This window comes from Orbicella faveolata, unplaced genomic scaffold (genome assembly GCF_042242905.1).
Source record: "Orbicella faveolata isolate gen_17 unplaced genomic scaffold, um_ofav_v1 contig_46, whole genome shotgun sequence".
NCBI classification, from domain to species: domain Eukaryota; kingdom Metazoa; phylum Cnidaria; class Anthozoa; order Scleractinia; family Merulinidae; genus Orbicella; species Orbicella faveolata.
In genome coordinates, this window is record NW_028301576.1 from 8,872,362 (window position 1) to 9,016,540 (window position 144,179).

At 39.2% G+C, this 144,179-nt stretch overlaps 11 protein-coding genes and 5 pseudogenes across 14 annotated transcripts in view; 7 read left to right on the forward strand and 9 right to left on the reverse strand.

The window, feature by feature from the left end:
* The window catches only part of LOC110056413 (adipokinetic hormone/corazonin-related peptide receptor variant I-like), a 10,324-nt gene extending 114 nt beyond the window's left edge, over positions 1-10,210 (reverse strand). The window contains exons 1-2 of the mRNA XM_089276663.1: positions 10,012-10,210; positions 1-550 (exon numbers count right to left, since the gene is read on the reverse strand). The exon at positions 1-550 is cut by the window's left edge and continues 114 nt beyond it. Of these exons, the coding sequence (XP_089132789.1) occupies positions 1-549 (549 nt within the window). The 5' untranslated portion in view covers position 550; positions 10,012-10,210. The remainder of the gene's footprint in view (positions 551-10,011) is intronic.
* Positions 10,211-12,444: 2,234 nt separating this feature from the next.
* On the reverse strand, positions 12,445-14,157 carry LOC110056310 (somatostatin receptor type 1-like). The gene has a single exon (XM_020762769.2). It carries the CDS (start codon positions 14,097-14,099, stop codon positions 13,221-13,223), a length of 879 nt encoding a protein of 292 aa, XP_020618428.2. The 5' UTR covers positions 14,100-14,157; the 3' UTR covers positions 12,445-13,220.
* Positions 14,158-18,816: 4,659 nt separating this feature from the next.
* On the reverse strand, positions 18,817-42,715 carry LOC110046210 (adenosine receptor A3-like). 4 transcript variants are annotated; one of them, XM_089277698.1, is made up of 2 exons: positions 42,465-42,715; positions 18,817-21,513 (listed from the first exon to the last, which is right to left on the reverse strand). In XM_089277698.1, the coding sequence occupies exon 2, from the start codon at positions 21,485-21,487 to the stop codon at positions 20,585-20,587; it is 903 nt and encodes a 300-aa protein (XP_089133824.1). In that variant the 5' UTR covers positions 21,488-21,513; positions 42,465-42,715; the 3' UTR covers positions 18,817-20,584. The 4 variants fall into 4 exon arrangements, with proteins under 4 accessions (XP_089133824.1, XP_089133823.1, XP_089133825.1 ...); XM_089277697.1 differs by lacking the exon at positions 42,465-42,715 and adding an exon at positions 36,776-36,850; XM_089277699.1 differs by lacking the exon at positions 42,465-42,715 and adding an exon at positions 30,547-30,612.
* Positions 25,209-45,966, forward strand: LOC110046214 (adenosine receptor A1-like). The gene is made up of 2 exons (XM_089277700.1): positions 25,209-25,659; positions 43,952-45,966. Exon 2 carries the CDS (start codon positions 43,978-43,980, stop codon positions 44,872-44,874), a length of 897 nt encoding a protein of 298 aa, XP_089133826.1. The 5' UTR covers positions 25,209-25,659; positions 43,952-43,977; the 3' UTR covers positions 44,875-45,966.
* Positions 45,967-52,714: 6,748 nt separating this feature from the next.
* Positions 52,715-54,620, reverse strand: LOC110046211 (somatostatin receptor type 2-like). Its single transcript, XM_020751898.2, has one exon. It carries the CDS (start codon positions 54,252-54,254, stop codon positions 53,229-53,231), a length of 1,026 nt encoding a protein of 341 aa, XP_020607557.1. The 5' UTR covers positions 54,255-54,620; the 3' UTR covers positions 52,715-53,228.
* An 18,310-nt stretch (positions 54,621-72,930) lies between these two features.
* Positions 72,931-74,223, reverse strand: LOC149098255 (uncharacterized). Its single transcript, XM_089276664.1, has one exon. The coding sequence runs from the start codon at positions 74,221-74,223 to the stop codon at positions 72,931-72,933; it is 1,293 nt and encodes a 430-aa protein (XP_089132790.1).
* A 12,633-nt stretch (positions 74,224-86,856) lies between these two features.
* LOC149098256 (uncharacterized) lies at positions 86,857-89,264 on the forward strand (annotated as a pseudogene).
* A 6,969-nt stretch (positions 89,265-96,233) lies between these two features.
* LOC110047952 (beta-1 adrenergic receptor-like) lies at positions 96,234-97,269 on the forward strand (annotated as a pseudogene).
* Positions 97,270-102,436: 5,167 nt separating this feature from the next.
* On the forward strand, positions 102,437-106,743 carry LOC149098257 (uncharacterized). Its single transcript, XM_089277797.1, has 3 exons — positions 102,437-103,712; positions 104,029-104,599; positions 104,723-106,743. Exons 1-3 carry the CDS (start codon positions 103,129-103,131, stop codon positions 106,394-106,396), a joined length of 2,829 nt encoding a protein of 942 aa, XP_089133923.1. The 5' UTR covers positions 102,437-103,128; the 3' UTR covers positions 106,397-106,743.
* Positions 106,641-109,863, reverse strand: LOC149098258 (uncharacterized). The gene has a single exon (XM_089277796.1). It carries the CDS (start codon positions 108,519-108,521, stop codon positions 106,824-106,826), a length of 1,698 nt encoding a protein of 565 aa, XP_089133922.1. The 5' UTR covers positions 108,522-109,863; the 3' UTR covers positions 106,641-106,823.
* Positions 109,864-111,698: 1,835 nt separating this feature from the next.
* LOC149098259 (uncharacterized) lies at positions 111,699-114,888 on the forward strand (annotated as a pseudogene).
* On the reverse strand, positions 114,769-116,045 carry LOC149098260 (uncharacterized; annotated as a pseudogene).
* A 10,548-nt stretch (positions 116,046-126,593) lies between these two features.
* LOC149098261 (beta-1 adrenergic receptor-like) lies at positions 126,594-127,599 on the forward strand. Its single transcript, XM_089278199.1, has one exon. The coding sequence runs from the start codon at positions 126,680-126,682 to the stop codon at positions 127,520-127,522; it is 843 nt and encodes a 280-aa protein (XP_089134325.1). The 5' UTR covers positions 126,594-126,679; the 3' UTR covers positions 127,523-127,599.
* A 2,383-nt stretch (positions 127,600-129,982) lies between these two features.
* LOC149098262 (uncharacterized) lies at positions 129,983-131,242 on the forward strand. Its single transcript, XM_089276665.1, has 2 exons — positions 129,983-130,583; positions 130,728-131,242. Exons 1-2 carry the CDS (start codon positions 129,983-129,985, stop codon positions 131,240-131,242), a joined length of 1,116 nt encoding a protein of 371 aa, XP_089132791.1.
* A 7,308-nt stretch (positions 131,243-138,550) lies between these two features.
* On the reverse strand, positions 138,551-139,481 carry LOC149098263 (adenosine receptor A1-like; annotated as a pseudogene).
* A 3,406-nt stretch (positions 139,482-142,887) lies between these two features.
* LOC110047956 (rhodopsin, GQ-coupled-like) lies at positions 142,888-143,768 on the reverse strand. Its single transcript, XM_020753711.2, has one exon. It carries the CDS (start codon positions 143,766-143,768, stop codon positions 142,890-142,892), a length of 879 nt encoding a protein of 292 aa, XP_020609370.2. The 3' UTR covers positions 142,888-142,889.
* Between the last annotated feature and the right edge of the window lie 411 nt (positions 143,769-144,179).

Below are 144,179 nucleotides of genomic sequence, written 5' to 3' on the forward strand. Positions count from 1 at the left end.
GAAAACGAATGCAAAGATCACGTGACTGTCATATGACGGTGGAATTACTGCTTTCCATTTGAGAGCCTTCGGAGTAGTAAGAGCTGCAGCCATGATCCATGCAAAGGACGCTGAAAACCAGTAGAATCTAGATCGTCTGGAAGTGCATCGGTGTTTAAGGGGAAAGAAGACAGAAAACGCCCTTTCCAAGGCTATCACTGCCAAGATCATCATCGAGGACAACGCAGCAAAAATGTCCACGCAGATGTACACCTGGTTCAAAATCATGTCCCTCCATTGATAATGTATAGACGACATGTAGAGAATGCCAACGAACATAGGGAATGCAATGCCTCCAATTATCAAGTCAGCGGTGGCAAGATTCATGAGAAGTATATTGTTGCGCTTGCGCAGTAACCTCTTCGTAGTAAAAATGAAAATTGCGAAGATGTTTGCGCAGAGTATTGCAATGACTGTAAGGATAAATACTGTGCACCACAGGATGATTTCATAATCTTTAGTACTAGACCTCCATTCTTGTTCTTCGTTCTTGGCGCTTGATATATTCATTCTGCAATCAAATGGGAAAAGATTGATAAGAGAGAGAAAGGAAAAGATGTTCATTTAATCACTTTTAAACCTGATGGTTGCATGTAATCTGGAAGGTAGCGTCGTTAAAAAGTGGCCGTAGCTCTCGCTGGTGATACCTAAAAGGTGAAACTCAAGAACCATGTAACTAATCTGGAATTCTGGTTATGTTCTTATGAAAAAAAAAAAAAAAAAAAAAAAATGCTGGAGACTGGGGCTTACCTGTTGATTGCGTGAGAAGATGGTGTTTTACTCAGATTTACAGCTCAATCAATTTCATCAGCGACTTGTCAATAATATCGTGAAATAACAGCAAATTGCTAATCTGTTATACACCAGACATTCCTATAATTCCACTAATCGAATGCATGTCCATGCATGTTGCGTAATAAGAATGCAATCTCTAAGGGAAACGCCATGAGAAAGAGGTTCTTTATAACTGTGAACCGAGGACCTGCTTGTGAATCATCCAGTGAACCAGCCTAGCCAATAAAAAAAAAAAGTTACAGCATTTTTAGCTATGGTTAATCATTCCGGATATTAAGTATCAATCAAAGTTAGTTAATAGTTATTAATATCCCATTGTATTAGTTTTAATATTAGTTTTGATGTTTTAGTTTTAATAACCCATTGTATTATTTTTATTCAGATTTTTTGCAGTACGATTTTTACCGACTTAACTAAGTGTAGATGTAGATGTATAATTATGTCCTCATTTCAATTTCCCTTGTGAATTCGTATTAGAGGCTACAATAAAGCGTTTCTTCCCCGAAGGGAGGAAAAAAGTTAGATATGAAACGAAACTCCTGCCCCATCGTAGTATTACAACACAAACTAAAATAGCTGGATCAGCTACATCGTATCGCGTTTTCTTGGTACCATTAAGATAGCGCGGTATGTAAAGGAGCCACGGCAAAATTTTTTTTTCATCTTGAAATTTTAAACTAATTTTTTTAAGTTCGTCATTTGTAATCTGTGTTAATCTTCTCCACCTTTAACATCTATGATCCTTTGTGGTTTATCGTTATCCCCTTGGGGTTTTATAAAAAACAATACTACCATTTTCAGGTTAATCTACGTGGCCAAAATAACTCGAAATGCCGTTACTGATCATGACTGAGCTCCTTAAAACGATACAATGCTGCTCGTTTCAGTTGCCCAAAAGCGGCTACCACCTCAAGGCAATCATCCCCAGAGTAACAGCCCTGCTTCTTTCGGAACTTTGCCGAACTGAAACTCGTCGATTGCTAACCATTAAAGAGACGAAATTAAATACTTTGTGCTACCATTGTCAGGATGGGTGCACCCATCCTGACTCAATCGGAACACATTCGAGGGGTATCGAATGGTCTTTGCAAGCATTTACGAGGATGCGAGCAGAGCGTTTATTTTTGCTAGCACGAGCAGTGATAAAATTTGTCGTGCGAGCAGCGAGCACTTTGTAAATTTTTTCGCTAGCCGGAATCTCTCTTTAATATTAAAAGGAATTTTTTTTGCGCCAAGTAATCTGGCTGACATCTCCAAAACAGGACAATAGGCGCGATCGCGGTTCAACCAGTCCCAGCACCTTGCAGCCAGTTATGCCTTGTTTGATGCCAAGTTACGTCACGTAGCTCACGTGAGTCACTGAGCTTCAGGTCCTTCAGTGGATAGACGCTCAAGGAGATCTAAAGCTTTTTAACCCAGCATTGTGAAAACACCACGAGAAGAAGCTTAAGCTACCAGACTTTGAAGTGTTTTGACATGAAAGGGTTTTTTGGTTATATAATTCTTAGGAAATGTAAATAACATGGCGTTTAGTCCAACAAGCATTTCCAGTTTCGGTTTCGATGAATTGCAAACTTATTTTAATTTCCCGCTGTCGTGATTGAATGAAATTAAAAGATCCAACGCAATGAAGCTTCTTTTGGAGGCTTCTAGGATCTAACCAATTGCAGCCAGATCTGACAAGCAGTCTTAACGTCGAATAGTAATAGTAGTATTCCTCATGTCTTCATGTCTCTAGATTAATTTTTACCTTTGCGGGTTCCTTGACCTTTGGCTAAGAATTCTTACGCGCGTCAGCAAAACGAAGCCGGCATGTTTCCAGAAGTATTCATAGCGGCACGGCGGAAAAACCGCTGCTCATGCGCAGTAGATTTCGGTTTGTCTTCCCGCCTTTCCATTTTCAAAATGGCGGACGACGAATCAAAAACGAACACGTCATTGTCATGGTTTTTGGCAACATCTTGCTCGTTCAAGGCAGTTACAAACAACTCGGCTACTTTGGGCAATGATCCGTGCTGATGTTTTGACTGTGATCGAGAGGATCGAAACGGTGTTGGCAGTTTTCTCAGGTGATAAAGACAGCTCTTCCGAAAGGAAACTTTCAGCTTTTTCAAATTCACCCGAGGTACCGTTTTTCCTTTTCTTAAGGTCGTGTCAAGTTCATTAAGGTTTTGAACCGGAATTTCTTGTAGCTTGTTTAATTTTACGGAACATATAAAATATGACTTTTTTTTCGTGCTGATGAAAATTTTTAAATGTTATTTGTTCATGGACTTTTGTATCGTTGCCTGAAGACAGAAAAGTGGAGGACGAATTCGTAAGTAGTGCACACTAATGCCTAATTTTGTTGTGTTTTTCGCTTGTGTGCTATTCATTCGTGCCTTGTTTTGCCGCTTCAGTGGATGCCATGTTTGCCATGAGCTGAAAACTTGTAGTAAGCTTATAGAGGTTTAATATGGCATTGTAGAAAGTTTTCTTGTATATGTAATACAGCTTGAAGGATAAAATAAATTGCTCTTTGTTTATGTTAGCCCGTGTTTGATATTATGGCTTATGCTACTTCGCACTTACTACGATTCTTGTTCCTTGGCTACGCAGCTTTCCCGGCAGTTGCGGGCTTCGTTATTGCAAACATTTCTCCATTGTGTTAACGAAAAAAGCAATCCGCCAAAAGGGGCTCTTGTTCCACTTTATACTGGGGGAACATTCGTTTAGGTGAAGGCTTGTAGTTACATCGAAATTCAGTCAGTGTAAAACGCAGACTGTGCACTGCAGACTGCAGAGTAAGGGGGAAATACATACTGCAGACATTATTATAACTGAATCGTGTTTTATCGAGTGCTAACCTTAAACAGGCTAACTGGAGAAAATATTCTGGCTAACCCTAGGGCGGATACAGAGAAGGGGTTTCGAGATACGAACTGCCAAAATGCGGTCCTCTCTAGGGGGACCGGTGGTCCTTGAATTGGAAATGGGATTTCTGTTATTGTGAGGCCAAGTTAGCATGTTATGTTTTATTTCTGTTTTTTTGATCTAGGGGGTTCGACCGAACCTGCCAAAGCCGCCTAGATTCTTCCCAGCTAACCCGAGTGACATTCAGTCTAACCCTAGAATTATTCAGGCTAAACTCTCACTTCTTTTAGCCTGAATAAGGTTGGTCTGTTTACTGTTAACACACAGTAACACTTAAAAAATCTACAGTCTGCATTTTAACACCTGGCCTGCAGTCAAAAGTCTGCGTCTTACACTGACCACATTGGAAAGCATGCCTTTTTGCAAAAAGCACTATTGTGAGAAAACACATGAAAACTGCACCATCCCTCCTCCCAGTAGTAAGTTTAAGTCTTGTTCCAAGCAAATACCGTATGCCATCTTTCCTAGATACTCTTAAGGAGAAGGTTCAGTAGCCTACACTGCAACAAAATTCTACTGTTTCATAGTGTTCCAGATAAATTCCATACCCTTGCAGACCCCGCCACCAAATTTTGTTTACTCCCTCCCCCAACTTCCAACCATCCTAAGGGGTCACCATCTTATTGTGGAGGGATGGTTTTTTGTATCCATGACCCTATGAGCTATGTCAGCTGGAGTCTTGTACTTCTGGTAGGTTGAAGGATAGGGACCAGACAAATTGTGATCACCTGGCTTTCCAGGTTGGGTGTTGGGCTGAGGGCTGATAACCCACTACTGTAGAAAATAAGACTAGCAGATAACAGAAGATATTCAAATCTCTATTAACATCAGTGAAGCAACAAAGGCTCATATCATAACAAATGCATTTGGAGCAAACCATCCTCTGAACACCCCACTGAAAATGCCAGTTCACCTTCATACTTTCCTTTTCAAAATTTTAGGTTTTGAATTCTTCCCCCCCCCCCCTCCCCCCCACTCCTCAGAATTTCCATTGACCTTCCTTGAGGTGGATATGGTTATCTTCTGGCACCACAATTCACTTTTTGGTAAATTATTCAGATCAGGCAATGATGTCAGCAAAATGTGTATCTGATTAAAATGCAACTTAGAGATTTGCAATTCCAAAAGAACTACATGTAAAAACTACTGTTAAGTTAACCTCTCCCATTCCCAAACAAAAAGACCAACCAAGCGTGACTAGAATTGTTTCATTAAAAACGCCCCCCAAATATAGAAAACTAAACTGAAATAAAAATAAAATCCAACACAAACACACAAGCAATGAGCATCATTAAAAAACTGGATCATTGGATAATGCAATTTGAGAGTTTTCATTGTTTTAGCTATCAGGGGTTATGAGCCATTATACCATGCTCTACAAATATGGAAAGCGTATGCATGATTTTTTGAGCATTTGTATTGTTATTTAAGTCTAGTTTTCTATATTTTGAGGGCCTTTTTAATAAAACAATTATTCCACTCATGCCTGTTGGATATGAGAAGATTAAAGCCAACTCTGCGCTACGTGCCTTGTTGGCTATTTATTATCTCATATCCAACACGTTCTCATGGAATAGTTGATAATTATTCACTCTCTAACGAGTGAATGATACGTGATCCAAACAATAACAAAATGGCCGGCGAAAACTTATGTTCCGCCAGTGTTTCTGAAACGGAAATCCTGAGAATACAAGAAGATACTGTACCAGAAAATACAAAAAAGTCTTCAAAGTTTCAAATTTTCAATTTTCATTTCAAGTGAAAATGAAAACTTTGATTGAACAATGAAATTGTTTTCCAAACAGACTTTTCATTTAGATTGCTGATTTGAACAGTGTTAAAAGACCATTTTGCCAGATTGTGATCAACGAGGATTTTATCGCAGGTTAACTAGACCTGTCATGATTCTGTAAAGAATTGTGCACATCTTCATGCCACTTGCATGTTTTCCACGCATGAATTGAGAAGTCAATTAAATTATCTTTTAATGGTTTCTTTTTCATCTGTTGTTGAGGTCGCTTTGTACATATACTAAAAACTTGTCAATCTCAGTAAATACAGGGTTCGTACCCTTTTTCAGAAACAAATTTCCAGGACTTTTCCAGGACTCAGATTGATTTTTCCAGGACTCTAAAATTCACATTAACCCGTTCACTCCCAAGATCTTAATGTTAATTCTCCTTACTGTCTGCCATACATTTCATATTTTTTTTCCTTGAGTTTAACAGATTTCCAGAACTTTCCAGGACCAGTAGCCCTTTTCCAGGACTTTCCAGTCCTGGAAAATGCCACAATAAAATTCCAGGACTTTCCAGGTTTTCCAGGACCCGTACGAACCCTGTAAATAACAGCCACTATTCACCTTGATTGCAAAGAATAAATTATTGTTAAATATCGCATAAACTTCCACACCAAAATATTATGATCTACAAATTTTTAAGAAGTCAAATCTCAACCAAGTTGTTTACCAAGCTATAATTTTTCTGTCTTCAAACATTTTTCTTTATTAATTACTGGGGAATCCTGAAACACTTGTTCCATGCATTTGGTTCCGTAATTATCCCTTTTATTATTCCTTAATCTTTTTATGAAAGGGACATATCATTTAGTATCCTCTCCAAGGAAGATGGCATTCATTTCATGCAGGAAAAAAACTTCTTCACGTTGATGTACATGGCCACGTCACACTGTCCCCAGCTAGAGAATCAAGTCATCGAAAGAGAGGAGGAGAGCTGTGAAAATCTGAGGTCTAACTGTGTAAAAAAAGAGGAAAAAATGTAAAATTAAATTAAGCTATACTTTGGCTTCATCCTTTGAATACTTATTACATTGCAAGAAGAAATGTCATTAACTTAGTATCTGCACTGTTCATACATTATACAATACTGCGTAGAGCATTGAAGACTATGCGACTTCTTTCAACCTATATTGTGAATACCTCAGTCATTTTGCTAGCTTTGTAACTGGGAAATTTAAATCATGTAGTACAACATAATCATGAAGTACAACAAAAGGATTGTTACTTCTTGAGGTTTCACTCAATAAAAAATAAACAAATAAAAACATTTCATTAACCTCATCATCATCAGACTAATTAAACCCAAAAAAGTCTGCCTTCAGGTCAAAAAATAATTTTACAAGATAACTTTTAAAAACTCTGTCAAAACAACGCAATTAGTCCATTCAATAACAACAAACCTTAGTGTACATCTGTCATATCAGATTCTTGCACCGCTGCAAGAACTTTTCAGTTGTAGACAACACAAGCCAGAGGATATATCCAAACGTAGAAAGAAATGTGTCACCTTGAATAGTATGCTGATATCCGGACTGGACATAAGTTGGCTACGCTTTTAAAACTTTCATTGTATGTAAGATTTATATCCTGAAATCTACAAAATTAAGCTCATTTGTAGTACAGTGTCAACGGTTTTCGTCACTTATTTATATGAAAATGGCAGAAAAAAACCTAACGGGTCTCTTCCCAGAGGCAAGTCAAGATATGACGGGTAATTCAAATGATAGCGAACAAAATCTTCAACTTTTCAAATGTAGACTCATGGAGCCAAAAAGTTTCCGAAGTCACACGAACTAGAAAATGTTGCCAATTGCAAAAATCAACCATTTACGGAAGGAAAGGAAGGAAAAATTGGCTTACCTTTCAACATAGCTTTCCATTATGCTGTGTTCATTGTGTTAAGTCATCTGTACTCCAATATCTGCAGCAGAAGAGTATTGTAAATAAGCTAAGCAGGTGCTTCCGCTTGGCACAAAATGAACACGACACCAACGGACAAAATAAATCACAACACAAAGAACAACACTCAAAGAAAGAAACAAAACCAGGATAACATTTGCAACATACTTACTTTTGCTTAATCCGCATTCTCTGCGACAAGTAGAAGTTCTAACTGGGTAAAAATCCGCAATATTTCTTGTTGTTCTATGCTCCCGCTTGCAAAATATTCAGACATTTTCGAAACTCGTTTGCAGCCGCAAATTGTCAGCGGCGAGCGCTTGAGCATGCTCCAAGACAACGGATTTTTCAGCCAATCAGCGGTTTTTCCGCCGTGCCATTCATAGTTATAGCGCGTGCATGTTTCTCCAGTTTTTCCCAGTTTTGCCATTAACGAAAATCCGAGCATGCGAGCTGTCGCAAGAGTTTTGCGAGCACGAGCAAGCGATCCCTCATCTAATTTTTGCGAGCAATTCGAGCAAAGGCTAGATTTTGTGAGCACTTTTAAATCGAATGGGACCGTTCGATACTCCTCATTGGTATGATATTAGAATTGCCAGGACTCATTGAAAGCATATGATGAACTCTTACTGAATGGTTTAATGAAAACAATTAGATATCTACAGTAAATAGCATGTGATAGAGCGGTTTTCAATGGGGTGTCGTAAAACCAAAACCAAACCAGTTACTTACTAATTGACTTAGCTAATCTCAAACCGTAGTAAAACCAAAACCAAAACCAAATTGCCGGATTACTTTCGACACTCAATTGGAAACGCTCTAATAAATAAATCAAATTAAACAACTCTCGATATATGTGCCAAAAGGCAATAGGAACAATCTGCTTTCACTAGATTGCAATAAGTCACGTGGGGTAAATTTGACCGGTTCACCTGATTGATAAGGACATCTCAGAGTTATTTCTTTCTTGTGTGTTGTCGTTTTATGACCGTGGTATACGCGTAGTAAACCCTCAAATCTCGCTATTTGCTTTCACATAACTCTACTAGCCTTGATATATGCAAAAATGATCGAGGCTTATTATCTTAATCCTAATTTCGTATCGCTTTAATCAGTCTTGTTACCTCTTTCCATGTAGTTTTGAGTGGGGTGTGAGGTGGTGGGCATTTGGTTCCGATGAGGTATTTTATCATATTTTGTTTTACGCGTCAGGTCCGAGTGATAAAATTTTGTTTTGGATTCACGCCAGTAGTTGTCAAAGTTTGCATAACTCGCTTTGTCCATTTTCTCCGCCCTTCTGTTTGCAGGGTGTTATTCCCTGGTACATTTCCAACTCCCTAGTGTTTCATTGATTGCTGTAAATGCTTCGAATGATAGTCCAAAAAAAGGCAGACAGTCAGACAACGGCCAACTAAAGTTATGATCACAAAGTATAAGATCACATAGTGCGACTTCCGCTGCTAAAGGCAAATACGCCCATTTAAATAACGTGTGAAAATGTGCACTTCAGATATCAAGTTTTAATAACCCACTACCAGCTGTGTTATAAAAGTCACGCAATTTCTTGTATCCAGTTCCAAGCAAACAAAAGTGAAATACTCCTTAAAAGATAAATCTAATTTGCTATCAGAGATCCAGTATCGTAATATTACTTAGTGGATAGTATTTTTCTAATGTTTTTTGTTTAATTTCAACACATTGTTGTAATTAAATTAAACATTGTAATCAAAACATTGTTGTAATTAAATTTGACAAGAGAAATGAGATCATGGTCTCTTGAATTTGATTGAAGAAAGTATCGCCTGCGTCGTCTGTTTTCGCTTTAAGCTTTGTTTGCTGCCATCTTTGAAGAGCTGCTCTGAAGTTATGATCTACTGAAGTGGGCTGCGAATATTGTTCTGTAAGGATTGCCATACAACCTTTAAAGTTGATCCGTCTGTCTAAGCTGAATTGTTGACTTTAATCTAGGCTGGCATGCAGACTATTGAAGCTTTTAAGTTGAACGTATTTCCCAATCCATCAGTCATATTAAAAACTTGGTTAATTTGTTTGGATCACAAAGGAGCGTCTACACTTGAAACTAAATCACCTGATACAGAAATTTAAAGCCTGGATTTGTTTACTATTTCACCGTAATCAAATGCAAACTAAAATCATAATCGAAATACGTGTCTTAATTGTAAACAAACAACTGGGAAGTTGTACGAACGATACTTGTTTTCAGAAGAGATGAAAAGGAAGAAGAGAGGGGTATTAAGATGGCTTAGTACGCTGGGTGGCACGCTCCTATTTCATAACTCCTTGGCCTCCTTCAGAAGCACTCTCCAGATAACTCTGTCGCACACAGGTGGCTCGATCGAGATTGTCTCGGTCTGCTTTATTTTCAAGTGAAATGGCTAATGTCAGTCAGCAAGTCACTGGTATTCTCACGTCTCTTGTGCGAAATACGTATTCAATTATGCATCTATTAGTCAAACCAACAAACCTAGCGTGATCATAAACTAATCCGAAACGGGCACCGCGGGTAGGCCATCAGCTTGTGTCCATTTCAACAAATCACTCCTTACCTTGTTTTAATGAAAACACGTTCTCGACTGCAGTCTTGCAACTGAAAACCAGCCCAACTGCTAAAACGAAATTTAGGTCCTTTTTCAACTGAGAAAACTGAACAGTCGTTATAGATTATTCTCCCATGACAACTCTGATCCACTGCGAAGACAAGCAAAGAGGTTGACCTGCAGCAACTTGAAACACTAAACCAGCAGGGACTCTCATATTCGCAATTTACAAATAAGCCGCTTTAATGAACATATTTACATTCAGATATGGATGAATTCATAATGTCAGCTTTTGAACTATCTATATTTACATTGCGTTAGGCGTTAATTTGAGAGTGTTTGTCGCTTGTCACATACAGATACGATTAGTAGAATCTTTCACCCAGAAGTTTCTTTCAGCTGTTTTTGACATTAGTCAGTAAATGTTACTTGGGACCCTTGCACCCAGTTTTCTATCGCTGTTGATTCAGACGTTTCATGTCGGCTGAATTCAATTCAGGCCTAAGTAGACGTTTTCTGTGCCTCGAAGACTATAATGACACTAAATTTGCGTTTTGTACACACAATGGCACCTTGTTCAATTGACGCAAAATGTGGCTAATCCTGGAAAATGTACCTTAGAAAGAAACTATAGACAGCCCTTTCTACTTCTAATCGGCAAGAATTTTCATTTGTATGCATAAATTGCAAAATGTGTTCAAATTTTTAATGTCACGTGACATAGAGAACAAAAAAAGAGTTTCGCAAAAATAGTCTTTTAACGATCATCATCACAATAATACAGATAAGGATCATTTTCATGTTATTTAATTACAAGAGATACTCTCAAGATAAAATCCATTAATGTCATATTTCTTTGTCTTTGGTGATGAAGCGACTATCTGTCTCGGCTGGTTGTCTGTTGTACCATAGTTAATAGAGGGGACTGGTTATAAAGCCCGGCAATCATCAAAGGACCAGACAAAGATGTCAAGATTTATGTTCGAAGGTCCACGACTGTGCACAATCTTTTGTTTTACGCTCATACACTATGCTTGAATTACGTAACCAAAACGTTTCTGTTGGTTAGTTCCTCAGTACGGAGTAAACAACTATTGTTTTTTGTACGTGGTCAAGGCCAAAAAACCCAACAAAAACATACAACAAAGAACTTTATTGGGTTTCATAACCATTTCCCTCTATTAACTATGGTTGTACAGTGTGGCCAACTTGCAAATCAAAATTTCAGTGTAGGGCTTGTTGCGAAAATGGCATTGTTAATTAGATTCGAGATCATGGTCGCAGCTATATCCCATATTAATTAGCAAACAGATGCTAGCACGGTGAATACAAAAAAGAAAAAGGCGACCGATCCGGTACAAACAATTGAGTTTGTAATGAAGATTTTTAAGCATTGTTTCTAGACTGAGCAGATCTTTTCGCATCCGATAAGTGTTCGTTTTGTACATGCTATTGTGCATGTATTTTCTGCAGTGCAGTTTTTGTCTGTCCAAAATTTCCTTATCGCGACTTCGACGTTACGCTCATTCACAATCACGTGTTTTGCATGTGACGTTGACCAATCCGTAAACATTTGGATCTAATTTTGATGATATCTTTGACATCAGCAAACTCATTCGACAGGTAATCAGTTGAAGAGTCATTGATTATTACCGATGATCCATAATTAATCGATGAATAATCGATAGGCCATTATCAGTCTTGATAACATTGATTAGACAACGATATAATCTCGTGACGGCGCAAACCACAACAAATCTAAATGAAGAACAACTTCTTCAAGGTACATTTTTAATTCTTCTTTAATTTACCTATTGTTAACGTGGGGAACTATCCACGTAAAGATTTATCACAAAAAAAAGGCAGTAATAATAAAGAAAAAAAGCCGGAAAATTGTAATTGATGTACAATATAATAAAAATATATAAATAAAATTGTCATTAATTTCCCATTGACTATTCATTGATGTCATTGCTTATTGCTATTACATTTCTACTTTTGGCTGATCAGATGTTTTACAGATCCTACGTATACCAGAGGCATTTTCGTTTGCGGTCCCTTGTCACATTTGTACTGGTTCCAAAAGTATCACTCAATAGTTATCAAACTGACGTGGCATGCATAGCATCTAAACTTGTTTATTTTAGTGGTAGCCAAGTGTCAATCATGACGTCACTCATTCCTATACGACGTCACGACACAAATGTTTCGCAATCTTGATTCCGCCATCTTGGATTTCAACTGCAACCGGATTATTAACGTAACCACTTATTCCGTCTAATTGAAAAACACTTACTGCTATCCGTGAAACTGTTGACTACTGATCGTGTAACTCTACGCGCACGTCCCCCTGTGAATTAGTTCCAATTAAGGAATGCTCATGATTTTCGCGTTATTAGCGCGCACACATGAGTGCATGCGCATATAAAACGTAAAAGATTTCCCTCAAGCTAAGCTCGACAACTAAATAAATGCTCGCTTTCTTTTAAACGAGCACAGTGACCCCAACTTTTTAATGCATGAATTCAAACTACCCAAGGTTATTTACAATATATCTGAATTTGAAGAAAAGTTAATTTAAGATTCTACTTAAAAATATTTTGATTTTAATGCTGTAAAGAACTCGTCTTTAGGTAGTGCTGGATATGTGCGCAAGAGTTCTTAAGTCTGCAGTATAATCGTAATTCCTATTTAACTGGCATGGTTTAAAAAGTAAGTTCAGGGTCTATTTTGTTTAACTTCTCTAATAAACTAATCCAGTAAGTGCTTTTCTTAGAATTTCTACTGCCAGTTGCAAAATAAATCTATCGTGACAGGCTACTGGTTCACCAAAAGCAATAACAACAACAACAACAACAAAGTAAACAAAAAATAAATAAATTAAAAAAAAATTATGAAAAAAAGGAAAAAAACCTACAAAAACAACAGCAAAACAGAAATAAAAAGAAAAAAAGGCTAAAAAACGAAAAAGAAGATTTATACATGTAAAAAGGCTTGTCGTGAGACCTAATACCGTAGATACAGACCTCTACTGATTATAAACTTCTGTTTGTACCCATGGCCAGTACTGTTTTGAGCAAACTGGAAGACACGGCATATAACTAAGACACAACTGGGCACCAATCACCGCATCAACCCTAACCGAGATTTATCAGGTTTTTTTTGTTTGTTTGTTTTGTTTTGTTTTGTTTTTTTTCAAAATGAAAACTCCAAAACCTTTAGCGACATCCTAATTTCCTAACGATTCTGAATACTGTTTTTCTAAAATCGGGAACCAAAAAAGAGTAAATCATAGGATTAACACAGGAGTTCCCATAATGTAAGAATTTTGCAAAATACGCCACCTCATTGGGCATGTTCCTACAAGGTTCACAGAAAAATGTCACTATGTTTATGATTTGGAACGGCATCCACGTGAACACAAACACTACAGTCACTGTAAACAACATCACAGCAAGCCGTCTATCTTGTTCTGTTGAGCGCTTGTTACTGCCCCTCCTGGCAAAGCGGAACTTCATTCTGAACCATATCACCACGTATGAGATGCAAATGATTGATAGTGCAATGGCAAAGAAAACCAACAAAAAGTAGAAGAAAAACTGCAATGAAAGGAGCTGCTCTTCAAAAAGAAGTCGTAGGCAAGATACTAGAATAGATAGCAGCCATATTAAGCCGAGAAGCACGTAGTACACCGTGTTCCTGAAGTGACGGTGAATATGAGGCAAGCAAACCGAGAACGCTCGCTCTAGGGCGATAACAGTCAGTGTGAATATTGAAGCACATCCAACGAAAACATCAACTACTTTATAAATCTTGTAACTGTATTGCTGCCAGACGCTGTCACCGTTATACCAGGCGACAATCAAATGGTAAAGATACATGGGAATGGCAAATATTCCAACCATCATATCTGCTATTGCTAAGTTTATCAGGAAGTAGTTAGCACGCGTGCGTAGTAGCTTTTTGTTAGTGGAGAAAACGATGAGCGCGAGGACATTCCCAATGAGGATGACGAAATCAACGGCTCCAGATGCGACGCTCCAAATCAAAAACTGTGCTTGTTGGTTGCCATTTTGTTGAGAGGAAGAGCTATTCATTCTAATTGCGTCGTTTTGGAGAAGACCTGTGGTGCAAAATATACACTCTAAATTTACAGTTAAGGCTATTAACCATAATGCTCCAGGAATCTTTGTTGAAAATTTGTGGAAGGGACAATGAATGGTGAAGAAAAGCTAGCCACCCAGACGTCTGAGTTGAGGAAATATTAAGAACGCTAGCGACTTCCTGTAGGCTACAGTCACTGCCTTCGACATAAATTTCGTCAATCAGGAGGCTGAGGGGGCAAAGGGGTAAAAGTGGAAAGTAAATTGGCTGTTCCTAACCTCGAACCGATCCTGGCCTACTTCCATACTGAACTGAGAAACACATTAGGAAAAGTCATTGTATCGATACCCTCCAATCACCCACCCCCAATCTTTTTGCAACCTCTAATGTCCTCGCTTTGCCACCACTTTCCCCTGCCAACTTGGATATATCCGTCCTACTATAGCCTGAAGGGATGTTTTTAGACGATCCTAGTCTTCCTATAGGCCCTTTGATTTACGATGCTCGCCTGGTTAGGTTTAATTTGTAAACATTTTCAAAATACGTAAGTCTAATATTTGCAATCTAAGGGGAACAAAAATATCGAAGTTCTAGAATCCGGTAGACTAGAGTTATTGTTTACGCGTATCGGATGTATTCAGGAATGTTCATGCAATGCACAACGTAAAGCATGTAAATTTAAATATTTCATCTGTTAATCACTGCAGAATAACTGAAAATTTTCCAAACGGTCTTCAAGTAACAGATCAGTTAATGCAATTGCAGGCTGTGAGTACGTTAATTATTGTACTTGGCTGAGATGAAACTTCTTGTTTTGCAATTCAACCCGTTCCAAGAACCCGCCAACAATGACAATTTACCTGGTACCGTACATTATCCAGTCAATCGGTCTTGACTTAGCAAAATGTTTTGATAAGTTTTACTAAGATGTAACGAGACTAAGAAAAACAAAGTGAAAGAACCGTGACGTTAAAAACTGTTATCAAAGAGATCGCGAGAACCAACAACAGTCACAACAGGCTTTCATTGCGCTACGTGTGGCACGATTCACACGCATCTTGTTTGGTTCTTGTAGATTCATGCATTGCACGACGTTGGTGTTACTCGTCAGTTCTGCTCACTAAACTATAACAAGCAATGATGATGAATCACGATTTGCTGATGTAACAATTTACGTGTACATGTACATCGTGTGAATGAGCACTACAAATAATCTCGTCGCATATGGTACTTAAGTGATGATTGCCTTTCACTTTCAATAATAACGTCGAACTTACCTTTAATTCAATAGCTAAGCACCTGTCGATTCAATGTTTCATTATTTCGAAGAGGTACAAGGTTGCAGGTCCTAAGAAAGATCTGTGAAATGTTCAGGTCCCTGTTAATATTTTGGTACTGATCGCTCTCATTTGCTAAACAATAACCACCTGAGAAGTCTTTTAATGAACAATAGGCCAGCATGGATTCTCGTATTGAACAGTGTATAATAGACTAATCTATTTATAACATTTGCCCCAGTGATTTCCTATTGACAGCGCTTTTTCTCTGTACATTTTTAGCATAGCACACAGGGTGATTTGGATGATCAAGCAACGTACACTTTTACATTATATTTTACATTATATTTATCAACCTTTCCTTTTACTTTCAGACCAGCCTTCGGGCGCACGCAGAAAGTAACACGCTACCGTGAGTAAAATTCTGGACTTGCCTCCGCTTTACTGCTGTTCCAGGGCGTAACCAATCGATGAAATCGATAAACGATGACAATCAGTGGCAATCGATGGCAATCGATGCCAATTAATCGATTGATATTGAAAAACGATTAGCAATCGATCGTCCAGGTTGGCGTGATCGATTGTCAGCAATTGTCATCAATTTTCATCGATTTGCATTGATTTTTATCGATCATCAATATTAATCGTCGATTAATGGGCATCGATTGCCATCGATTGTTGATAGATAATATGCCGGTCACGACTTCTAAAGGGCCACAGTCTCTTGATGTATTCTAATGATTAAAACAATGACAATCTAGGGCATCGGAAGAAGATCAGGTTTCATAGAACACTGATAATTAGCTTAACTGAACAAAGTTTAAGGAAAGCTGCACAGCGTTAACGTGCGTCTTTTCAAAGTTACAACAATTAATATTATTAAAGTACAATAAAATTGAACTTGGGATCCTCAAACATCTAGAGAATAACCTGTAAACATTTACAATTTTATAAAAAGGCGATTTTTTATGCAACTGTTGTCATGATTTATGCTATGAATTGTTTTAATTCTTTTTTTACACTAGCGGTGCTACTCAAAATCGCCCGTGCGATCATCTTTTTTTCTAAGAGCCGTGTACGCATTCACCACATTTCGAAGTCATTCTCAGAGTGATCAACATCGCAGTTGGTTGTAGTGCGAACGCTACAAAACGCAGTGGAATCGTGACATAAATTTGCACATTAATCACCTGTACACTTGGGCCTTATTAATTGGTCGAGTGTTAACTGTCGGTCACATCTCGGGACGACGCAACTATTCAGCTGATGAGACAGTGCAGTAAACTATTTGATCAGGAAAAGCTTTTAAAGCCCAATTTTTATTATCGATGGCAATCGATGTTTCGTGACTACTTTTGTGTGATTATCGATTGGTCATCGATTGGCCGATACCAATCGATGCCAATTAACTAACATGCATCGATTGGTAACGATTGATCGATCGATCGATTGCTTTTCCGATCATCGATTTTCATCGATTGGGTACTCTCTGCTGTTCACATCCCACAGTCATTTAGCGTTTGATTGCGGTGTAGTGTCTGTTAGGTACATTATACTATTGAAAATGAAAAGTAAAACATAGAATAGAAAGGCGTTCAAGAGGAATAGTAGTATGTCAGAGCTTTGTTCTGAATGGGACTCTTTTCCATCACAGGTCCCCTCCTCTCTCTCTCCAACCCCTCGCCGCTAATATCCGCGACTTTAAGGCGGGACTTATACAAATTCGAAGTTTTGTTTTTTACGGAACTCGAATCTTAAGGGATTGAAGTTTTATTTTGACAAGTACTGTTACGGTAAGTTTAAAGCTCGTTTTCTCAAAACGAGTTATTTTCGCCTTCTAGAAAAGATATCTTGAGAAGGATTTATTTAATTGAGCTAAAATTTTAAGGATTTGTTGTTTTTAGTACGTTCTGTGGGATAAGCATAGAACTCTTCCATCCAGTGCATTCTGTCAAAGTTATGTATTGAAACGTATGCTAGATTTTCTGTATCAGATTTAACTGGTCATCATTTCACGTGCTTTTAACTTTTCAAAAATCTCTATGCTTATCCCAGCAAGCTGTTTGTCTTCTTTTGTAAAATGTAAAAATTATTCCTTTTGATCAGTTCTAGTAGGAGTTATCTTTTCTCAAGTAAGCCCTGGCATTCCCCAGCAGGTGGCAGATTTAATCAGCCGGTGTCAGGTTACAATACAGTTATAGGGTACACAAATATTTTTTTCATAATCTTTGCTCTTTGAGCTTTTTAAGAATGTATACTTTGCCATGGTTTGGAATTAACTCTTAGCCACGAAAAAATGTTTGAAACATGGTGTGTTTTTAAGTGTTTTTAGTCCCACCTTAACAGCATGCCTCTGCACATTAATAGACGCAACTAATCGATGAAATCAAGGAAACAATGGGCAACCGATGAATAATCGATGAATAATCAGTTGTTTAGTCATTGATTATTGCTCATGAACAAACAGTAATCGATGAATAATCGATATGAAGTCGTCGATTACTTGATTGCATGGATTAGCGGTGTTTGCTTCAATTACTCATTGCTCATCGATTACATGATTACTCATAGATATGATCTTCAGTCTACACAAACCATGCAAATCAAAATAAAGAAATAAATACTCTTTTTCTTTGGCCATCGTAGCTTAACAAAAAATAACACACAAACTGCGGTGATGAAAATGACAATAAAACGCGTTGTCTGAAGACAAAACAAAAAGAAAAGAAAAACAAGCAAACAAAATAAAAAAAAAACGATAAACAGAAACAAAAGAAACATAAGCAACGTCCACATGCCGTTTGGGTTTTCTCATAGATGGCCTATACTTTGCGATCAGAGAGGACAGACGAGTCTTATTAGGATTAGCCTCCTGCGTGACGAGCCCAAACAATGTCTGCGTGGAGGCTATGGATTCCTATGCGAGCCATTCACGTTAAGATTAATAACAGGAATTTCAGTTATAATAAAGAAAAATGCCGGAAAATCCTAACAGATCTGCAATATGTGTGTAATCAGTGAGCGATCGACGTGATCGATGAGTAATCGATTGGCCACGGAATCCTTGGTCATCGATTAGTCATTGATTGCGTACCCATTGATCATCGCCATTAATCAATGACTAATCAAACCGACTACTACTAAATCCAGACACAAAGGAGACTGGTGAGACTTAAATCCAGACTTCTCTCGCAGGGCGAGCCCAACTGGTCAGAACGAACGTCGCAGTGAAGATTCCCGCTACTCCACCTTTTGCAATGTTATTGCAAATTGATCATGAGTCATTGAGTTATATTTGTCATTTTCCCCCTTGGTTTCGTTTATTTGTATCTGTTTACGTACTGTACGTAATGGGTATAATGTAAATTATACTCATGGCAAAGCGTAATATATGTGCGTCAGTCTGATGAATGATGCAGAAAGGATACTGTAATTAACGTGTAATGTAATCTCAAGCTAACAGGTTTATTTCTTGCATTGTATTTGCAAAGACCTAGAGAGGTTATAAATGACCCTATTCTTTAAACGCGCTAATTGACCTGTCCTAATAGGTGCCTATAACAATTACCCATAATACGGGACCCTATTCTAATACGCCTGACGGTAAGTGTCATTTATAAGTCCATAAGCAACTGACAGTAGTGTACTGAGTGCAGAGTAAAGTCTAGTTTTAAGGTGACTATAATTACGGTTTCCAGCATAAGTCCACTCTTCTCGCTTTGATGGTTCAATGCTCCCCCCATTAGTTAAAAACAAAATCCGCTCCCACAATTGTTTTTAGCAAATTTAGCGAGACAGTTGAATCTTGATCTGCTAATTACAACCGATAATGAAAACTGGGGCCTCTGTACTCGTTTTCGGAGGTAGATCAGAAGCCCTTAAAGCAAAAACTAAATGTATTGTCATCACCTTATACCGTAAAATGATCGTGAAAATGGCTACACCTTGTTCACCAATGATTGGACATTTGAAAGAAAATGAAAGAGAGTGGCAGTCAATCTATCAAAATAGAAGAGCTTCACAATACCGGAAACTGTTTTGAACCTCCTTAACCTGAAAATTATTTGTTTTCAGGTTGCCACGAGATAAAACATTCTGACCAGAATTATCGTAAAATCAGTGGCGAACCTCGACTTTCTGATTTCATAGCCATTTCCTATCGCTTTTAGCTGATACGATAGTGGTATCTATTATCAGTAACGGCTGTCGTTGTAGTCATTGTTTTGTTTTGTTTTTTTACAATTTTTTTTTAAATACTTTCGGCATTTGCTCTCAAAAGTGTACTTCTAAAGCTATTTTGGAAAAGTCTTTAGTTGAGGAGCTAAAAGGTAAATAAGTATTTTGGGCGTTAAATGAAATTTTAACGGTCTACTTTTAATTGTCTAAACATTAGTAATAGGCAAAGCTTGAAATCCAAGGATTCACATTATGCAGCTCATCATTGTGCTCAAGTTAGCTAAAAACTGATCCATATGTACAGTGTTATTACATAACAAAACAGAAGCACAAACAATCCCCAAGAAAAGGACGTCATGCGGAAAAAAGAATACAAACAAAACAAACAAGCAAACAAACAAAGAAAACAAAAATAAACAAAGCAAACAAACAAAAAAATCAGACTTACATACATACCTACATACATAAATGCTAAAAAAGGAAATAAAACAACCGTTAAATTAACGACCTGCACATGTACACGCATGACATTGAGGACCTTATGAGTACGGAAGTAAGTGAGAGTGCGACTTTTAAAGCCTCGAGCTTTGTGCCTCTGCTTTCGATTATTAACTTCACAACAATTTCGAACCAATAGGTTCGAAGAAAATAACCGGATTGAAAGCGAATTATTGGATGTAAAGAAAGTCATTGATCGGTTGATGAGTAAACGCTGAGAGTTAAACGTGGTGGTCTAATGACTAAATGAATTTCCACCTTAATTAAGACATTTTGGTTTTAACTAATTCGTCCACTTCATTTCTTAGGAAATGAATGGTTCTTTCTCTCTCACGGTCAAAAGGAGAGAGAGAGAGAGAGAGAGAGAGAGAGAGAGAGAGAGAGAGAGAGAGAGAGAGAGAGAGAGAGAGAGAGAGAGAGAGAGAGAGAGAGAGAGAGTTGAAACAGACAAGCGTGAGCCTTCAATACGTGTATCATTTTATCGATGGGCGAACTGCGTTCAATCCATAAATTCAAAATCTGCCATACTAGGATTTTTTCGTTCTTAGTTTCCTTAAAATTTTGATTACCGTTCTTTTAAACTCCGGTACCAAAAACGAGTAAATGATAGGATTGACACAAGAGTTCCCATAATGCAAGAATTTTGTAAAATATGCCACCTCATTGGGCATTTTCTGACAAGGTTTACAGAAAAATGTCACTATGTTTATGATTTGAAACGGCATCCACGTGAACACAAACACTACAGTCACTGTAAACAGCATCACAGCAAGCCGTTTGTCCTGCTCTCCTGACCGCCTAATGCTGTCTCTCCTGGCAAAGCGGAACTTCATTCTAAACCATATCACCACGTATGAGATGCAGATGATTGATAGTGCGATGGCGAAGGAAACCAACAAAAAGTAGAAGAAAAACTGCAATGAAAGGAGCTGCTCTTCATAAAGAAATCGTAGACAAGACACTAGAATGGACACCAACCATATCAAGCCGAGAAGCATGTAGTACACTCTGTTCTTGACATGACGGTGAATATGGGGCAAGCAAACCGAGAAGGCTCGCTCAAGGGCGATAACAGTCAGTGTAAATATTGAAGCACATCCGACGAAAACATCAACCACTGTGTAAATCTTATAACTGTATTGTTTCCAAACGCTATCGCCTTTATACCAGGCGACAATCAAGTGGTAAAGATACATGGGAATGGCAAATGTTCCAACCATCATATCTGCTAGGGCTAGGTTTATCAAGAAGTAGTTAGCACGCGTGCGCAGTAGCTTCTTGTTAGTGGAGAAGACGATGAGCGTGAGAACATTCCCAATAAGGATGACGACATCGACAATTCCAAGCGCCGAACTCCATGCTATTAATGCTGCAAACTTCATATGTGGCGCCTGGTGACCTCCTTGTTGTTGCGAGGAAGAGTTGTTCATTGTGATGGATTTATTTTGGAGGGGAACTGAGGAAGAAAACAAGCAGACAAATAAGAGGGCGTAATTTCAGTTTAAACGATAAATTGTTTTTTCTCACGTTTCTAGTGTGCACAGTAAGTCCAGGACCCGTCGACGACTTCAACTGCTTTCAAACATAATACGTATTTGTCAATAGCTTAAATGCTACTCTTATCTGTTCTGTGATTTGTATACCATTCAGCGAAATCTAAATCATACGTCTACAAAACCTCCAAAGCTATACTCTTGTACAGAGAATTTTTTTCATTCGCTTGAACTAAATGTAATTCAGTTTTTACTTCTTCGCCGCCTGTGGATTTTACTGAACTGGTGCTGGATAAAAGTCGCCGCGATCGAGAGAACCCTGTTATAATAGAGATAAAAAAAATCGACCAAGAAAGGCAAATTCGATAGAAAACTATGGTCGTTTTGCAGATGAAAAGTTAAAAACGTAACTTAGAAGAAAAAAAAGATAAAAGTTAGTATTATCTAAATGCTATAATATCATAAGCTGAACGCAGGGAAACAAAAACATCTCAGTGGGAATTATCCCTTACCTTCTGCCACAGTGACACCCTGGCACAATTGTAAACGGAAACAAAATGGTTTGAATAGAGATGCAACGTTTGAGATATTTTAATTATGCGTGTCGGTCTTTATAAAACCACGTACATTTATGTCAAACTGTTTGCATTGATTACTTTGACACACATGACGAAGGCAAAAAAAAAAAAAAAAAAAAGTTTGCCAGCTTAATAGGATGTTGTATTAACATAAGCAAAGTTCTAAATTGACATGAATGCTTTTTTGTTTGAGCGCTGTAACAAGAACAAGCATTTAAATCATTAGGGCAAAATGATATCAGCGCATTTGAGACTAGGGAATTCGAAAACGTCACTGATATTCATCCATATGGTATCTTTAGGTCTCTTCTTGAAGTGTTTTGAGGGTGTATATTCCAATTTCGCTTTCAAACCAACGTCCCGGTCAATTAAATTTAATGAGCAAGCACCCCTGATGCACATGTAATTTAGCATTCTGCGGCTTACCATTCAAAAAAAGCGTGCTAAGTATCAAAAAGCGCCAAAGAAACAAAATTAGACTTGTGTTGCCATGTTAACCAATAGGCACGTACGACAGTCATTGCTACTTTAATTACTTTCTGGTGGCATTCGAGTCGAGGGTCTCTTTGGCGTAGCTTGTTATTTTTCAACAAATAAACAGTCACCGGATTTGATAAATTTGTCAGTTCTCGCTATGTGGACTAAATTTTGTCACCATTTATGAGGTTGTCCACGTTCTTAGCATTGCAGTTGTAGTTCTCATGAACGCTCGGATAGGCCTAAGACGAGACTAGAGAATATTATTGAAACTGACGCACAGGAAAAGCAAACAATAGCTTGCAGTCTGCTGACTTTTTTCACTCGGTCATTCAATCTCGGGTAAATTTCGTTTGTATTCAGCCCCAACGTACATGAACGTGTTTCTCGTCGAGTTCGGTCTTCTTGAACTCTTGCTACTAATTTCATTCTTCTTCGTGAAGCGCCATTTGCTCAGTCAATAAGTGAATCAGTAACAGTTCCTGAAGAATATGATTGTAATGGTCTACAATTTACTGTGATTATGGTAGAATCTTTCTCTATTTCAATTTTTGTAACTTTTCATTCGGATGCTAATCATTCTTGTGAACTCACCATGATTTGCTTTATAAGATGATCCTCGGAGACACACAGCCACGGGTTTACTTCGAGAATTTAAAAGTTAAATTGCCTGTCACGCTTTGAATAATGGAGACTCGATTTCCTCAATACATGCATATTTTACAACTTTATCACTATATGTCAGATATGCAAAACACAACATGACAGCAATGACCAAAACCATACGACAAAGAAGAGTTAAGTAAACAACTTTGCCTTCCTAAAATTTTAAAGTTTGTCTTTCGTAGACGTAAATTCAGACATGAGAATGCCTTAATTGGTAGCATGTTTACAATGGCCAAGCTTAAGCCATTGTCTTTTGACGACCAAACTGACACTAGCTAAAAGCGCTAACACTTTGAAAAATAATTAGTTCTGGCATTATTGGAGTGAAAAGGAATTAGCTGGGTTATGTAAATGTAAATATCTTTGGTTAATAGCTTCTTCCATAGCATTCACCCGTAACACATTTCTTTATAAAAGGTTACAAGTGCTAGAAGAGAAACTATATATTTGAGCCAGGAAAGCCTTAGTAACAATAACAGAAAGATGTAAATTACTTAATTAAAAGTCAGGCTTTAGACACACGTCTCTGAAATAGAAAAAAAAAAAAAAAAAAAAAAAAACCACTTCATGTTACGAGTAAGATTCGAACCCGCGTCTCCCTGCATACTAGTCGGGCGCGATATCGACTACACCATCCCTTGGATTGGCCACGTTCTATCTACTCGCATCACTGAATTGCCACGTATCCAGCGTGGTGGCCTCTTGGTGTAGTGGATATCACGCCCTACTAGTATGCGGGGAGACGCGGGTTCGAATCCTGGTCGGGAAACGAACTTTTTCTTTCATTTTGGAGACGTGTGTCGAAAACCTGACTTTTAAATTATTTACATCTTTCTGTTATTGTAAAAGGCATCCAAAGAACACTAATACATTAGTATGCAGCTGTCCACGATTTTATGTGTCCGAGTTAATTACATCTTGGACTTGCCAGTTTTACTGTTTTCAACTTAGTCCATTAAATTGTCCCTCGGCCAGAACTGATCAGTATAACTGGTGGACCTGTGAGCTTTAAATTTCTTATTCACTCCCGGGGTGTTACGTCATTGTTTTAACAAAAAAGATATAAATTTGTAACAAAAGTGCAGAGGAAGCCCACTTACTGAATTGAGAGCAGAATTTATTAGCATCAATTTATTAGCATTTGCTTCAAATGTGAAGCGCTGTTATGCGTGGTAGCTGTCTATATTTTCTCGGGACTTGCAATGACTTGACGGGTAATGCTAGTTGAATTGTCATGAGTTAGCTTTGTACCTATATTTGTGACCCGAAATATTACAAGTGACTTCCCATTGTTTCCTTGCTCTTTTTCGGTGCTTCTCGCACGAAATTTTAGGTAGGCTATTCAAGTTCTATATCATTTTCACTTTTGATCATGTCAATACACACTAAAAGACTAATTGAGAAGTAAAAACTTAGCTTGGAGAGTGTTTGCAATTTTAGATGTCTGCGAGGGGCATCGTTTAAATATTGTGTTACCAAATGAACAGATGCTACTTACAAAGATTATTTTTATTTTTATCATTATCATCATCATTATTATTATTATTATTATTATTATTATTATTATTAAATGGTTTCAATTTTTATTTTTTATTTTTTTTTTTGAATAAAATAAACTTCATTTTGGAAATAATCAGGAGTCATTGCTGATATTTTGACTGATTAGTCCCTCAGGCTAGTAAGTAGCAATTTGTTTTGTTACTGAAGTAAAAATTTAATTAAATCACTTCACGGCTTTTAGAATACAAAGCCAAAACATAATTCGAAAGGAAAGCAAGTATGCATCTATGTATGGATGAGCTGTCACATCAAAAGGCTACCGCTCTGTCATTACAATGGATCATTGTTAATAAATTTCAATTTTGTGTGGATTAGATATTACTTCGTTTTAGCATAATTAATCTCGCACGGGCTATTTGAAAGAGCTACAAAGCGTTTTGTTTTTTGTTTCTTTATATTGAATCGTTTTCCAAAATTTCAAGGAGCTGCCTTAACCAAAACAACAGTTGGAAGGAACCAAGTTGGAAGAAATCCCTCTAGATCCCTCGAGATGTCGACAAGAAGGAAATCAAACATAGTGAAAATATGACAGCCTTAGGGGATTTGAAGAATGTAATAATAGTTTAGTGAAGGATATCAATTTTAGTTGTTTGATCAACCCATATGTAAGCATCCGTCTGATGCTGATTTGTTTAAACAGAGAACAGGCTTAAGATTAATAATTAGTTGGATTTAGCTTTCTTGAAATGATATATCAACTGACTGGCCAATAAATAGAACCGCTGGGTGTAGCGTTTTAACGAGTCGATAAACCGCCGTGCGAAGCAGACTGACGACTTTCAATTCCAGTGGGTAATGTTAGCAAACGGTTTGCGGAGAAACTAACAGGTAAGCTACGGCTTTAAAAAGTAGTCTTGAATCCCAGGTAGACATGTTCAAATTTGATTCTTTCTTTCTTTATTATACTCTTTATTTTCCTCTTAATATCCGAAGCTAATAATCAGCCACTGAAATTTCCTTGTAATAGTCTAATTCACACTTTACTGATTTCATTTCTAGTCTTTTCGATTCCATCAAAAAATCTTAATAAACATAGTAATAACAAAACACGTACAATTTCGATTCAGCTTCAATTTAGCAATGTGGAAGAGCTTCCTTTTTTACCTTGAAGAATTCTAATTGATGTTAGTTAAGTTTTGTATTTCGTTTTCGCTTCGACATATAAATACCCGCGGGGTAAACTCGTGGGTTGAAAAAAAATTTGAATTATCGATTGCTGAATGAATACATTAGTATTTACCCTTACATAATAGACGAAAACAGATTCTTAATATTAATTTGGCAGGATACCGTTGCTTTTAACCGACAAACTAGACGCTCTAAGAGCGTTTAATCGGGCTTCGTACGACAGAATCAAATCATACTTTACGAAAACGCGTATTGGACACAATAAAAACAAATTAAAGAATCAGGATATTTTAGCACAAGATTTCCGCTTAGATATTTACTATTCAAGTTGCTTCGTTGAGTATCCTCCTCATCCTATCGCAAGTTGTGAGTTTAAACCACTTTGGTTCAAGAATCAAGCACAGCTGTCTACGCATTGATGGAGAACTTGTTGGCAAAGAATTTTAAAGGTCTTTTTACAACTTATGGCGATTACATTGTACATGCTAGCAGAAATTATGCGAAGTTCGTTTACTGGTCGTGGCGATCCGAGTGAATTGTGCAGCTGAACAACTTTGCCGTGTTGCGATCTTAAACCCTTTTCAAGAGTTTCATCTCCTTTGGAGGGCGAATAGGTAAGCTCCTTCGGGAAAACAACAGTCCTAGGACAAGGCGCAAATTGCATTACACTTAATTTGCATAAACTTTCAAGTTATGTTTTTTGCGGATAACTTCCGAGAATTTGCGACCCTTAACGCAGTTTATGAAGAAATATTCAAGCTACATATTTTTATTGAGTCAAGGCAGGAGTTCTTGTAAAAAGGAATTCATTTGTAAGAGAAGATGCGGCATTCTGTTGTGCTATTTATTTTGGTTTCATACTCGTCTAGTTCATGTCACGCAACATGATTTTCTTTAGCAGTCAGGCACAGTTTTCTAAAAGAATTGGCGATTGTTAAGACTGCTGAATATATTTGAACTACTAGTGAAATAACTGGCTAAACGATCGTCAATGCAGATTTTCCTTAGGACTTGGCAAGAACATTGGTTCGTCAATAATCCCGCACAATTTCCCGCACAATCGAAGGTTTAATTTTCCCGCACAATTTGCCTCCAAAATCACACGTTATTTTTTTTTTCCTGCACCCTACTAGAAAGCCAACTAAACTTGGAGGTAAAATATTTAATTCAAGTTCCCGAAAGTCTTATCTTTACAACTTTAGGGATCGACATATTTTGCGCGGTGCAAGAAACAAGTCGCATGTTTTTAATGAGCTACGAAGTCCAAAACGTTTTCGTATTTAGCTCGTTTTATTGCAATATGATTTGTTTTACTGTAGTGTTCTAAATAATAACAGCAGTAGCCACATGCCGTCATTGACTGCCTGTTTTTCGTCAGTGTTTTCGTAGTTTGAACTCATACCGCGATCAGCTCAGTTGTCATCTCACGAGAACGTTTCGGGCGTGAACTTTGCTTACGTGGCTGGCTTTCAAGCAATATAATTCGTGCACCGACCCTTTCCGAAAACGATCGACATCTTTGTACGTGAGATGAACGTATAAGGCGCGATTCTTGCTAAAACGTTCTTCGCAAAACAGCGCAGTCTGTCACGAAGAGCGAGCAATGTCGCGTTTCTCGTCCCCAGTTTGCACGGTCTACGCATGGAACGCCTGGGACCATGACCCCCCCTTTTGGCGACAAAAACGCTTGCATTTTAAGACTCGGGCTTTCCTACAGAAGCCCGAGTAAAAACGGATTAAGTCAAGAGGCTCTTAGACTGAATATATACATACTGTAAACAAGCTACATTGACTCACTTACCATTTATGAGAAAAAGGGAATACAATTTTTCGCTAAAGTGCAGGGATGAAATTTTCCTTCGCGCTCGAATGTATCAAACAACGGCTTAAAATCTCCGATTTCCGAACACATAGTTTTCTTTTCCTTTTTTCTTACCGTTTGACGGTCGGTGCACTTTCATCTAAAGCGGCGAGTCCTGGATGCAAATTTCAGCAGTCGTGAATAATTTTATACAAAAAGCGGAGAATTTCCACGGCGGTGAAGTCAGTCTACGCTGCAGTAATCTGTGTTTGCCCTAAACTTGCCATCTGGTGACAAACATCTCAGCTCGAGAAAGATTTCTTTGGGTGGGAACTAAGGAAACCTCTGAAGTTTATCCGTAGAACATATTACATCCATCTCAAATGAGGTTTGTTAAATTTCTCCTGAATTGCTGAGTAAGAAATATCATTAAATAAACATCTTTAGACCTACAATAATGAAACGTATTTATAGCTAAAACTAACATGGTCTTCACAGTTTTCCTCTGTGCATATAGGCTAAGATATCCATAGGCATATATGTCATCGCTTAATAGATATCAGCGTTCATCAGTCAGCCCAAAAAATTAGTCAAGAACCAATTTGTGAAAACCGTAGAAAGGTGCACAATTTATGGCGACCAGCAGGACCAGTTTTGTATTGAACACACTTCAATTCCTATTGCGCGTGTTTAGTGGACGGCCAAGCCAAAAAAAAGTGAACAACGTACATAACAAAGAGGATTGTCGAACATCGAAACCATTTTCCTTTCATTGTGATCACTATCAGAACGTTGGGTAGACAATGAAACAGTAATTATACTTGAAGACTATTCTTTCTTTGGAGGTATTGATCTGGTAAACAATTGAGATATCTAGCCCGCTACTTAAGTTTACCGTTAGAAGTAGGAAACAGAGTATAAACCGACTTAGTCCCTGGGGACACCACATTGATCAATATCCAAAGGTGTAATTCATGGCATTTCAAAGATGCAATTTCATAGAAGCAATAGTTTGTCTTTAAGAAGCGGATGGTAAGGCGTATACTCATTTATATTTAAACGCTGAGGCAGTTTTATTAATAAATGCGAATCACCTTGTGTCATGAAAATAACGGCAGAAGGATTGCTTCTTTAATCTGTTAGGGTTAAATCATTTTGGTAAATCATAATCGAACCACTCGGCAACCAGATGCTGTTTAGTCATTATTCAAAGTTATTGTACAAGACAAAAATAACGCAAAAACGCACGAAGTCATGTTAGCAATGCAATGAGGAAATTTAAGATGCTTTCGTTTCTAAGCAGGGCTCAGTGCATTTGATGAGCAGGATTTGGTCCGCTATTGGTGGCAACTGGAAATCTGTATATTTCCTTAATAAAATGTCCCCCTCCCCCCCCCCCCCCCCCCAAAAAAAAAAAAAAATCTGGCGATCGCCTGACAGCGTGTTTATGCATCGAATATGCACCATCGATAATTTAATGAGGGTTTCACAACTTAATTCACCATTTCTAATTTATTACACTATTTCAGGGGAGTCTATTTGTAGCAAACGTGAGATAAAACAAGGTAAAACAACCTCTCCTCTCTCAACTACCACTATCGCAACCACCGTCACCACCCTCGCAAAAGAGGAACTTTTTAAGTTAGGACTACAACAAGTAACTGTGGACACGCAAGTGAATCAAAGAGAGTTGAATTGAGAGCTCACAAATGATAACAAAATAAATCCGAAATCGAAAAAAAATGAGAAGAAAACAATAAATGAATAAATAAATAAATAAATATTTTAAAGTTTCTTTCAATCTATGGCTAAGGAGAACCACAAGAACGCTTAGGTCCAGTTTTTTTCGAGAAAGGAAACAAAACGCTTTCACGGTTTTCGACTTGACTAAACGTCGAAATTCAATCACCTTGAAAAATATGACTAAACATGCTATTTGAAATGTTTGCACACGTCAATAAGAAAACGCTATTAAGCAATAACTAATGTATACAAGAAATAATGATATGACAATTTCATGTGTATGTCCATTGATTGTATGTGCTTATTAATATAATAGGAAGAGATTTATCTAAAAAACTGTTGAGCCTGATGTATGGCTTCGTTTCTCAAATGTCGCTTTAGAAAATAATTTCCTTTGATCTTATCAATGACCATTTGAATGTTACATTATGATCTTCTATCTTCATTTTCCTGGACACAATATGTACAAATATCAAATCTTAATGTCAATAATTTCCCGCCTTTACAATTGCTTAAAACATATTCCAGATGTATAGCTTGTACTGAAATTCATCAAGGAAACTTTGGGAAACTAGCACGACAACTTCGCAGCCTTATTCATTAGCTGAAATCTTCATTTCTTGAAACTAACATCCTCAAACTAATACACAATCAACGCTAATCTAGTCCTTCAAAACCTTTTTCTCGACCTTTCGTAAATAAGTTGTTATTTTTGAAGTAACGGTATTTAAAATAAAGTCAAAATTCTAAAAAGAAGAAAATATCTTTGTACAAGTTGGAAACTCTGTGTATTGGATAATATCGCCTAAAAAAAAACTACTTTATTTTCAATTTTGGGAACGCGTCTCACCCAAGGAACAATGTTAGTTTTATACTAGGGAGAGTAATGAAGCGAACAAATTGTATGAAAAAAAAAAAAAAAAAAAACATTCTCACCAGCTTGTGTTTTCAGGCAAAGTCTTCAGGCAAAGACAACGCTCCTAAAACGTTAATTTGATGTTGCCCCTTCAATCTCTAGGAATTTGATAGAAATGAAACTTTACCTGTAGAATATCTTCTGACCTAACCATATGAACGTCGCTGCAGAGCCGTTCGCGTTTAGTCAACAATAGGGTGTTAGTCTTTACATAAAATTGCTTTGGAGTCAAAGAAAATAAAAAATGTAAAAAGCTTTTTTGTAAACACCATTGTTCAAAGCGGAACCACATTTTATCTTTCCGTGCTTTCCCCTGGGCGCTCAAAGACACCATTTACAAATTGTACATTTTCATGTAGTTTTTTCCCGCTGGGTTAATTTTACTCTCCAATCATAGAATCGGAAAAACTTTGGATTTTATTCACAACATTAGCAGAAGCACAGCGGTACTAAAAACTATTAATATGAGCTCGGAAAGACTGTTTGGGAAATTAAATATTGAGTAAACAGGCTTCATCTTCAATTCATTTTGTCTGTATAAGATAACCCGGCTATTTTCGAAGATCCGCGATAAGTATATACGCCCAAAAAAAAGGATAGAAGAAGAAAGAGGAGTGATTAATATTTGCCATGATTATACACCTTGAAGTCAAGGTACACCTTAATTATTTATTATTTTTATCCGATGTGGATTTTTGTTATTAGTTTTTGACAAATTAGGTCTACGGAAAAGACCACCTGCCCATGCTGGAGAAAGAAATAATCCTTTGAAACATTTTTAGTTCACAGCTATTTTCGTCATTTCTATCAGGAAACGGAAAAGTTCAGGAATATTTAAAGCCTTACTAAGATAACAATCATAGTGAGCCGCATTTTTTTAAGAACAACGCGAAGCTTCTCATAAAGTTTTCGTCAATAGATGACATGGGTAGCTTCCTTCAGAACGGAAATATTGTCTGATGTACAGCAATAATTTTTCCACCTATTCTGCACCAATGATAATGGAAATGGATCGCGGTAGTAATGAGCTAGAGGTTGATTTTATGAGGATGATTGTAAATGAGGTTGCGGAATGAGAGAAAGGCAGACGCCTCAATCCCAATTGTTTTATCTGACTGAAATATATGTTTAGAAACGATATTTAGGTAGTTGATGGTCGTAAAAGGCATTGATTGTTGATACCTTTCAAGAGAGTCTTTATCTTCTATCGTAACATTAAAACGGGTGAACAGAAAGCAGCGGGTGGAAATTATTTAAAAGAAAGCAATTTTCCGAAATGTGGTTAACCGCGCGCCTATCGAAAGAAAAGTCATTCCTAGTCAAGCAAGCGCCTCCTAAAGTACATTGCCCTTGGCGTTCCCTCGTATGATTAGCATATTTATTAAAGAGCCAGTTCTTCAGCAATCAAGAGATTTTCCGTTGAAATTTTACAAAAAAAATCATTACGTTTGGTCATTTCTATATTTGAGGAAATTAATGGAAATTTCGGTGAATTTGTAGGCCTAGAAGACAAAAATTAAACATGCTACTAATCTAACATCTTGAAGTCAGTCACAACAAAGCAGAATTAGAGATTGCGTTAAATTTAGTGATCATGTCCGGAAACATTTTAAATATCTTTAATTTTTTAGTTGGAATGGGCACCGCGTAAACCCGTGGCTACAGAAACAAACATGTTCACTCGCCTTCTAGCTTAAACCATGCCTTTATTATACTTGTAACTTGCTGGCTTGGTTCTTTTATTGTTTCGGTTTGGCCCGACCAGTGGACTTTTCACATCGCATTGGTTAATTCCAAACTACGAAAAATCAATAAACGCGACCACTTTCTTAGCCAGTATTTACTCCGCATCTGCTTCGCGCTAATTACCAACATAGCTTCGCCTTTCAATGTCTTTGGCGGAGGCGGCGTGGGCTAGAGCGGGGTGTCTGCTTCAATGTACGACGCTAGTGGACGAATCCAAATTACACCTCCCCCCGCCCCCAAACTTTTGCCAAGTAATACCTTTTATACCAGCGAGGATAATATTTTAGTTTTGAATACTTAGCATTAAGCTTGACTCACATTGAAGGGCGTTCACTTAACTTTGACTATTTTCTTGGGTCTTTGTCTCACTGTGTGATGTGGAAGAATTCGAAGGTCAGCCGGTCCAGTTGTCAGTTTTATGAGCATGAAAATCTTCTACAAGGCAGACGTATGTATTTGGAGCTTGAATGATATGCTGTTTTTACTTGTAGCTCTGTTTAATTGAACCCACGTGGTAAAGTCATGTGACTAGCGCTTTTTGTCACGTCGTCAACACAGACGTTACACTGCAGCCTTTAATTTCATAAATACAATACAACCCAGATAATTGTAACCCCTAAGAACTGGCAAACCTCGATAATTCGAAAAGTAAGAATTTTGCTTTGGATTCACCTAACTCCATCCCCCCCTCCCCCCCGAAAACACGAACTCCGATAACTCTAATATTTTTATACCTCGAACATGATTCACCGGCTCTTTCTCAGCAGCGCTTTCCTCATAACCACATGTAGATTAGGAAATTAAGCGCCAGAGGGCAGTTTCGAATTTGCTTTATGTGAATCAACATGACGTAATGTGATCAATGAAAGGACAGAACTCCTGGGCTCATAAGAAGAGATAATAAAAATCTCGCCAAGGTCAATTATGTTTCCTTAGGCTCGTGAGGACTCCAATTCGCTTTTTCAGTAGTAATTTCCCACGCACAGTAGGAAATTATGAGGTTATTTCCCAGTATTTTAAATTACCTCGGACTGCGGTCAGTTCTCTGCGTTATGTTTTCTAGAGTTATTTTTCAGCTAAATCCAAAAGACAGTAACACCTATCTCAATTTTGTAATGAACAGGGTATGATATTTCGACAGGAACTGAAATTGCCAGTTTTCCTTTTGACGTCTGTAAAACTGTTAAAAAAAAAAAAAACGTTTTGGCAACGACGGTTCGCCGCTACTTCACGTCGTTATCAAGTCAGAAGTTGGAATGGCAACTGGAGATGTTTAACAGAATAAAAACAAGAGAGAAATTTCATGGTGCCTCCGAACTAGAAAACACAATGCAATGACTACATGTAAGAGTTAGGTAAAAAGTTTCGCGCGGATCGAATCAGTCTGAGTGTTCAGAGAACTCTTGATGTCCTTGATGAAGAGTATTTCGTAGATCAACCAGTCAAACTTGCTGGTAATATTAACCGTCTTTTAGAAGATTTAGAGTTTTATTATGTATCTTATGAACGTTCTAGCGTTAAATTGAGTATGTTGGTTTTTGGTGGAAGTAGGAAAACTTGAGAACCCGGAGAAAAGCCATCGATTGTTGCAGCGGCGACAGCCAACTATAGACTCAAATAGCATGAAACGCAGATTCTGGGAATGGAAACCGCAATCCCGAAAAAAAAATGTTGTGACACCAATCGAGTTCTCCCCTTCCCCCACTTGCGAAGTAGAAAATCGGTTACTTTTCCCTTTTCGTTGTAAAAATACGTGACATTTTCCAACATTGATTAGGTGGGATTGGGGATCCGTGATCCAGGTACTTTTGTCCGGCACATCGAGTCATTTTAATGAGGCGACTGCTCTCATCATTGTGCTATAAATTCATCGGCTTAGACGAAACAGTGTGATAAAGCAGACAGTCCTTAATTGCTTCAGAAGCTTAGTTTTTTTTTTATGAAAAATAAAATACGACTCTTATGTCGTACATAATGTAAACTGAATACCGAATATGATGTTAACTGAATACTGACTATGGGAAAGAATTGATAAAATCTTCCGGAAATCAAGATATTGGTTATTGACCAAGCTCGAGGTCAAGATGATATTGGCCTTCGTCTCGGTTCATAAACACCCCCAAAAAAGAACGAGGCCAATATCCAGCCTTCTTGACCGAATAAAACGCAAAAAATGATCTTTGTACATGCTCATCTTCAAGGACTGAAAGGGAAACCAGTTGCATGCAAAAATCAATGGCGTGTGCACCTTTATCCTGATGAATGCTGAAAAATGCAATCATTTGATTTGTTTATATTTTTGAAGAGTAAATGTCTAACATCTGAATGGAATTAACAAATGCAAGAAACCGCTCGCAGCAAACTCGGAAAGTTTTTCTGAACCTCAAAAATGTGTTAAAATAGCTTAAATTTTCAGCACTTAAGTTCTAAAAAGTGTTTAACCATGTTCATTTTATCAAGCCGTCGCTTTCGCCGATCTTTGGGCGATTCAAAGAACTATCGCTCGGCTCAGCTGTGTCGCTGCAAGGTTGTCGGATTGGAGGTCCCAAATTCCCCACCACACTAGAAAAGCTTGTCTTCCTCGATCTCTGTCAGCTCATGGGTGGCTTGTGGTCTGGCTTTGCCATGTTCTACAACAAGTTGTCGGCTTTTGGCACTTAAAACTTCTCTTGAGAGTTTGAAGTTGTCTCCCTCAATATTATTCACATTTGAATCTCTTTCGTTCAAAGAGCGTTGAAGACTTCGTAGAAAAGACGTCAAATTACTCTGTGCCGCCTAATTTCTTCACGGTTTTGAAAAATGTGCACAGCAGCAAATACAGTTCTTCCTGAGGCATGTCACACAGTTGCCTATTCTCGTTTTCCCGTGAACAAAACTGCTTCCATGCCTTCATGTCAATGTGTTTTTACTTTTTGTGTTTGCTGGTTTTTGTTGCAAAAAAAATTCCGAAAACTCGTCAACATTTTCATTTTCTTTGTTTTCATGTTCGTTGACGTCGCTTTCAGTTTTCTCGTTTGATACAGACCACATTGTTACAGAGACCACAGGAAATCTTTAACTGTCTTGTAAAATATCTACACGGCACAATTTTGCTTTTGGTGAACCGGCTTGCGCTTTGGAAAATTTTTCTTACGGGACACAGCGCGTAATCCCGAGCGGGTAAGTTAGCTCTATCTTGCCCGCTCGGGTAGCCAATCACAGCGCAGGATTTGGTTCAACTTTCCAGCTCACGGAGTTAACTATATAATAAATAGAAAGAAAGACTAGTCTTTCAATGAAATAGTACGTCAAAATTAATTGATTGAATGATCCAAGAAAATATGGATGAAAAGTCTCTTGAGAAATAACGAATGTGATCTTTTTACTGGATTATCCTGTCTTGGTCGTCTGATCGTAAACAAAAAATCTCTGTAAATGGCCACATTGTAGAAAACATTGGTACTGGCATTCTATTGAACTGGTCAGTAATAATGAAATTGACCGGCTGAATGATCGCTATAAAGGCGTTTTATCTGATGGCGAATATTACCTGTTCAAGCAATGAATTGATGAACAGTTCGTTCCCAGGCCCCTACTCTTTTCAACTTTGCCAATTGCATGCAAGGAATGAAATATTATACATGGTAAGCTACGTGTAAGTTTTGATTATTCATAGAGCATAATAAAGCATTGTGCGTTACCATAATATTTTTCTTCTAGTTACTCGAGAACGATAAAATTGACGATGAAAGCAGCCTCGTTGCTTCATTTGAAAATTTCACATGTCTTTAAATTCAACACAATTTTAGGATTTAATGAAAACATGAGTCACACTACTAAATTAAACAATATTCTCTTGTTGCATGCAAAGTGAAAACGCCGATTCTAATATTGACAAATATAAAACCAAACCATGCACCTATGTCAATGTAAAGAAATATTATATCTGCTAACGTCTGTAGTTCGCAAAATTTAAATAACCATTGCTCATTTGGTGCTAATAAATATATATATTTGCCATGCTTAGTATGGCTTGTGTGGAAACATCGCTCAAATGAGAATTTTTTCTTTTATTGCAAAATTGATTTAATAGTTGCTTTGTGCAATTTTTAATTTTCAAAAGTTAACAAAGTAGACGTGCTTCTTTGGCTATTCAAAGTAATCCACCTTGCATTCACGTTGGATAGAAAAGAAAAATATTAAACTCAAACTTTCAATCAGGATTAAATTCTGTTACTAAAATTGATAACTGCAATGAGTTGTAGAAGAAATGCATTTTCTTTTTAAGCAGTCTGAGTAAGACAACAAGTAAGATGAATGGGTGTGAAATTAATGTGAAGCAATGTGAAATGATATTTTCAATTCAGGATTTGACAAGTCAGTTCTACATTCGCTTTAGATCTACATATGTACTTTAAGAATCCTTCTGAAATCTGGAATTTTAAGAAATTGTACGAAGATACTGTATTTGAAATATATAACGCAGACCAAACCTCTTATTCTTTCGAAGCTTGACGTTTTGAATTTAATGTATTTCTACATCTTCATTTTGTTTGTTGTTACGTCTTTTGTATTACGAAACTACATGTATCAGGTTAACTACATTTTACAAATCTTTCCAACAAACTTACCTCTGTAAAATTCAGTTCTTTGAATTCGCTGTTATGGAGAAATTATAATGAACTCCGTAGCTTGAGGTTTCAATGTTTCGTATCTCATGTCAGGATGTTTACATTAAGGATATGCTAATTGTAAGATTTGCCGAATATTGGCTCATTTGATTCAGCTTTGAGCTCCTGTCGGTTGTCTAGTAGAATACCGTCACCTGTTTATGAATGGAATTTTACGCTAGAGAATAAATACTGACCAAAACAACAAAAACAGACCCCTATCCAAATGGATTTTTTTTTTTCTTGATACATTGACCAGCTGTCAATCTTATTTTGGACTTTGAACAATCTACATACACTAATACTCTTACAGGAAACAACCAAAATCTAACAGTGTGCATGTCTGAAAAAATTTTAAATTAAACCTGCGAAAAATACCGTCAGCCACTTTGCAATTTTAGTTTTACAAGGTATAGAAATTTGCGAATTACTTCAATGAAGCTGAAGTTTGAGTCTGGACTAACCCACTGATATCACTCTGTTCTAAGTATCTGTCACATTCAGATAAGAAACAACAAATGCTTTAGAAAGGTGAATATGAATTAAGGTATCACGACTTAAGCGTACAAACGCACCGACAGTCTTGTATAAGTCTTGCGGCTGAATTCGTTGGTGACGTTTAATTTTCCCAGCCCCCAAGTTCAAATTAAAACGTCATGACAGAGCGCACACCTTCCTATTTGCACAAGACGTGTTATCCTTGACAGTGGGGCCCTTATGTATCTTTCTATTAATTTACACAAATGTGCACGAAAATAAGGAAATGTTCGAGGCAGAAAATTACCCAAAGGGAAGACCCGACTGCTTTGTCGCAAAAGCGCTAGATAAAAGACGGAAGCTATAACATTGCGCAGGTTTTAACTGTGTGCACGAAATGCTCGTGGTGAATTTGCGGACGGCAAACTTAATTTGTTTAATTTCGACATAGGGAAATTAATTTCACGCTGATGAGTGGGAAAATATTGAAATCTCCCTCATTAGATTGGTTGAACCTTCTATTGTGTCACAGCAGCTTCCGCAGGAAGATTATAATTTTCTTTTTCAGTAAAACCAATAACAACCTTTCATATTACTCCCAAGTCGACACTCGCGACAATATTTTGAGCGCATCGAAAAAGTTTCGTTAAAATTTACTAAATTTTACGAGATCGGGAATAGATAGTTCTAAGGAAGAAAGAAGGACTGACCAATTTACGGTCAGTTGTGGAATTTTATAACATACCAATTTCCCAGTTAAATACTGCAACATTAAGTAGATTTTACTGGTAATATGTCTTGTATAAACGTGCGGACTGCTTTGTTTACCTTTTCAGAATATCCTGCCTGGCTTTTGAAATTGAGATTTTGAGAAGGAAATTGAGACACGGAGAAATCCAGAAGGTTGCGTACACCGGTTATCGTTGTTTTATATTTCCTGCATATAAAAGTTGGCTTCCCTTCAATGTCAAGCTGAGAATTTTCATTTTTCACTTACTTTGATTTAAGGTCGGTGCCTACTATATACTAGGATTTTTTGCGCCAGGTTAGGACCACGCGAAAAAAGTAGATCTTTGTAAGGGCTATTGGAATCCACAAAGAAAAAATGGGGGTAGCCACGCATTTTTTCGAGATAATTATGCCTTGAATCTCAGCGAAAATGCTGCCATCAGCATTTTTCTGAAACAAGAAGGAAAAGATACTTCTTCACAGATTTCCTTAGAATTTGCCTCTACATACAGAAAAGCAAGCACATTTATATAGATCTTAAAACTACATGGTAGTAAAACTACATGGTCCGGCCTCAAGAGTCCTCATGGGCGCGATGAGGATGAGTGAGTGTAAAACTACATGGTGAATGGAAACATAAAAACCATTCTTGGTATGTTTTTAATAACAAAATCGTTGCAACAGCGCTTTTAGTGTCTCTGACAGCCTACCTCTGGCTCACCTAAAATACAGTCTAAATACCTTTTGCTCACAACCAGAAACTAATCACGTGTTGAATAGGCTTACCACTTCCATTTCATAACATAAAGTGTAGGAGAAATCACGCGTTTTCTAAAGTTATTGATCTTTTTTAAAAACTTTTACGGTGTCTGTTACATTTTTTCCTGTCACCTCCCCAGTAAGTAAAACATGTGCGTTTCTCGCACTTGTTTTGCTCGGGCACTAGGCCATCTGCAGGTACATGTTTACAGTTGGATTTCAGTATAATTTTCGACAGATAACAGCTGGTTTTTCAGCTGGAAGACTTTCACAGTTAGTGGTTAACGATATGCTGCTACTCTGGTCTTCCTGGTTTAAGTACAGGTACATTAAAATTTATTTGGTCACAGTAGGAAATTTTGCCCTCACTTTAGTCGTGTACTTGGTAGCGTAGTTGACTGCGTCAATGTCAACCCAGCGCGCGCGTGGCGCTTAAGGTGGCCGAACACAGTTTTCGTTCGCGCTTTTGCTGATGCTATTCAGCGCGCGCAGAAGGATTGCGAAATACAAACATGCCATCAATAGAGCGATCATTCTGTTTACTCAACACCCGCACTATCTGTGCTATTTTTCTCTATTATTGAACGCAGTGTATTGATGGCTTTAGTCTTTTATTACAAAGATATGTTGGAAAAGCTAACAATGCAAAAAACCCAGCAATTCTCAGCTTTTTCTTTGTTACCGAAAGAACCCAGTTAAACGCAGCGCATGCGCAGTTGCTCGAAAAATTGAGACCGATTGCTTTTGCAGAAACTTGCCGATTTCTAACGATTCAGTCATTAGAATTTCAAGAAATTTGGCAAAAAAAATAGTTCAGAAACCGCATAAATGATCTATCACAAAAAATCTGAATTTTGACATAGGGAACTTTTAATAATGCAGAACATGCAGTGAAAACGATTTACGGCGAATTACGAAAATCGTCTATGTCAAAATTTTATTAGATCAGTGTTGACAGAAGGGATTTAATGTCAATTCGTAGCGGGCAAATGATGAAAAAAATCTACCGACTGGATTTTTTTAAATAAACAAACACCATTTTTTATGCCTTGTTTTTAACCAGCCCCGTTGCCATAGCAACAGCACACACCTTACATACATACATACATACATACATACATACATACATACATACATACATCACCTTTATTTCACCTCGGATTTACAAGAGTAGCTGCATAGCTAATTTCTCCGAGAAAATAATAAAGGAATAAATAAATAAAAAAACAAATAAATAAATAAATAAATAAACAAACAAATAAAATAGTCCTTAGCAAAAATGCGAGAATAAACCCTTCTGTGGTTAACCTTGACTCTTGCAAAAAACGGGCGCCAAAGCATAAATAGTTTAAAAGTAATGGTGAATTAGGCATAGGCACTTGAAAAGTGTGTTCGGCCACCTTAAACCATGCCTTGCGTGATGCGCAGAACGTGTGCGCACTAACAAAAGTAGGCACCGTCCTTAAAGTAGAAATAAGTTAGTGTTTTATTAGCGGCGTTGCTCTTCTTGTTCAAAATCCGTTTTTTTTTTTGTTTTTTTTTTTCCTTTTGTTTGTTTGTTTTTTTCGTTTCATCTCCTGTAGGCACTGTATATTTTGTTCTTTATTTTTTTTGTTGGACTCTGACAGAATTAAAAACAAACTTTTTGATTGTGATAGACACTGTGTCAAAGATGCACTTGCATCGTTCTTTGTCTCTCCCACAAAAATAATTGATTTATATAAACAATGAAGTGGCCTGAAGGGATAAAATGGGAACAAGGATTTACTTATTTTTTACCACTGGAAAATGGGATTTGTGTCACCGGGACATTGAATCCCAAGCAAAAAATTGGAAATGGAAGTGGAATTTGGGCACGAAATAAGCTGTAAAATGAGATAAGGGTAAAATCTTTCCTGGGAAATAAGATGTGTACCCCACCGTTCAGGACCCACTATATACGACTCGTATGACTCTCTATAAAAATTTGCAGTTTTTCATCTCGTAAACTTCAAGGGTCACTTCCGTGTCACTCAAACACTTGGCTTGGCATTGACGTGTTGCAAAAACCTAAGAATTTTTTTTTTTTTTAATCTGAAATCATAAAAAAGCAGCATTTACAATCAAGTCAAACATTTGAAATAAGGGAAAAGTCCTTCATGTATAACCAGGAGCACTGAAAGAGATAAAGGTAGATATAAAGCTATCGCCTTCGGGCTAATACATTGATGATCTGAACTGCGAGAATATATAATAAACAAAAGCTTGGATATTTCATGTTTTTAAGCCAATTTTTAGACTGCTTAGACTGGAGGGGAATTTTTCGTATTCACGATACAAGAGCCGCCAGATTTCGTTTATTTGGAAATTTTTGGTATTCACATGACTTTTTAACAAACTACATGAACTCTTGGGAGTCATACTACAATTACTGAGATTTAAGCTTTGTCGAATCTATGTTATCCTGATGAGGCCACACAAAATTTTATTTAGGCTAACCGGAGCTCTTTTCACATTTAGGCCAAACGAAGTGCTCAGGTTTAACTAAGTATTACCTGCTATTAGCCACTGTCTTTCGCTGTTCACTACTGATCACCACAGGTCGCCACAGGTCGCCACTATTTGTCATTATTCGCCAATATTGGCCACTACTGGTTGTTCGCTTTTCGCTAATTCGGGTATTCCAGACTCTCTAGGTGTCAGACTGTAGATTATGCCAACTGAGCTTACTTATTAATCTGATATTAAGAGCAGAGATCGACACTGGGTGACTTGAACAATCATCCTAGTCACTGAAAATTACACATTTTGTTTCTCTAATATACGAATTGTCTAAGAATTTCGACTGTTGTTGCTTTGTAAACTGCTCTGAGCTTATCAAATCTTCGCCGATATGTATTGTGTATTGGAATACTCTTTCTCAAGGGGTTTCTGATCAGTCTGTTTGGATTTCAAGGAAATGGCTTTTATGGAGAGATAAGATCATGTTTTAGTTTATTTTATTTTTATCTTTTTAGAAGGACCTGGCCACCTCAGAATACATACGTATTCACTTTGTAGGTATTTGTCCCCGAGAAGGGCACATAATGTACTAGACATGTGCAGGGAGAATATTGAAACCGATCGCTGAGTTATCCTGTGCCTGTGGGAATTCGTCACACCGCCCTTTGTAATAAAATCATTGTCTTTATTTAAAGCCCGCTGTTGGCTGAGATCAGTTCAACACATTGTCATTCTTAACAATGTTTCAAACAAATCGATTTTTATTTTCATAATATATTGCCTCTATTAGACGAAAAAGGCAGCTGCCACCGGAATTTTCTTTATTCTTGTTTTTTCTTCTGAATATAAATATAAAAGAAATCCAGAGGGAAACTTAACTTGCTGAAAATTTACATCTCGTTTTGTGTATGTGTGTGTGTGAGAAAACAAATTCTTTATTGAAAACGCCGGCTGGAATTGAATCACATTTCGTAAAGTTGATTGAACGTTTCCCGCGAATTTAAACAGCGGGAATGAAGGCGGCCATGTCCGTTGTTTTCAAGTGAGAATTTAACTCAAGATCTCTGCTTAACATTGTACGATTTTATATTTACTACAAGTTTGTAAATTTGTCCTTAAGGGTAAGTAAAGATGGGTTTGAATAACGAATAATTACATTAAGACTTACATAAAATTGACACAACAACCAAATGTTAAAACAAACCTTAGAAAAAGCTGCAACTGATTAAATGACTTTTTTTCGTCCCAGTAGGGTGCAACCCATGAGGTAGCAAACACTGCAAACGCATGTAATCACAAACGTTCGGCAAGGTGCTGCTTAGATCACTGTTCTTCGATAAACACATTAATATATCCCTCGCAGGTCGAGATCTTTCGCCAAAAAGCCGTATTTTCAAGCGATACCTCCGGAGCAAAGGCGGAAGACCTCGAGGTGACGTATATTTGTAAAAGTACTTTCTTCTTTACGGGCTCTTGCATACAAACCAATGTTAATCAACGTTTGACAGAAAACTGGCATTGATATTCAAAAGTACTGTTAATGGAAAGATCTTTTGAAGATAAATTGCTTTTATTTTTCACTTTAAAAGGAACTGGAGTGCCATGTTTACTGATAATAGCATTCGGGATAAAAGCATTTCCCCCCATATTCCAGTGATTTGGGACGTACTCATCCATCACACAAACAACGATGGATGCATTCTGTGGCTTTTTCAATCATAAATTAGCCGTCATCCCAAGATATATGGTAACATAAAGAACATTTCTGAAGGAACTGTAATTTAGTCAACTGAATTGTCAACAATATAGCACATTTTAAGCCTTTTTACTGTTTATCTTGCCTAAAGACGTGTTTGCAAGTCAAGATAGAGACTAACTTCAAATTTTGTAAACACGGCAGTTTCATAGGAGTAGCACAAAATTGCTGTCATAGACCAGTGTCACACAGAACAGTCAGTGACCTTCTGCTTTTACATTTATGCTCACAGTTTTAGAATTAATATCATGTCTCTACGGCTGGTGTTTACAACAAAGACAATGTATTTGGACGAATTCGAAGATATTACGGGTTTTTATTTCTGTAGAAATGGTCTTTTTAATTGTCAAGGTTCTTTAGATTCAATTACATATTTTTAGTATTTTTTTTTTTTGCTTTTTTGTGCAGCTGAAAATAAGGAAAATGCCTGTCTCTTCTCTAAAATTTTTCCCTGTCACCGAACCGTAATTAAATGTTGAACTTAAAATGGTTTGAGAAAACAATACCATTAACATTAAGGCTTGCATCATTCATAATCTTTAGCAGCCCACAGGTCTCAAATGATTTGAAACTTGCGTTCTTTCGTGCTAAATGACATAACTAATACTACAAAAAAGAATAAATCTGCCGTGAATTTAACATTAGTTTCCACATCATTTCAACTTTTGTGTGAACGTGAATCGACTTTACACTATTTAACATAATCCCTTGTCGTTTTCAAAAGGGTGTTCTCAAAACACTATAACGAAATATTTTGATCCCTATCCTAGCTTTCCACCTCTTACACTTGCTCGCTTTGAAATGTTCTGTCGAAATAACAGTGCGTGACATTTTTTAACCTAATCTTAGACCTAATTGTAAATTCAGCTGTTATTAATCACGTTTATTAAAATGATTTTTATGAAATTGATTCTTCTCAGTTTATTTTGTTTTAGATTGCATACTTTGGATACCTCCAAGGATGGCTTCAGCGCAAACAATTGGTTGGGGAGTAGGATTTGGACTGGTTGCCTTCGCTATCATTGCAGGGAACATTCTTACAATGGTGGCCTTTTTTGGTTCCAAAAAGCTTTTGCAGATGCGTGCGAGCTATTTCCTACTTAACCTTGCAGCTGCTGACTTACTCGTGGGCGCTATCACAGTCCCTATGTACATAGCTCTTTTAAGTCACCACTTGGAGAATGTCACATATCAAAGCATTTACACCGCTGTGGACATAGCTTCCGGTTTTGCGTCTGTTTTCACTTTGACAGCGATTGCGTTGGAGCGTGTATACGCTTTTTGCAGGCCTCTTCGTCATCGTCACGTCCTGACAGACGCCAAATGTCTCCTGATGATTGGAATAGTCTGGATCCTTTCCTTCATCATTACCATTCTGCACCTATTGTACAAATACCACGTCATTTCCTTTGACGTGTTCTTTTATGTGATGACGTCCTCATTAAGTGCATGCTTGTTGTTTATGTGTGTATCATATTTAGTCATTTGGGTCAGAGTTAAATTCTATTTTGGATCGCAAAATCGTGCTTTGGGTAACGACAGAAAGGTTGCTAGAATGCTTTTGACCATCACGCTCACATTTGTGGTCACGTGGTTACCCTTCTACTTGTTAAACATAATCAACTATTTTTGTAGCTTTTGTTTAGTCTCAAAGTTACCACATAATGCTTTGTTTTTCTGCAAATTACTGCATTACGCCAACTCGTTCTTGAATCCAGTCATTTATTCGTTTCAAATGCCTGACTTTAGAATAGCCATGGGTAGAATGTTGTGCAGGGAATCGTATGGTGTGGTTGAAGAAACACCAAAGATCGAGGAAATACCTTTGGATATCGTAGGAGAAGCAGAGGAACAATGAAGAAGAAATCGACGACTGGGAACAGACAAACGTATAGACAGGTAAGGAGACAAGCCGAGAGACCAAACGGACAGACAGTGACACAGGTAGACATACACACTGACAGCCAAACAGACAGACAGACAGTGACGCAAGCAGACATACAAACACACGTACAATGACGTGTTGGCAGGGTCATTATAACGAGGAGTTCTGTTATTGTTAGTGAACCAGCTGTCGCGACGAGTTCTCGAGAACGAAACCCTCCTATTGCAGAATCATTAGTATTACAGCAGAGGAAAATGTATCGTCAGAAATTGGAATATAGGACTAGACTGATTTAACCAGCTTCTTGATCAACATATAGAAGCATAAAATTATAGATGCAATTATCATGAATTTCGAGTAGAGCAGACCTCAAGCACAGACCGTAAAATGCCATGTACAATTAAAATCAAAGCATCCATTGAATTTTAATTCAAACAATTTAACGTTATATCATTATTAAAGCAATATGTAAGAGAGGTAAAAAGTTGTACTTAAAATACTCAACAATTATTCACTGAAGTTGAGATGAAAATGCTCTACTTAAAACCTACATTGAGCTGTACAGCGTAACTACCCTGACAAAAACGATCATTTCTTATTAATAAGTTATTAATACCTTTATGCTAGTTACAACTATCTCATTCCTAGTGGACCGATGAAAATCACTGTCTTTTTGCCGAGAGCCTGCGTGGTCGAGTGGTGGGTTTCAAGTCCCGCTCTGACCACTAAACTGGATTTGCTTCTCGGTGGACCCTATAGTTCAACTCCTTGGTAGCTAGGTGTGGCTAAGCTCATTGACCACTATAAACAACAACATTTAAACATTTTTAGAGCATTCTTGCTATCCAAGAGATTTTGTAAATAGTGGATAGCTATCTGACTTAAAGCTAACATATACCTCTATCTGCAAGTGAATATATCAAAGATCATATATTTGAACTGCGCAGAAAGATATCAAGACATGAATGATCATCGCAGTTATATGCACAACTTAAGCAGTTGTGCAATTAACAAAAATATGAACAAATATATGATTATTAATAAAGTGTATTTTCGTTTGTCACACGATGTAGTCACTTTAGATGTAGATCGCGACGTTTCGACTGCTTACTGCTAGTCTTCTTCAGGTGATAAAGTCGACTGATTGCACGGTATCATTTATATCACAAATGTCGGCTGTGATTGGTGCATTTCGATCCTCCTATTGTTCCACTGTTCTGACGAGTAGCTGTTTCCTCAGTGGTCCGCTGTTGTACCGTTCTCCTGTTGTTGTGACGGTTTTTTGACCGTGGGCATCCATGCTTCAGGAATTTCAATTCCACTATCCCTGTTGATGTTATTAGGGTGAAGTCTTATGTGAATCGCTTCCTTGACCCTACGCGTGTACCAGTGAGGACCTCGATCACTAAACTTGACCTCATTCCAGATAGGATAGTGGCCGGTCTCATGGGTGTGTTCAGAAACGGCGGAGGTCTGGGTACGGGCGAGTCGTATATCCTTGTCGTGTTCTTTGATCCTCTCCTGCATAGATCTCCCTGTTTCTCCGATGTAGACTTTGCCGCGACGGGCTCTCTTCTTGGGGTTGTTCGTGCCTTTGTGATCTTCTGTACAAACGATGAGGGATATCCGTTAGAAACAAGTACAGACGGATAACGGATATCCCTCGCCGTTTGTATAGAAGATCACAAAGGCACGAACAACCCCAAAAAGAGAGCCCGTCGAGGAATTTAAATCCACCGCCGTTTTACCTTATGTCTAAGGAGTTTCGGAGTCTCTCCGCCGCTGCCTAGAACAACAAGGCATTCGCACCGTCTTCAAGTCCGACACGACACTTCGGTCACACTTAGTGCGACCAAAGGACACCGTCAACCCGGCTAAACAAGATGGTGTTGTCTACAGGATTCCCTGTGACCTGCGGCAAAGTCTACATCGGAGAAACAGGGAGATCTATGCAGGAGAGGATCAAAGAACACGACAAGGATATACGACTCGCCCGTACCCAGACCTCCGCCGTTTCTGAACACACCCACGAGACCGGCCACTATCCCATCTGGAATGAAGTCAAGTTTATTGATCGAGATCCTCACTGGTACACGCGTAGGGTCAAGGAAGCGATTCACATAAGACTTCACCCTAATAACATCAACAGGGATAGTGGAATTGAAATTCCTGAAGCATGGATGCCCACGGTCAAAAAACCGTCACAACAACAGGAGAACGGTACAACAGCGGACCACTGAGGGAACAGCTACTCGTCGGAACAATGGAACAATAGGAGGATTGAAATGCACCAATCACAGCCGACCTTTGTGAAATAAATGATACCGTGCAATCAGTCGACCTTATCACCTGAAGAAGAATAGCAGTAAGCAGTCGAAACGTCGCGATCTACATCGAAAGTGACTACATCCATCTACCACGATGAATAACAACAACCTTTTCCTCGACATATATGATTATTTGTTCAAATATATGATCTTTCATATATTCACTTGCATTCTTCACCATTTACGGGTATATTACGAACTCGTAACATGATCAGCTTCCAGCTGGCTTGATAGTTCAGTTGGTAGAGCACTGCTCCGATATCGCAGAGGTCATAGGTTCGAATCCGGTTCAGGCCTGAATTCTTTTTCAGGCTTTAATTTCACAACTGCTTAAGTTGTATAACCGCGATGATCAGTCATGTCTTCAAATACCTATCTATCGGATAGTTAGGAAATGGATATCTATCCATTAATTATAAAGCAATTTGATAACCTACCCACAAGCTAACTTTGTCAGAGATAGTAAAAAATATAGCAGCGTATCTCAAAACTATCCATCATGCACATGTGGCACACACTCAACTGCTTTCTTTGTCACAGAAAATGAAGATATGGCTAGGTATTTAGAACTTCTCATTACTCGTTGTATATAGTACCTTAATAACCGCTATTCAAAAGTTATCCCTTTTTCAAAGATGTTGAAATATCTGTATATGAAAAAATGAATAATAACTGGTAGTCTTAATAAGTTGCACATTGCTAATTAAACTGATTGTTATCACTTTTAAAAACTGCTACAGTCGTGCGTATGTCATTAATAGTGAAATTCCTGTAAAGTAGAACTCCTGTGTTAATTAATAACTGGTAGTTATGATTATTTTACTATTTGAGACTGCTACAGCTGTCCATTGAAATTTAATCACATCCAGATGCAATAGGAAAGAAATAGCTGGCTGGAAACGAAAGGCCACAAATTTCGCTATTTTGTTTTCGTAGTCGAAATCTTTTTCAGTGGTAACCATACTTGTGTATTTTCGATTTCTGTCAGAATTTTCCTGTTTATGTATCTTAGGAAACTATTATTTCGGGGTTTCCTCCATTTCATAAGTAACCAGGAAACGACCTTCATGTATCGCAATTTTGGTACTTTAGTATATACCAATAAGCTCAATTACTACATTAATATCTCCAATATCCTGCTTTAGCAAACACAAAACCAGCGATACAGCCAGCCCAGACCACAAATTATAGGTTCATTCTAATGCCAAAAATAGAAAAAAGACATATCTATTAGTGGGAAACTGACATGCGCTCGACCTAGAAAAGCGTGAGTAAGTCGTTCCAGCTGAGTAAACAGGGAGGCTATTTTGTTTTTGCTCTGAGGTGTCGGGTGTATAGCACAAGGTAATTGGAGTTTCAGAGGGGTCCGTCTTAACCACCAATTGGCTATGAATCGCGGACATATTTGACCGGTCACATGACCAGAACAGAAAAGACCCTAAAACTCACAAGCATCTAAATCCGAAAATTTAAATCAGAATCAATAGCTTAAGAACGTCCACGTGCTTAATGCTACACGTACGCATTGAAACTCGCATTATCATGAAAGGTATCGGGTAAGAAACACCATTATTAACGGACTTTCTACAGTAGCTTTCCACTTTTTACGCGTAAACAATAATTCCATACGTACGATTATAAAGAAAGCTAACTTATTTCTTTTCATAAGAAAAATCGGAACTCTTCCTCTTTTCTTCCGAGTTTTAGGGATTTAAAATTCTAACGCGCGGCTTGAGACTGGCACCAGTTGCGCAAGCGAGATCATTTTTTTTTTTTTTTTTTTTTTCCCGAAGCAAGCTTTCCGTCATATAACATTCACTCCTTAGCACTGCAAAACGCTGGAAAATAGTTTTCCTCTAAATATCACTTTCAGCAATCCCTTGAGCAACTGCTCTAAATCAGTAGTTAAACAGTTCAGAGCGTGCGAAAATTATGTTAGCAGTTTGTTAACATTAAAAACACATTCTGGTTTCTTTATTCATTTCCCTCAAACGCAAATAAATCCAAAATTAGAATTTGCAAAAACTGCGTGATATCTTGACGTATTAAAAATTTATTATTAATTTGATAAATACCCGTTTTTTCCCTACTTTGTCTATTTAACATAAGTTAACTTTTAGAAAAGCAATTATCGCCAAATTTTGTCTGCTGCTTGATACTGAATAAATAACAAACTTTTGAAATGCTACTTTTCTGGCATAAAATACCAATCGTTTGTGATTAAAGCGATGAGCCTTTTAATGATTATATATAGATTTAGCCAAGCCTAAAAGCGGACCTCCTGGGCCTGGTTATTCAAAGCCCGTTTAAGCCAACCCAGGATAAGCGAGAATTTTGATTTGAGTTTTGTAACTTTGCTTCAAGTTTTTCTGCATATTGTTTGGCCTTCTGTTTTGAGTTTGAACAATCTCAAACTACACTAAACAAAAGCAGTGAAAAACATTTGTACGCATGAATTATTTATACTTCAGTTAACGTTTAATCCTAGGTTAGTGTTTACCGGCTTCCGAACAACCCGGCTCTGATTTCAACAAGTTAACCCGACATGAGCCTACGAGTAAAACAAAAACACGTGACCTCGATGAGCTTTGAACCTAAGCCCGCGATATTGTCACGTGATACTGGTCAGTGGATACATTTTTTGACAGGTGTCAATTGACAATAACAGGGATGTCCAATACCAAAGAAGTCCGCTGTAAACCAAGGCTGTATGACTTGGTATTAGCTGGAGTATGGCCGCCATGATGCGCGAAGTCGTCGTTTGTCGTCGTCGTCGTCGTTTGTCGTCGTCGTCGTCGTCGTCGTCGAGCGCATGCACCCGCAATCCATGCCGCTAGCCATGCACCCCCGTACCCAGCGTCCTCGTTCGCGAGCCCGCATGGGCAGTAAGGAACGAAGACTCGAGGTACGAGATTGCTAGTCAGGTTGACTGTGAAAAAAGAGTTGCATGGTTCTTTTCGTATAGTTAATGAAGAGACAGGTTACAATAGCTTACAATGATTAAGGAAGATAGTATTATCATAATATTATTATCCGTTTCAATTGCTGGTTTTCAGTGTCACGCAATTCAAAATAGATCAAAATAAAAATCAAAACCGGTCAATAGATAAAGTCCAGAATCTGGGGAATGAAAGAAGGTAAAAATGCAAAGACTCTCGCTAAAATTCTGGTCACAGCAATTTTTCTTATGCGAGATATGCGGAGAAATTTGTTACCCAAATTTATAGAGATTTGTATGGAGACGCCATGCTGGTGCCCATCCATATGGGCACCAACATGGCGGCCGGAAACCAACAGAAACATCTGTCACTGAATTTTGCTACAAAAGCGTGAATTTATCCCTCGAGGAACTCTAAAACATTAAAATAATACTTTTTCTAAGACATGAACTGTTCAGACAGCCAAATTCCCCGAAATAAGTCACTTTTTTAACCATCATGACAGCTCTCTAGGCCGTCATGTAAATGCCGCGTCACGCAAAAGCTTAGAATTTCAACCCATTCGGAGCGAAAATTTGTATGAATATTAGTTTTCAGCTGCTCTTATACACATCATTAAAGTAAAATCTCAGGAAGGTCAATAGTTTTGTAGTTCGAATTTTAGGACGTCATGTGAAAACCAGCTATAGACGGAATCGGGTGACGTGTTTACATCCTGGTTGCCACCCAATTCAGACCACGTGATGATTCATTTGGGAGGTTACAACTGTGTTATTTTCCACACGCGACAGATTGCATGGGAGTATGTACAAACAGAACTATAGGCCATTTTACAGTTATGTTCTTAGTTACCTGGCCTATGAATGGAAGCGAGGCTAGAGGTGACCTGGCTTTGATACAGACCTCTCTGCTTTTCTCATGTAAATGCAAACTAGTTAGCATAAGAACTTGATTTACACAGCAAAAACAGTGAAGTCTATATCAAAACAAGGTCACCTGCAGCCTCACTCCCATTCAAAGGCCAGGTCACTGAAGAGAAAACTGGTCTATTGTCTAAATGGTCTATTGTTACCTCGCAAATGAATCGTCACATGATCTGAACTGGGTGGCAAAAAGGATATAAACAAGTTAGCCGAATCCGTCTCTTCTCCAATGGAGAATCTTGAACTGAAACGTTTGCAGCTTAGTTTCCTGGCTTTGTATGACAGAAAAAAAGTCATTGTACGACTTGCCGTTTTATGAAATTTTCGTCGATGACGAAGTCAGCTATCCATTTCCCCTGACTTTTAATCTACAGTCAAACCTGTATTAAGCGGCTCCCATATTGAGCGGACACCCTCTATAAGCTGACAGCAGCACAAGTCCCATTTCTTTCCCCTCAAGTTAACTGCAACAAATACCTGTATTCAACAGACACCTCTATTAAGCGAACAAGGACACCTTAAACTTGACTGTTATGGTCATCTCTATTGTTAGAAACCTGTATTAAGCGGACACTGCCTGTTTTTTGTTTTGTTTTGTTGTTGTTTTCGTTGTTGTTTTTGTTTTTGTTTTTGTTTTTGTTTTGTTTTGTTTTGTTTTTTTCACGCGTTAATACATCGATCATTTAGTTTGCCGACAAAAAAGAGCTGTCACAGATTTTGTTTTTACGGAGCTTGTATTCCCCTTTCATGATTGTGTGCACCTTCACAGAGGGTGTCAATGAACCTCAATGGGGTATGGCTATCTCTAGAACCCTGTTGAGATTTTTGAAGCCGGGATTAATCCAAAAATAGCTTAAATGTAATTACTGTAGGAATAAGGCCTACATGAGGGATTAACTCTATTAGGTTAATCTTCATGTACTCTCTTGCTGTGCCATGCTAATAGGAAGCTTTTTTATACTTCTTATGGAGGGAACAACGCCGCAGTTCATTAGAAAAGGGGTCTTATTTTTTCGGGTCTTGATAAGTAAGTCCTTCAAATACTTACCCTATCAAAGCGCAAACCTGACGTTATTTTTGAGTATGCTGCGTGTTTCAATGTGTTGAAGTCGAACGGAGCATCGTGATTGGCTCTTGCACATTGGGCATCAAAACACCATTTTAACTTACTTAAATGTCATGGGCGCTTCTTATGATCATTTTCACTTATCCATGGATATTTATCAATGAAAATTTTCCTCGGGAAAGGTCGGCCACATATACTAAATGCAGATTCCCGTGGTAAAAGTGTCCCGCGTAACCGCACCTAATATTCTCGGCGACAACTAACGAACATTGAAAAATAGAACAACAACAACAACAACAAAATGGATCGAAATTTGATAATCATGAGCCACGAACCCATTGAGGTAAACGTCTGTTTCCTGAGAGGTCCGCTATTGTGAATGACGGCAGTCAAACACGAAATTACTGATTGAGCAGAGTTAGCGTTTTATCGTCAGATGCAGTAATTTTTTTGCCGGAAAAAGTATCCACAAGGCTTTTCCTTGAAAAGGTCGTTAGAACACATATTATGCATGACTGTGAAAACGGGTTCTGGCACCTGCTGACATTGATAAATAGATGTGTCAAAAATGTTCTCAATTTATTTAGCATAAGAGACACACAAAAAGCCTGTACAGTTGAACTCGAAAGAAGTCGCTGGCTTTTCACATTTGAAGCGCATACTCTTATCAATGTATATATGTCAATAATCCCTTTAGGAATGATACGATGCGATAATTTACAACAGGATAAAAGAGAAATGCTAATTTTCATGGCTTTGAAAACAAAAGAGAGTCTTTATAGTGATTTGTATCAACAGTCGATAAGAGTTATTTATTTATGTACATATAAAGAAAAAAACAAACGTTTCTTAAAGGGTCGTCCACAGTGCGGGTCTGTGTTGATTGCGCTGCCATTATATATTCCAGCATAAAATATCCGGCCTTGATAAAAATCATTGGAACTTCGTTTATATCTTTCAAACTCTACTGATTTGTAACTGGCACAATATACATTATAAGCATGCAGGTCTTCTTTTTGAAACGTGATTTCGTTCGTTGTCTAAATCAAGACTGATCTACTCGGGGCATTTCTCAAACCCTGCTTTCTTTCACCACAATGCGACGAAATGCTTCTTGCCTTTCCAGAAGCAATTTTCTCTCCCTTGTCGCGCCTCTTAGATTTCGCTCTCTCTTGTCCGTTAGTAATGGCTTCGACTGAGATGTTACATTCTTTACGAGTCTTTTTAAACATTTCCGAAATTCGACATTTCTGTACGAATAAACCACCGGGTTCAAAAATGAGTTGCTGTAGTGTAAAAGTTTGCTGAAGTAAACAAGTTTGGATGAGGGCTGGCATTTTGGCGATTTACAAAAATGGAAAATGAAGTTTATAACATGAAATGGTAACCACGTGAATACAAAAATGATTGTGATTAAAAAAAGCAGTTCTGCTAAGCGTCTTTCCCTGAATGACGCTCCTCGTAAACCGTGACTGATTGCAAAGCACTTCACTCGAGCCCAAACTAGTAAATACGAAATACAAATAACAAGAAGGGAAATCGATATGCTGATCAATAACAGGTAAATAAAAGCTTCCTTGGGTACAATATTGACCCGAGACAAAAAGTAATATAATACTAGTAATCCCGATAATACCCAAACCGAGGCTATCATAGAAGGATAAACTCCTTTTGGAGGAACCTTATGGTAAAGAGGAAACACTATTGCATAGACTCGATCCGCTGCAATAATAGCCAAAGTAAAGATAGAGGCGAACCCAGAAAAGATGTCCATTGCTGTGAAGGTATCAAACACGGCGTTTTTTAACACGTTGTGTTCGTTGGTCCACCAGGAAACCAGTTGATATAAGTACAACGGCATCACTACAAGTCCAACCATGATATCCGTTATAGCTAATAGGATCAAAAAATGATTATGTCGTTTTCGCACGAGGTATTTACTCGAGTAAAACACCACTAACGTGACGACGTTCGCAATAATGACGATGAGGTCGACAACTCCAAAGGCAAAGCACCACATTAAAAAAGATGTCAATTCCATATGTACAGGTTTTGTCGTGTTTGAATTCTTCTGCGTCACGTTGCTTGTGTTGTTCATTCTGTCTATCCTGACCACTGCAGTCCAAATCTGCAAAGCCGGTTATGAATAATTAAGTGTTGATATGTCAATGTTGCCAAAAGGAAAGACGCACTACCTTCCTAGTGCACAAAAACAGCTCACTTATCGTGCTACAGCCATCATAATCCTTGGCAGGCGTTATAAGGCGCTGAACTCAGTTAACATGCAAATAACAAACAAGATGAAGTGTCGCCGAAATAAGCAATTCAAGAGAATGAGGTTCGTATCCTAGTAACCTTAACTTTATGTTGAATTATTGACGCAAACATGAATATTTCTTTATTGTAACAACCTAAAACACTGCGAGTGACCAGCAAAATAGACTCTCTGTCATGAATAACAAAAGCAAACAAAGAGAACAAAGAGAGCAACTAACAATAATATTTTTTGAATAGCCAAATGTAGACTTATATATGGAGCGTAAACCGTGAGAGGCGTAATCAAAGGTGACATGGAGATAAAGCCCAGGAAGCTAACACTTTTAGGTTTTTTCAATCAGCTGTCGAGCGGATAATTACAATCGTTGCCAATGTTAGCCTTCGTGTACTGTTACTGCTATTTCCTGCTGTTAACTCACAACAAATGTGTTAAACTTTACATAGATTATAATCAACATTCAATGCAAAAAGAATACAGCACTATATTTCAAGAGCAAAACTTGTTTTTCTTTTTCTTTTTCTTTTGACGCTTATGACACGTTTCAATTCAAATGACGCTTTTTGTAAAAAATAGAAATAATAATAATAATAACAATAATAATTGCCATACGTTTTTACTACTGTCTAATAATAATAATAATAATAATAATAATAGTAATAATAATAATAATTGCCATACGCTTTTACTGCTGTCTAATAATAACAATAATAATAACAATAATAATAATAATTAAAGACAAAATTTAAATTTACCGAAAAATTATACATTCATTTCATGTAAATTTGATAGAATTAATTGTTAAGCCCAGTCCACACCATGCCGTATAAATTTGAAAACGCAGCATTATGTCAACGGTTAAGCCTGCCATCCACACAAATCCAGGAAAGTTGTGCACCGAAAACGGAGCTTTTAATTTCGAAAACACTCCAAAAAAACGACGGCTTTTCGTTTTAGTGTGGACGGAAAACATTTTGAAAACGATGCTTTTCCAAAATGATGTGGACTTCACAGTATTTAGCGATTTACCCTGACCATCAAAGGTAGGCACAAGCTTTTCTGCCGCCGGTTATTGTTGTGTTTTCAGATTTCTCTGGCGTAGTGGTAGTGTGGACAGGGCCTAAAGACAACGTGGTGCAAATGGACCTTCCTTTTCCAATAATTTTTTTCGTTGTTTCATGGTTTTCTCTGTTAACTGTATGATATTCCTTTTTTAACAAAATATAATCTTTTAAGTATAATTTTCTGTAACGTGTAAAGAATAATTTTATTTTTAAGTAAATAAATTTACATGATATAAAGAAAAAAGTTGTAAATTATCTCAGATCTGTTAACAAAAAAATGTCTTATCAGTTTACTCCCCTGATATTCTGAAACTGATCTACCCGCTTAGTGAAAATTTCCGTGCGAATAGTGCCCGTGACAAAGCGGTAACCGTATGTTGAACTGTGTATCAGTGTTAATATAATAGACCTCAGAGCAGGCGATGAGTTCCGCAAATAAAGATGCAATTGAAACTTTGTAAGTCAGCAACGAAGTGGACAACAGTTAATACGTACAGAAATATTCTATTTGTTCTTAGCCCTGTTATCTAGAGGGCAAGATTGTTTTGCATGGACTAGTTGAAACTTCACGGAGGGTGAAGTAATGGAAATAATCTCGAATTATAAATTCAAATCTAAAAAATTGTTTCAAAAGATCGATAATTGTTGCTTTTCTGGGATACTTGATTACATTAACCGGACAAATCTCGAGAATTTCGCTTTCATTGTAGGAGCAGTCATTCGTAAGAGAATTATTCTCTTTAAATTGATTTTTTTTATATTTTCCTTTTTTTTTTATTCTCTGTAAATCAATTTTTGAAAAATCTTTTTTTTTATTTTTCCTAAAAAAAGAGACAATATTTGGCATTGCGAACTCACCACGTTAATAATAACATAATATGTTTGAGTGTCTTTTCAGTGAAACCGCCAAATTTCGTTGTTCACATGTAACAACTGAAAGTAAAGCGGGATACAGACAGGCTGTTAAGCTGTCGCAATATCAACGCTTCTCAAAGTGCCGAGAAGCAACCCGGTATAAAACAGGCGGAGGTAATCAAACCGAATTTACGATGGCGCGCATGCAGGTTTCACTGTGTGCAAATGAAACGTATAGAAAATAATTCTACTAGCCTGACGGCATCGTGGAAAGAAACAAAAATAAATCTCTTTACGTTTCTTCTTAGTGGTTTTGTTATTCGGCCAAAAAGAAACGAAAGCATCCAATCCGAGCAGAGAAGTCAAGATCTTATCTCTTTCAAATGATATTCCTCCACAACATTATTCCCATTAATGTTAAATAAATATTGGCAGTATATCAATAACATGTTCGAAGCATCATACTAAATAAGTCTTAATGAAGGCTTTGTGTGTACTAACCTCAAGTTTTTACTCTTTTTAACGCAATTATTGCCTTAGTGTGTTCAAGTGGACTTGAGTGGCACTGCGGACGGAATTTTCACTCTTCTGGCCTCTTTCAAACGATGTATGTTGCCGAGTTTTCATTAGCACGGAAGCGAGGCTGCGGGGGCGAATACTGAAAAATTAATATAACAGTGGGGAGCAGGTGAAACCGGTTTTAATGGACTTTAGCAGCAGTCCTTTTAAAACTTAATATTTTATCAGTTTATAGCTCTTATCGAACACGTATAAGATCAACTGAAGAAAATTTACTGTGGTTCGCTTTTTCAATAAACTTCCAATAATTGCTAAGTTTTAAATTGAATATCGCAAAAGACTTTTGTCAAATCTAAAGAAAAAAAACTGCTTTACGTGTCCAATAGGAGAACACGCATTGATAATTAATTTGTCGTAGTCTTTCACTGAACTGTGTCTTTCTTGTGCACGGTTCATTAAAAGCTTCAATCAACTTTTGAGTCTATTGAGGAGTTAATTGCGTTTCTCTCTTTGGGCTCAAACATACACGTTGAAACAATAAACACTTTGTGTGCAATGTAGATTGTTTCTGTTTTAGGAAATACTGTTCGCTTTCATAATATCAGTTATCACAATGCACTCCAGGAACCTTTAGGACATGTACAAGGTCAAAAAAAAAAAAAAGAAAAGAAAAATTGAGTTTCATTCGACAAAGACCAAATAAATATGTGAATTGTTCAGCGACGTATATATACGAATCTTGGTTTTTCTTTTGTATACTGTAATACTGTACTTAAGCATACTTTCCCAGAGCACATAGAAAAGTACGAAGTACAGTTGAAACCACCAGGCCATAAATTGTAAAAGTCGCAAAATGATAACAAGTGATTTCTCGACGAAATCAGTAGTTTATAAACGGGCGCAGAAAGGTTCAACCCAGCTTTATTTCTTATATAGATAGTATCAGTGTTGGGCTTTTAGTCACGCAATTCCTGTGTTCTTAACCCTTAGCTGATTTTGAAATATCGAAAGCAATTTTTCTCCCAATGTGGGTGAACAGTGGGTGAACAGGGAAATAAGCGGGTGGACAAATTACATCCTCTACGTTCATCTTTATCTTTGAAAATAATTGTTTTACTCAATTAGTGATTCAGCAACATTTCAAACTCAACATTAATATAACCGCTATATTTTACCAGAATTAGCTGATCGATTGGCACGATAAATGTCAAAAACAGACAGTTTCATTTGGAAAAAAAAACTATCCAAAATAAGCAAAACTTTATGAGTGTCAGTGAAGGAATACCATCAGCATTTTTCCTCTTTTAATTTCTCGATCCCATGGCCATGGGTGGTTTCAGCAGATCAAACCATTAGAAAAAGTAAAAAAAAAATAAAAATCACCTTGTGTCACTAAAATGCAAACGTGCCTCCTTAAATTACAGTAATATTGGCTCTATAGTCAGATTTATTAAAAATGAATCAAATTATAGTTCCAAAAAAAGAAAACTAGCAAAGAAACTTACGACGGAGGACCAAAAGCTGCACCGAAAATGTACACAACTGCATCGATCATGCATATATATTTTGTACTCACTCAGTGGCTCAATGGACCTCAAATTTCCACACGGTCTATTTTTAATTTTTTTTTATTATTATTTTATTATTTTTTGTTTTGCTTTCTTTTCAAACCACTGGTCGACCAGAAACGGAACTTAGTACAATCTAACGTTTTACTCCTGACATCCTTTCGTGTATTTGGCAAGTTTCTCCGCTTGTCTTTAATGTTTAAATATTAAAAGTACCGGTAATACCTCTTTTTGCATTTTATTTTCAGTACTTGGTCATGTGTTCTTATGTAGTTTAGTTTGCTAGTGTCTATTGTTTGAATATACATATCTATAGAAAGTTAGAACTGCAAGAAAACAAGCAAACAAGGTACACGTGTAATTATTGGGAATGAAGTGATTAAAAATTAATTCTTTTAGAGGCAGAATTAGTTCACTTCATTAAATTAACAGAAACAGAAGAGTCCTCGTGATGTTACTATACACCGCAGTCATGTCATCATCACAACAACCAATATGTTTGTAAAGCGCTAGAGATTAATTGTAAGGCATTACATTTCTCGGTTCATATCTGTTTGTTTTTTTTTTGTTGTTGTTGTTGTTTGTTTGTTTGTTTTCTTTTGTTTTTGTTTCGTTTTTGTTTTTGTTTTTGTTTTTGTTTTTTTTTTTCCGTTAAACAAGAACGTGTGTTACACGTGAGGCAAAGTTAGTCTGTAGTCTACATCATAGCTGTCATCTAAGGTTGTCACCAGTTCCGTTATTTTCCCCCTATTAGCCATTGTGCAATAACCTTAGGTCAACGTCCAATGCAACGCAATCGTTTTACCATATGGGAAATCATATGACAAAGCTCCCAGTGATTTCCACCATGCTCTCATGTGATTTCAGCGTGCTATACCCCTCCCAACTCCTTCAATCCACAGTTAGTAAAATACCATTGTTTTCTGACCCTGTCCCAGTTGTGAGCTAGTATTCAAGCCAGGCCGTTCTCCGCTTTCCCCTCCCTCCCTCCCTGTATTGGTAGCTTTGTCCTTTCCCATCTTTTTCCTCCATGTGGTTGTAATTACCTTTTGTGAGAGGGTGGCTTTCGCCTGCTGAACCTTCTCAGTTTATTCACTGCCACGTTCTATTTGTTATATTGTGTGTAAACCATAGCTGCTTAGTCAATAAAGGTTTTTTGATGGCAGGGAAGTGCAACCTAGGCTGCACTTTGCCCCACAGTAAGTGCTATGGCCACCCTTGGAAATAGGTCCGGATCTCTCCAGGATGGTGTCATCGTAACATCTGACCTATTGTCCTCCCAGAGGGGCACCCCTCCTCTGGTCCATCCTATGTTACCCCCAAGGAAATAGGTCTGGATCTCTCCAGCATGGTGCCATCGTACCATCTGAACTATTGTCCTCCCAGAGAGGCACCCCTCTTCTGGTCCCTTTAGTAACATAGGATCCCATAGAGACGCCGCTACTCTAGGGGAGATAGGCTCTGTCTTCCCTGCCACCCATGTTTTGCCACCATAATCAGTGTTTTGTTTCTGTTTCCTGCATCTACCCAGCAAAAGGGGAGGGGGGCTTGCAGTGTTGTTACCGATATAAATATCCTCGCTGGTACTGTTCGTTCTGCCCCTTAGTCCATGGGCTAGGACCCTGGAAAGAGCCATTTGGTACCAAAACGAGGGACAAATTCTAACACTTATTTTTAACAACATTGATTCCTTTAGGTTATTTTGGTGTATGATAACCATGCCAAATGAGTAGCTTTACTAGGATTATCACGTGATTAAATGACGTCACTCGGTCTGGCTAAATAAGCAGAATTGGTAAAAAGATGCCTAATAACAGTTAAATGCAAACCTGAAAATGTTACATACATTGATTTTTGGTTATTGCAAACGTCAAAAGCACTTTTCACACCTAATTCCAATAACTTTTATATGACTTATAGGTATTATCTCTGAATGGTTTCCATGGCAACACTTATCAAATTATAAATATGAACAATAAGACGAAAAATGTGAAAAAAAAGAAAGTGCTCGTGTAAATTGCATTGGTGACTTTCGAACGCTCGTTCTAAACTACATTGACTCCTCTTGCTTAGTTTGGTATATGATAACCATGTCAAATGAGTAGTTATACCAGGCTTATCACGTGATCAATTGCAAATGACTCGGTTGGGCTGAACACATAGAACTGGTACAAATGTGATTACTACGGTCAAATACAAGCAAATGCAAATGTAATCATGTTACATACACTGGTTTTTAGTTATTGAATATCTCAAACGTTTTCAGAGCTTATGTCAACAACTTATTTTTAACTTAAAAAAAAAGTTCTTGGATGGTTTTCATGGCTAAACTTGCCAAATGTTAAATATGAATAATTGTTCAGGATATAAGAAACTGCTTGTACATGTATTACATTGATAATTAAAGTTAGATTTCTTCGTCTTCTTCGCTGTCATCTGAGACAAACTCCTCACATCTGTTGTCACAGTCTAATAGCTTGCACACATCCGTGCACTTTAAACCATTTGCCAGGCAACTGCAGGTAGGAAGTTGACCTGACCTTGTACACGAGCAAGACAGTAGTTCTAGCACGGCTGTAGGGTTTTTCGAAGGGGCTGGGTCACCGCTCATCCAGTCAATGGCAAAGTTATCACCGTCTTCGCGCCAGCCAAAACCAATGGGGGTCGTGTCCCTTGGCAGCTTTGCCGACTTCGCTTCCAAATGGCTGCTTGGAAGTTTGCGCGAGCCGCATGCTTGAACAAGCAGTCAACACAAGGTGGTAATTGGGTGGAGTCGATTTCACCCTTCTTGGCGCAGAACAACCTGTACCTCAGCTCATTAATGTTATCAGTTCCCGGTTGAGAGCAGTAGAGCTTACATGTAAACTCTTGAAGGCTCTGAAAAAGCATATCTGATAGAACCCATTCCATCCCCAGCTACTTAAACATTTCTTGGTAAGATGTCTATTGCTTAATAAGTCGTAGCGCTGTTATCTTTTCCCTTCCAGCGAAGGCACTCACTGTGTCACAACCAGTGAAAGCATGCATACTAATTAGGCATTTGAAAAGTTCCTCTCCTACGGCTGCCACCACACTGGAGATACTGACATATCTAGTTCTTGTCTGCGCTCCACACTTGACATACATAGATGCCGAATAAAGTGATTAAACGCTAGGCAAAGCAAGAATACGTCTGTATCTTCTGATGCCACAACCACCGCCTTGGTGCCCGATTTAGCTGCATGAGCTGCATGTAGAATAAGCGAGGTATCTGCTTCTTCCTGTGTGGAGTTGAGCTCTTCAACTCTATTGGCAGCTTGTGAGGTAATCTCATAACAGTCACTCTCGCACGAAAAGTGACCTTGCCTGTCAACTTTGTTCTGTATTGATCCCGTCTCCACCCCTTTACCACAAACTCTGTGAAGGCCTTTTTATTCTTTGGATTCAAAAGGAACTTTCTTCACTGCTACACCTTGTGTTCGGATTCTTCTGCATGTAGTCGCACTAAGACCCTTAAGAGGTTTTTTCTTCGTGCGTTTTCAAGAGCTTTTTGGCGGGTAACTTCTACAAATCTTCCAGAACGAGGACCGAAACCATCTTCTGCATTGTAAATGGGAAGATTTTCTGCAGCCAGTGCCTCGACACTCCTCTTTTTGGTCTGAACTATCTGCGTTGAGTTGTGTTCCGAAATGCCTCGCGTGCACCGCTATTCCATTTACTCTATGCGATGTTCCTTCGCCCGATAACGTCTCTTCTAGACGGTCAATGTTATCCCATGCCAAAGTAGAGCCAACATGAGGCTGGATGTTATCTGGCAATGGGATTTCACTTGTTGATGTCATTTTCTTAAGGCACAGTGCAGTGTTGATTTCTTCGAGCTGGGAATAGGCGATTCAGTGGCCGCAACGATTAGGCATTTGGATGAGTTCAACGTTATCTGTCAGGGTCTTCACAGCATAGGGAAGAGGGATCTGTTTGGATGGCTTAATCTTTCCTCTCGGCTCACTCCAAACATCAGATCTTGGGCGAAGGATTTCATCGACCTCTGCACTTTTGGATGACGGTTTTTATCTGGCCACTCTTTTTTTCCGGTCTCATTCGTTTGCAAGAACGGACCCTGCTCTTTGGGAACATTCATTGCGCTCTTAGCGAGATCTGAAGGGCGGGAGACTATGACATCTCATTTTCTGTTCTTTGAATAACTTCGCGAATGTCAATAGCAGTCCGGTGTATATTTGAGCTCCGAGAAGACTGACTTGCATTGTCCTGTTTTTCCAGGAGGAGGGTTGTTATGTATTTAGGCACATGAAGTGTGTCAAATTGGCGGGAACTATGAAGACACTGGTGGTTTCTAACAAATTTTCAAAGAGGAGGACATCGCCAAATTCTACCTGGAGATTCTGTCTGGTGTGCTTCTTTGTGGATGACTTGATTTCTTCAACAACCAAAGACGTTAAATACGTATGATATAAGTAGTTCTGTCATTTCAGTCAATCTGACTTTTTTTTCGTTTGCAGGAACATCTGATCTGATGTAATCATCTGATGTAAGCATCTGGTAAGCTTCTGACTTGAGATAAGCATACTCATCTTCTAGCGATTCACCACAGCCATCGGAAGCCCCAGTGGGACTTGCCTCAGCCCTAGTATAGCCCTTGTAGCATGTTCTGTGTAACAAGGTTCAGCTGTTACGATTTCACGCGACGCAATTGCGAGAATCCTGCTGTCCTTCTTTTCCAGGGCTGATTTTCTAATCGAATGATCTCCATGCAAATTTCTACATTGTTCCAAGGGTTCCCGATTTCTTGTTCCCTTAAAGATACACAGAATATGCAAACATGTTCGTAAGTTGTGCTGGTGGTAGGGGACTCTCGGATCGAGGTCCTCTTAGTTGTCGTTGGTTGTTGGTCGTCAGTTAAGCTTGCTGCTTTGAAATTGTTTCCAAGAGCTTTCTCATGGTAAACCCGCTACGACATTTTATGTGATAGTAAATGTTGGGATTTCTCCTTGATTTAATGTCTCAGCAATATCAAGGTGTTCGTGTTAACGAACAGCAGCTGCTCGCCTCTTACAAGTGTACTTCAGGACACCTCATCTTTTGGTCTGACTAGTTCCGTATCATCGTTAGCACAGTGAATAATACATGCACAACTGGAATGTTCTGAACGTGATCGCTTTTGATCGATGTTTTGTTCTTCAGGCGTCACATTTCCTCTTTTTGTGCCACCTATTCAGTAATGCAAGGTTCTACGTCAATATTAAGACTTAACGGTTTTAAAAAGGCATTTTTAAACCGGTTTAATTTAAGCGCTGAAGTTTGTATTTATTTATTCAGGTGTTCGTTCTTCACCAAAAATGATTTTATATAAACAACAAAAGCAGCACAAAAGACCATCCGCACTGGTCATTGTAAATTAGCTTAGTCACCATATATGAATGAAATTATCTTTAGCAATGTATGAAATGACCCTCATATCAAAGGAAAACTATTATTTAATATCATTTTCCTTTTGATGCATTTCAAACTCCACATATTTCAAAATCTCTTATTATGTCATCTACAGCTACACCTTTCGTATAAAATGACGACTGATATATACTCGAACGCCTATTTCGAGGATCTGTAAGTTTCTTGTCAAAAATCGACACTATCAGCTTAATATTTAGTTAATTGATTTCTCTAAATGTTTACCTAGATGCTTACTGTTTATTTATCCCCTGAGAACATTTCTCGTTTCTATAAGGAACCAAAATCTTAGCTCAAATTAGCCCTACACACCTGTCAAGAATGCCGCCATCTTGGAATTACCCATGATGCAACGTGAATGACACCATCGGTTGTTTTTTAGTTTTTCGTGAAATCCTGACACGAATTTCAATTTTTAACAACTTCGAGGAGAAATACAAATGTTTTCCTTTTTTCCAAATATCTAAAGTACTGATAAAACGATCATGACCATATATTTAGAGGTTCTTCTTCTGAGCCCCGTTTCCATGTTGAAGCTATTTTTTTTGCGAAATTTTAAATTAAAAAATCTCACACAAAGCTACTCATTCAGAAAGGTTATCATAAAAATTTGAAAACAACTCATGCAGTAGTATCAGCTGATAACACTTAGGTTTTGTCCTTAGGTTTGGTACCGAAAAGTGGTCTGGCCCATGGACTACCTCCCCCTGTGTGGGTGTGGCTTTAATAATTTATACTAAATTGCGCAGCAGCAGGGTCTCGTTAATGGTTATTTTACTTTTATTATAGTTAGACAGTTTATATCAACACACAAGCTAAACTGATCGAATTTTGATGCAATCATAACGATATAAAACATACCGGACTCTGATTGGTTCTCAACACCTCCTGTTTTTCATCATGTTGGAGTTCGAGCAGTTAAAGTGTCTAACAACAACGTGTGGAAGAAAACAATTTTCGTGATTCGAGCGGTCTATATCAATTATTAAGTTTCTCGTTGTGATAGCCTGAGAGCAGGCTCACCTTTGAGTCCTACGCGCGAGCGGCGAAAAGCGATCCGCGATCCGGCGGGGTGGAGCCTGGTGAAGAGGCACTGGGCCGCTCGATTCCGTGCTAACGGCTCCGCCACTTGTAGTTGTGCTCTAACGGGAGCCTCCTCAGGGGCTAATTTTGTGACTGAACACTCCTCTGCATTTGATTCTCACAAGCTTTCAGAAATCGCTTTTCCAAAGTAATTTTGTCATCTGATCGCAGTCTGTGTAGGCTTCAGGGCCGGGTTGATTTCCTAACTCTGGATAAGCGTGAATTTTGTCTTCACTTTTGTAACTTTCTGGTGAGGTTTTCTGTCTATATTGTAAATAAGAACTGCAAAACATTTTTATACGAGACAAATTAATACTTTGGTTGACTTCAAATTCTGGGTTCCTGTTAACCGGCTTTCGAACAACTCGGCCTAGTTTATCTATTTTTGTTTTGTTTTGTTTTTTTTTATGTTGTTTGTTTGTTTGTTTGTTTTTTCAAATAAGTTTTAATTCAGATTTTATTCAAAAGGCAGGTTTACAATTCTTATCTGACCTGGGATGGGGACCGGGTTGTTCAAAGTCCGATTAAGCTTGAACTTGTTTTCATTTTTGTAACTTTTCGGGGGGGAACGAGGTTCTGTTTATATTCTTTGTCGTTCTGTTTAGAATTTGAATAATCTCAAACTTCACAAAACATAAGCAGTGAAAGACATTAAGTTAAATTAATTCTTTGGTTAACTTTTAATTCTGGGTTGGTGTCATAATTGGCTTTCGAACGACCTGGCCCTAAAGTTATTATTATTGTTTTTTTTTTTTGTTTTTTTTTTTTAATTTGCTTGACTCATGAACAGTACAACTTCGACAAGCCAGAACATGCCAGCAGAGACTACATAAAATTTCTTACTATTATTAATGTAAACATGCTATATGACATAGCACATTCAAAGTTGCGCGTCCATCTTTCGTGTCAGTGTTGCCTTCGCTTTCTTGTACGTTTAAGCTTCACCCTAAGCTACGGTACGGAGGTGGTTATATCTTGGGAGCGTTTTTAAGAGAACAATTATCCCACTTGCTCCTTTTGGGTATTAGATGACTATAGTCAGCTCGGCGCTACGGGCGTTCGTGGAATGATTTTTAGATTAATCATAAAAATTACAATTTCCTCGATTGTGATTGGTTTAAAAAAAACTCCTATTTTCCAGTAATTCACTCGCTAAGTTGTTATCGGACAGTTTGTTATTGGACAGTCTGTTATCGGACAGTTAAATAAGCCAATCACATTCAGAGTTGTAGTTTAAATCAAACAATCACATTCAAAGTTGTAGTTACGTGCGTGCGTGCGTGCGTGCGCTTTTGTGTTTTTGGCGCCTAATTGCCGGTAGTAGGCGCGGTGGCCTTACAATGTTTACATCTCTTTTGTAGGTATTTTAATGCAAATTTTCCCTCTCTTTCATAACTTGGCTATTCTTCTTTTCTCGGAAATTGTAATCTTTATGATTAATTGGTAATAAGACTTCGTGTCGTCCAATTCGGTCTGTAATCATACTCGTGATAAACAAATCGGACTCCCGCTGTGCGGTCGTCCGATTTTGTTATCACTTTTATGATAACCGACCGAATTGGACTCCACTCAGTCCTATTACCATTACATATCAAGTTGCTTATTGACACTGGATACCACAAGAGTGTTATTTGACTGTCTTTGTACAAGACGAACATTTAAGAGCTTTAGGAAGATGCTATACAATAGTAAGGGTAAGACGAAATTTCACTAAGACGAAAGACACCTTTTTTTAATAGTACTATGGTGACAGGATTTAATTTTACAACCCTCTAGGATATTCAGTCGTGTTCTGGCGCACTAAGTTTTTTTGAGAGTATACCTTAGTGGGATGTAAGAGTTATAGTGAACCAAACAGAAATCGAGGTTTCGAAGTGTTAGAATAAGGAAAGGACGCAAGACAACGTTTATGATGAATGGAAAGGGATTTATGAATTTTTCAATTACTTAAGATGTTTCCAAGTTCAGGGTTTTTGAAACTGCAAAGACCACAGCAGCTGAGAAATCGAAGTAGTCATGATGTTTAGTTCACATTTAGAATAAACCTGAGGACAGCTAAAAGACATTTTAAATGCAGCCATTTTCGAGTGCTTTGGGGGGAAATTTTCCCTCCTTCCCCTAAACAACGGTCTTTTATTATTAACTACTTAATAACCGAGAGTGAGGTCGTTACGGGAAAATCTCAAACTGAGGCCTTGCCGTATTGACCGAGCGATAGCGAGGTCAATACAGTAGGCCGAGGTTTGAGATTTTCCCGTAACGACCGAACGGTCGAGGTTATTAAGTTGTTTATTATATGGCTCATCATATCACTAAAGAGAAAAATCATTCGAGCGGAAGTCGTCAATTTACATCCGGCGATGCGCGCGTCTACCGATTCATTCATCGTCTCAAACCTAGGGCAAAACTACATAGTCAGTGAATTTCACCACTGTATTACGTATTCCGTTAAAAACACTCATTTCTTTACGGAAAAGTCACTGTCACAGCCTCAAAAACGTATTTTAGTATCGTGGTACCACAAGTTGATGGGGAAGTTTTTCCGACTTTTGGGGCGAAACGTCAACGGATATAGAAAAGACAGCAAGTGCTTCAAAATTGTCCAAACCAACCGTCTTTCGGTGAAAGAAGATACTAATGCTTCAGAATGCACTGCTCAAAATAAGCTTAACTCGATCTTCGCATTCGCTTTCGACAACATATCTTCGCCTTCTTCATTCTGGGATTTATGGATGAACATTTCAAGCCTTGTGAACGTCTGCAGTTATCAGAAACACTGCTACCGACAGAAACCGCCCGATTGTTTACATCTGATGATCCTGGAAGCTGATTTACACTTGCTTGTGTCAAAGCGAGGGAATCTATTTGACGAGAACTTTGACGGAGTTCAATACTTCGGTAATTGCTGTGACTAAGATGATAACTTATACGTTTCTTTGTGGTGTTCTGCTCAGGATGTATGGCAGATCTGCCGATGGTGTTTTTTACTTAGCGATTTTAGCTTTACTTAAGACTAGGCAAACTTTGATTGTTTTTCACTAGTGTCCGCCAAGGTTACCGACTGGTAAGTCATCTATATAAATTTTATTAAAGAAATATCTCTAAACTTTTAGCTACTGCTATTCTCGTACTGATTTTAATCGGCTTTCATCGCTTCAATGCGCTTGAATTTTCAGAACCGGGCTCTTCCTAATTTGCATAATCCGTAATCGGCCCGTGGACATTACGGGAGAATAATGCCCTACAATTCATTGACAATTAACCAATCAGAGCGCGCGTTATATCGGGCACAAGCCAAAGCCATATAATAATATATTTTAAGTCCTTTCCAAACGCGAAGTGTTTGGTGCTCTCAAACACGGTCAAACATTTCTTGGTGACCAAACATTTTCCCGTTTGGACACCTTGCGTGTCAGATCGTGCTTGATAAAATTTGAACAACGTCAAACATTTCATCAACCATTGTGAAACATTTTGTTCGTTCAGACACGCTCGATACCCAGCTCAACATCAACATGTTTGGTCACCAAACAACTTTTGATCGTATTTGGTCGCCAAACGTTTCCCTTTTGGACTAGGGCTTTATAGACTTCACGCACCATAGCAGCTGCACAGAAATGAACAAATATTAGGTAAACGGGACTGAATATCAAAGATTTATCGCTATATGGATTTAAAACAGAGGACTAGGCATATAAATCGTCGTGTAATTGTTTTTTTCCGAACTATCGCTGATTATAACTCTTTTAAGTCATTAGATTAATTGCTGCCAAATACAAAGTTAATATGTCGAGCACTCACGCTATCGTGTTTGCGCGGTTACTACTCAAAGCGTGCATCGAGGCAGCTCGAACTAATGATTTTGTAGCTTTTACACGACCATTAATGTTAGGTGTTTCGCAAAATTGAAGTGGAGTTGGCTTCCTATGTTCGAATTAGTACTATGGCCAACTCGAAGGCTGAATTTCATGAGCATTTGACTCGTCCAGGCGTTAAAAATGACCAGGAGATGAGCATTTGTTTCCTGGAAAGTGACCTGTCTCATGTTAATGTGGTAAGCTTTGATGAGAATGTGTCTTTTTAATATTCGACGACCTTAATGAACTTATATGAGCGAAACGAACACTTTTCAATGAACGAAACCAGGACCAACATCTGCAACATTATGTAATGAATATTGTATTTCATTTTTATAACTTAGTAACATCTAAACCTGAGACCAGCCGAAGTATTGTTTTAACAGGAGTACCCAACGACAGTTTCGAAGAAAATCCACCGTACAGTGTGCTTAACATTAGCCGAGTGTCGCTACGTCAATCTTGTTTAATATTTAACTTTCCTGGGAAAAAAATACCCGCTCTTCACCGCCAGCAAACAGGATTTTGAAGTTATCGGACTCCCAGCCAGCGCTCGACGTTGGGGTCGTCAACGAGCCAGCATGCTTTAAATTTGTCACCTAGCTAGCCAGCATAAGAAAGGTTTGCCAAAAGTTTGCCAGCATGTTCGGGTATACCATTTTTTGCCAGCCAGCGAGCGAGTAATTTCAATATACCATAGCAAGGTACATTTCCTTAAAACTATTATTATAGCAACGGATTTAGTATTGCGTACCCTGAACGCAAAAAATACGTTAATGGTTTCATTTAATTTTTACATCTGACTGGAAAAGTTTTGTAACACTTAAAAGATTACACTTACCATACAACAGTAAACAAAAGGGAAAGATAAAATGTGCTTACAGTGTTCTGATTATCCTTCAGGGATCCAAGCTTCACTCTGAAAATAAATCGTGAATTCCTTCCAAAAGAAGAGTGAAGTATAAACAATGTCCATTCGGTTAACAGGCGTAATCTAGATATTCAGTTAATGAAGATCTATTGTTGTTATTATAAGTACAACAAGCAACCTATGACTTGTTTCAAACGCTTACATACGACAAACTTTCACATTCATTTCATTTCCCACAGTTATTGTTCCAAAAACTCAACGAACCTCCATGCAAAGAAAAACTGTTTAGCTCATGAAGAAAAAGCAAAACAAGATTACAAAGCCCTCACTAGGCTTTGGCTACCAAGTGTCTGTCATTTTTATAATCAAATGAACCTACGAAACAAACAGATGTCAGTTACCTTTGTCAGTATAACATTTCCTTGGCGAAATAGCAAATCCCCGCAAAAGATTCAATTCAGAAGCCGGAAGGATTTGCAGCAAAAGCAGTCGTTATTCGTTCATCAGGCGATCGCCGCAAAGGACTCACGACAGAAGCCGCAAGGATTCGCAGCAAAAGCAATTGTTGGTTGTTCGTCAGGCGATCACCGAAAAGGCTCCCGACAGAAGCCGCAAGGATTCGCAGCAAAAGCAATCGTTGGTTGTTCGTTGCAATGAGGCGATCACCGCAAAAGACTCACGACAGAAGCCGCAAGGATTCGCAGCAAAAGCGATCGTTAGTAGTTCGTAAGGCGATCACCGCACGACAGAAGCCGCAAGGATTCTCAGCAAAAGAATCGTTAGTTGTTCGTCAGGCGAACACCGCAAAAGAGTCACGACAGAAGCCGCAAGGATTCGCAGCAAAAGCAGTCGTTACTTGTTCGTCAGGCGATCACCGAAAAAGAGTCACGACAGAAGCCGCAAGGACTCGCAGCAAAAGCAATCGTTAGCCATTCGTCAGGCGATCACCTCAAAAGAGTCACGACAGAAGCCGCAAGGATTCGCAGCAAAAGCAATCGTTGGTTGTTCGTCAGGCGATCACCGCAGAAGACTCACGACAGAAGCCCCAAGGATTTGCAGCAAAAGCAATCGTTATTTGTTCGTCAGGCGATCACCGCAAAAGAGTCACGACAGAAGCCGAAAGGATTCGCAGCAAAAGCAATCGTTACTTGTTCGTCAGACGATCACCTCAAAAGAGTCACGACAGAAGCCGCAAGGACTCGCAGCAAAAGCAATCGTTAGTCATTCGTGAGGCGATCACCGCAAAAGACTCACGACAGAAGATAGATAGATAGATAGATAGATAGATAGATAGATAGATAGATAGATAAACTTTATTTAAACACGATAATAATTAAAGCTAAAAGCTTGTGGGGTCGTGGATTTAAATTTAACTTTACTAAAAATTTAAACTTACGATTAAAATGTTTAGATTACAATTCCTAGATTTACAATGAAATTAATTATTTAATTAATTGCTAACTAGAACTATTACTAAGTTAATCTACTATATGATTACAATAAACTAACTAAAACTAGTTGTATATAAAGTCACTATGTCTGTGGCGGGTTGTCGAAGCCGACAGGGCGTTAAAGTTAAAATCTTTAAAATAGGCTCTATTTGCAACCCGCTTTCAAGGGTCGAAAAAGCTTGAAAAACTTTTATGTTGTTCGTGGTATAAAACTATGTTCCAAAGGACAGATCTCTTATATCTAAGTGAGTCTTTCATAAATCGCGAGTTAAGTCGTGGTATAGAAGAAAGTACTTTCCCTCGGAGCGAATAGCCGTGGCTGGAGTTTTCAAGTATCGATTTCATCAGGGGCTCGGGCAGGCTGTCGTTGTTTGCCTTATAAAATAGTCTTAGGATGTCGAACTTATAATACAGGGAAAAGGTAGACCACTGATCATATTTGAGCACGTCATTTGTCGACATGTCCTTGGGCAAGTTGAAAATAATTCTTGCCGCCCTACAATGTAGTCTTTCTATAGAATCAAGTATGTCGGAGTTACAACACGATCCCCACAAAACTAAACCGTATTTTACAGAGGGGAGTATTACTTTAAAATAAAAATCCTTTAGCACGCCCTCTGGAAGAAATCTGGATCGTTTCAGTAAGTTCAGCTTATTAGCAAAACTTTTCTTGGTCTCAAGTGCCTGAGGTACCCAGCTTAGATTTCGATCGACAGTCATGCCTAGCGGGCGCGTTTTTGTAACGCATATAAGAATTGAGGTTCCTAGTTGAATTGGTGCATGTGGTCCCATCGGGGGGTTCCTTTACTGAGTAGCATCACTTCACTCTTTCCTGGGTGAGGTGTTAAACGATTTGTTAGACACCACGTGTATACTTCCTTCAGGGTCTTGTTTAACTGCGCAATAGCGATGTCCATAGTTTCTCCTATACAATAAGCCGTTGTGTCATCTGCGTACATGTACAGGGACCCCGAGCTGACTGAAGCAGGAAGGTCGTTTGTAAATAGCGTGAATAAAGTCGGTCCCAGCACCGAACCCTGGGGAATGCCGAAAGACACCCGTGAGCGTTCCGACTTGACTCCGTTTAATACTGTAAATTGTTGTCTTCCGTGTAAATAGCTCTTTAGCCAGTCAAGGAGCGTGCCGGTAATTCCGAAATCTCGGTTTAACTTCATCTCCAGTATGTCGTGAGAAACACTGTCAAATGCTTTCTTAAAGTAAATAAAGGCCACGGCCACCGCCTTTCCTGAGTCTATAGCTGTTCTCCACGTTTCTGTTAAGTGCGTCAACAGTAATTCTGTTGAGTAACCGGTGCGGTATGCCCACTGCTTATTTGAAACCAAGTTGTTATCCTTGAAAACGTGTCGCACTAAGGTGTGGTTAACTTCCGATTCCATAATTTTACTTGGCACACTGAGTAGAGAAACCTGACGATAGTTCCCACACTCTGTTTCGTCATCCTTTTTGTAGATAGGTGTTAGTCTTGCTATTTTCCAATCAGAGTAGACAGTTCTACATTTAATGCTTTCATGATAGAGGCTGACTAACGATGGGACTATTGCATTTCCCGCAAGTTTTATGAGCTTTGGAGAGATGCTATCGGGGCCTGGGGACTTGTTAGTGTTGAGTGAGTTGACTTTTTCGCCTACCGACTGCGACGAAATTGTTATCTCCATGAGTGGTGGTGGTTCGTCGAAGATATCCGTAGCATTTTGGTATTCTCTTTTCCTAGGTAGTGGGAGCGCATTAGGTAGCTTTTCGCCAACCAACGCAAAATGTGAATTCATTAGGCGTGCTTTCTCATCATCAGCGACACCAGGCTGCCATCACTTCTCTTCAGAGGGCCAATATTCTTCATATGCACTCTCGAGTTTGTAGCATTACTGATCAAGTTCCAATAAGCACTCGTTTTCTTTACTTCTTTAAACATTTTTGAGAAATGGGAGGCTTTAGCTTTTCTTAGGTCCGAAGTAACTTCGTTTCTGACTTTTTTGTACTCTTGCCAAAGCAGGGGACATTTGGTCGTAGTTGCCTTCTTGAATAATTTGTATCGTCTGTTCATTTTAAATCGAATATCACTTGTTATCCATGATGCAGATGAACTTCTTATTTTAACTTCTTTCCATGGAGCGTGGTCGTCGCAGATGTTGGTGAAAAGCTTCTGCCAAGCCCAAAGAATGTCATCTGCGTCGTCGAAAACTGATGCAATATGGAATGGTGCAGACTCAATATCGCCTCTAAATTTCTCGGGGTCCAGTTTTTTATAATCTCTCGTTCTGATACATTTTGGTGGCGGCCTTTTGTTCTTTAGTCGTATAGTTGCATATATCAGATCATGGTCCGAGATACCCAAGGGAAAGGCGCCTGAAATGCTAATAAGATCTTTTCTTGTAGTGACAATAAGGTCAATTAGAGTTCGCGATGTAATAGTTGTTCTTGTCGCCTCTTGTACAACGTTTTGCATCCCAAACAGGTCGAAAACAGAGCAGAGTTTTTCTGCATTTGTGTACACAGGAATTTCCGGACTGCCTCTGTTTAAATGGTCACAGTTAAAATCTCCCAGTAAAATGATGTTTGATGATTTCAGCCAAGCCTTTTCGAGCGTAGGTCCGATGCGGTGGAAAAAATCGCACGCATCAGGTGGCCTATACATGACTGAGAACAATACAGAGTTACGAGGGAATTTAACCTGTAACCAGATCGCTTCAAGACCATCGTTGTACAAATCCTTTCGGTGGATTGTCTTCAAGTGCTCCACATAATAAAGTACACAGTCGCCTCCCTTTCGTCTTTTTCGATCAAGCCTTACAAACTTCACTCCGTTAATGTCCAGTGTCGCATCTGGGACGGTTTTGTCAAGGTGCGTTTCTGTTATGGCAAGGATTTCAAATCTGCATATTAACTGTAAACACCTTAGTTCCTCGATCTTATTTCTTAGGCTGCATACGTTCAAGTGTGCCACTCTAAGATCCTTACTTGAGTGAGTGTCCAGCTTCTGTGCGAGGTCCAATAAATGATTTTCGTCAACCTCTTTGTGTAGTTGACTGGGAGTTATTGCTGTATCCATAGAATCCGCCATAATTAGGAATGAATCATTTGAAATAGAAGAATAAGGGAGTGATTGTAATAGCGTGAAGTTCGTGTCCCATTCCGGTGTAGGATGTTGTTGACATGCTGAACAGGTCCAGATCGATGGGTCGTATGTTTGAATTTGCTTGAATTGCTTTACCGCGACCTCTCCGCACTTGATATGGTATTTAAAACCACAAGAGCTGCAGTTAAGTGATCGATGGTTGCGAGCTATAGATCTCGAGCACTTATGACATTTCGGCTTCTCGTTGTTTAGGCCAGGGTTTAAATCGACATCCCAACTAATAAACAAACGAGACAGATGAAAGGTGGAGACGCTGTTGCGATATCGGGTTATCCTACCACTGAAGAAGCCATTGGAGGAGGTCCTCGAGTAGCCAAAATGGCGCCTGTGGTTCAGCTCAAGCGCAAGTTCAGGAAGCCGTAAGCTATGTTGGTGGAGGCATTGCAATGCAATTCCCATTGAATCTTGGCCATTGTCGACAGTTTTATGCCATAGGGTCTTTTTCCTGCTGTAGCTGAAGATGATACCGAAGATTATCAGATGAGTTAGTATCACGCTTACGAAGCTGTCTCGCTTTCCCGCCATCGCCATGTTCCAGCCTCTACGTGTACTCCCCTGTCAGCCTTTTAAAGAAGGTATGGCGATCACCGTAAAAGACTCAGATTTGACAGAAGCCGCAAGGATTCGCAGCAAAAGCAATCGTTACTTGTTCGTCAGAAACCGCAAGGATTCGCAGCAAAAGCAATTGTTGGTTGTTCGTAAGGCGATCACCGCAAAAGAGTCACGACAGAAGCCGCAAGGATTTGCAGCAAAAGCAATCGTTACTTGTTCGTCAGGCGATCACCGCAAAAGAGTCACGACAGAAGCCGCAAGGATTCGCAGCAAAAGCAATCATTAGTCATTCGTCAGGCGATCACCGCAAAAGACTCACGACAGAAGCCGCAAGGATTCGCAGCAAAAGCAATCGTTACTTGTTCGTCAGGCGATCACCGCAAAAGACTCAGGACAGAAGCCGGGATGATTCGGAGCAAAAGCAATCTTTAGTTGTTCGTGAGGCGATCACCGCAAAAGACTCACGACAGAAGCCGCAAGGACTCATGACTGAAGCGATTGTGACAGAAACCAACGAATAAAATTTGGAGTAAGAGGTTGGTAAAAAACCTTTTAGCAACACACAGAGAGCTCTTGACCCAGCTAAACCGTTTCTAAGAGTTCAGCAATAGTCCTTTGAAGCCAAGAGTCACGGGTATATTCGACTGGACAAACTTTGTCAGAGTATTGTTGCAAGTTCCGTCTGCGTTATCGTAGACATCGACCAAGTTATTTAAACCGGTGAAATTGAACATCTTAATAAAGTGAGATATAATGCGTGCACTGGATTTGTCTTAGTAGTCGTGAGCCGTGATTTTCCAGAACGTTCTTTTTTTTATTTTCCGTGAAGCGTAAAATGCCAATATTATATCAGTTTTCGTGAATTGTGAAAAGGCCTTTTTGTTTTCCGTGAACGTGATCTATATCCCCAATCACCCTCTCTGCTACTTGACGAACTGAAACGACGTTTGCAATTTCGTGTGGTTCCTGTGCACGTTCTGGGTGCACAGACCTTGTCAAAGCGCCTAATTAGGAACACAACCGCTTTTGTTTGCGGTCATGTCTTTAGGCTGTGTCAAGTTTCTCATGGGTCAACTTATCTCCTGACGTTCCATAGGTCATTTGCGGCTTCTCGTTAAAGGGCATGTAAACCCAAAAAATGCTATTTTGGGGACCACATAGTCGTTTAGTACATACATGACATCTGTCAAATCTGTAGATCTTTTGTTCACTTTAGCCCGTTTTTACGTTGAAAAGTCGCTTCAAAGTTCTAAACATCCGCCATCTTGAATTGCGCAATCTAGCAAATGACGTCACGGGTGGACCTTTAGTTACGGGAAATCAAAGGTCTGTCTTGAACAAGTTGTGAAATAAGCACATGTTTACATAGTTTCTTTTGGAAAAACACCACATCTTCATTATGATAAAACGCTGTGTCGTTCAGTTTTGCAGTAATTCGAACAAAACAGGCCACACTATGCATAAGTTTCCATAAGACGCTAATTTGAGGCGGCAGTGGGTAAAATTTGTTCAAGGCGGAAATCGAGCCTAGTGAAAAGGGCCGATTTCGTAGAGCCGACGGAGCATTCGGTTATTTGCAACATTCATTTTTCTCTGGATTGTTACGAAAAAAGTTTCATGGTAGAAATGGGGCTGAGAAAGCAGAGTCCTTTACTTTCTGGTGCTGTACCGACGATACAGTCTCCAGCAGCAACAAATTCTTGCGACAAACGAAAGCGGCCTATCCAAAATGAAGGCAGCAAAAACCGGAAATGGCTGACAGTGCCGATAAAAGGCCTAGAAGAAGTAGAGCTCTTCAAAAGCTTGAGGTTAATAGGGTAAACCACTTTATCTGCTATTCTTCGCAACACAGGTAATCTCTGCTTCCTTTGAGAAACCCTGCAAAGAAACAGCAGTAGAACAATATGTGTCACGCTTGCACATCATTGAGTAACTAGAAAGGTAATTACGGCAAACCACGTTTGTGCCTTTGTATATGTTGAGCCCATTACTGCCAGTGCTGTAACATATTTTCAATAATTATGATGTAAATTAGCAATCACCTTCTTATCCCTCACTGGGTTGATGGCTTCAACCCAGTATACGTGGTGCCAAAATCGGCTGGAAAGGTGCTTCGGATCTTGTTTACAGCACAAGATGGCAGCGCAACTCGAACATGTTTACCAAGATAACCCCAGCACCAACGAACAAGCTGCCGATAGGCAATCTATCGAAATCTCCTACACGAAAAATACAGAGAAATAACTATCTACACAAGTGTTGTACTAAAATAGAACCAGTTACGGCAGAGGTAAATCTGACAATTGAACCGCGATAGTTAAAATAAAAGTAAACGTACTCGTTTCCTGTGTGATTATCTGTGCCGTGCTGCAGTTTCAAGCACCCAAACATCAAGACAGGTTGACTGAAATCCTGGATGCTAGGTAATACATTTCGTTTGTATTTCTGGCCTCTGATTTTCTACTTTTTGCCAGACTTGTCCGATTTCAGCGCAGCAAACACTTTCGTGATCAGTCGGCATTTGCTGACATACTTGACACTCGCACCTTTTAATGCACCCAAGAAAGGTAGGGAACAAAGACAACAACAAAATTTGGTGAGCTTCTATTTGCGTGCTAATCTGACTATGCGCCGGCTTCAATTGATGTTCATCTGCTAAAAATGTAATTTAATTGCAAAATGATTAAATACCAGTCTGTTTCCAAGACGGTCTGAGTTGTTGTCATCTGGTTCTGGGCTGGCTTCTTGTTGATCGTTTTGTCGGACCCTTCGTGGCTCAAATTGATACGGACGAGGCCCAGATTGTTCCACAGCCGCAACTGAATTTTCTACATCACCATCATACAAATTTACCAAATTTGAATCGCTGTCATCCGATAAAAGATCCTCCGAGCTACTCCCACTCTCCCGATCCGCCATAGAATTCTCATATGGAATCCCTATCGCGCAATGTTTGTGTTCCACCGCTTACGTCACGGCAGATGGCCATTGTTTTCACCGGAAGTGGATTTTTTCTCGTAAAAGCTGTTTTTCTCCTTAACGAAACCCAAACGAGCAAAATAAATGCCAAATTCGTTTTCTACGTTGCTGTTTGCGTCGAATAAGAAAAACTGGTATTTTGGGGTTTACATGCCCTTTAACATGATCAGTGTGATCTCGGTTCGTAAATCCTGACCCGGATCACCCCAAAGGAATTCGCCCCATTGGCCTTGGCCTTGTGTTAATATCAGGAGTACCCGTCGGATCCGCTCCGCAAAATATCCGCTCTGCAGACTAAAGTTGAGCTGGCTGGGAATTTTAGCATTAAACAGAATCTTGCTGAGAATTTAGCTTATCGAGAACTAGCTAGCTGGAAAATTTTTTTTGGTATTCAAATAGCTTACATTGTGGTTTTACTAATCAGTTCTGGCTGGAAATTACATTCCGGATGCGATCACTGACTGAAGTGTGTCACTTGACACTCTCTGACTGCTTGACCTTTTGTTTGAAAACATGCTTACAATATAATGTTAGTTGTTTATTAAAGTTTTATTTACCAGCAAACAATAGAAGTCTGTTCTGCTGTCATTTATAGTGTGAAATTAGATCGGTTTCTTTTCCCTTGACGCTCCTTTTTCCCACGGTCAGTTGCATGTTTCACCACCGTTGATCCGGTCGCGGAAAATCATCGTCTGTTCTGCTTTCATGTTCTACCTTGAGACAGCTGGTTATCTGGTGATGACGTTTGTTGGTTTCTGCAGTCTTTTCACATTTTTGCCTGAGGCCCGGTGAGACTCCAGTAACCTCGTAATATTTTGTAACTAAAACATCGTTCCGATATAATTTTGTGTCCAACGGTCGGTTTCAAGCGCGATCAGATTTTGCCGACCAGTTGTTTGAGGGTTTGGCAGCCAGAGAACTCTGAGGGCTCCACTGATAAATTCAAAGGTTCAGGTAAGAACTACTTTGGAGTTGAACTAGCTGAATCAGCCTATATATTTAATATTCAGTGATAATGTTTGAGCAATGTGTGCGGGAAAAGCCGGCGCAGGTTTTCAAACTGTATTCGCCACTGTATTGTATTTCAAACCCAACGGAAAATGCAGCTTCAGTGAAGACAGTGAAAGCAAGAAAAGGCCTAATATGTCTCAGAACTTGGAAGGGTTTTCGAAATTGTCAGTGCATTCATCCACAGTGATCCTACTTCCAAGTGTAATTTCAATTCTGTAATTTTAACGAGCAGTAAAATCCGATCCCGGTTCTGCAGTCGAGGATGACCGCTTTTTAACTCGTCGAACTTTAAAACATGAGCTATTGAAACACATTTGCCTCGTCTTGGACAAACTGACGAGATATTGAAATGATTATTTTTTTCTCGGTGTAAGAAAATATTGTTTCCATCGGTTTCTTTACTGAAGTCCGACCGCGTTCTTTATATAACTGAAGGCTGATTACCTATTGCTGCCTTTTGGTATACAAAGGCTTGCCATGTCAAAGGTCAGAAAAGACCAGAAGGCAATCATGTCGTTCCAGATTTCGTTCTTTCGGTGTCGATAGCGCCAGGACAATAATGTGTAATTTAATTTCTTATGCGTTCCCATTTGTTAACGCGCGTGTTTTTCGCACATTCAGTTTCTGTTAGAGAACAAGTTATTTTGCATGCCTGCGTTGTTACCGGAAATGGAGACATTTCGCCTTATTGTCCTTCTTTTTATGGTGGCACAGACAGTGATTTTGTGGTGGAACAATTATCGCGCGGTTCAGTTCATGTAGCTAAGCCAAAGCGCGAAACATGGCACACGAAAAAATAGGGGAGGGGCGTGGCACCAGTTCACACCATTCACTGAATTCACGCTTCTGGGTTATAGTTTGATGACGAAATGAGCGGTAAAAAATTATTCCACAATTATTTTTCTTAAACAGTTAAATCCTTGCTTCTTTGACTTGCCCCAGGGAATGTAATTTTCAGCAATGTAACATCAGTTAAAATCCACGACATTTCATTGAATTCTCTCATGAATGAGCTATTTTTGTGAACATAGTTCTTGATCTAGATCTTACATTGAGGGGCCCGATAGTATCACCAGTTTTGTATATTATTATTTGTCCGTGGCTGTATGCGTATTTGGATGCATGTGTGTGTGTGTGGACGGGGGGAGGACGCCGGTATAAGAGGGATTGTGCAGTATGTTGCATTTTCTAAAACATATCATTTTTCAGGTGTAAAATTAACTGCGTGAACTATAAGAAGCACAGCTAAAGATGCTGCAAACGTTACCCGATGTCATGGACTGGTACCCAAGAAAAGATGAGCAAATTTGTTGATGAAATCACGAGATTAAGTTTGTTAATCTTTTATGCTGATCGTCCAGTGTATATTTATGACATTACATTGATCTGATTGATACATTTTGTTAACCAGTTAACGAGTAATGATGCTGTTAATAGCAATACTTTTACGGTGAACGGCCTGTAACATTCCAACAATGCCGGGATCTTTGCTGCGAAACTTTGCACTTAACTGTGTGAAACTTTTACGGTGAACGGCCTGTAACATCCCAACAATGCCGGGGTCTTTGCTGCGAATGTTTGCACTTAACTGTGTGAAACTTTTACGGTGAACGGCCTGTAACATCCCAACAATGCCGGGGTCTTTGCTGCGAAACTTTGCACTTAACTGTGTGAAACTTTTACGGTGAACGGCCTGTAACATCCCAACAATGCCGGGGTCTTTGCTGCGAAACTTTGCACTTGACTGTGTGAAACTTTTACGGTGAACGGCCTGTAACATCCCAACAATGCCGCGGTCTTTGCTGCGAAACTTTGCACTTGACTGTGTGAAACTTTTACGGTGAACGGCCTGTAACATCCCAACAATGCCGGGGTCTTTGCTGCGAATGTTTGCACTTAACTGTGTGAAACTTTTACGGTGAACGGCCTGTAACATCCCAACAATGCCGGGGTCTTTGCTGTGAAACTTTGCACTTAACTGTGTGAAACTTTTACGGTGAACGGCCTGTAACATCTCAACAATGCCGGGGTCTTTGCTGCGAAACTTTGCACTTGACTGTGTGAAACTTTTACGGTGAACGGCCTGTAACATCCCAACAATGCCGCGGTCTTTGCTGCGAAACTTTGCACTTAGCTGTGTGAAACTTTTACGGTGAACGGCCTGTAACATCTCAACAATGCCGGGGTCTTTGCTGCGAAACTTTGCACTTAACTGTGTGAAACTTTTACGGTGAACGGCCTGTAACATCTCAACAATGCCGGGGTCTTTGCTGCGAAACTTTGCACTTAACTGTGTGAAACTTTTACGGTGAACGGCCTGTAACATCCCAACAATGCCGCGGTCTTTGCTGCGAAACTTTGCACTTAACTGTGTGAAACTTTTACGGTGAACGGCCTGTAACATCCCAACAATGCCGCGGTCTTTGCTGCGAAACTTTGCACTTAACTGTGTGAAACTTTTATGGTGAACGGCCTGCAACATCCCAACAATGCCGCGGTCTTTGCTGCGAAACTTTGCACTTAACTGTGTGAAACTTTTACGGTGAACGGCCTGTAACATCCCAACAATGCCGGGGTCTTTGCTGCGAATGTTTGCACTTAACTGTGTGAAACTTTTACGGTGAACGGCCTGTAACATCCCAACAATGCCGGGGTCTTTGCTGCGAAACTTTGCACTTAGCTGTGTGAAACTTTTACGGTGAACGGCCTGTAACATCTCAACAATGCCGGGGTCTTTGCTGCGAATGTTTGCACTTAACTGTGTGAAACTTTTACGGTGAACGGCCTGTAACATCCCAACAATGCCGGGGTCTTTGCTGCGAAACTTTGCACTTAACTGTGTGAGACTTTTACGGTGAACGGCCTATAACATCCCAACAATGCCGGGGTCTTTGCTGCGAAACTTTGCACTTAACTGTGTGAAACTTTTACGGTGAACGGCTTTAAACATCCCTTCAATGGGTATTTATGAAATTTTTACGGCAAACTACCTCTAGGAATGTGAGTGTCTTTGGTTGTTTAGCTTTCAAGTTAAATTAATTTTGTGAAAGTTGTGTTGACAGTGCTTTGCAGTCTTGGGTAAGGCATGGATCAGTGACATGGACTGAGATGGATCACCAACATTCAAGGTATGTATTATCAAGATTTTTTTTACTCCTTTTATGATAAAGATTCCAATGTGGTTTACACACTTTTATCTCGCAATTCTAGAGTGGGAAGCTCAGAGAAGACAGTTGTCCAAAGAAAAAGAAAAACACGTTTTTCAATACTTTTGAGGTAAACATGGTGTTACTAATCAGCACTAAACCAGCTCCCTTTGGTTGTTTTAAGGAGCTGGCATAACCCTTTATTTTTCAAAAAAATCATTAGAAATAATTGTAAACTACTAAATCGGGGCAAACATATTAAGTGTGTTGCTGTTGTTGAAATTACAATCATTATTGGGCTAGCAATGTAGAAGTAAGGCCGATATGTAGTAGTAAAGGACTTCAATATTATTTTTTGTTCATTTCCCTTACAGCGTTATATAAAAGTAATTTTGCAACAGACATTTCTTTGAAAGTGAAGAATGATCATCGCAGTTAATTTTCAAATTTAAGCAATTGGAAAGAAGAAGCCTGAAAAAAATCAGGGCTTCAACGGGATTCGAACCAGTGACCTCCGCGATACCGGTGCGATGCTCTACCAACTGAGCTATGAAGCCACACATTGGGAGCGAGGTCAATTAGTTGAGTTCATATCTTCCCGTGAGGAGTGAAATGATGTGAAGTTCATTGTGAAATGTGGTTATTTTTGCCGCTATGAGCAAAATCTACACTTTGATTATGTTATCACTTAAAAACAATACAACTTACCATTTATGTCTTAAGCGGATTGGACAAGGTGTCTCCCAGCACGTTGTTTTCCAATACTTCAGATGCCTTCCAATAACAACCGCAGTTCATATATGAATTATTTCATATAAACTTCACATCAGACATTTCTTTGGTGAAAGCAAGTTTGATCTGAATGTCTAGAAGGATTAGAGGGATCTTATTTTAAACATAAGTGTGAATCGTTTTAGATGTCGGAACGTAAAGTGCCAAACTGTCACACGTATGCTGAACCTGGAAGGCATCTGAAGTATCGGAAAACAACGTGCTGGGAGACACCTTGTCCGATCCGCTTAAGACATAAATGGTAAGTTGTATTGTTTTTAAGTGATAACATAATCAAAGTGTAGATTTTGCTCATAGCGGCAAAAATAACCACATATTGCTAATTTATCTCTAATAATAGTCAACAGACAATAGGCTGTTGAATAAAGGTCCTAAACAATGCGTTTGTTTTTAATCTAGGTCAAAACGCTGGCCAGAACATTTTTTCGCCTATAATTGCCTTGCGGGCATTTACAATGTTACCCTTTACTGCTGGCTGGCTACTTGGCTACTTGCCATTTTTCTAGCTCGGTATTCAAAATTTTCATTATGTCTGGCTGGGAGTTTTATGAAATAAAGTCGATCTTGCTAGCAGTGAAGAGCGGATATTTTTTTCCCAGGAAAGTTAATTATTAATGGTAATTGACGTGGGAGAACAGAATTAGTGCTTGGGAAGTCACATATTAAATTTCCAGTTAAAGTGTCGTTGGGTACTCCTGTAATATGAGCGAGTGAACATGCCAAAAAAAAAGGAGTTTCTGCCTTTACGCCCGCCCAATACCACAGGCGACAGATGCCTGCCAAATAATCTAGCAAAATTATTATCCAGACGTGCGCTCTTTAGTCAAAGAATTTTAAACTGGCAGAAGTGTCCATTTCGATATACAGTTCATCGATAGATCATTCATTACATGACTCCAGTTAATTCACGGCACTAGCGTGCAGAATGAAACCTATGCCTCAACTGGTAGGTCAACGACGGATTCAAATGAAAGCTGTTTTGGATCGCGTTTATTACCGGAAATTCACTTGCTTGGCGCGATCAAACACATCGCGCGTTATGCCTGTCAAATTGTACTTTGGCAATATTTTCTGGACACTTGCTTAGTAGTTTGCTTTTCACAATTCTAAAACAGTGTTTTCAAAATGACAAACGATCGCGAGTTCTGTAATCCTTCGCAGATTTTTGTCTTCTTTAGGCTTCGAAAGATCCTCCGGTTCCTGGTACGGAAATTCAATTATCACATGATTACACGCAGAACCTACAGGTCCGACCAGCTAGCCTTGTGAAACACAACCAAAGGCAACAAATGATATATTTTTGCTCAAAGAAAGCCGCACAGAAAGACGAAAGTTGTTTGCTTCTCAACTACAAACTGAAGGAAAGTTTAAGAAGGTAAAATCTTGAGTTCTTTTAACTGACAAAGATTTTAATAACATAGACAATTTTAACATTTTACTTATTATGCCAATGAAATACATTGCATGATTTAACTACAGTTTCCGGGCAGCAACGCGCGATAGTCCCTTGCATTCAATGCACCCAATAAGACTGAAAAAGAGGGCAAACAATTGACCCTCGTCGTCCAGCAACTTTCGGAAAACTACATCACGCAAAGTTGCACTGATTTAAAGCAAAACAAAAAGGCTATCTTTAAAACGGGGAACGGGGAATCGGGGAATCGGAGAATCGGGGAATAGGGGAATAGGGGAATAGGGGAATAGGGGAATAGTCTCTTTTCTCTTTTCTTAATTCTCTCTAGCCTTTGAAATGACTCAGAATTACTGTAAACGTAAATTAACTCCCGGCAATCTTGAATCGCCGATACATTAATAAGTTTAGGGTCGCAAAATAAAAGCATTTCTCTCAAAGAGACAGCAAACAGTGTGGAATGAGTTCACCAAAAGCAATTCTCTCAAGGAGACAGCGAACAGTGTGGAATGAATTCATCCGGCGGCCATTTCCGGTGAGCAACGCGCGATAGTCCCTTGTTTTCCAGAGGAGAAACATTAGCTCGTTATGCTAGTACTGAACCACGATTAAGACATTTAATGTACCCAATAAGACTGAGAAACAGGGCAAACCATTGTCCTTCGTCTTCCGGCAACTTTCGGGAAATTTTCGATTAAACAAATTTGCAGATTTATAGCAGCCCAAAAGTGCTATGAGCGAAACGATGAGTGTATGGTACAATGAGATCACTTTACTCGATTACTTTAGCATCAAGAGAGAAAAGTTGACCACCTATGCAGACGACTGACACATATAAACAGAACATAATGCCTATCCTTTATCCAGCTGATTTGTTTGTCTGCGCCAAGTCCCTTTCACAGCAGATCTCAGATTTGGCAGATCTCGTTTCTTTCCTTTACCAGCGGAGCCCTCGAAATAACTCAGAATGACTGCAAAATAGGAATGTAACTGAACACCTTAGAGTCTGGGTTCTTATGCCGCCGATACCTTTTTAAATTTAGTTGTCTATAAATGAAAGAATTAATGCAAAACAGACAGCGAACAGTGTCACTGATTCCAGTACAATGTACCATCACTGCCCCGTGTGCAAGCAAGAGAATTATGGGAATGAATTTACCAATCTTTAAGTTGCTTTCCACTGTTTCTTTATAACTGCTGACTGCTTGCGCTGGGAGTAAGTACGACCGCTTGCGGTTCATCGTCTCACGTTTTTTAGGTCCCAGGAGGGGATTGGTTGCTTTTTCGAAAAAGTCACAGCCAGGAAAAACAAACAAGTCACGTTTTTTCCAGCTAGGGACAGTGTTTTAAAGAAGTTTTTAGCCAGCCAGACGCTGAACGAAAATCCCAGCCAGTAAATGATCTAATGCTAATATTTCCCAGCCAGCGTAATTACAGTCTGTCGAGCGGGTTTTCTGTCGAGCGGCTCCGTCGGGTACTCCTGTTTTAAATATATGACCTTGTGTCAGCCTTGCAGTAGTCATTGACTAGCTTATTATCGTTTTACTTTTCAAGTTTGGCTGATTAGATCTCCTGTGAGATCCAACGTTCAATCAAGCTGGACCTTCGTTCAGAGTTTTGCAGTTTATAGTACTTACGTTTTTTCATGTTGAGTAGTCCACATTCAACCGACATCGAGTTAAGTTTAGATTAAAGTTGTGCTCTCTACAGTTTTCTTGTTTATTTTAGTATATTGATCTGAACTCTGAGTGGGATGTGAAATGCACATAAACTTGGAAAAAAAATCCCAAATACTCGATTTTGATAATCTTAAACGATTTTTACCCTGTCTTTTGTTTACACTTTTGCTTCCTGATTGAAAAGATAACGAAGGGAAAGAAATCCCCGGAGCTCGTAGGAGCACATGTTTATGGGTGGACTTTTTTTGGATCAACACTGAAAATGCTTGCAGAAGAGGCTACTTATTTTGATGCATTTTACGTGCAATATATATAGAGACAAGCAGTTCCACATCGGAAAAGAAGTGTTGTCTCATAAAAAACCTTACCTATAGCGTTGAGCGAAATGCAATGAAAAAGGTCTGTAAGCTCGTACGACTTGAATACATGCAAATTTTCCCAGCGGGCAGACAAATATCAACGTCAAGATCTGGATGTGTCTGTTTGTGTGTTGGGCGGGAGGAAGGGAGGGGGGGAGTAGTCTATTAATCTTTTTGGCAGCAGTGTCCTGTGTGACCCAAGAACCCTTAGCCTTTACCACTCCATGTTCAGCCGCAATTTTGCCACCCTAGCTATTCTGTAATATGTCTGCAACGAAAGCCAACGAAAAAAGCCTACGCTTTCTGAGATAAGTGCGACCTTGCGTGGTATGAACCTCGCTTGTTTTACCCCAATAATTGGAAGTTCGTCAACATGTTTCATCTCTAGATTACTTAATCCACGAGTTTGACCATAGGTGTCCTTTGATTTTAATACATCATCTGTGCATAAACACCAACATAAGCTGTTTATTGACGTAAAAAGCTGATCCTAAAGTTTAAATTGTGGCACTGTTAGTACTTAACGTGTTCAACGTGTTCACTAAACGTGTTCACAAACTGAAACAATGTGCAAATCTAATACTAAATGACTCTCATTACTCGTAGGCTTTGGTAGATTGTGCTAGCATAATTTTTAGCATAATTTTTAGCATAATTTAGAAAAACGAGCATAATTTAAAGCTTTTATTTCAGTTTAGCACTGCTAGCATAATCCGAGCTTTTATGCCTTGAAAACAAAAAAAAACCCATCATAGTTCTAGAATAATTCAGTTTGTACTTTACTTCTGTATTGTTATTGGAAAATATCGAGGTCTGGAAGACTCTAGCTAGGTCACCCCGTACATATCTGAGAGGCTGAGACTCTCCTCAGGCCACCACGCTTATGGCTCGGCGGCTCGGCCCCTCAGGCCTTAGATCAAAGATGGCGTCGTCCTCGAGTACATCCACTGATTCCACTCCCAGCACTTCCAGCACTCCCAGTGCCGTACCGAGAGCTTCAATCTCTAGAGAACGTGTTCCTAAAAGTAATACTGGAAAGTACAAGGAAAGAGGTAACTCAGATCCAAAGAACATGAGTCTTCGTGATCGAATCGAAGAATTTCCAGAGGAAAATTTGTGTCTTCGAGGTGGAAAACTGTTTTGCAATGGGTGTAAGGAGATATTGAGCTCTAAAAAGAGCATTCTCAAAAACCACTTTGCTTCCAAAAAACATGCCGCAGGCAAAGAGAAGTTAAAAGTGACAAAAAAGCGAGATCAAACGATCGAAGAAGCACTTCGTAAAGAAAAACACAACAAGGATAGCACCTTGCCAGTCGAGGGGAGAGCATACCGTTTACAGGTGGTAGAGGAGTTTCTTAAGGCTGGAATACCCATACGTAAGATGGACAAACTTCGAACGCTTCTTGAAAGGCAAGGCTATCGGCTGAGTCACAGTTCGAACATGATGGATTACGTAACGATAATATACAAGCAGGAGATTGAGAGAATTAAAGCAGAAATTCGCCAAGGAGTATCAACAAGGGACGTATCTGTCATTTATGATGGCAGCACGAGACAGGGTGAAGCGATCGTGATCCTGGTCCGTTTTGTCGGTGATGATTGGAATATCGTTCAACGACTGATCAGAATCGATATTTGTGCCAAGGCAGTGAATGGTGACCAGCTTGCTCAAGTGCTCAACGAGTGTTTAAGTATCGAGTACGGTGTGAGAGGAGAATCTCTGATAGCTGCAATGAGAGATGGGGCCAGCGTAAACCAAGCTGCGTTAAATCGCATCCAGTTTATATTCCCTAAGACATTCAATGTTGTTTGCTTCTCTCACACTCTGGACAATGTCGGTAATCATTTTGTTATCCCCAATCTGACAGAGTTTGGCAATCTGTGGATCCGCTTATTTTCGCAAAGCCACAAAGCGGGACTAATGTGGAAGGAACTGACTGGACGTAAGCCGAAAAGTTACTCCGAAACTCGCTGGTGGTCCCGATGGGAAGTGTACAAACAGCTTATGGAACAATATGGTGATGTACAACGATTTATAGATGACATGGTTAGAGAGAAGGTTGCTCCTCAGACCTCGCGTCAGTTGGCTGATTTCTTCGCAGATCTGAATAAGGTGATCAGTCTCAAGCTTGAACTAGCAGCACTCATTGATGTTGGCGAAGTATTTGTTAAGGCCACTTACGTTTTAGAGGGCGATGGCCCTCTTGTTTTGTCATGCTTTGAGACATTACAAGGAGTTTGCAATGCATGTCAGAATGTACATTTACCCAATGTCCATGCCGTAGCTGTAGCTATAGTCGACGCTGATCCCGCACAGAATGTTGCAGCATTGGAACAGGAGGCCAAAAGGAGTGTCCAGCCTGCAATTGAGTGGTTTTTGCGTAAATTTAATGTGGAATTGCACGACACGTTGAGCACATTCAAGGCTGCACGAATAATGTGTCCGGTAACTGTGCAGTGGCTGCGGCCGACACCAGCAAATGTGGAGGCTCTACGGCAGTTTCCGTTCTTGGACAGTAACGATGTAATTAATGACCTCGTTACGGAAATGCCCAACTATCTTGCCGCCGCACAAGACGTCATAATGGCATGCGAAGAAGATAAAGTGAAGTAGTGGAGGCAACAATCTGATAACCTACCCCATTGGTCTTCTGCAGTTATGAAGGTTCTGCTGGTGCAGCCCTCGTCTGCAGCCGCTGAACGAGTATTCTCTATTCTTAACTCATCGTTCAATGATTCACAAGAGCATGCTCTCGTGGACTATTTACAGGCTTGTGTAATGCTTCAGTACAATAACCGATAACAGAGAGATTAACAACATGCATAGTTGTCTTTATACTAAACTGAGGGCTTTGCCTGGATGGCGTCTAAAACAAGTATATACAAGTAACTTTCTGACCCGGATTCAGAACCCAGAAATGGTTGATTTGGATATCATTTGGCTTTTCGAGGTGCGCACATGCGTATTTGCCATGCTGAAGACTGTAAGACTGGAAGGTGGACTGTCTGAATGTTCATTAAAGTCAAAATTGATAGAGTTAAGCTACTGGCGATCTTTATTTTCCTTAAAATCCAAGTAGCATAACTTCGGTGACAGAGAGCATAATTTTCAGAAAGTAGCATAATTTTGGCATAATTTCTACAAAATATGAGCACTGCTAAAAGCATAATAAGCTTTTTTTTTCGAGCACAATCTACCAAAGCCTAATTACTCGTCCACAACATGGGTGGGAGCGCTTATTTTAAATTTCGGCCGATAGGAGGGGGGCTTATTGGAAGTGGGCGCTTATTCGAGGTTGGGGGGAGGGGGTGGGAAAGCTAATTCCAGGATTTACGGTGAATCAAGGTACCAAGGAATTCATGCATGGGATTAGGTTCATGAGACTGAATATCAAAGAGTCATTGCTACATACATGGATTTGAAAAGAAGAGGAGGCGGCTAAAATCGCCGTGTAAATTTCCTACAAAGTTTTTCGAAGTGTCGCTAATTATAACTCTTTAAGTCACTAGTTAAAATTGCTGCCAAATGCAGGTTAAATATATCTAGCCCTCTTCCATCAACTGAAAGCCATAAACAGGTCAACATCACGCATGCTTGCAGCTGCTGAGGCTAATTCACGATTCATTGACATCACGAAACTAAAAGCTAGTGGATATTAGACTGATCCTTATGTTAAAGAGGTTTTAACCTATATACTATGAACTACAGGCTGGTCTCTACATTGCAAAAAATAAATAAATAAATAAATAAATAAATAAATAAATAAATAAATAAATAAATAAAAAAAACTGATAAAAGTAGAAAATACCTATCCTTTACACTGTCAGCGATGATAAATTATTCCGAAGACAGCTGACAGTTAATTGCGGTTTCACGGTGTTCAGTATATTTATGGACTACCTGTTAAAAGGCAACAAAGTCATCTGGTAAATAAGTGTGGTTGTAATGGTTTTATACAACCATCACGAGTTGTCAAAAAGGCTAACATGTCAACTTCAAACTGAAATTTTTCAATGACGAGGAGTACATTAACTTATCATAATAAAATGGTTTTGTGAACCTTCACTTGAAACACTTCGTATTACAAGCCAGCCTAAATAGATAAGATGCATTGTTCTTGTTTTTCTTAGGTTAGGAAAAGAGTTTAAAGTGTTTCAAACGGCTCAACATTTTATTTAATTGTTATCTTTGCGCTTTAAAATTGGCAAAATAAATTTATTCGCATTTCTGCGTTGCCTTTGGGGATAACGTAATGTATTCATGTGTTATTCAGTTTTCGCCAGTGCTTGTTAACAGCTGGTAATTAAGTTTCTCCAGTTTCTACCGCGGTTTGCCTAGCGTTTCACTCATTGTGAGCTTCTGAATTATTATTCTGAAGAGTTTAATCCTATTCGACTCGTCACAGTTTGTAAGTTCAATCTTGTGTAGTTATATTTTTGTATTTAGGTATTTTGTCTTGTTTACTTTTCAGCTGAATCAGACACTCACTGACTCATTCACTCACTGACTCACTGACTCACTGACTCACTGACTCACTGACTCACTGACTCACTGACTCACTGACTCACTGACTCACTGACTCACTTACTCGCTCACTCTCGCGCGCTTACGCGCACAATGATTAAAGCTGTGCATTCGAACTGTGGTGTTCGTTTTCTGTAGCGTCTACCTACATTCCGTAATGTATGATGTGTAGTTCATTTTTAATTCAACCTGAGAACATCGAAAACTAAAAAATGCAAATTGTATATATCTAGCACTCTTCCATCAACTGAAAGCAACAAACAGGTCAACATCACGCATACTGGCATATTGGCATAACGAAACAAAAAGCTAGTGGATATTACGCTGATCCTTTGATAAAGAAATTATACTATGAAGTACAGATTGGTCTCTGCGTTAAAAAAAGAAAATAAATAAATAAATAAAAAGGGAAAAAACCCTCTTATGCTGTCAGCGATCATAAAATTAATATGGAGATAGGTGACAGTTTAAGGAGGTTTCATGTTATATTTGTGGACTACCTGTCAAAAGGCGAGTAAGTCATCTGGTAAATAAGTCCAGCTGTAATGCTATTATACAATCATCGAGCTTTGTCAAAATGAACGAATGAATGAACGAACGAACGAACGAACGAACGAACAAACGAATGGACGGACGAACGAACGAACGAACGAACGAACGAAAGAATGAATGAATGAATGAATGAATGAATGAATGAATGAAAAGTATTTATTAAAAAGGTTAGGCACAGCATACGTGCGAAGGGTTAACATGTCAACTTCAAACTGAAAATTCAACGACGAGGATCACATTAACTTATAAATAACATGAGTCAAAGCATGATAAACTGCCTTAATAAATCTTATTTGAAATACCTCGTTTCACAAGCGAAATAGATAAGATGCATTTTTCCTGTTAGGTTAGGAAAAGATTTCTTGTATGAAGAAGGACATTCGTGTTATTGATATTTCAGCTGATGAAAGTAGAAATATTTTATTCTGTTCTGACTAGTGCTCTGAGTTATCAGGGGTTTACTAGAAAGGTTAAGTCTGCATACGAGCCACGTGGCCCATCTAGCCGACGCTTACCTCTGGTTTCAGTAGAATGAAGCGACTAGGAGTGTTTCAACCCACCCCCTCCCTCCCCCCCCCCCCCCGAAAAAAAAAGTGGATTATTTTCTTAGAAATCATAGCAACATCACCTTCTGCTTGGTTTCTTTTGGCTATATAGCATTTCTTATATTCCATCATGTCGCTCGCGCGCGATTGGTCTAAACTCGTCACGTGACTGAATATGCCGCGGCTAAAACTGGGTAATATCCGAGTGATATTCGCGATATTCAAAGTTACGCGTGTTACGAAAAATATTTACAATATAATAAACACAAGAGCCTCTTTTTGGCGAGAAAATATTCTTTGATGTTTGTCCTTCTTTAAACCTTACCTATAGCTGGTTTTCACATGACGTCACCAAAATTCGAACTACCAAACTATTGATCTTCCTGAAATTTTACTTAAATGATGTATAAGAGCAGCTGAAAACTATTATTCATACAAATTTTCGCTCCGAATGGGTTCTTGGCTTGGTGATAAACTACACTTGAATTTCTACGCTTTTGCGTGACGCGGCATTTACATGACGGCCCTGAGAGCTGTCATGATGGTTAAAAAAAGTGACTTATTTCGGGAAACTTGGCTATCTGAACAGTTCATGTCTTAGAAAAAAGTATTATTTTAATGTTTTAGAGCTCCTCGAGGGATAAATTCGCGCTTTTGTAGTAAAACTCAGTAACAGGTGTTTCTGTTGGTTTCCGGCCGCCATGTTGGTGCCCATACGGATGGGCACCAGCATGGCGTATCCATACAAATCTCTATAAATTTGGGTAAAAAATTTCTCCGCATATCTCGCATAAGAAAAATTGCTGTGACCAGAATTTTGGCGAGTCTTTGCATATTTACCTTCTTTCATTTCCCAGATTCTGGACTTTATCTATCGACCGGTTTTGATTTTTATTTTGGTCTATTTTGAATTGCGTGACACTGAAAACCAGCGATTCCTCGAGGTTCATAGTTTTCCTGAAGCCTCGCTCTCGAAAACTGTCCGCTCCTCGGAACAGATCATGTCCTTGGAAAAATATTCGACTCTATTTTCGCGCCAAATGGTGGCTATTGTTTATATATCCAACGCGCGCTCGTGGGAAACTTCTTAAATATATGAACTGCAAGCTGCTTATTGACTCCAGATGCCACAAGAGTGCCTGAAGATTGACTGTCTTTGGACAAAACGGACGTTTAAGAACATCAAGGAGAAGGTAGAAAGGTAACGGTAAGACGAAATTTCACCAAAAAAGGCATTTGTTTTTAAATAGATCTACCTTAAACTATCACCAAAGTTTGGTTACAACATACCGGCCAACAATGCCTGGATTTAATTTTACATTCCCCTAGGATATTATATCGTGTTCTGTTGATTCTATTTTCTGTTTATGAAAATGCCCTAGTAAGGTATAAGCGTTATATAGTTAACCAAATAAATATCGAGGCTTCCATGCATTGGAATAGGGGCACTCGTCCATCGCCTGAAAGCAATAATCAGGAAAACATCACACATTTTTGCACCTGCTGAGGCAAAAAATGAAATAAAGTAATAAAATAAAATAGAACTACTTTCTTCCTTGCACTTTCAGTGCATGATCAGTGAATGTCGCCCCATGTTTTTGAAAGGCTATTTAGTCATCCGGCAAAAAAGTGAAGATGGAATGGTTTTATAGAAGTGTCGAGCGTTGTCAATTCAAACTGCGATGACGAAGTGTACATTAACTTATCGATAACATGAGCCGAAGCATAATAGACTGTTTTTCATAACCCTTTCATTTGGTACCACAAACATTTTTAGGCTCTCCTTAGCCGAGGAAAAGATTCCAAAGTGTTTCAAATGGCCCAATGTTTAATTTGTTATCATTGCGCTTTATAATTTGCAAAATGAATTCGTAAGTATCGCGTTCATCTCATAGTTTTCCCGTTACGATAGAGAGACGACTTGCATTATAACGCAGTATCACCGTCTCCTTTTTGCCGCGCGTGCAAATTCGTTCAAAACTTCAAATTGACATCGCGGTGCTTAAACGGGTTTCCCACGTACACTTGAAATTTAAAAAGGAGCTTTAAGTCGACGATGGAAGGTAGGTAACGCGCTAGATAGCTCACGCGGGATGGCGAAACCGCTTTTTGAAAAGTCAGTTTTTGATGAAGTTAAATTTGTCTCAATTCGTCGACAAATAGGAAACAACATGGCGTGCCAATACCCATAACAATTCTTTGCACGTACTAGGAATTTATGTTTTAACCGAATCAAAATTAGTGTCGGTCTTTTTCGTTTAGTTTTCTCAAATTATGGTTAAATCGCGATATAAAACTAAATGCGATTTTGAGACGAGATTACCGCATTATATTAGTGACGTTGGAAGAAAACATATTTACAAGCATATGTTTTCTCCAAACAATACAAGCTGCTGGTTATTAACAACAGATGCAATAAAAGTGTCTGCAATTTGAAGAGACGTACGGACGTTTAAGAACATCAAGGAAGAACCACAAAGGCAAAAGTAAGACTAAAGCGAAGGACACTTTTTCCCCCTAGATTCGCTTTTAAGTAACCCATAAGGCTGGTTAAAACATGCCGGCCACTAATGCCGGGATTTAATTTTACATCACCCTAGGATATGCCATCTTGTTCTGTCGCTTCTAGTTTCTGTTTAAGAGAATACCCTAGTGGGGCATGTGATATATTGAACTAAACGAAAATCGAGGTTTCGAAAGGTTAGAATAAGGAGAGTACGCAAGACACCGTTTATAATGAATGAAAATGGCTTTCTTCTGACAGGTGACTTGTCGACTGTGTTAGCATAATTCTTCGCATAATTTAGCCCTGAGCTTGCTCTACAAGGAAATATCATGTTTGTTTATTATGACGTCATATGACGCCATTTGACCGACCATCTTGGATCCGCCGTCTTGGATTTCACTATTATTAAACGGAAATTAATAGACAAGCAAGCCAGAATGCTTAGAAATGTAGAAAACGACGGATGCTAACGGCGTTATTCCTTGTTTTGTCTTCATTCGCCCAGTTCTGTCTTTATTTTGCTTAAAAACCAAGTAGCATAATTCTGATGCGAGGAGCATAATTTAGAGAAACGAGCATAATCCGGGCATAATTTCCAAAAACAATTTGAGCAGTGCTAGGAGTATAATCTGCCAATTTTGCGAGCGCAATCGACAAAAGCCTAGTCTGTAAACTCTGAGGCATATTAATATAATTTTGAAACAGTTTTATTCTACGAACAGAAACACTTTCGAAACGTCATGATCCTTACACAAATAAACAAGGTTGTAAAAGCAACAAGAAATTGTACATCGAAAATTTCACAGAAATTTTTATATATAATGTTTTTTTATTTCGTAAGGTGCTTGGCAGTCAAAGCACGACATATGTCGCGCGTGAGGTTTAGCCATTTAGAAAAGAAAAGAAGAAGATATATTAAGATAACGAATAACATGTACAGACACTCGCATTTATCCATTTTGTTGGTCTTTTGAATAAAATAACTCTTTTAACTAATTCACATGTAGAAAAGGTGGATTTGCTTGATGCTATTAGCATTATATTCAAACTCACACCACGCCTTCAGGCACTAAGAGATATTCGCCTTCTTACTTAATTTTCATTTTATTGTTCAAACTAGTTTTTAAACATCTCCCCATTGAAATGAAATTTTTAATACGGTTAAACAAGAATTCAACTATATCTTATGGGAAGAAAGTACTTTAAATGGTTTTGCATTCAAGAATCTTTTGTAAGAGATTGGGCGTTATATTCAGTTTCAAGTAGAAGGGGCTTGAGTAATTATTGAAAATATATATATATTAGTGTTTAAAAAACACTTCACAGACTGGACGCTAGACATTGATGGGTTTGTTTGTTTATAAAATAACAGTAAAGAGGAGATTGTTTGAAAAGCAGTCTAAGTTCCAAAGCTAATACACCTGATGTTTCTCATTAACTCAGTGGTCCCGGCGTTTTAAGTTGATATCTCCGAAAGTGATTCAAACATGATCTTTTGAATGTGTAAATAGTGTCCCCACTTGGTTTTTCTAAAGCTACAATTGTAGATACCCTTTAACAAATAAAGTCTTTCATTAATTCATTCATTCATTAATTCATTCATTCATTCATTCATTCATTCATTCATTCATTCATTCATTCAATATGAAGTGTTTGGTGTTCAGTTTGAACCACCCTGGCGTCGCCATGTTCACTTTATGACTGTAATTATGATGTTTAGGCAAGCAATCGCAGACAGTGATCCTTCTGGTATACGTTGGAGACCGATACAACGCATTATTATTATTTTTTTTTAATAAAGTACACCTTTTTTCAAAAAAATAATAATGCGTTGTATCGTATTCTTTTCTATTTATCTTTTTATTTTATTTATTTATTTATTTATTTACTTTTTTTTTTGCAGCTCTCTCTACTTGTGTTGTGTTCTCACCATGAACTTCAACAGCTGGAACTGGTTCTGGAGTGTTTGTTTCGGAGTGACAGCATTTGTAATCATTATTAGTAACTCCTTGTCAATTGCAGTTCTTGTCAAGCGAAGGTTTCGCAAACGTTCTCTTTACCTGCTAATCGATTTGGCAATAGCTGATCTCCTGGTTGGATTATTTGCAATACCGATTTATATGATTACAGTCATCTCTGAAGGCAAATTTGTGCCACTAGTCGCTCTTGATGGCGTCGATATGTTTACAGGTCTCTCCTCCATTTTCACACTGACTGTTATTTCTCTTGAAAGACTCTTTGCCATCAGTCGGCCACTTCGTCATCGGCAGTTATCCTCACATAGCTACGCCATTGCCATAGCAACGCCATGGATCCTCTCCCTCGCGGTGACTTCAGTTCGAGTGTTTCAGCACTATTCAATCGTGACACATCACCAGTTTTTATCAGTTACTATTATCAGTTTGTCGACTCCTTTGCTAATAACGTGCACTTCTTACTGCGTCATCTGGCGTAAGCAGACTTCCCGCATACATAACGGAGTAAGGGCGAGGAGAGAGACGAGGCTGTCTAAGACATTGTTTTTGATAACAGGAACATTTGTGTTGACTTGGCTACCATTCCAGGTTCTAGTAGTTGTAGCAAATATGTGTGTGCCGTGTAGAGTAATTCACATTGTGGTCGTTTTTGTTCTTAAACTCCTTCAGTTCAGTAATTCGTTTATTAATTTTTTGATTTATTGTTTAAGAATGCCAGATTATAGAAAAGCTGTTTCACAACTATTTCATTGCAAGTCCCGCGGTCACTCCAATAATAGCGAGGTTAATACGTTAGGCGATAGCCGAACAAATATCGCACTAATCCACTTTTCAAGTGCACTGTCTTTATATAATGTTCCAACAACTCATGCCATGATTAACCCAGCTGATATAATGCAATTGTAACTCTTGGAGAAATAAATATCTGGTAGATTTTTTGCTAGTTTAATTTATTAATAGCAACTAATGTGGACTTGTTACTTGTTCACTGTTTCAAAAAAAGTAAAATTGCTACCGCGATATTTTGTTATCTAACATATATTTCAAGCGTTGGATAGATTTGAAGTAATAACTAACCGTTCACAGTTGGTTAGCATCTTGTGTGCGACGCCATTTAATAGGTCTCCCACTGGTTTTAGAGAATAGGGGAACATGGTCAATGTTAATCCGCGTTCACAGGAACATAGGGTACAAGGGAACATATGCATGAAACATGCATTCCCGGGGGATCACGGGAACAAGGTCGTCAATGAGTCATCCGCATTTGATGCATTTGATGGAATCCCTTTTGGAATATTTAATAACAAGAGGAAGATTCGAAACCGCTTTGTTAAGCAGATCCTGATTTCCTTTATCTCTCAGTTTCATTGCTAATTAATATATCATTTTAACATTCCACTTCGGCGTATCTTAGCTTGCTTTCATTAAAGAGTATGCAAGAATTTTCTACAAAAATCTAGAAAGCAGCAATGGTAACGAATTCGAAGGTCAAGGTCAAGGTCAAGGTCAACTTTATTTAGGCAGGGTGGCCCAATCAGCACTTGGCTGGTATCAAAAGGGGCCCTGCGAAAAAGCTGGAAAAAGCTGGAAAAACCTGATTTGATCTCAAATTATGATTCCTGGAGTAAAGCTGGAATTTCCTACCCAAATTAGCATGCTTCATTAACATTGTAGAATTTTCTAGAATTTTCCAGAAAAGAAAACTGGTAAATTCTAAAAATTTCTCGAAAATATTTCTGTAATATTTCTAGAAAAATTCTGGAAATTCCCAGAATATTCCAGATTGTTTTACAATAAGAATGTATGTTCCGCGTTCTAAAAACGTGAATGCCCCAAAGCGCTAAACACTATGAATATTTTTGTTCTCAAAGCGTGACAAAGTTTAGCCGTAAAGCGCTAAATACAGTGTATATTCGTCGGAGTCCCTAAAGCTGGAGAGTTGAAAAGCGCTAATTATGATGTTTATTCCTCGTTCTAAAGGTGAATGCCCAAACGCGCAAACTTTGATGAATATTCCTCGTTCTCAAACCGTGAGAGTCCAACATTAATAGCGCTCTATACAGTTTACAGTCTTCGGAGTACTAATTAAAGCATTATGGGCCTTGAAATCGTATACTAAATATTCCGTGTAGCAACTAGAATTTTCTTTGTTTTTATTTCGCATTTCCGCGTTGCCTTTGGGGGTAACTTAATCTACCCATTAGTACTTTACTTAGCATCATTATGCATAGTGTGTTATTCAGTTTTCGCCAGTGCTTGCATTGTTAGCGACTGGCAGTTAAGTTTCTCCGCTTTCTACCGCGGTTTACCTAGCATTTCACTTGTTGTGAGCTTCTGAATTATTATTCTGAAAAGTTTAATCCTGTTGGACTCGTCACAGTTTGCCGTAAGTTCATTTTACTCCGCTATCAATTTAGTGTAGTTATATTTTTGTTTTTAGGTATTTTGCCTTGTTTATTTTTCAGCTGAATCACACACTCACTCACTCACTCTCTCACTCACTCACTCACTCACTCTCGCGCGCTTACGTGCAATGATTAAACCTGTGGATTCGAACTGTGGCGTTCGTTATCTGTAGCGTCTAACTACATTCCGTAATATACGATCTGTAGTTCATTTTTAATTCAGCCTGATAACATCTGAAATTAAGTGTTTAGGGAGAAAACAGTTTTTCCTTCTTCTTCTCCTCCTCCTCCTCCCAGAACGGACTGGGGCAGCTGCTCGATATTAGGTCAATGCAACTGAACATCGAGTGATTACTATAGAAATGGATTTTTAGAAAAAGAGGAGGCGGCTAAAATGGCCGTGTTTTTTTTTTTTTCTTCAAAGTTACTCAAAGTTTTGCCAATTATAACTTTTTAAGTCATCAGGTAAAATTGCTGCCAAATGCAAATTAAATATATCTAGCACTCTTCCATCAACTGAAAGCAACAAACAGGTCAACATCACGCATACTTGCAGCTGCTTAGACTAATTCGGGATTCATTGGCATAACGAAACTAAAAGCTAATGGCTCATAAGCTGATCCTTTGTTAAAGAAGTTATTACTATGAAGTACAGGTTGGTCTCTGAGTTAAAAAAGAAAAAAGAAAATATTAAATAAAAGGGAAAAACTCCATTATGCTGTCAACGATCATCAAATTAATATGGAGATAGGTGACAGGTTAATGAGGGTCTGTGTTATATTTATGGGCTACCTGTCAAAAGGCGAGTGAGTCATCTGGTGAAAAAGTCCAGCTGTAATGGTATTATGCAATCATTGAGCTTTGTCAATATAAATGAATGAATAAATGAATGAATGAACGAACGAACGAACGAACAAATGAACAAACGAATGGACGGACGGACGAAGGAAGGAAGGAAGGAAGAAAGGAAGCAAGCAAGCAAGCAAGCAAGCAAGGAAGCAAGCAAGGAAGGAAGCAAAGAAGCAAAGAAGCAAGGAAGCAAGGAAGCAAGGAAGCAAGGAAGCAAGGAAGCAAGGAAGCAAGGAAGCAAGGAAGCAAGGAAGCAAGGAAGCAAGGAAGCAAGCAAGCAAGGAAGCAAGCAAGCAAGCAAGCAAGCAAGGAAGCAAGGAAGCAAGGAAGCAAGGAAGCAAGGAAGCAAGGAAGCAAGGAAGCAAGGAAGCAAGGAAGCAAGGAAGCAAGGAAGCAAGGAAGCAAGGAAGCAAGGAAGCAAGGAAGCAAGGAAGCAAGGAAGCAAGGAAGCAAGGAAGCAAGGAAGCAAGGAAGCAAGGAAGCAAGGAAGCAAGGAAGCAAGGAAGCAAGGAAGCAAGGAAGCAAGCAAGCAAGGAAGCAAGGAAGCAAGGAAGCAAGGAAGCAAGGAAGCAAGGAAGCAAGGAAGCAAGGAAGCAAGGAAGCAAGGAAGCAAGGAAGCAAGGAAGCAAGGAAGCAAGGAAGCAAGGAAGCAAGGAAGCAAGGAAGCAAGCAAGCAAGGAAGCAAGCAAGCAAGCAAGCAAGGAAGCAAGGAAGCAAGCAAGGAAGCAAGGAAGCAAGGAAGCAAGGAAGCAAGCAAGCAAGGAAGCAAGCAAGCAAGCAAGCAAGGAAGCAAGCAAGCAAGGAAGCAAGGAAGCAAGGAAGCAAGGAAGCAAGGAAGCAAGGAAGCAAGCAAGCAAGGAAGCAAGGAAGCAAGGAAGCAAGGAAGCAAGGAAGCAAGGAAGCAAGGAAGCAAGGAAGCAAGGAAGCAAGGAAGCAAGGAAGCAAGGAAGCAAGGAAGCAAGGAAGCAAGGAAGCAAGGAAGCAAGGAAGCAAGGAAGCAAGGAAGCAAGCAAGCAAGGAAGCAAGCAAGCAAGGAAGCAAGCAAGCAAGGAAGCAAGGAAGCAAGGAAGCAAGGAAGCAAGGAAGCAAGGAAGCAAGGAAGCAAGGAAGCAAGGAAGCAAGCAAGCAAGGAAGCAAGCAAGCAAGGAAGCAAGGAAGCAAGCAAGGAAGCAAGCAAGCAAGGAAGCAAGGAAGCAAGGAAGCAAGGAAGCAAGGAAGCAAGGAAGCAAGGAAGCAAGGAAGCAAGGAAGCAAGGAAGCAAGGAAGCAAGGAAGCAAGGAAGCAAGGAAGCAAGCAAGGAAGCAAGGAAGCAAGGAAGCAAGGAAGCAAGGAAGCAAGGAAGCAAGGAAGCAAGGAAGCAAGGAAGCAAGGAAGCAAGGAAGCAAGGAAGCAAGGAAGCAAGGAAGCAAGGAAGCAAGGAAGCAAGGAAGCAAGGAAGCAAGGAAGCAAGGAAGCAAGGAAGCAAGGAAGCAAGGAAGCAAGGAAGCAAGGAAGCAAGGAAGCAAGGAAGCAAGGAAGCAAGCAAGCAAGGAAGCAAGGAAGCAAGCAAGCAAGGAAGCAAGCAAGGAAGCAAGGAAGCAAGGAAGCAAGCAAGCAAGGAAGCAAGCAAGCAAGCAAGCAAGCAAGCAAGCAAGGAAGCAAGGAAGCAAGGAAGCAAGGAAGCAAGGAAGCAAGCAAGGAAGCAAGCAAGGAAGCAAGCAAGCAAGGAAGCAAGCAAGCAAGGAAGCAAGGAAGCAAGGAAGCAAGGAAGCAAGGAAGCAAGGAAGCAAGGAAGCAAGGAAGCAAGGAAGCAAGCAAGCAAGGAAGCAAGGAAGCAAGGAAGCAAGGAAGCAAGCAAGCAAGGAAGCAAGGAAGCAAGGAAGCAAGGAAGCAAGGAAGCAAGGAAGCAAGCAAGCAAGGAAGCAAGGAAGCAAGGAAGCAAGGAAGCAAGCAAGCAAGGAAGCAAGGAAGCAAGGAAGCAAGGAAACAAGGAAGCAAGGAAGCAAGGAAGCAAGGAAGCAAGGAAGCAAGCAAGCAAGCAAGCAAGGAAGCAAGGAAGCAAGGAAGCAAGGAAGCAAGGAAGCAAGGAAGCAAGGAAGCAAGGAAGCAAGGAAGCAAGGAAGCAAGGAAGCAAGCAAGCAAGGAAGCAAGGAAGCAAGGAAGCAAGGAAGCAAGGAAGCAAGGAAGCAAGGAAGCAAGCAAGGAAGCAAGGAAGCAAGCAAGCAAGGAAGCAAGCAAGCAAGGAAGCAAGGAAGCAAGGAAACAAGGAAGCAAGGAAGCAAGGAAGCAAGGAAGCAAGCAAGCAAGGAAGCAAGCAAGCAAGCAAGCAAGCAAGCAAGGAAGCAAGGAAGCAAGGAAGCAAGGAAGCAAGCAAGCAAGCAAGCAAGGAAGCAAGCAAGCAAGGATCGTTTCCCAAAATTTCTGTTCCCTATCACGTTTTGATCTGTAAGTATCAAAATACTTACAGTAAAAATGAAAGGTAAGTTGATGAAGTGAATCTTACTCTGTTGTTGGCGTGTATACTGGGTATGGCGTATACTACGGATATAGCCAGAGTTGATTTACAAATTTACTCAAACCCGCTATATACGCTTAAACCGGTATATACGCCAACAACAGAGAAAGATCATTGCAACAACTCATTAGCATGCAGTAGGCACATTTCACTCTGTACATGGCGTGTTTACCGGGTTTAGCGTATAAAGCGTATATGAGATGAATTAATTAACATCAACTACTACTACTACTACTACTACTAATAATAATAATAATAATAATAATAATAAATAAAATTAATTATTATTATTAGTAGTAGTAGTAGTAGTAGTAGTAGTAGTAGTAGCAGTAGTAGTAGTAGTAGTAGTAGTAGTTGATGTTAATTAATTCATCTCATATACGCTTTATACGCTAAACCCGGTAAACACGCCATGTACAGAGTGAAATGTGCCTACTGCATGCTAATGAGTTGTTGCAATGATCTTTCTCTGTTGTTGGCGTATATACCGGTTTAAGCGTATATAGCGGGTTTGAGTAAATTTGTTAATCAACTCTGGCCATATCCGTAGTATACGCCATACCCAGTATACACGCCAACAACAGAGTAAGATTCACCTCATCAACTTATTATTGTTCATCACATCACATACGCATGAATACATTTGTTTAACTTTATCAGCTTTTTTCCGTTATTATTTTCAAAAGGAACTAACCACAAGAAATTTGTCAGAAATATCAAAGTTATTGATAGGTTACATAACGCTTATGTAATCTTTTCTTCATCAAATGTATTAAAGCATTAACTTGTTTTGGAGATTTGTATTGTGGAGTGTTTAGGTGAAAGCCATTATTTGTTTTTGAGCTCAACGAAAGAATTTAGAGAAAAAGAATATTGCAAAGCTATTGGTGGTGATCAAATGGAGTTCTCAACCTTTCACCTGTGATTTGCTCTGCTATTCTCTCCGGCGGGTTTGAGAATGAAAATTTGTTCATGTTTGTGACGGAACAGTATTTAAGGGTAGTCAGAACTTCAAACGGCTCAGTTCATGCTCATGTTCATGTGGCAAGATGAGCAAACCTTGCTCTCAGTTAAATAGCAAGGCAATAAGAGATAAGGCGGAGTGCGAGATAGTTGCGAGGGTTGAAAAGCTGTGTTCGGTTGTTGCTTTTAAGTGCGTTTGGCGGGTTAGCGACGCCGAAATAGAAAGAGCATGGAACTGGATATGCGAGAAACGCGACGAATGCGATTTAACCTTGTCAAAATTGGCGGAAATTTGCTTCTTTTTTTCGGCGATAAGTACGTCAACATTGGACAGCAAGAAGCGAAAAAGGCCACAATTGCAGGAGACCAGAGAGAGTGACGAATCGAATGACGAATCGCCCGTCAATGCGTCCCAACTTTCATCGCCGGGAAAGCAAACATTCCCAGCCATATCTTACTGGGTGGCTTGCCAAACAAACAATGGCTCGGTCATTAATGCACTTAGAATCCAAAGAGCTGTCGCAAGTTGCGGTTTGGAATATTATGCATCAAGGGCGTCACGAAAGAAAAACTGCTGTCATAACCTGAATCAGCTGTGTCAAGTGTTTAAGGACCACAAAAACCTCTGCTTAATGCAACTAGTGGAGTCATCGTACCAGCATTGCCTCGGGTGAGTAGATTAATTTGACCAATTTATATTCTTTGAAATTCTGTTAAATTGCACGCTAATGAAAGTAAATATATAATAAACAAACATAAATAGTCAGAAAGGTAAAAAATGCTATTCATCATTGAAAAATCAAAGTAATCATGCTTCATTGCCCGGTGAAAAGAGACTGTTATTCGATTATCGATAATTGATCAATTTTTATCTTCTCATTTTCAAAACATCGCGAGTTTGATTTCAGCAGTTCACTTTCACAAAGTAATACCAGGGAGATATTGCATTGCCTTACGTAAGCAAAACCTTTTGTTTTGATTGGCAGGGCTCTGCAAGAGGAGCTTCATGGTGACTTCCACGAAGAATCCCAAGAGTCAGCGCCGACGGAAAATGTCGTTCGCCTTCGTGTCGTTCTTGAGAGTTTTCAAACGATGATGGCAGCATCCGTTTCGGAATTACGCCGAGCTGGTCTCGTGTTAGACACCTTTGGATTTGATAACAACCTGCAAAGTACATCGCAGACAGCACTACCAGATCCGCCGCACAAACCCCTATCCTGTCCAGTAACAGTCCTGTGCAACGATATACAAATTGTGATGAAAAAGCTGCAGTATGCTGTGTATCGCGGCGAGGTGTACAAACTGGCGGCCAAATCGCAGTTCACGTTCCAGTATCTGTGTACCATGAAAACGTTCCTCCACAGCCTAATGGGAAACGAAGCGTTCAAAGACCGTCTGGTCCAGCATATTCAACGTGTTCTGCCCATACTAAGCGAGCCAGAAAGCTCTTTCATACGCCAAATTAAGATTGACAGAGACCTGATCGAAGTACAAGACGGGTGGTTTTGGAGCTTTTCCTCTGGGTCGTTCGTCCAAGGGATTATCTCAGAATCTCAGGTGAGAAGAATACACTGGACTGTTTTAACATTTAAATAAGAAGATACAATCAAATTTTCAAACCCAATCTTTTACGATCTGTAGCACTGTCTGATGTGCTTTTGTTTTGGCTCTTTTCAACAGAAGGGTCTCACAACTCCACGCGCGTTTGTGGACTACGACCGACTCAAGGACCCGGAGCCAAGATATTTTGAGGCAATCCTAAGGAACAGCCTAACAGAAGATGAAATTCGGCAGTTTTGTGCAGATTTCCTGGCGTTGTTCCGTCCCAAAGAACACAAACAGCCTGTGCTGTGTGCTATTGGCTCAGCTGACAGCGGAAAGACCAGCCTCTTCTCACCTGTTTTTCAGATCATTCCCCTAAGCCGAATTGCTCGCGTCACGAAGCAAAAGAGTTTCAACAAGGCTATGATCGACAACCTGACAGAGGTTATCTTCCTAGACGAGGCATATGCCACCCTGCTCGACATAGATGACTGGAAAATCATATGTCAAGGGGGCTTCACGTCGCACGACGCGAAGTGGAAAAAGGCTCAAGGTTTCCATTGCACTGCGACCATGTACATAACTTGCCAGGTGGAAATGGATTTTGGTGCAGCTCACAATCAAGCTATGGACAAACGCCTGCGCAAGTACCACTTCAAGAGTCTTCCTCGTGTCGAACCTGAAGCAAACAAGTGGCTGAGGAAACATGCTATGGATTGCATTGTGTGGGCGCACAATATCGTAGGAGACAGCCCGAGCAGTCAGGCCAGTACAATGCCCACTGTGCACGAAAGTGGTATGCCTGAGGAGGAGTTGCGCAACATTTTGAGCGTTTCTTTAATAGACGAAGAAGTCGACGAAACCGCCCAGGGCGATTGTAGACGAGAACAGAGTTGCGGCCTTCTGACAGAACCGCAATCCCGAGAAGAAAGCTCTGAAGAGGACGCCATTGAAGATGTCAGCGATTCCGATGAAGACGAGACCCTGACGACCTTGAAAGCTAGGCTGGCACAATGCTCACCTGGCTCTCTACGTCACCGCCAACTGAGCCACATGTTAGAAAGTCGTCTCGCTGCAAAGGAAAGGCTGAAAAGGGTTGAAGAAAGGTGCTATAAGAAGAGGCAACACTTCTTACAAACGAGGGGAGTGTCGGTGGAGCACGTGTCGTTGCTCCCGCACGACCATAACGAGCCGCTGCCCACACCGATTCGAAGGGACCTCGCTGCCTTTCAAGAAGATCAGGAACAGGAAAGGATCAGAACAGCATTTGGGAAGCCGTGGCTTTTAGCTATGGAGAAGGAAATGGCTGAGCAAAGCGAAAGAATGGAAGATCCAAGAGACGAAGAAGAACGAAGAGTGATGCAAAGTCTCCTGGAAATCAATTGCGAAAAACTGCGCTGTTATCACGAGCGTCATGGAACGCTGAAACTACCGGCTGCCCTGGCAGAACGCAAGAGGCTCTGCCTTAGCAACGAGCTGGTAGACCGTTCTTGCGTGAATTTCATACGAGACCTGTTCTCTCCGCTGCCAGTGAGAGTCTTCCCACCCAGCCAGCGTCCAGCAAATCTGCCTGCCAGAAGCAGGAGCTCAGACGAAGACGACGAAGAATGTTGGTCGGCGGCACCAAAGACACCAATGTACATTCCGAATGACGACGTGGAAGCTATCTGTCCACCGTCCCCAGGCATTGCTCGAGCTCACAACCCTGTAGCAGCTACGTCAGTGAAGAGGCCGCACTTTCAAAGCCAGGCGCATCCATCCAAGAAACAAATGACCCTGACTCGTTTTATGCAGACTAGTACGCAACCGTAGATTGGTAGTTTCATGGGCTTGTAATAAGACAGCTTGCGTGCGACTTATTCTTTCTATGTTCATATTTGCACATGTATTAGTGTGTGCATTGTTAAGGAATACCACGTTGCGCTTATGCTACGTTTGACTATTTTGCACACGATGTGAATTAAAGGAAAAATATTATGGCTATTAGTTACATTAAGAGATTATAGTTCTTGAAAGCACTGTGAACTAGACAGTCGTTATGCTACAGTGATATTGACAGTGGCGATAGGCCAGTTCCAAAAGAATATAACATGTTTGTTGAGTTTGCTGTCATCTGGAGACAGGAAGATGCATTTACAATAAAGCAATTGATTTTTGTCTGTTTTGTGTACAACAAACTCTGCTTACACCCATCAGCTTTGCATTGAAAGTCAGTGTCCACACTTTTCCAGTCTCTTTATCAAACTAGCGACATTTTCATTCCGGCCCTTTTCTTTAGAGAGTCCGCCGTTCTTCCGTCTTGAAATGCGAAATCGGAATCTCTCAAAATAGCTGTCCACTGTCCAAACCCGTGCTTAGTTATCCCTTCCTTCAGAAAATCATCCTCTTCTTTCGTGAATTTTAAAACATGACGAGTTTTCCTCTGAAGGTGCAAGTTTCTCTTAGGCAGGGTATCCTTTATGGGGGTCGAGCTGTTTTTATTCTGAGCTGTCTCAACTGAAGGCCCGGAGCTGGACGTTGAACCGCCAAGTCTTGCGTGTACGTCATCGTCTACCTCGGAACCCTTGGTACCTTGAAGTTTTTGAAGACACTCGTGACCCTTCAGGGCAACTTCTCGCGATCGTTGCTTTTGATAGTGAACTTTAGCAACCGCAGAACTGTGTTTCTGGTCCTCAGACAAAAACCTTTGCTCTTCGCTAGTGAGCTGATTGAGACTTTGCGTTTCGACGATTTGGCGATAACGTGTGGGATGAATGTATTTTCCAATTGCATCAAAAACCAGTTTGCTCATAGTTTCGCCCAGTTTGCCATGCTGACCTCCATTTCTGGTGACGAGAACGAAATCACACTGGGGCTGAAGCAACGGTCTAACGTTCGAGATGTAGCCGTTAAGAACGTGCATGTTTGCGTCGGTCAGAATCAAAGAATCGAAGCCATATTTTCCAGCCGTCTTGAACGTTTTCTGATCGATAAATCCACCGTTTTCCTTAGCTGTGGCAATCATGTCCACCGTCAAATATTGGTACGTCATGGGCCGCGATCCCTTCACCTTGATGAACAGATACATGGCTACAAATTTTGTGGCAAATGTTAGGTCTGAGGGGTTCACTTGGGCTGGACTGGTTTTGCACATTTTCACGGTATTTTCGTAACGCGGCAGATGAAATTTCACCACCTCCAATAACTCCTCCATTGTTGCCCAGTGCCCTCTTGCTTCCAGAGTCTCGATATCTAAATCTTGTGTCCACTGCAATCTCATCATCTTTGCAACTGTTTTTCGGGCTCTCTTGAGGTACAACTCTGTCGTAGAGAACTTTCTTAGAACTGCTTCTGATGCGCCATGAAGTTTTCTGAAGTCGATCAATTCAGAAATAGCATCTATGTAGCCCAAACGCCCACCATGACCGAGCTTACATTCATCTTGTAAGTAGTCGATAAATTTAAACAACAGATTTGGAGAACACAAACTAAAGTCGACCACTTCAAACGTTAACTCCTCTTCATCTTCACAGCAAAATCTAAGAAACTTGAAGCACCTTGTCACTATCTGTTGAGCGGCACGATCTTTCTTACAACCGCCAGCACTTCCTGTCAACCATTTCGTGAATACTTCGCCAATGTTACATGATAATGGAAATGAAGAAAGTAACTTCACGTTGTGCTTTGTGGTCTCGCTTGTCTCATCTTCATTTCTTCCAATCGTCAGCGACTTTGTTACTTGTTTAGAATCGGGCCTTTCGTCAAAAGAAAAGAACCAACTGTGTTTAGTGCTAACGTGTTTTCTACAGCCTCTCTGACTTTGAAATCCATCATGTTCACACTCTTGTATCGGGCAATGGTAAAAGCTGTCTGCTTCATCCTTTTCCAAGTGAAGCCGCTTTGGTTTGGGTGATGCTCCTTGGACATCTGACCAATTGACTTTGCACTTCTTGCTCATTTTTTCCCTTTAAACAACATGTGGCTAGCACAATCGCCTTTAAATCTTAGCCGAAACAAAAGGACGTTTCAACTTGCCAAAACATGCCCTTGCTTGCCCACACTCATTACTATTGTGTAAAATTCATGACAGTGAGATACAACCCAAACTTGCCCAGGCAGGTCTGTACACGCCTATTCAGTGACACAATACATAGTTAACGGATCGATAAATCGGAACAATAAAGTCCAAAACTTGTTCCTAATGACCAATTTCGGAACAATATATTCCATTCACAGATAGCAAAATCGGAATAACACAGTCTTTCTTTATTAATTTCGGAACAATGTGTTCCACGCACAAATAGGAACTCGGAACAAAACAGACCTAATTTATCAAGTTAGGAACAATGTGTTCCATGCACAAATAGGAACTCGGAACAATACAGACCCAATTTATCAAGTTAGGAACAATGTGTTTCATGCACAAATAGGAACTCGGAACAAAACAGACCCAATTTATCAAGTTAGGAACAATGTGTTTCATGCACAAATAGGAACTCGGAACAAAACAGTCCTAATTTATCAAGTTAGGAACAATGTGTTCCATGCACAAGTAGGAACTCGGAACAAAACAGTCCTAATTTATCAAGTTAGCAACAATGTGTTCCATGCACAAATAGGAACTCGGAACAAAACAGACCCAATTTATCAAGTTAGGAACAATGTGTTCCATGTACAAAAAGGAACTCGGAACAAAACAGTCCTAAATCACTCATTTGGGAACAATTTGTTCCACTTGCAGTTGACAACTCGGAACAAAATGTTCTTGTCTTACCTTACAGTGAACGCTATGTTCCTACTCTGTAAAAAGCTGGTCCTCTTAAGGTTAATAGGAACACAAAAATGAGGAACACTCGATCCCAGAGGAACGTTCCTTTACAAATATCGGAACAGCCGAAAAAACTTAAAATTTGTGAAAAATAAACCAACAAGTTCAGCTTTAAAGCTAAAAAAGCATCTATTAAACGTTTAGGTAAAATAGAACCAAGCTTCAAAATCTAGAGCACTTTGATGTTCTCGAAGGCAGTAAAATAAACCCTGTAAAAATTTTGGGAAATGTGGAGGATCGTTTCCCAAAATTTTTTGTTCCTTTTCCTCTTTGGCTCAAGTATCACTCCTTCAGACCATTTACCGATCAGATTTGCGACCTACTGGCGTGCTCTCTCTCAAACTTTGATGCAAAATTTTCAACTGATGATAAGGGCCAAACGACTACAAGTTATTGGGGTTATACTTGCAAACCAAACGGAACAAACCTAACCGGAACTTCTACCGTATAATTTCTAAAGATACTTACAAAAAAATGGAGCAGTAATATAATCCCTAAAATCCGACTTTTCTGACCCTCAAGTAAAGAAGTTTGAAGCATTGAAACTTGCAGTATGATTTAACAGCAAGGGAAATATATTAAGCCAGGAGGAGTTTATTTGAGATGGCGGAAAAGACGGATTTTCCGGATTTCACGGAAAAGTGAATATTAAACAACCATTATTATATTACTTCCCTTTATTTCTGTTAGTATCTTATAGAGTATTATATTAATAATATTATATAAGATACTTACAGGAATAAAGGGAAGTAATATAGTAATGGTTGTGTAATATTCACATTTCCGTGAAATCCGGAAAATCCATCTTTTCCACCCCTCAAATACAGAAGTTTGAGGCCAAAGAACTTGCAGTATGATTTAACAGCAAGGGAATATATTAAGCCAGGAGGAGTTCATTTGAGATGGTGGAAAAGACGGATTTTCCGGATTTCAAGGAGATGTAAATATTAAACACCATTATTTTATTACTTCCTTTTATTTCTGTAAGTATCTTATATAATATTATTATTATAATATTATCTACGATACTTACAGGAATAAAGGGAAGTAATATAATAATGGTTGTTTAATATTCACATTTCCGTGAAATCCGGAAAATCCATCTTTTCCGTCATCTCAATGAAGTCCTCATGGCTTAATGTATTCCCCTCGCTGTTAAATCATACTGCAAGTTTCAAGGCTTCAAACCTCTTTACTTGGGGGTCGGAAAAGTCGGATTTTCCGGACTCATAAATTTCTCTGACTGACTGAAATAGCTTCAAATAACTCAGAGATGTTTGTACAACAAATTGAAAGTATGAAATTTCTTGTTTTGAGTGCTCATTTCGTTAAATCAGTTCAGTCTTTAAAGACTCCTACAAACAGTTTTAAACTTTTTGAGAGCAGTTGTTTACGTAGTGAATTTATGATAATCTGCTAATTTTTATGTTCGACGTGAATTAGCCTGAATGACTTGAAAACTCTCCAGAGAACGCAATCAAGAAAGTGGAAAGACAAATCTATTGTTGACGTAGAAAGGCTCCCTTGATTACAGTGGTGCTGTTAGTGATTTGCATTTGACCTTGGTTCATCATCAGTGGCAAATTAGGATTGATGAGCCGCGTGGAACGCCTTCATCTAGTTGAAGTAACAAGTTCTTTTCATCCTAGAGGTGCAGAAAGGGCCCCCAAAACAAGTCCAGGGCTTTTGGGATAACTACACTACTGTTCTCGGTTCCTCGTTAACACATTTCATTTGAAAGATTATACATTACGCGTGTTGAAAAGGAAAAAGTATTGTCAGGGTAAAGAAGCCGCTTGGTTTCAGTAACACCTGAAATGTTTACGTTGATCTCGGGTTCAATGGCAAATGACAACGGTGCCAGCTTTTCGTGCATAGTAGCGGTCACAAGGTCACCAGTGAGACACCTTAACGTTCTACATATTACATATATGGTAAGGTATGCACCAGCTCTGTCAGATTTAGTCACAAGTTTCCATCCATGATATTTAAGCGGGAGACTTGTAGTTTTTTTTACAACCAGCGATCGACAGAGGAAATGCTGCGAGCAAAGAAACCATGTCGAGAGCTTAACAGCGAAAAGATCAAGAGTGCTGCAATCTGTTACTTGGCTCCCGTAATCAGTGGGAGATGCAGTGTTGTAAGTGCAAAATGCATTTGTAACGTGAAAGAAAAGGCTTTGCCAAAGGCTTGGAACTCGATTTGCCAGAAACGTGATATTTGTGATAGAGCGATTTCAGGTTTGTAAATGTTCAAAGGCTGAAATGACAGAATGAGATTGAAAAACACATGTTCAATTCTTGACGCGCATTATCCTACTTTCTTTCAGGTATATCAAACGTAGCGTTCTTCTTCAGAGCAATTTGCACTCAAGAAAAAAAGAAAGGAAGTATCCAGGAAAGCGAAGATGAAAGTGACAACAGTTACGAAGAATTCGAATCAAGCCAAGTACCTAGTTCCACTTCACAGCAGTGGCTCGATGGAAATTTGGCTTCTGTCAACAAAGCCCTTTGCCCTGCGATTTCCTATTGGGTCGCACTAACGACACCAAACGGTGCTCCCGCAAGTACGATTTCCGTGCACAAGGCGTTATTGAATTGTAGAGTAGACGTTATTGTCGATCAGGTAAAGCATCTTGTTTAGCATGCAGACTGTTTATTTATGAGTGTACACATTATAACGTTTTCGAGAAACGAAAGCAACACTTATCAAAAGTCACTTAAATAAGTTTACAGTCTTAAGGAAAACAAAATACGTGGCAATAAAATAAAGTGCTGGCTGCCCGGAATAACCAGAGGGGCTAGAGGAGTCAGACAGCCAGTTAAAATCTTGCAAATTTCCAACACAGTTTTTAAAACGTTCTACTTTATGCCTTTTAGGTTCAATTCCAAGAAGGAAAGGAATGTCCTGCCATGAAAGAGCTTTATAAAGTTTTAAAAGACCACAAAAACCGACATTTGCAGGACCTCGTTCTATCATCGTATCGGCATTGCTACAAACAAGAAGCCAGGAAAGTTATTGGCGATGATATCGACTTAATCAGTACACAAGAATTGGAAGATTGTGGCAAAGAGAATGTAGTGCGAGTTACCATCATCAACAAGAAGTTTCAATCATCTTTGGCCAGCGCGATAGAACGCCTTATCGAGGCGAAGTTACAAATTGACAAGTTCGGATTCACAGCCTCGAACATCGCAGCGCAACCACCCAGCCTTATGGTGCAAAACGACGAGAAGAGGTTCTCAGATAAGTTGACAATCCTGGTAAACGACATTTCCATTGCAATGGAAAAGCTCAGTTATGCCACTTACAGGGGAAAGGTCTAAAAAAGGAAAGCAGGGCAAAGTATACGTTTTCGTACAGATGTGAGGCCCGCGCGTTCATGAATACTCTTGCCACCAATGAATTCTTCAAGCCTAGACTCATTCGAGAAATGAGAAAAGTGGTGGAGCTATTAGCGGACCCGTACTGCGAATTGTTTAGACCACTGGTAACTGACTACGACCTAATCGAAGTCAACCAAGGCGTCTGTTGGTCGCTAAACGAAAGGTCCTTCGTGAACGATGCTATCCAAGAAGATAAAATTGGAAAAGTATCTCCCAGAGCGTTTTCTCCCTTTGACTCGACGCAAGAACCAGATCCAAAATACTTTCACCAGATCCTCGAAAACAGCCTAAGTCCAGAAGAACACTCAAACTTCTGCGAAGATTTCTTGAAGTTGCTTAGTTACAACAAGAAGAAGCACAAAGATAAAGTGCCTTGTTTAGTCGGAGACGCTTACAGCGGTAAAACAAGTCTGTTTTTTCCAATCCTGGGCCTTGTGCACCAAGGAAACGTTGCCACGGTGACTAAACAACGAGCATTCAACAAGTCTATGATCTCTAAGTTCACCGAAGTGGTATTCATAGATGAAGCTACAGAATCTACACTTGACATCGACGACTGGAAAACGTTGACGCAAGGAGGTTACTCGGCGCACGACGTCAAATACCAGGCGGCAAAATCATTTATCAACAGATGCCCAATGATCATCACAACCCAGCGGAAGCTCGACTTCGGTCCTTCCGACCAGCCTGCCATGGACAGACGATTGTCCACGTACGAATTCCGTAGCCTGCCAAACCCACAAAAGAGTGCAGCCACATGACTAAGAAACCACCCCATGGACTGCGTACTCTGGGCCACCGAAAAGGCCAGGACACGTAGAGATGATGGTGAAGAAGACCCAATTGAAACAGACGAAGAGCAATCTTTCCTCGAAGACGGAATCTTGCAAAAAAAGGAAAAGGACGAACTACGCGCTTTGTGTTTAGACCAGGGAGCGGACGACACCAGCAATCAATCTGTAAGGGAAGACGAAACCCCACAAGACGCCGCGCCAGACATTGAAAGTGAGTCAGATTTGTGCAGCCAATCAGGCAATATCGTAGATGTCTTGGAAAACCAGCTTGGAACGCTGAAGCCAGAGAGTCTTCAACATAGGATGATAACCCAAATGCTGGAAACGGAGCAGGCAAAGCAACAAAGACAAGTCCTGTTTGAGCGGGAGCGCTTCGCTCAGCGTAAAGCCTGGTTAAAGGACAGAGGCGTGTCTAGTCAGAACGCAGAGCTTCTTCCCGAGGAATCTGACGAACCAACGCCTTCGCCGATCGCGAGAGATCTCGAGAGGTTTACACGCGCCCGAACGGTAGCCGAACAAGACGCGCGTCGTCAAGCTGCCCGGAAAGCCTTCGAGGGTGCGTGGCTGAAGGAGACGGAAGAAGAGTTCCAGGACTGTGTAAGGCGCTTGCACTCTACCCAACATCCCCCGACGAGAAATTCGTTGGAGGCATACCGGGAAGTATTGGAAGATAAGCTGAAGAACCACCACAAAAACCTTGGCACGCTTAGCACTAAAGAGGCCTTGGAGAAACGGAGGCGAACGTGCGTCTCCCTTGGTCTACTAGACAGGGGACGCCAGCATTTGGTGAAATGTATCTTTGGGGCCTTGCCAACCAAAGAAGAACTTGGACCTTTGCCTACAGGCTCACAACAGGAGACAGGAGGGACACGGGCTGGGACAGCATCAGAAAGTGACGACGAAAGAAGCTTGTTCATTACGCCGCTTCCCAGGGCTGCTCCAGCGTCCTCGCCGTCGCGTGCCAGTTCAAACGCTTACGACCTGGCGGTTTCAGAGGAGTTGATGCGCAACAGCACTACAGGTAGTACGAGAAAGAGGTCAAAGCGTCGTGCTCACAGTCAAGTGAGTGAGAAGAGGCCTCGAAAAACTCTACTTAATTACTTCAGTCACAAATAGAAATTACACTAAATAACGAAACGAATATCACTGTACCAAGTTTAGGCGCAGAAAGAGTTAAAGTTGAAGTTACGATTGCAATTGACTCAACTAATTGTTTAATGATTATGTGTACATGCACTTGAAAGATAAACAGAGTTTGACGTTAAGACTGACTACTTTGTACACGTTTGTAGTGTTATTAAACTAGTGGCATTTTGAGTCCAGCCCTTTTCTTGAGAGAATCTGCTGTTCTTCCCTCTTGAAATTTGAAATCGGAATCTCTCAGAATGGCCGTCCATTGTCCATATCCGTGCCTGTTAATTCCTCGCCTGAGAAAATCGTCCTCGTCTGCCGTGAATTTCATCACCCGATGAAGTTTCCTCTGATTTCGCAGGTTCTCGGTGGGAATTACAACCTTCCTGAGGGGAGATAGGCTCGCCTTTTCCACAGTTTCAACCGACAGTGTAGAGCTAGAAGTTGAACCGCCAAACCTCGCCTGTACATCTTCGTCCACCTCTGAACCCTTGCTTCCTTGAAGCTTTTGTAGACACTCGCGAGCCTTCACAGCAACTTCGCGCGATCTCCGCTTTTGATAGTGAACTTTGGCAACAGCGGAACTGTGTTTCTGGTCTTCCGACAAAATCCTTTGCTCCTCGCTGTGGGCTGATTGAGGCTTTCCGTCTCAACAATTTGGCGATAACGCGTAGGATGAATGTACTTTCCAATAGCATCAAAAACCAGTTTGCTCATAATTTCGCCCAATTTAGCGTGTTGGCCGCCATTTCTGTTGACGAGAACGAAATCACACTCGGGTTTGAGCAGCGGTCTGACGTAGGAGATGTTGCCATCGAGAACTTGCATGTTTGCATCGGTCAGAATCAAAGAGTCAAATCCATACTCTCCAGCAGTCTTGAATGTTTTCTGATCAATAAATCCACCCTTTTCCTTAGCTGTAGCAATCATGTCCACCGTCAAATATTGATAAGTCATGGGACGCGACCCCTTCACTTTGATGAACAGATAAATGGCAACGAATTTCGTGGCAAATGTCAAGTCTGAAGGGTTAACTTGAGCTGAACTCGATTTGCAAATCTTCACGGTATTTTCGTAACGCGGCAGATGAAATTTCACCACCTCCAAAAACTCCTCCATTGTTGCCCAGTGGCCTCTTGCCTCCAGTGTCTCAATGTCAAAATCTTGCATCCACTGCAATCTCATCATTTTTGCAACCGTCTTTCGCGCTCTCTTGAGGTACAACTCTGTTGCAGAGAACGTTCGAAGAACTGCCTCCGGCGCGCCATGAAGTTTTCTGAAGTCGATCATTTCAGAAATGGCATCTATGTAGCCTAAACGCCCACCATGTCCAAGCTTGCATTCGTCTTGCAAGTAGTTGATAAACTTGAACAACAAATTTGGAGAACACAAACTAAAATCCACCAGGTCAAAAGTCAACTCTTCCTCGTCTTCACAACAAAATCTAAAAAACTTAAAGCATCTTGTCACTATTTGTTGAGCTGCGCGATCTTTCTTGTAACCGCCACCACTTCCAATCTCGTTCCCAGAGCCTTCGTTACCCTTGTCCAGCGGAACGGGAAACCGAAGACCTCTGGGATACAGCGTTTTCGATAACAAGATTCTTGTTATTCCGGTCAAACTGCGCAGGCGTGAGTGTCTAGTTCAAGATGGCGTCTGATTCCTTGGCTGACTCGGAGACTCTTAGAAGGTTATCACGTTTTCCTTAAAGAAACTAGGTCAACCCGAACGAGAATTGACGAGGGAACAATACGATGCCATAAGGGGAAAATGTTCTTAGAAAAAAGGTCACTGCTAGCGGTGTTACTAACTGGATCTGGCAAATCGTTGACTTATCAATACCTTAACTAGGACTTTTTGACTTCGTCCCAAGCGGCTTCGACCCTGTACGTCAAGATCCTGCTGTGCTCGTTGTGTCTCCTCTAAGCGCAGTAATGAGAGAGCAGCTAGACAAGTTGGAAGCGTTTTTTACGTCTGCATTCTGCAAAGTAAGCTTATCTTAGAGAATCAAGGTAAACAAAAAGTAACAAATATTCCGAGAAATCAGCATGTGTAGTTTGCTTTTTGCACATACAGTGGTCTCTGTTTATATCAATAGTTTGGCAAAAATGCTTAGAACATCGAGAGGAGTTTAACAGGATAGCCCAAGCCGTAGTTCATTTGGTTCTGCAATGGTGCCGGTTATTTCTTATCATTGTTTTCAATAACTATGTCATGTTTTACGTTTAATGATTTATAGGAATTTAGTTACTGTTTGGTACAAAGTGTTTTTGGATTTGACAATATTGTCCTTCTAGTTCCATATGTTTTTACGACTGTATTTATAGCAAGTTCAAGTTGTTATTTGTATTCTGCAGTCTATTGAGCAGTGATAGCTGCAATACTTAATTATATTTGATGTTTGCATGTACCAGGTTGGCACAGGTCAGGAAATGGTCCGGGAAAAAATTCTTCAACGTCAGGGAAAGTAAGGGAATTTTATTTGGAGTCAGGGAAAATTGGCATTTTGAAGAAAAGTCAGGGAAAATTGAATTAATACAATTGAAGGCTGGAAGAAACATTTGGGGTCACTGTACGTGATCTCAACAATATTTTTCCTTCAATATGAAGATGGAAAATTTGTTGAAAAATATCACACTTTATGGGCAAGTGGAGGATGAAGCCACTACTAAACCTGATATTTTGCATTTCTTTGGTCAGGGAAATTTTATTTTTATCAGGGAAAAGTCAGGGAATTTTGAAAAGGATGCCTGTGGCAACAATGTGTACCTGTATTTTAATGTATCAATGAAATAATTATTTTCAGTTAAATATTCCAATCAATATCCAACTCTTTACCACACTGTACTTAGGCAAGTGACTTGATTTGTGAAGTAATTGTTTATTAAAAGTGGAGAAGTCTTTAAGTTATGTTCTTGAAAAAAATATATTCATACATAAAGGGGAAATATCACCAAGATTTTGACCTAACTTGGTCAAAATTACTTAGGAACAAAATAATTCTAAAAATGAAGAGAAAAGAATACAACAAAATGATTGCATGAAAGAGGAAGTATTTATGATTTGTCCATGTTCTAGAAAGAAAGAACTTGAAAAACATTAGCCTAAAATTTTTCAAGTTTAGGTTCATTCTAAATCTATTTATTTACTGATCAGAGACACTTCGCGCAATTTAATACTCTGCTTTACATACGTAATACTTTTTTTTCCACCACATTCAGGCTAGCCAGTGCATCTTTTTCCTATTTTTTAATGGCTAATTAAGTAGCACAGTTACAAAATTTAAAATGGATTTATAGCCTCGCATGTTTCAAAGGTAGATGTAGTATAAAGCTATTGGTGTCTGTGACTCTGGTGTTTGGGACAGTCATTATTTCTTTGTTCTCTGTTGCTTAGTGGATTTCTGGTCATAGCTTAGATATATGTTTCCATGGTTTTCAATGATTTTGTATCGAATCTGTTGTATCCAGTTATACAAATGACAATTGACAATAATTATTAATTCCCCATTGCTCTTCAATTATTTTTCTTATTTATACTCCAATGTTAAATAAACTGATGTTGTTATCACAGTGAGAGCTGAGAAGAATAATTTTAAAATCCAAATGTCTGCGTTGTCATGAATATGTACATTTGTGTCAATGTTGCTGGACTAAAGCAGTGGATTGGGATAGAAGGGGTGTAGAGAGGCTATCTTTGTCCATTAAAGTAGTACTGATTTTCCTAATTTTTGAAAGAAAGTTCCTATTTTTCAATGGTGTGTTTCCTATTTTCCTATTTTTCTGAAAAACCATGCTGCTGGACACCCTGCAATAACTGAGGAGAATGTACTCTCTTTGTAATTACATATGCAAATGGTTAGACACTCAAGTCTTCTCGGATGAGGACAATAAACCGTACGCCCAGTCTCCTGCATCTTCAGTGTTACATGGTTTAATAGCAGGGGACATTAAAGAACCCACACACTTATCGCAAAGAGTAGGGCACGTAGTTCCTGGTGTTGTGGTCTGGTCTTGTGTTACAGGTTGGTGCTTTACATGGGTTTAACCTTATTGCACCTTTAACCCTTGGACAGAATTGTCCAAGAAAAATTACTATGGCATTTGCAAAGATTGGTTTCCTTACAAATTAGTTTAATATTCCCCCCAGTGCCAGTACTTGCACTTACAGGAACTGCTACGAGAGACACAAAGTGTGAAATAATCATGGGGCTATCGAATCCAGTGGTCATTCAATGTAATCCAAACAGGGAAAATAACTTTTATGCTTCTCATGTTAGTGCAGTCAGGGGAGATAACAAATAAGGTGAAATTTTAGACCCAGTTGTCACTGAGCTGAAATTAGAAAAGCTAAATATGCCTCTCACCCTCTTTCCCTGTTGTGGCTAATATTAAAATCAAAAACTTTATTAATTTTCAACTCAATGGTATGTAAACACAAAGTCAGAAAATTAAAAACATTATGCCATCTTGCAACTTCACAAACCTCACAATTACACAGACCAAAATTTACATTTCTTGGCTGGTTCAGCGGCTGGAGGTGCCCGAATAGATTCTGGAAGAATTGTATAAAACCTCGGTGTCGATCTGCGTTCGATTCCTTTGAATTGTGTTACCCGCTTTGATTCTCGTTCTTTCGCCGCAAAAGGACTTTTCTCCGTCTCCTCCCCCTCTTGTGAGTTTTCTTGTTCGGTACGAGACCTCTGACACAAGTCGTTTTACTCAGAAAATTGCTACAGTCGAGTGTGACGATAATTAATTTCAACCAATTTTCCTGTGCAAAACCATCACTTTCACTATAAACACTGAAACCAGATACCTTCACTGTAACACTCCAAAGGTTCTCGCTCTCAAATTTAGCTCCAAACAAATCAATCGGATTGCTGACGAAGCTGAAATATTTCAGCATCTACGAACACGTTGTTGGTTTAGAAATTGAAGCGATTTCCCAGTGTTTTGTACGCCTCGTTCGCGCTCGAAGCGATCGTACTCAGAGTTTGTACATACATCGCGGGCGGTTTAGAATTGGAAATCTAGGAACAAATTTACTGTTTTTCAACTTCCGGTGCAACTGCGCAAGCTCTCTTTATGGCCAAATAAATATCGAGCTGAAACACTGTATCCCAGAGGTCTTCGGTATCCCGTTCCGCTGGACAAGGGTAACGAAGGCTCTGGGAACGAGATTGCCACCACTTCCAGTCAACCATCTCGTGAATACTTCGCCAATGTCACACGAAAATGAAAATGAGGGAAGTAACTTTCCGGCATGTTTTGTAGTCTCACTTGTTTGATCTTGAACTGTGTTCACCATTGGAACATTTCTTGCTACCTTTAGCGAATCTGTGATTCTTTCGAATTGGGCTTTTCATCGAAATAACAGAACCAACTGTGCTTGGTATTAGCATGTTTTCTGCACCCTCTTTGACTTTGAAATCCATCATGGTCACACTCTTGTATCGGGCAGTGATACAAGCTGTCGGTTTCATCCTTTTTCAAGTGAAGCCGTTTTGGTTTGGGTGATGCGCCATCGTAATCCGACCAATTAACTTTGCACTTCTTGCTCATTTTGCCTTTTGAAGAGCATTTGGCCAACACGATCTCCTTTAAATCTGAACCATAACCAAGGAGTCGATGACAAATAAAGGAACTGCATACATGTTTGTATTTGCCAAGGCATGCCCTTACTTGCCCGCCCTCATTACTATTGTGCAAAATTCATGACCGTGACATGCAACCAAACTTGCCCAAGCAGGTTTGAGTGGGCCTTATTGTCTGCCTTATTCACAAAAGACACCTTAATTTGGGAACAAAATCAGAATGCGTGAAAAAATGATCCGAAATCTGTTCCCAAATGACCAATTTAGGAACAATATGTTCCATTTACAGATAGGAACTCGGAACAAAACAGTCCTAAATGTCCAATTGTTTAACAAACTGTTCCATTTACAGATAGGAACTCGGAACAAAACAGTCCTAAACTTTGGTAATAAATGACCAATTTGGGGACAAACTGTTCCATTCACAGATGGTCATTCGGAACAAAGCGGTCCTAAAATATCAATTTGGGAACAATATGTTCCATTTACAGATAGAAACTCGGCAAAAAAAAAAACAGTCCTATATTTCGTAATAAGTGGCCAATTTGGGAACGAGCTGTTCCATTCACAGATGGGAATTCGTAACAAAAATATCAATTTGGGAACGATATGTTCCATTGGCAGATGAGAATTCGGAACAAAACAGTCCTAATTTACCAATTTGGGAACAATGTGTTCCATTTACAGATAGGAACTCGGAACAAAACAGTCCTAAATGACCAATTTGGGAACAATGTGTTCCATCAACAGATAGAAACTCGGAACAAAACAGTCCTAAATGACCAATTTGGGAACAATGTATTCCATCAACAGATAGAAAGTCGGAACAAAACAGTCCTAAATGACCAATTTGAAAACAATGTGTTCCATCAACAGATAGGAAATCGGAACAAAACAGTCCTAAATGACCAATTTGGGAACAATGTGTTCCATTTACAGAGGGGACCTCGGAACAAAACAGTCCTAGTTTATCAATATCGGAACAATGTGTTCAATGCACAGAAAGGAACTCGGAGCAAAACAGTTCTAATTTATCAGTTCGAGAACAATATGTTCCATTTACAGTTGGGAACTCGGAACGAAATGTTCCTCTTTTACACTAGAGTGAACGTTTTGTTCCTACCATGTAAAAAATCTGGTCCTCTTATAGTCAATAGGAACACAAAAACGAGGAACAGTCGATACTTGAGGAACGTTCCTTTTGGAATATAGGAACAGCCAACGCAACTCAAAATCAGCGAAAAAGCGAAGCAAAGACTAAAGAAAAACTCAAAAAAGCGTAAATCAAGCGCTTAGGTGAAAAGGAAACAATCTTTAACAACTGGTGAAGTTTGTTTCGCTCAAAGGCAGCGAAACACGCCATGATAAATTTTTGGGAAATGTAAGGGAAGGAAGGAAGGAAGGAAGGAAGAAAGGAAGGAAGGAAGGAAGGAAAGAAAGAAGGAAGGAATGAATGAATGAAAAGTATTGATTAAAAGTTCAGGCACAGCATACGTGTGAAGGGTTAACATGTCAACTTCAGACTGAAAATTCAGTGACAAGGAGTGCATTAACTTATCAATAACATGAGTCGAAGCATGCTAAACTGATTTTATAAATCTTACTTGAAATACCTCGTTTCGCAAGCTATCTGAAATAGATAGAATGAAGCGACTAGGAGTACTTCAACCTAACTTCCGCAACCCACCCCCCAAAAAGTGGATTATTTTCTTAGAAACCTTAGGAACATCATATTCTGCTTGGTTTCTTTTGGCTATTTATCATTTCTTATATTCCATCATGTCGCTCGCGCGCGATTGGTCTAAACTCGTTACTTGACTGAATATCCCCCGGCTAAAACTGGGTAATATCCCAGTGATATTCCCCAATATTCAACGTTGCGCGTGTTACGAATAATAATTAAAATACAACATGATAAACATGAGAGCCTCTTTTTGGCGAGAAAATATGCTCGCATGTTTGTCCTTCTTTGTACCTTACCTATTCCTCGAAGTTCATAGTTTTCCTGAAGCCTCTCTCGAAAACTGTCCGCTTCTCGGACCAGGTCATGACCGTGGGCAAATAATCGACTCTATTTTCGCGCCAAATGGAGGCTATTGTTTATATATCCAACGGGTGCTCGTGTGATAATTCTTAAATATATGAATTGCAAGCTGCTTGTTGATTTCGGATGCAATAAGAGTGTCTGAGGATTGACTGTCTTTGGACAAGACGGACAATTAAGAACATCAAGGAGAAGGTAGAAAGGCAAAGGTAAGACGACATTTCACTGAAACAAAAGACATTGGTTCTTAAATAGTTCTACCTTTAACTATCTCCAAAGTTTGGTTACAACATACCGGCCAACAATGCCTGGATTTAATTTTACATTTCCCTAGGACATTATATCGTGTTCTGTCGCTGCTATTTTCTGTTTATGAGAATGCCTTAGTGGGATATAAGCGTTATATAGTTAACCAAATAAATGTCGAGGCTTCCATGCATTGGAATAAGGGCACTCTTCCATCGACTGAAAGCAAACAAGACAACATCACACATTTTTGCAGCTGCTGAGGCAAAAATTGAAAAATAAAATAAAATAGAAGTACCTTATTCTTTGCACTGTCAGTGATCAGTGAACTTCGCCCCATGTTTTTGCACAGTTGCACAGTTCAGACATCTTTTACTCTACACTAGTTCATCTTTACGAGCTATTTAATGTAAAAAGGAGCTTTAAGTCGGCGATGGAAGGGAGGTACTTTTGTTGAGACATTGGAAACAACATGGCGTGCCAATATCCATAACAATTCCTCTCGCGCACTAGGAATTTAATTTTACATTCCCCTCGGATATTATATCGTGTTCTGTCGCTGCTATTTTCTGTTTATGAGAATGCCCTAGTGGGATATAAGCGTTATATAGTTTACCAAGTAAATATCGAGACTTCCATGCATTGGAATATGGGCACTCTTCCATCGCCTGAAAGCAAATAGGACAACATCACACATTTTTGCAGCTAAATATAGCTCACGCGAGAGATGGCGAAACCGCTTTTTGAAAAGTCAGTTTTTGATGAAGTTAAATTTGTCTTAATTCGTCGACAAACAGGAAACAACATGGCGTGCCAATAGCCATGACAATTCTTCTCGCGTACTAGGAATTCATATTTTAATCAAAACTAGTGTCGGTTTTTTTCGTTTAGTTTTCTTAAATAATGGTTAAATCGCGATATAAAACTAAATGCGACTTTGAGGCGAGATCACCGCATTATATTAGTGGCGTTGGATGAAAATATATTTACGAGCATATATTTTCTCCAAACAATACAAGCTGCTGCTTTTTGACACCAGATACAATACAAGTGTCTGCAATTTGGCAAGACGGACGTCCATGAACACCAAGTAAAAACTGCAAAGGTAAAAGTAAAAGTAAAACAAAGTACACTTTTGTTTCCCTAGATTTGCTTTCAACTAACCCGTAAGGCTGGTTAAAACATGCCGGCCAATAATGCCGGGATTTAATTTTACATCCCTCTAAGATATGCCATCTTGTTCTGTCGCTTCTAGTTTCTGTGTAAGAGAGTACCCTAGTGGGGCATGTGTTATATTGAGCTAAACGAAAATCGAGGTTTCGAAAGGTTAGAATAAGGAAAGGACGCAAGACACAGTTTATGATGAATGAAAATGGCTTTATGAAGTTTTCAACTAATGTTTTCGAGTTTCTAAAGGAAGAACGTGCTATGCGGATAACTTGGACAAAGCTGAATGTGGATACCATGTTTCTTCTGACAGGTGACTTGTCGACTGTGTTAACATAATTCTTCGCATAATTTAACCCTGAGCTTGGTCTACAAGGTGATACCATGTTTGTTTATTATGACGTCCTGTGACGCCATTTGACCTGCCATCTTGGATTTCACTATTATTAAACGGAAATTAATACAAAATCAAGCCAGAATGTTTAGAAATGTAGAAAACGATGGTTCCAAACGGCGTTATTCCTTGTTCGTCTTCATTCGCCCTGTTCTTTCTTTATTTTGCTAAAAAACCAACAGCATAATTTTGATGAGAGGAACATAATTTAGAGAAACGAGCATAACTTCCACATAATTCCCAAAAATTTTGAACAGTGCTAGAAGTATAATCTGCCAGTTTTGCGCGCGCAATCGACAGAAGCCTAGTCTCTAAACTCTGAGGCATATTAATATAATTTTGAAACAGTTTTATTTTACGAACAGAAACACTTTCGGAACGTCATGATCAGTGCACAAAAAAACAAAGTTGTAAAAGCAACATGAAATTGCACATCGAAAATTTCACAGAAATTTTTCTATATAATGTTTTTTACTTCGTAAGGTGCTTGGCAGTCCAAACATGACATATGTCGTGAGGTTTAGCCATTTAGGGAAGAAAAGAAGGAGATATATTAAGATAGCGAATAACAGACACTCGCATTTATCCATTGTGTTGGTCTTTTGAATAAAATAACTCTTTTAATAATATATATGCATGAAAAAATTACTCGATTCTGATTGGTTGAGAGCAGTACAGTTCAAGTGTAACACCCGTGCAAAAAGTGTAACACCAGTACAAAACGTGTAACACCAGTGCAAATTACACAACGTAATCCTAGACTATGATTGGCTGAAAGAAAATAGGAAATTTTCTAAGCCAATGATATCACGCAAAATGATGGCGAAACTTAGGCGCGGAAACTTTGAAAAAAGTTTTCTCGAATGAGAAAAAATGGCTTCAAGAAAGATCTTCTGACATTTCCTCCACGCGAATTTTTTTCATGGTAATATTATCGATAAGTAATCATACGGTTTTTCTCGTTCAATTTGGAATTAATTAGCACTTGTGAGTTTTTAAAAAAGCTGAAATTGCACTCGCCGAAGCGGCTCGTGCAATTTCAGCTTTTTGAAAAACTTATTTGAATGAAATTAAATTTTAATAAACATTTCAAAATAAAATGAGCGATAGAAATTTTACACAGCGTTTCGATGTCGTCATGACATCATTATCAAGTGAGAAGAAAATAAGAAATCGCTGATTTATGGGTTTACTCGTGCAAATTAATTCCAAATTGAACTCGAAACGGTATGATTACCTATACTAACTAATTCACATGTAGAAAAGGTGGATCTGCTTGATGCTATTAGCATTGTATTCAAACTCACACCACGTCCTCAGCACTAAGAGATATTTGCCTTCTTACTTATTTTTCATCTTAATGTTCAAATTAGTTTTCAAACATCTCCCCATTGAAATGAAATTTTTAATACGGTTAAACAAGAATTCAAGTTTATCTTTTGGGAAGTCCTTTAAATGGTTTTGCATCCAAGAATCTTTTGTAAGAGACTGGGCGTTATATTCAGTTTCAAGTGGAAGGGGGTTGAGTAATTATTGAAAAAAATATATATTAGTGTTTAAAAAACACTTCACAGACTGGACACTAGACATTTATGGGTTTGTTTGTTTATAAAATAACACTAAAGAGGAGATTGGCTGAAAAGCAGTTTGAGTTCCAAAGCTAGTATACCTGATGGTTCTCTTTAACTCAGTGGTCCTGGCATTTTAATTCAAAAATGATTTGTTCAATTGGTAAATAGTGTCCCCAATTGGTTTTTCTACAGCTACAATTGTAGATCCTCTTTGACACTCAAATAAAGTCTTTCATTTATTCTTTCTGTCATTCATTCATTCATTCATTCATTCATCCATTCATTCATTCAATATGGAGTGTTTGGTGTTCAGTTTAAACCACCCGGGCGTCGCCATGTTCACTTTATGACTGTAATTATGACGTTTAGGCCAGCAACCACGGAGAGTGATCCTTCTGGTATACGTTGGAGACCGATACAACGTAATATTATTACATTTTAATAAAGTATACCTTTTTTAAAAAAAAAAAAAAAAAAAAAAATATATATATATATATATATATATAACAACCCTGAGAAAATACGCGCGCTAATTGGTTAAAATCCTGTTTCTGTAACTCGATGGAAACACAGAACTAGCACGAGCAGTTGACGTAATGATGGCGCGTGCAAGGAGAATTTACATTTTCATAATCAAAGTAAACAAGTTGTTTTCCTTTTTTCTGTCGCGGTGTTTTCTAAAAGAAATAGAAAACATGTTCTCCGTGTTTCTATCGAGCTACAGAAACACTCGAGAAAGTTTGGGAGAACTCGAAAAAGCTGTGGAAACAGTCGCTTGCGGCTCTTGTTCCCACAGCATTTTTCGTTCTCCCAAACTTCCACTCGTGTTTCTGTAGCTCGATAGACACACGGGACATGTTTTCTATTCCTTAATTAATCCTACGTTGTATCATATTCTTTTTTATTTATCTTTTTATTTTTTTTTTTGCAGCTCTCTGCACTTGTGTTGTGTACTCACCATGAACTTCAACAGCTGGAACTGGTTCTGGAGTGTGTGTTTTGGAGTGACAGCAGTTTTAATCATTATTAGCAACTCCCTGTCAATTGTAGTTTTTGTCAAGCGAAGGTTTCGCAAACGTTCTCTTTACCTGTTAATCGATTTGGCAATAGCTGATCTGCTAGTTGGATTATTTGCAGTACCGATTTATATGACCACGGTCATCTCTGAACGCAAACTCGTGTCACTACTCGTTCTTGATGGAGTCGATATGTTTACAGGTCTCTCCTCCATTTTCACATTGACCGTTATTTCTCTTGAAAGAGTGCTTGTCATCAGTCGGCCACTTCGTCATCGGCAGTTATCCTCACATAGCTACGCCATTGCCATAGCAACGCCATGGATCCTCTCCCTCGCGGTGACTTCAGTTCGAGTGTTTCAGCACTATTCAATCGTGACACGTCATCAGTTATTAACAGTTGTTATTATCAGTTTGTCAACTCCTTTGCTAATAACGTGCTCTTCTTACTGCGTCATCTGGCGTAAGCAGACTTCCCGCATACAAAACGGAGTGAGGGCGAGGAGAGAGTCGAAGCTGTCTAAGACATTGTTTTTGATAACAGGAACATTTGTGTTGACTTGCCTACCATTCAAAATTCTACTAGTTCTAGTAAATATGTGTGTTCCGTGTAGAAAAATGCACATTGTGGTCCTTTTTGTTCTTAAACTCCTTCAGTTCAGTAATTCGTTTATTAATTTTTTGATTTATTGTCTAAGAATGCCAGATTACAGAAAAGCTGTGTCACAACTATTTTCCATTCCAAATGCCGCGGTCACTCCAGTAATCCCGACGTTAATACGTTAGGCGATAGCCGAACAAATATCGCACTAATCCACTTTTCAAGTGCACTGTCTTTATATAATGTTCCAACAAGTCATGTCATGATATAATCCAGCTGATATAATGCAATTGTAACGCTTGGAGAAATAAATATCTCGTAGATTTTTTTATAGTTCAATTTATGAATAGCAACTACTGTGAGTATGTTACTTGTTCACTTTCTTCAAAAAAAAGTAAACTTGCTACCGCGATATTTTGCTATGTAACATGCATTTCAAACGTTGGATAAAAATGAAGTAATAAATAACCGTTGACAGTTGGTTAGCATCTCGTGTCCGACGCCATTTAATAGGTCTCCCAATGGTTTTAGGGAGTAGGGGAACATGGTCAACTTTAACCCGCGTTCACAGGAACATAGGGTACAAGGGAACATATGCATGAAACATGCATTTCCGGGGGATCACGTGAACAGGACCCGCTGAAGGGTAGGGCAATCAAAATCGAAATAAACGGCGTAAAAGGTACCAGTATCACGCGACATTGCGTTCGCTTATGTGACGTCAACGAGTCATCTGCATTTGATGCTTTTGATGGAATCCGGTTTCGAATGATTAATAACAAGCGGGAGATTCGAAATCGCTTTGTTAAGAAGATCCGGATTTCCTTTATCTATCTGTTTCATTGCTAATTAATATGTCATTTTACCATTTCACTTTCCTGGTTGCTGATCGAGAAATTTATACGACCGCTCGAAGAGCTGGCTAGAGGTCTTAAGGACAGCAGTGTTATAGGAGCAGACTGTACGGCAAAATTTGGTAAAGTTCGCGATATCAAGGACGTTGGTTGAATCGACGTTCTCGAGAGACGCCTGGAGAGTTATCTAATCAATTTGGCCCTGAACTCGTGCATCCTTATATTGTAGATAATAAGGTTCAGCAGAGAGTTTCCAAACTGAAGAATCCTTGCCGCCTAAACAACACGGCTTGAGTTGTTTAACAACAAACAGTTCTTGCAAAGGACACTAACCAGCAGTGTGGCGCTCGCGGGAAGCCATGCTGCCACTGATAGAAGAGAGGCAACTAGCAAGGTTTTGGTTAAGTTGCTGTTTGCGATATGACGATGCTTTCGTATGCTTTGCTTTCGTAGGTGCTTCACACGAAACCAAATTCTACAGTATACGATGCAAACAATGAGCGAAAAAGCAGCCTTCAAGAAAATAAACAAACTCATCGAGATTTTCCGGTTGATAATTCCAATGTACGTTATTATAAATATGACTGTGAAAGTGAAAGGAAACAGCCAAGCTGCCCAAATAACATAAATATAACTACGGGTTTTAGTAATGCGATGACGTAGAGGCCAAAATACGGCATGCATTCTCTCTAAAGAAAGAACAACTAGAAACACAATAGAAGCACATTCTGAGATAAAATCTACAGTTAGACATCCTATCGCGGTGGGCTTTTCTCCAGTATAGCTGAAGACCAGGTTCTCCACACCAAAACAACCTGCCGACAGGCCTACGCTTAGGTCAGCCAAAGCCAAGCTGATTACTACGTAGCTTGTGTGCCTCAGAGTTTTCCTTTGACTCAAGAAGATATAAATTGTGATGGAATTGGCAAAGACAATCGTTATGCTTTCCAACATAAATGTTGTGCTCCAGATCCACATTTTCCAAACGGGAAGCGTTTGGCTGCTTGTATTGTTCATGTTGGTCAGAATCTAGCCTAAGGCAATAAGAAAAAACAAAAAAAACTAAAAAAAAACAGTGAAAGGACGTGATAATTATATCAAGCATCATGAGATGCAACACTAATACATACCTCAAAAAGCTGTGTTGCTTTCCTTGTGCAAAGCCTCAATCACCCTCATACCTCAACTTTATGGCCGTGGAACATTGTACGGAATACTTTTTAAAACTTCCAAAAACATTTGAGAGGCTTTTATGTAGCTTTTATCTAGCTAAGATATTGGTGATTATACCCTTGGGAGGGGAGGGGGGTTACTATGCAAAATGCATTAGTCATGCTGTAACTCACAATGCTGGAAATCCAGAATTCTTAAAATCAAGTTTCAACTCTATAGTACCACATTCATTTGGGGAACACAGTTCATGCCGTATATCCTGGTGTGGTTTCAAAAAATGTCCTGAGGGATACAACACATAGAACTACCTAATGGCAAGAGTTTACATGTACATGGTGAGCCCCTGAAAAATGCCTAACTAACATCTTTTCTGAATATGCCACTGATATTGTTGTCAAGAAGCTTTCCCCATGTGCCAACTCTCAACGGAATGAAAGTCTAAATAATACCATAGCAACAAAAAACCCTAAAACCCGGTATTACGGAGGAAGTGCGAGCAACGACTTTAGAGTAGCCTGTGGTGTGGCCCAAAGAAATCTTGGCTATGGCTATGTAAGTACAGCGTTAGAAGTACTGAATATCGAACCCGGCTATTTTTGTACATCACATGAAGATCTGATGGACAAAAAAGTGTTAAGTGACAGAAACCGAAAGGCTACGAAAAATTTCAAGTATAGGAGGAAAAAATTACGGGGTGAAAAATCCAGTCAAAATAGTCAAAAAGAAGCTAAGGAGGGGAAAACTTATGAAACTGCAGTTGCTTTGAATCTGGATACAAGTGTCAATCAGCCTACACCAAGAACTCACACTCACATTGAACATCTTTTGGAAAACATTTCTGATAATGAGCTTCATGAGTATGAAAAACTAGTACCATCTTACTATGCTCAACCTGATCTGCCAAAACTGACTTATGATCCAAACCAAACCTACACTTTTGTTGTTTTTGACACTGAGACTACCTGCACCGGGAAAAATGCAGAACTCTGTCAGCTGTCCACCATTCATGAAAATCAAGTGTTTTCAAAGTACGTTCTACCGACAGGAAATGTGAGTATTGGAGCTTCACGAGTGAACAAACTATCTGTACAAAATATCAGTGGAATCAGAAAATTATTGAAAGAAAACCAACCAGTGGAAACTGTCTCCCTTGATAAAGCGCTTCAGCAGTTTCACACCTTTCTTAGTCAAGTAAAATGTTCATCCCGGAAGGAATCTTGTATAGTTCTAATAGGTCATAATTCATCAACATTTGACACTCCAATACTTCTCCGGAGAAGCGACGAAAATTTTCGCAGCAAACTAAGCAACCTGAATGTTTATTTTGGCGACAGTTAAATCCTTGTCAAACATCTTTTGAAAGATAAACACCCGGCCTTGCAACTCAGTGAATCGGCATCTTGCAAATCAAACCAATCAGCACTTTACTCACATCTTTCTAAAGAGGAATTTGAGGCCCACGATGCCTTGGAGGACGTTAAGGCACTTAGAAAAATTCTGTTTCGTTCTGCACTTCAACTGAACAACGAGAAACTCGTGAATTGTTCTGGAGTTATTAGTGTTGAACGAGCAATTGCCAGCATGTCGTATTTGGATCGACGCCATGAAATTCTCCAGACATTCAGCGGAAGACTTTTCGACCCCAGGGACGACAATGGTGCAATAAAACTATCAATGGCTCAGAAGATTGCAGGAAGTCGGCTTTCCTATTCACATCTCAAAGAGTTATATTTAAAGTTCGGAACAAAGGGACTGCTTGCGATCCTCAGCATGCCTCCTTCCCAGAGCACAGCGACGAAACCTCGTGTCACTCGAATAAAGCGTATTCTCGATGCCATTGCAAACCACTTTCAGGAAACATTTCCGAAAGAAGAATAGTTCCTTTGGTTCCATTGTTGGTAAGTTTTAACTTCATGTTTTTCCATTTAACCACATCTAAACTGCAGAAACTTGCCAGCGCGTGTTGTGCTTCTGGAGGTGCTTAATGAAAATGTACGTACCTCGCGAAACATTAGCCAGATTTAAATGACCGAAATTCTCCACATCAAAAGAATCAAGTTTGTAGTCGTCAGGTGTCTGTACTGTCTTAATAGCGTCAATAAAGTTCTCCGCAGATTATAGTTTGCGTCTTGATTTGTCAGTAAGGGGTTGCAATATTGTCGTCAAGTACTTAGACAGTTGATACGTAGGGGACCCACAGAATGACACTATAGGTCGCATCGGTATACCAGGTTTGTGCAGTTTTGGTAGTCCATAAAGTTCCGGTGGTTGAGGTACTGAGCACCTCAGTCGATAGTAGCGTTGAGTGTCAATAGCATCAGTCTTTTTAAGTGTAAGTATTTTGCTGTTAAGTTTGTTTGTCGTTAACAAGTGCGTCCCTTTTGTCAAAGTAGTCAGTCTTGTCCATAACAACAGTGACACGTCCTTTGTCGGCTGGTAGTATAACAATGTTGTTGTCGTTTTTCAGTCGTTGCAGTGCTTGTTGTTCGTCTTTCGTCAAGTTATTGTCAGGTATAGAAGCTGATTGTACCGTGGAAGCAATTCTGCTTTATGTTATCCTTGGCAGATTCTGATAAGTCTCGCTGACGAGACAGAACCGCCTCAACACTAGATACAATAGACTCAGTCGGTATCCGTTTAGGCGTCACTGAGTGTTTTAGTCCGTAGGACATTACGTGAGTCTAGGCTTTGTATAAGGGACCGGAGGAAATATTCCTGACCCAGTTATCGTCGGTTTTCGGTCGTTTTTTGTCTTTATTGCGTTGAAGTCTTGTCAGTTTTCGTTCTCGTTCAGTACGAACGCGGTCTGTGGTTTTGTCGGCTCGCCTGTTGGCGGTTGTCGTAACCGTGTCAAGTAAGTTAGTGGGTAACAGTTGTTTAAGTTCGTCAAGTTGTTGTTATAGTTTATTGTTGCAGTAGTTGAGCCTTCTGTGACAGTCGTTTATTCGCGCTTTGACCAGACGTCTGCAGGTGGATTTGACGATCTGGATGGCCTCTTGTGTGTTCAACAACAAATTTAAGTCCGGCCGGAACGAGACCGTGGTCTTTGCAGCGGTGGTTGAACCAAAGTTGTTGGCGTATTCGTCTGATAGTACTTACCGAACTGATGTAGTTGTTCGCAAGTCGTTTACTCTGTCGTCCAAGTGAACGTAACATAGTAAATGGTTTGAAACCAGGAGCATCAGTAGTTCGTATAGTGCGATCGTCCGGATGAGGGTAGTCCTGAAAAGAACTGTTGTTGGTGACTGACGTTTTGACAACCTGAGCGGAAGTCATCTTCAGAGTCAAGTGAACAGTTTTTGTCACTACAAAAAAAACCTACAAGCAGTTGCATGGAACAGCCATGGGGTCGCCTGTTTCTGTTGTTGTCGCAGAAATTGTGATGCAACACGTGATGCAACACGCGCCCTTGCAACTTGCCGACAAACGATAACACTTTGATTACGCTACGTTGACGGCACCTTTACCACCGTTCACAAAGACGAAACTGACGATTTTCACGACCACCTGAACGAACAGAACGCCGACATCCAGTTAATTTTGTTTACTACAGAGATCGAAGAAAATGGAAAAGTTCCTTTTCTAGACTGTTTGGTACAACAACGCAACAACAACGAACTGCGAACAACAACCGACGCATACCGACAGATTACTTGACGAATCATCCTACAACCCGACTTTACACAAAGCCACGACTATAAAGACTTTGACGAAACGAGCGCAACTAGTTTGTAACACACCGGACAGCTTACTTGACGAAAAGAGATAACTTGAACGTGTTTTTCACAAAAACAACTACAACGCTGACTTTATTAGACGAAACATTTACTGACCTACTGAAGCTGACGCAACGAACAGGAACCCAACGCCTGTTACTAGAGTGACTATACCTTATATTAAGGGTACTTCTGAGACCATCTCACGGATCCTACAGCCCTACAACATCCGTGTAGCCCAAAAACTTACAACTACGTTACGACATTTACTAACCAACGTGAAAGACAGGGACGAACCTAACAACAGACAGGGAGCAGTTTACAAGATCAAATGCTCCGACTGCTAGGCTTCCTACATTGGTGAGACTGGCAGAAACCTTAACACGAGACTGACTGAACACAAACGAGCCACGAGAAATGGTGATGCCAACAATCACATTGCTGTACATCATCAACTGACAAACCACAACATTGCCTGGGACTCTGCTCGGTGCTTAACCTACAGTACAAACTATTTTCAACGACTGACTCTGGAAAGCTGGTACACTAACCTAGAACAAACGCCACTTAACAGATGTCAACAACTACCGGCGCCTTACAAACGACTTATCCATGACGGAAACGAAACCGACAAACGGACTTCCAACAGACCGACTTAAGTTAACCAACAATAGACGGACCAAAGACCGACCAATTTGACTAACAATAAGACGAATCGAAACCCACCAATGACGGATGACAAACTTTACACAAGTCTTTCAGCCAATACCATCATGGCTAAACTGACCAATCTTGTTCAACGGACCAGAATTATAAAATCATTGACTGACAAAAACTATTCACTTGACTCTGAAGATGACTTCCGCTCAGGTTGTCGAAACGTCAGTCACCAACAACAGTTCTTTTCAGAACTACCCTCACCCGAACGATCACACTATACGAACTATCGATACTCCTGGGTTCAAACCATTTACTATGTCATCTGACTGTGTCGAGCGTGACGATCACATACTTCGATGTTCTTTGTATCACTGACCATTGTTTTGCTCGAAGCCGGTTTAATCATGTAGAGTCCTCTTAAAAGGGAAGATTGGGAAGATTGGGAAGTAAAACACCGGTTGTGAACACAAAATGGCCGTGGCATTTATCAATCCTTCCTTGGATCCCCGGATCACCGTTTACTGTTCATACATGTATGTATGCCGAGAGTTGTCCAAAAGAGTGCTTCTACAAAGCTTTTAAGAGGACTCTACATGATTAAACCGGCTTCGAGAAAAACAATGGTCAGTAATACAAAGAACATCTAAGTATGTGACCGTCACGCTCGACACAGATGATGAACGTTTAAACGTACCTTGTATACAAACCTACCGCTGGAAGGAAAAGCTGGCAGTTTTAATGCTACCTAGGTTTCAAGGACCGCTACAAAGGACCAAAACTTTAATCTTGAAGCCAGGTAAGAGATTTACGTAAATTTATCGGAGCACCTTACGAAGGCGAGTATGTTAGTTACTCACTGGAATATTTTCACAATTTCCTGAACTTTAAGCGGTCGTTAGTTTTGAAAACCTTGTGGGCAGACAAATTTTATTACTGTTTTTAATTAAGGGCCACTTATACTTTCTATTCATGTAGTGCAGCAGTTTCAAACAGGTGCCACATTTTTAAAACGTGCCTTCAAAGTAGAGCTATTTTCGTGTTTGGTTCAAAACTCGATTTAACGGGTGGAAAATTTTCTTTTAACCGTTGAAGGAACAACATTGAATTATAATTGCAACATGGCTGAACAAACTACTATGATATATCTAGAGTTGAAAAATAGAATTGGGACTTTTGAGTAAATATTATTTTTTTAGAGCGCCGGCAATGTGCTATTTTTCCAGTTTCGGCAGGCATGCAACTTGTGTCGAGCGGACCGAACTTCGATTAATCCAAGAAAAGTTCAATTAAAATTTTTACTCAAATAAAACTCATTTTAGTGACTGACTAGGTAAGGGCTTCAAAATCCCAGCTTATGAGAAAAATCGAATTTTCGAAGTAAAATCAGTGGTCGGTTTTTACAGAGACAGCCTCTTAAAGTTGTAATTTTTGCGGCCACGACTGAGCATGGTGGGATCTGGGACGAGCTTTTAGTGACGTCATCAAAGGACTTTGCTGAGAACACTCAATAGAAGTTTGACTAGGTTTCGAGCACTGTCAAAACACATTTGCGGTATTTGCGCTTCATATTTTATCAAAACTGGACAAGACTTTTAAATGAAAGCACTGTACCATCCAGCAATACAATTCGGAGTCTAACTGCGATTGGGCGGCTACGATAAAGTCAAATCTAAATGTTTTGTTTTACTTTCCTTATATACCTATCAATGCTTGATTTGTTTTAGTTTGTAACTGAGATAGATGTATTTCTTTGCTCAAAGAACAAAACAGTTGTATATGCGGCAGAGCCTTTAAGAAACTCAACCGCATTGTTGACCTCGTGCGTGTAGCTTGCGTGTGGTTGTATATATAAAATCCACAAATACATAGCTAGTTCAGCAGTTCGAAGCCTCACTAATCTTAATCGCCTCGTTGTAGGAAGAACGTGTCGTTGACTATTCGTTTAGAAAACTCTCTATTTCGAGGACAAAATACGCGATGCGATTAATTTGCCGTATAATCATGTCACGCAGTATCCATTATTTTGGTGTGGGACTCTGGGGCTCGTATCAATAGAATAGTCAGATGGCTCCCATCTTATCCAAATTAAATTCGTATCTTATCTACCTTGACTCCCTCTTTCAGTCCGACTTCACAAAAGTCAGCACACTTCTTTCTTCTTTTTTCACTTCTGGAGATAGAGGTATCGAAGGAAGGGGATAGTTCTCTCCTAGCCTTATTGTACCGCTGCTCCCTTCAGCAACACACCTACCTTACATTAATTCTGCAACGATTTTGAATCACGCTATCCCATGTTCGCATATATTCTCCTTAGAAGCAAACATTGTTGGTCCTTCGATGACGTCACAGGCCAACTCGCCCTATTCTTCGCTATTGCTTGGTCATGGCCGCGGAAAAGGCCAATTTCACAAACTTTGAAAATTCGTAGAAAATTAACAAAAATAGCTGCAACGATATTTTTTTTCGCGTTGGAGATCAGAAAAATTGGGACATTTTTATAAGTGGGTTTAAAGTAATTTATTTTTTTCCGAGTTCTGCATACAGTTTTGGGGATGGTGCGCGATGTGAGGATTTGGGATGACGGATATCAGGTTTGTCAAATTTCGTAACTCGGCGAATCAATTCCATTTTTGCAGAAAATAAAAATTGAAATTAGTTTTTTTGTTACAGTAAAGTGTATTATCGTTTGTCTCACGATGTAGTCACTTGAGATGTACATCTCGGCGTTTCGACTGCTTACTGCTAGTCTTCTTCAGGCGATAAAGTCGACTGATTGCACGGTATCATTTATATCACAAAGGTCGGCTGTGATTGGTGCATTTCGATCCTCCTATTGTTCCATTGTTCCGGCGAGTAGTTGTTGTTGTTGATATCATTTCGTCTATATACAATTATCTTACGTATACTACAATCACGTTAACGTTATGTTGTCGTGTCTTTAAAATCCACAAGAAGCCAGTTTTTAGTCGTAAATTACACTCGAAAAAATGTACCAGATACATTATTTCCCTGAGTGCCACAATTGCATTATATCATCTGGATTAATCATGGCTTTTCTGCAATCTGGCATTCTTAGACAATAAATAAAAAATTAATAAGACTAGTGAATGCGACGTAGGAGGACATGTGAATGCGCTGAATAGGCTAAAAATATATTTCACCATGCAAGACCAAAGAAGCACTCAGTATCGCGCCTTTGTTTTGCCTAATTTATTTTATTGCGGCCAAGTCTGGTACCGCTGTGGCGCCAGAAACACTGGCAAACTGGAGAAAGTAAACCAGCGTGCTCCAAGATTTATTTACAAGAACAATTCTACATCCTACTTTGTTAAAATTGATAGGCTTACACAGTAACTAAGAAACCCGTAGGATCCAGGACATATTGTTACCTTAAACAGTTGTTTTCAGGGAAGAGTGCCGGCAAGCATTGATCGTCTTATTAACATCAGAACGAGGAAATTACAACCTGCGAGGTGCGAATGTTTTGTCTCTACCTAAGGTGGATAGCACCAAATATGGCCTAAAATGTTTTAGTTATTACGCCGCGAAACACTGGAACACACTACTTGACAATATACGCACGTTAGCTGAAACCAAGGATTTTATTAGCAAGGTTCGAAGTTCAATATTTATTTTACGGCATCATAGTCTGATAATGAAATTTTCACTTCTTTTTTTTTTTTTAAATGAATAAGTTATAGGTTTTAACATCATCATTGCGGTAATTAGTTATATATATCGCTAGTAATAAGGCAAGAAGTCAGCGTAAACCCTGCCGGGCAACAATTGCATAATTGTTGCCCTTTAGATTTAGCCATTCTCACGTGTATGAGCGCGTGTTAGATTCCACTAAAACCTCCTTGTGTAGTTTCCTCGCCCTAGTCTCCTCCTCTTTCTATACACAAATTGAAGGGCAACGTAAATTTTGATTTCCGAATTTCGATTTCGTTAGGCCTCAATAAAATAAATAAATAAATAAATAAACACTTTGGGCTGTTTATTCCACTACTTCCCTAGTACATTATAAATATTAAAACTGAACTGTCTGAATAATCCAGGTGAATTCTCAGCGGCAACCGGTAATTCATGCACAACACAAACTTTGATTAAAGAATTTTTTTGTAAATTCAGAGCAATATTCCGATAATATCAACATACGTTCACGTTCTTTAAATTAAGCAATATTCTTTTACCACCTTTCAAGGCTTTAAAAGACTACAATCGGTCGGTCGCAACATGAATGAACTACAGGGATCTATTGCTGCGCATAATTTAATTAAAAATTAAGTATTTATTAAGGAAGGAGTAAAACGGGAATACGTAGTGGATATTCTATAGCTAGTCAACATTTCCAAATGAATTACACATACGCCAGATGAACATTTGTCATGTTAAGCATACTTTTCTGAATAACAAAATGAGGATCTTTTAACAGGAAATTAAAAATGGCTTCAACCCCTATAGACCAAAATCTCCTGACCCTTTCGGGTTGGAAAAGACAATGAAAAAGAATAATTATGTAAAACAAAATAAAGCAGAGAAGAACAAAAGCGACATCAACAACAGCACTAGGCTTATACAGCTGAGCCCACATGTGAACTGAAACTGAAAACGTATGAAAAATTTGGGGATTACATAAATGACAAAAAAACCCACATCATAGGAACAAAACCAAGAAAACAATAACGCAATTCAATCCCTGGAAAATTTATCACTTTTAAATTATTTTCTCTAATTGTTATTATTCATGTTAGTTGCTACGTTTTCGACCTGCTTGCAAGCTTACTTAAGAGTCGAATTCACTGAATCGTCAGTCTGATGAAATTTTGTTAGTTTTAGTTGCCACACTTAAATGCGAAATTGAAAGTAGAACTGGGGCTATAGTTTCTGAGCTAGTCTGGTGTTCACTAACGTGTAGCCCTGTTGTCATCTCTTTTAAAAACATTTCTCTCAAGGTTCTTCTAAATAGTGGCATCCTAAAACAATAAACGATTGGATTGATTAAGGAATTTGCCAACCGAACAAATCGGGCTACATCCGTAAGGACTGGCCCAGAAACATCGGGCATATTAAAGGTGACCCTTATACTCCTGATTACTGTAAAAGGAAGCCATGTAATAAGTGATAGCAAAGTTACAATAAACAGAGTCTGCCAGTTCTTTGTTTCGCTCGTGTCTGTTTGGTGGTGATCTGGGATCTTTGTTTTTATAAGAGAACCAGATTGCAGAATATGCACACGAGATGGTCATTAACCAAACAAACAAGTATACTGTTCCAACCCAACTGACGACATCGTGGAACGGCCTTAACAGTTGTGCAAAAACTAAAAATCCCGACATAAGCCACACTACCCCAATACTGCAAATATACTTTCCTCTTGATGTGTTTTTGAAGCGAAATGGCCCCACTATCTCGTAGAGTCTCTCTAAAGAAATGAGAACAAGGGAACTAATGGAGGCACTGCCAAAAATCTCGTTCAGCACGACATATTTCTCCCAACTTGTCGTACAACTTGAAGAGGCCAGTTTCCATATTTCATTGACTACATCTTCAATGAGACCAACCCCAACCATTAAATCCGCAACGGTCAGATTTATTAAGAACAAACAGGTTTGCTTTGACTGGGATCTTCTTTTCCAAAATACGATAACGGTGGCGATATTTGAAAGAATAATTATCAGTGATTCCACTCCTAATATAAAGATCCTTGGGAGTGAGTTGCTGTACTTGCTTGTGCACATTTTAGTAAGTCTGGGATGGACCCTTATCATTGAAAGGTTAAACGTTTTTACAAGCCTAAATAGCTTATGAAGTCGGCGGAAGTTGATCGAGGACCGTTCTCGAAAAGCTCGGTTTCGAGACGGATTACTGTAGACAGAAGGTCTAACCGGAGAAAGAAAGAAAGTACCGTTTTCAAATTCCCCAGCCTAGTACGGATGGGACCTAAGACCGTTATAACTCCGAAATTTAGAGAACAGCTATACTTACCACTTACAGGCTTTTTTCCAAAAAAAGTTAGAAAGCATATACTTCGTGATTACGTTTGATGGACAACCCCACGAATCTTCTCCCACTGTCTAACCGTACCTTAACAGGCGAAGGGTTGGTTGTTTTAACGTTAAAATAATTTTCCGAAACACCCGCCGAATTAGGTCTTTTTTCCCGTACAAGGACAGGTTCAGCCGTTCTCAGATGTCTAAGGTGGTTTACAAGGCAAGCTGCTGGGACTGTGATGATTTTTATATGGGAAAAACAAAGCGTCGACTACACGATAGAAAAACTGAACATTTTAAGGCCCTTGCTAAAAGTAGTCACACCTCAGCCATTGCGGATCACGTTACTTCCACGGGTCACAATATTAAATGGGACAATTTTGATATCTTAGCAACTGGTAGGTCAGATATACATTGTAAAATTAAGGAAGCATTGTTAATTCGTGATTTAAGGCCAGCCTTGAATGAAAACGTTGGCAGTGAAAAAAAACTTTTTCTTCACTAACATTTTGTATTGTTATTATTATTATGGTAATTTTTTTTTTCTCTCCCGCAGACTCATCTGTTTGTTATTAACTATTAGTCTTGTTACATATTATTAGATACCAGTCTTTTTCTTTTTTTTCGCGTTTAAATTTCGATTGTAATCTAGTTAACGGTCACTTCTGAAGATGTATGTTGTACATACGAAACGTCAAGGAAATTAACTTTGTTTAACATGCGTTTTGGTTCCATGATTATCACCGCGGTTTGTGTTTTGTTTCTTCTAAAACTACGATGGCTAAGGAAAAAGAGTGTTTACGATTCAGTAATCCTCTGGTGTAACTCCAGTTTATCCTAAGCGAGAACGAAGAATCTTGAAGGTAACGAAAGACAGTTGCGAACGATTTGATTCGTCAGTCTACTTTGTAGATACGCCACTGTTTCAGCACGTCGAAGTGACGATGTACGCACCGTGTGAGACACTGCCTTTCTTTGTTAGGCACTGGTAAACAGCAGGATAACTGTACTTCGTCAGCTAAAAGAAACACCCCGGGGTATGAAAGTACCCGTGAGGAAATACATTGGGAGTTCTTATTCTCACAGTCAAATTTACTACCGTGCCAACGAAGTCAGTGTTACCAGCAGAGAATGTCATTTTTTATGTGTAATTTTGAGTCAAGTCCAAACGCGGACTGTAATTTTAAATCGCAATAAATTTTCGGTAAACAGGAAAATGAATTTTAACAATTATCTTCTTCGATTCTGTGCCATTTTCAATTTTGCTACATTTTGATGCAGAAAAAAGCAATGAAAACCTGGTAGGCTTTTTTAGCGGCGTTCGTTTCCCAGTCCACAACAATTTTCCTCTCATGCAAGCTGATTGAATTCCTTTTTAGCTCCACTCTCATGTATTACATATGTATTTATAAGTAGGTAAGGCCAAAATAGTTCTAATGCCAGGGTGATTGTGATTCAGCAATTAATAAAAGTCTGTTGACAAACTGTCCTGCTTAGGACTATCCTACGTGCCTCGGTTTGACACCGAAGTTGCTTTATTTAATTTTATGTGGAACAATAAACACCTTAATTTGTCAAAACTGAAACGAAACAGGAAAAGTTTCATTGAAAGCCGCAAGTTGCGTCGAGCAAGTTACCAATAACAAAGCGTTGCGTCGCAACATTTCATAGAGTTTCCGCCGTCAAAAGAACATCTGGTTTCAATCCCGCTAGTTGTGGGTTTATCGACATTTTATTTAAAAAAAAAAATGTTCCAAGTATCACAGGAAACGTATCCTGGAATTGAATATCTTTAATATCGCACAAAGAAATAAACTTTTAGACTGATCCTAATGAGTAATCAACGGCAAGAGGAATGTAAAACTTCCCCTTTGTCAAACGTTCGGTTAATGATCGAGTAATTATAATTTTGTGTAATACCAATAATTGTTATTAAAATTTATAACGCACAGACTTCAATGTAATGCTTGGTTGCGCATAAAATTTCATGAAGATTATAATACAGGAATATTCCACAAAATAATTTGAGACAAATAAAGGCCATGCGCTCAATAACGCTTCAGCAAACAAGCACGTCGGGAGCAGTCCCCAACCCCATCCGCAGGTAGAATGGAACGAGATAAAATGTTATCAACATATAAACGTGCTTTATGCTCTATGTTATTGCATCTATTTGTAACTCCTTTACCATACAATGCAGTGGCTGCGCGTGGTTTGCTGGGAAGAACTGACAAAAACATCATTTGCCATTTGTTGGCCACCGAGGTGGCCGTTTATTTTTATAACAATAAACTTATACTCTGAGAACAATCAAAATCATTCCCAGCAATATAAACGTGCTTTAATTAAGCAATACCTTATGAGAGCGTTTAGACGAAAACAACCGACTTATGGATATATCCGTTGAGCCCTAGTGTTTTCCATGCATTTTTTTAATTAAAACGATTAAACATACACTGAAAGGATGGAGTAATCTATACATACCTTTAGGGGCAACGCAGCTATTTGCGTATTTAATCCTTATAAATTGCACGAAATCAAATCGATGAAAAAAATTTCCATGTTGAGTATTTTCCTTCCATAGAAAAAACATTACAAAAAATTGAATATTTCGACCAATTTTTGGACCAACTACTTCTGACACTTGCGCTGACCCAAAAAAAAGAAAAGAAAAGAAAAAGAAAAGGAAGAAGAAGAAGAAGAAGAAGAAGAAGAAGAAGAAGAAGAAGAGGAGGAAGAAAAAGAAACCGAAAAAAGACAATGACACGAAAACTAAACAAAAGAGACACAGGAAAAACGAAAAAGAGAGACCTGATATGGATATCACACGACTAGATTTAGCAAGACTAAAGCGCCGTTATGACAAATAAACCGACTAATAGTGTAACGACTAATTCATAGTAAGAAACAAAAAAAAAAAAAGAAAAAAAGAAAAAAAAAACGAGGGTTAGATAACGGATAATAATTATAATACCCCTTCAGAATTAGTTCTTTTGCATTAATAGTTTCATATTTGTACTTTCTGATGGGCTTTGCTGCTTTAATGCTTTAGACATACGTTGCGTCCTTATTTATAAACATGAAATAACGGAGTCGTTTCTGCGCTTAAAAAGCTTCACTTAAATTCGAATTTCAGAGAGGAATGACGGTATGAGTTTATGAGCAAGTTTGGTGTTCACGAAAGTGTAGCCTCGTTGCTTTCTTCCTGGTGAATAATCCTCTCAGGGTTCTTCTGAACAGTGGCATCCTAAAGCAATATACTACTGGATTAATAAAAGAATTTGCCAACTGAAGAACTTGAGTTACATCATCGAAGACTGGCCCAATGGCGAAATTTTCTTTCAAAGTGAACCGCAAATTATGTACCACGGTAAAGGGTAGCCAAGCAATTAGCGACAACAAAGTTACAATAAACAGAGTCTTAACCAGTTCTTTGTTTCGTTTATATCTGTTTGGTGGCAATCTTGGGTCTTCCTTTCTGGACGAGAACCACACTGCAGAATATGCACACGAGATAATTATTAAGCAGACAAACAAGTACATTGTCACAAACCAAATAAAGATGTCTTTGGTTATCAAAGTTGCAGCAGTTCCTAACAGCTGGGCCACAGCTACTGTACCCGATAGAAGCCACACTACTCCAACGCTAAAAATATATTTACGTGTCGACGTGGTTCTGATGCGAAGAGGATATACTACCGCATAAAGTCTCTCTAAAGAAATGAGAGCGAGGAAACCAATGGATGCACATCCAAAAAGTTCCTCCGAAACCACGTAGTCTCCCCAAGCTGTCTCACAACTCAAAGATGTCTTGAAGCTCTTATGTATTTCAACGACCACACTTTCAATGTTGCCGATACCAACCATCAGATCGGCAACTGTTAGATTTATCAGGAATAAACAAGTTTGCTTCAGCTGGGATCTGTTTTTCCAAAACACGATAACTGTAGCCACATTTCCGAGAATAATGACCAGAGTTTCAACTCCCAGTATTACGATCCATGGAAGCGGGTGTTCGTGCTTACTTGTACACATTTTGTATATTAGATTTGTCTTGATCTTCCAGGCTTTAGACTTCACAAAAAAACTGCGCTTAGGAAATTGTATGCCTGGTATACTTACATGTCAAAAAGGCTAGTCAATCTTGTTTACGAATATACCAAAGTGCTTGGCGAACGTTTTCTTATTTATCCATTGGTTTTGCGTGTAAGTTTACAAGCAAATCATCGTTACCTCTGCACTCGCCTGAATTATTAGATTTTAAGTCTGTCGGTAATATGAACACCGAAATTCTCCCTTGGAAGTCAATTATTTTGTTCATATACACTGACCACCTCCGCACGACATATGACGTCCGTGAGAAGTGCCGTGTCTGACTTCAACCGTTAATAACTTTTTCAATATTGAAGTAGATGCCGCCAAGCTTATCTGGGAACAATTTGATAT

Coding starts and splice junctions, on each gene's coding strand:
- LOC149098255 (XM_089276664.1), bottom strand. CDS start 74,223: ATGGCGGATTCTATGGATACAGCAATAACTCCCAGTCAACTACACAAA.
- LOC110056310 (XM_020762769.2), bottom strand. CDS start 14,099: ATGAATAGCTCTTCCTCTCAACAAAATGGCAACCAACAAGCACAGTTT.
- LOC110046210 (XM_089277698.1), bottom strand. CDS start 21,487: ATGAACAACTCTTCCTCGCAACAACAAGGAGGTCACCAGGCGCCACAT.
- LOC149098262 (XM_089276665.1), top strand. CDS start 129,983: ATGGACAAAAAAGTGTTAAGTGACAGAAACCGAAAGGCTACGAAAAAT. Junction 130,584..130,727: donor TTCATCCCGGAAGGAATCTT/GTATAGTTCTAA, acceptor ATCTTTTGAAAG/ATAAACACCCGGCCTTGCAA.
- LOC110046211 (XM_020751898.2), bottom strand. CDS start 54,254: ATGAACAACACAAGCAACGTGACGCAGAAGAATTCAAACACGACAAAA.
- LOC149098258 (XM_089277796.1), bottom strand. CDS start 108,521: ATGAGCAAGAAGTGCAAAGTCAATTGGTCAGATGTCCAAGGAGCATCA.
- LOC110047956 (XM_020753711.2), bottom strand. CDS start 143,768: ATGTGTACAAGTAAGCACGAACACCCGCTTCCATGGATCGTAATACTG.
- LOC149098257 (XM_089277797.1), top strand. CDS start 103,129: ATGAGCAAACCTTGCTCTCAGTTAAATAGCAAGGCAATAAGAGATAAG. Junction 103,713..104,028: donor TCGTACCAGCATTGCCTCGG/GTGAGTAGATTA, acceptor TTTGATTGGCAG/GGCTCTGCAAGAGGAGCTTC. Junction 104,600..104,722: donor GGATTATCTCAGAATCTCAG/GTGAGAAGAATA, acceptor TCTTTTCAACAG/AAGGGTCTCACAACTCCACG.
- LOC110046214 (XM_089277700.1), top strand. CDS start 43,978: ATGGCTTCAGCGCAAACAATTGGTTGGGGAGTAGGATTTGGACTGGTT.
- LOC149098261 (XM_089278199.1), top strand. CDS start 126,680: ATGAACTTCAACAGCTGGAACTGGTTCTGGAGTGTGTGTTTTGGAGTG.